Genomic DNA, 144179 nt, shown 5'->3' with positions numbered 1-144179 from the left:
GTTTACAGAGTCTGCATATCGTCCCCAACTATCCGGGTCCTCATTTTACCCACCTCGGAAGAATGGAAGGCTGAGTCAACCTTGAGCCAGTGGTGAGACTTGAACTGCTGAACTACAGCCAGCAGGGGATTCCTACAGAGGCTTCTCCCCGCCCTTTTCCGGCCCTGTTTCCTCCCAGGAGATTCCTAGAGAGGCCCCATGTAGGCTTCTCCCTGCCTTTTCTGACCCTGTTTCATCCCAGGAGATTCCTAGAGAGGCCCCATGGAGGCTTCTTCCCACCTTTTCTGGCCCTGTTTCCTCCCAGGAGATTCCTAGAGAGGCCCCACGGAGGCTTCTCCCCGCCTTTTCCAATTACAGTTTCGGAGGCTCGAGTTTGTAAGTGGAAAATGGTTCTTGAGAAGAGGCAAAAACAATCTTGAACACCTGGTTCTTATCTAGAAAAGTTCGTAAGTAGAGGCGTTCTTAGGTTGAGGTACCACTGTATGTATGAAAGTCGTAAGCACTGAATGGTGATTATTATTATTATCCTCTCTGTCGTAGGGTCGCAAACCTGGCTACTTCTCTTTCCTGGATCCGTTCTCTCCTGGGGTTTGGCTCTTCATGCTACTTGCCTACCTGGCAGTCAGCTGCATCCTCTTCTTGGTGGCCCGGTAGGGTTAACTTTTCATTCTCTGTCTATTCCCTGTCCTCACAGTGACACTTACTGGCAGCGTCTGAGAACTACACGGAGGAATCGAATGTGGGCTGCTTTGTCTGTGGTTGATAAGGGATGGGTGGAGAGGATCAGTAGAGGGTTGCACTCGATACAGCTGGGATCGGGATTCCGTTAGCGGAAATTGAGATGTGCATGTGCATCGGAGAGGGCTGGCACATAAATCCAGGTAAATAAATAAATAAATCTCCACACTGCCTGACACATGCACATGTGTGCATGGGTGAGATTTGGCTATTGCGCATTTTTCGCACAAGGTTGCTGATTTTCAGCGCTTTTTTTTTGCTTCTGCGCATGTGCAGAAGCAAAAAAATTGCTGGTTGGCCACACCCCTGATCACTGGTTGGCCATCACTGGTAGGCCACACTCCCACTCTAATGGCAGCATGGGAGGAATCGAACCAGCGGCAAGGTAAGTTATAACCCAACCCGGCTTTTTGAGGAGTGTTGCACTACAGGAGCAGAGACTATTTCTCACCCCTGACCACCCCACATATTAATAACCCTTGAATTCCACTGACATTTTTTGCAAGCCGGCTGAAATGACAATTAATAATAATAATAATAATAATAATAATAATAATAATAATAATAATTATTATTATTATTATTATTATTAATTAGATTTGTATGCCGCCACTCTCCGAAGACTTGAGGCGGCATACAATTGACACGCTGAAAATATTTTGTCCGAAGACAATTGACACGCTGAAAGTATTTTGATAGCTCTTTCCTTAACTTTGCCTTGTTTAAATCTCCCAAAATAATGGCTGGTCGGGGTATTTGGCTTCAGCCTCCATAATTTGGTCAGCTAGAGTTCTTAATGCCTTGTTTACCCAGGCTTGTGGCAGGACAAAGACAGCAGTTACTGTATTTTTGGAGTATAAGGCACACCTTTCCTCCCTAAAAGAGGCTGATAATTTGGGTGCATCTTATGCTCTGAATGTAGCTTTTTTTCTCCCCAGCCCTAACTAGTAGCTAAAAATCTTCCCAGTTCTTACCTTGAAGGCTCTTTCATTATTTCTCTCTGCGAAGAATGTTTTCCGAGCACTAAATCTTTGCAGGGTTTTTTTCATTGCACTAACTTGCTCCAAATAAGTTTCTTTCTAGCCCTAACCAGGTGCTAACAATGTTCCCAGCTCTTACCAGCTTGCAATCTCTTTCATTGTTACTCTCTGCAAAGAATGTTTTCCAAACCCTGTCTTTGTAGGTTTTGTTTTTTCCCCATTCTCTACTTGCTCCGAATGTTTCTTTCCAGCCCTAACCAGGTGCCAACTAAGTTCCCAGCTCTTACTGGCTTGCAAGCTCTTTCATTGTTACTCTCTCCGAATAAAGTTTTTTTAAGCCTTAACCAGGGGATAAAATAATGTGCTGAAGCTGACCAGACTAAAGATGCTAGCCAGATTAATACCTGGTAAGCAGATTCTTTTCCCCATTTTCCTCCCCCAAAACTAAGGTGCGTCTTATACTCCAAAAATACAGTAGTAGAACTGATGAAAACTCACACGAAGAGTAAAATGGTTTGCAGTTGATAAGTAAAGACTCTAGATTTTCATCACAGCTTGATTTGGAGTTAGGCTGGACAGACGCTGCCCCAACAATGTCCTTGAGAGGGCTCAAAAGGGACACTAGACATTAGCTTAAGCAGAACTAGCTGGCATACTGCTATGTTTGGGTATGAATTCCTCTGCAGAAAATCAGAACTGGGCATTTAAGCCAATTTTTTAAAAAAGGAATTTAGATTGCAGACTCAATACAAATCCAATTATGCTATATGGGGATGAGTCATAAAGCAAGGATTTCCCAGAATGAGGGGGGGAAATGATTATACTTTTTATTAGTGACAATTATCTTGTGGCAGTTTCAGAGAGAAATGATCGAACTAGGCTTATCGTCCTCAAAGGAAAAATATTGCATAAACCAACAAGCTTCCTATCTTGTTTGCTTATAACCTAAGTTTGCTTAGATCCACAACAACAAAAACAAAGAGAGGAACCTCTCTATCGATTTGATCTTGAGTCCGGAAGTTAGTTGCTAGCAGTTCTAACCGGTTCTTTAGATGATGACTAAGCTGGTTCTGTCAGTGTCTCAGAAGGTAATTTTGGAATCTGTGCATGCTCATGCGCAGAATCTATTATTTGCTCCTGCACATGTGCAGAATCTATTTCTTGCTTCTGCACATGGGCAGAATCTATATTTTGTTCCTGCACATGCACAGAATCTAATTTTTGCTTCTGTATATGCACAGAATCTAGTTTTTGCTCCTGCGCATGCACAGAATCTAGTTTTTGCTTCTGTATATGCACAGAATCTAGTTTTTGCTCCTGCGCATGCACAGAATCTAGTTTTTGCTCCTGCTCATGCACATAATCTAGTTTTTGCTTCTGCACATGCTCAGAATCTAGTTTTTGCTCCTATGCATATGCAGAATCTATATTTTTATTGCTTCAAGTGCTTGCGCATGGCGCAAGCCTGAGTGAGATAGCAGCAAAAGGATCCAGAACCCACCCCAATGTCAGAAGTCCCATGTCAGATGTATTTATAAAGGTGCTTCAAGGCAGCTTCGAAGCTGCAGGGTTTCAAATAAATATGCATAGAATCGCGCAATGAGTCAATCAATAGAGCAACATGAAGGAGGTTCATCTGAGGCTAAGATCATAAAGGATTTGTTATTGCCAATATCACACTATTTCGAGAAACAATACGAATACAAATCTTAGCCTTTGATCAATTCAAACAGACGGCAGTATGTCCCATGTTTCCTTCAAAATGAATTAGAACAATTAGTAAAAAATATAATCTCGTTCTAAAGATGAATCCAGATCACTGTATACAGTGGTACCTCTACTTATAAACTGAATTTGTTCCGTGACCAGGTTCTTAAGTGGAAAAGTTTGTAAGAAGAAGCAATTTTCCCCATAGGAATCTATGTAAAAGCAAATAATGAGTGTGATTGGGGAAACCATGGGGAGGGTGGAGACCCTGTTTCCTCCCAGGAGATTCCCAGAAAGGCCCCACGGAGGCTTCTCCCCGCCTTTTCCGGCCTTGTTTCCTCCCAGGAGATTCCTAGAGAGGCCCCACGAAGGCTTCTCCCTGCCTTTTCCAGTTACAGTTTTGGAGGCTCGGGTTTGTAAGTGGAAAACGGTTCTTGAGAAGAGGCAAAAAAATCTTGAACACCCGGTTCTTATTAGAAAAGTTCGTAAGTAGAGGCATTCGTAGGTAGAGGTACCACTGTATATTTTTTAAATTTGACAAATGTCCAGAATTCCTGTAAATTTGGGGGCGGGGAGATGTAAGATGGTTAAATCTTAAGTTTAAGAAAGGCAGACCATAGCTGTATGTTACTATATTTGTGGCTGTGCTGAATTGCAGCTCTTCCCTGCAACAAATACCTATTTTTAGTAGAAATAGAATTTTCTGACCCCTACCAATGCAATTCTTCCCTATCAAAATAGGATCGCGTCTCTGCGGTTTCGGCAAAAGAGACGCCACTGATTTTCACTCTCTGTAGATGCACACGAAGACTACAAAGCTGTAATACTGGCCACCTTTGGGGGTCTTTCAGTGCAACTGAAACTGTCAGATTCATGAGCTCATAAAGATTTTCAGAAACACCCAGGGTTTGAAGCCACTTATAACGCAGTTGGAGCCTGTCGGCACAAAAGGTACAGCTGCTTCGGATGCGTTGTCTAAACGCGTCTGCAGCGAATGACATGGGGCTTCAGATAACAGACATCCAGTGTCAGGCGGCTGACCAAGAGGGGAGTGGGGGAAATCTTACTTCTGCCAAACAATACCCTATTGGAGTAACGTTTTGCAGAAGCTAGCCCACCCAGATAGCCAAAGCAGCTAACCAGCCTGCCTAAGACCTGGATATAAGGAACCTTTGTCTTCAAGATACAGTGGTACCTCTACCTACAAATGCCTCTACTTATGAACTTTCCTAGATAAGAACTGGGAGGAAACAGGACCAGAAAAGGCAGGGAGAAGCCTCCGTGGGGCCTCGCTAGGAATCTCCTGGGAGGAAACAGAACCAGAAAAGGCGGGGAGAAGCCTCCATGGGGCCTCGCTAGGAATCTCCTGGGAGGAAACAGGACCAGAAAAGGCGGGGAGAAGGCTCCATGGGGCCTCGCTAGGAATCTCCTGGGAGGAAACAGGACCGGAAAAGGCGGGGAGAAGCCTCCATGGGGCCTCGCTAGGAATCTCCTGGGAGGAAACAGGGCCGGAAAAGGCGGGGAGAAGCCTCCATGGGGCCTCGCTAGGAATCTCCTGGGAGGAAACAGGGCTGTAAAAGGCGAGTAGAAGTCTGCCTTTATACTATTTCCTGTATTTTGTCTTAGGATGGATATACGTTTATCCCAGGCATGTTTCAATTCAGTTCCTGTGGATTTACCAACCACGTCTTCTGGAAGTTCGTTCCAAGCATCTACTACTCTTTCAGCCAAATAATATTTTCTCACGTTGCTTCAGATCTTTCCCCCAACTAACCTCAGATTGTGCCCCCTTGTTCTTGTGTTCACTTTCCTATTAAAAACACTTCCCTCCTGAACCTTATTTAACCCTTTAACATATTTAAATGTCATGTCCCCCCTTTCCCTTCTGTCCTCCAGGTCAGTGTTTCCCAACCTTGGCAACTTGAAGATATCTGGACTTCAACTCCCAGAATTCCCCAGCCAGCATTTGCTGGCTGGGGAATTCTGGGAGTTGAAGTCCAGATATCTTCAAATTGCCAAGGTTGGGAAACACTGCTGCAGACTATACAAATTGAGTTCACTAAGTCTTTCCTGATAAACAATGATTAAGACGCAGGCGAAGGTGATATATTCTGTCGTGGTTTCAAATTGATCGTGATCGTATGATATGCTTTTCCACGGCAGGACCTCCTCTTGAGAAATTATGCATCCAGGGAAATTCTATCACTCTTGCTTCTGTGCTTGCATGCCAGTGTAACCGGATGTCTTGTGTTTTGATGCTGCAGATTGACACCCTACGAGTGGTACAGCCCCCATCCCTGTTCGCAAGGGCGATGCAATCTTCTGATCAATCAGTATTCTCTAGGCAACAGCCTGTGGTTTCCTGTCGGTGGGTTTATGCAACAAGGCTCCACGATTGCCCCCCGAGCTTTGTCCACCCGCTGCGTCAGTGGCGTTTGGTAAGAAAATTGGGGGGGTTCCATAGACATTATTTATTATTTTATTTTATTTTTTATTTTTATTTAAAAATAATTTTAATTCAAATATTTGAGTTAAAAATAAAACATAAGTAACATTGAAATACATTCTAACATACAAAAAGACAAAAAGAGAAATAGAGAGAAAAGAGACAAAGGACAAAAAGAAAAAAAGAAAGAAAAAAAGAAAGAAAAAAAGGATATCATTTATCTAATCAATTTATACATATCCATTAAACACAACAAATAATTAACTCACCGGCTATTACGTACGGTAACATACAAAAACAAAACATAGTTTCGGTTATTGACTTAATTTACATGTTTGTTATACTTTCAACCGCCTATAGTCAATCAAAGGTACAATAACACATTTCATATACATCAAATTGTTAATTATTTATCCCTATTTATTTTATTTTATTGTCAATTACGTATTAGATAATACATACAAATTGAACGAAAAAGAAGATTTGGAATATTATAAAGCATGGAATTTGTTGTATGGCTGACTTGTCAGAAGAAAATAAGATAATATGTTAAACATTAGTATTAATATCAATACTAGGATTGTAAAGACTCCTGATCTAGCCATACCTTTCCGGGATTCGAACCCACGCTACTTGTATATTAGGCAGATGTATTAGCCTCTAAGCCACAGTCTCTCCTCCCTTTGTCGGCTATATCAGGGGAAAGATTAAGTATTTTAGTCAGGGCAACCTGGTTTCTCAATTTGAAATACAGTGGTACCTCTACCTACAAATGCCTCTACTTATGAACTTTTCTAGATAGGAACTGGGTGTTCAAGATTTTTTTCTCTCTTCTCAAGAACCATTTTCTGTTTACAAATGCGAGCCTCTGAAACTGTAACAGGAAAAGGTGGGGAGAAGCCTCCGTGGGACCTTTCTAGAAATCTCCTGGGAGGAAACAAGGCCGGAAAAGGTGGGGAGAAGCCTCCAAGGGGCCTCTTTAGGAATCTCCTGGGAGGAAACAGGGCCTCCACCCTCCTTGTGGTTTCCCCAATCGCACACATTATTTCTTTTTACATTTTATTCCTATGTGAAAAATTGCTTCTTCTTACAAACTTTTCTATTTAAGAACCTGGTCACGGAGGGAATTAAGTTCATAAGTAGAGGTACCACTGTAATGGAGAAGATACCCAATATGCAATCGCAACTGAGACAACTTAATGGCACTCTAGGTCCAGATATTCCCATGTTAATACATTCGGAGGAGCTTTATATACTCATATTTCCCAATGATTCAGTGAACCCATTTTCCCTAATCCTTCAAGATTTTTTAAATTAAATTCTAAACAAAGCTATTAGTTCACCATGCTAGCATGAAATCTGATGATAAGTTTGGTATCCCCCAGAGTTTGTTGGCATTAATGTTCTTGCTCTTAGTTGCAGATTGAATCTCGAGAATCTGTGAGCAGCAGAGGGTAAAAAGGGAGATACATAAATACAGGCTTTCCTTCTAAAAAGGAACCACGGAATTTATCTATGACATGGTTTTCTGGCTCTTAGCTAGTATACAATATCTCTCAATTCCAGTAGCTATGTAAAACTTAATCTCCACAACCGTTTGTACAGTAATGCCCTTGGGTTTTGTCGATTTTTTTTTAAAGTCAGAAACATCCTGAAATGTATTAATAACAAAATAGTTTAGGCACAATAATAATGTGGGATCCAATGATCCCACTGGTAGCAGAATTAAGTTTTGCAATGCTGCCTTTTGTATCAAATTTTACCTTTAACAGCTTCTGATGCACAGAGGAAGTAGTATTAGATAGACAAACTTAGTTCTAATTTTAATACCATTTTAATTTTAATGTTAATACCACTTTATAAGACCTTGGTAAGGCCACCCTTGGAATACTGTATTTAGTTTTGGTCTCCACGATGCAAAAAGGATGTTGAGACTCTAGAAAGAGTGCGGAGAAGAGCCACAAAGATGATTCGGGGACTGGAGGCTAATGGTTGCAGGAACTGGGCATGGCTAGTTCAATGAAAAGAAGGACCAGGAGAGACATGATAGCAGCCTTCCAATATCTCAGGGGCTGCCACAAAGGAGAAGGAGTCAAGCTATTCTCCAAAACACCAGAGAGTAGAACAAGAAGCAATGGGTGGAAACTAAACTAGGAGATAAGTAACATAGAACTAAGAAGAAATTTCCTGACAGTTAAAACAATTAATCAGTGGAACAGCTTGCCTCCAGAAGTTGTGAATGCTCCAACACTGGAAGTTTTTAAGAAGAGGTTTTTAAGAAGAAGAGGGTTTCCTGCCCAAGCAGGGGGTTGGACTAGAAGACCTCCAAAGTCCCTTCCAACTCTGTTGTTGTTGTTGTTGTTATTGTTGTTATTTCCTCTTCCATTTGTTTGAGGATTGAATCAGAGTTCCCTGCCTTCAGCCAAAATGATGAGGATCCTGGCTTGTTCATTTCTGCACAACTGGAAGGAACCAAGTTCCAAAAGACTCCTTTATAAGAAGCCCACCAAATCTAGCGTGAACCCTGAAGAGAACATGGCTGAGGCCAACTTTACAGCTTCAGGGTTGCCACAAAACAGGGAGGGAGGCAGGAATGGATAGCTGGAGTTTTGTAGTCCAAACAGAAGGTTTTACTGTGGGAACCAAGGACATTTCAAGAGGTGGCTGGAAAGAGGAGGAGTAACGTAACCAAGCATTGTGACTGATGACTTGGGTTTTCACCAGTTGTGCCAATAAGTTGTATCTGATAAATTGTTATTTGAGGAATTCACTTGTCTCGGAATTCTGCTTTCAGAGGGTGCATTACTTGAAACGCTGACTTCTAGAACATGTGCCCTTATTTTGCACAGATTCTTTCTTCCACTTAATCCAGCCAGTTCTTGATATATTGATATATTGGTAGACGTTTAGCACCATTCAGAGGCAAAGAGATTACAGTGATCCCTCGATTTGCGCGTTCTCGATTAGCGCGAAACGCTGCAACGCGGTTTTTCAAAAAATATTAATTAAAAAATAAGTCCGCGTTTTTTTTCCTACACCACGGTTTTTCCCGCCCGATGATGTCATACTGATTGCTGATTGGCCAAAATCTCGACCAATCGTTGCAAACGCAAAAAAAAGCTTTGCAACTGTTGGAACTTGTTCAGACTTGTTGGAAGATGCCTCCTAAACGTTGCACACGGAGTGGAGGCGGCGACGCTAAAAAGACCAGGAGGATACTCACAATTAAAGAGGGAGGGAGGGAGAGAAGGGAAGGAGGGAAGGAAGGAGGGAGGGAGAGAAGGGAAGGAGGGAAGGAAGGAGGGAGGGAGAGAAGGGAAGGAGGGAGAGTTGCCATTGCCATTGCCGCCAGCGCTGCCCCAAGAAAGCCGGTGAGAGGAAGGAAGGAGGGAAGGAGGGAGGGAGAGAAGGGAAGGAGGGAGGGTTGCCATTGCCATTGCCGCCAGCGCTGCCCTGTGGGTAGCGGCGAGGAGCCCGGAAAAATCACCATTGCATTGCCAGCCTCCGAACTTGCGTCGCTCCACCTTCTGCGCATGTGCGGTCATGGAACAAAGGGCGCGCATGCGCAGATGGTGTTTTTACTTCCGCATCCAGTATAACGCGGAAATCGGTTAGCGCGGGAGGTCTTGGAACGTAACCCCCGCGCTAACCGAGGGATCACTGTACTCTTAAATTGCAAAGCCCAGATTGTTTCCATTGTGTCTCTTGCTTCCTTTTCTTCCACTCAAGGTGGGCTTTTACCTTGATCATCATCTCCTCCTATACGGCTAACCTGGCGGCTTTTCTCACCGTACAGCGCATGGAAGTGCCCATTGAATCCGTCGACGATCTGGCTGACCAGACAGCTATTGAGTACGGCACAATCCACGGTGGCTCCAGCATGACATTTTTCCAAGTAAGCCCTTTGCTGTCCCGAGACCAGAATTCATTTTTGGAATGAAAATAATAATAGAATAGAATAGAGTAGAGTAGAATAGAGTAGAGTAGAATAGAATAGAGCAGAATAGAATAGAATAAGGATATTGAGACTCTAAAAAGAGTGCAGAGAAGAGCGACAAAGAGGATTAGGGGACTGGAGGTTAAAACATATGAAGAACGGTTGCAGGAACTGGGCATGGCTAGTTTAATGAAAAGAAGGACCAGGGGAGACAGGATAGCAGTTTTCCAATATCTCAGGGGTTGCCACAAAGAAGAAGGAGTCATTCTCCAAAGCAAGTGAGGGTAGGACAAGAAGCAATGGGTGGAAACTAAACAAGGAGGGAAGTAACTTAGAACTAAGGAAAAATTTCATGACAGTTAGAACAATTAACCAGTGGAACAACTTGCCTCCAGAAGTTATGAATGCTCCAACACTGGAAGTTTTTAAGATGTTGGATAACTAGAAGACCTCCAAGGTCCCTTTCAACTCTGTTGTTGTTGTTGTTGTTGTTGTTGTTAATTTTATTATTAATTAATTTATTATTTATTTATTTATTGGATTTGTACGCCACCCCTCTCCGTGGACTCGGAGCGGCTCACAGCATGTCCATAAAACAATATACAGTTTATAATTGGATCCAATTAATATAAATAATTAGCTAAAACATTATAAAAACTAAGTATCATAATCATTCATTCAGTACAACCAAACATGAAACATTATTAATCTAATTATATAAGTCTTACTATTCAAAAAGTGAACTTCTACACATGTGAAGGAAGCCTAAAATGGCCATTAACGTGGTTTAAACAAGGTTCCAATTGGCCCTATTAAAAATTAAATTGCCCCCACTTTGGGAACCAGGGGTCTAGCCAATCGATTGCAGGGTTAGACTAACCTTTATTATTTTATTTTGTTAAGAACTCACGGTACCAGACGTATCAGAGAATGTGGAACTACATGTACTCTAAGCAGCCGAGCGTCTTTGTTAAAAGCACGGAAGAAGGCATCGCCCGCGTGCTCAACTCTAACTATGCTTTCCTGCTGGAGTCCACCATGAACGAGTATTACCGCCAGCGCAATTGCAACCTCACCCAGGTCGGGGGCCTTCTGGACACCAAGGGCTACGGGATTGGCATGCCTGTCGGTAGGCGGCGAAGTGAAATTCTAGCTATTTCTGAGCTGTCTGCAGAGGTTCAGGGCATGAGTAGAACCCACAGGTTCATAAAACACCAGAAGCCCTTTCATGCAGGTTACTCAGCCCTAAAAATAACATGGTCATGGAAACATAGAAACATAGAAGATTGACGGCAGAAAAAGACCTCATGGTCCATCTAGTCTGCCCTTATACTATTTCCTGTATTTTATCTTAGGGGGGATCTGTGTTTATCCCAGGCATGGTTAAATTCAGTGACTGTGGATTGACCAATCACGTCTGCTGGAAGTTTGTTCCAAGCATCTGCTACTCAAATAATATTTTCTCAGGTTGCTTCTGATCTTTCCCCCAACTAACCTCAGATTGTGCCCACCCTTGTTCTTGTGTTTACTTTCCTATTAAAAACACTTCCCTCCTGAATCTTATTTAACCCTTTAACATATTTAAATGTTTCGATCATGTCCCCCCTTTCCCTTCTGTCCTCCAGACTATACAGATGGAGTTCATTAAGTCTTTCCTGATACGTTTTATGCTTAAGACCTTCCACCATTCTTGTAGCCCGTCTTTGGACCCATTCAATTTTGTCCATATCTTTTTGTAGGTGAGGTCTCTAGAACTGAACATAGTATTCAAAATGTGGTCTCACCAGCACTCTATACAGCGGGATCACAATCTCCCTCTTCCTGCTTGTTATACCTCTAGCTATGCAGCCAAGCATCCTACTTGCTTTCCCTACCGCCTGACCGCACTGTTCACCCATTTTGAGTGTCAAGTTATTCCTAAACCACATTGAATTTTCTGATGGCTTTGCTTGCTGAATGAATCTCTTTGAACCTCTAGAGTAGGGGGTCTCTAGTATGTTCTGGCTGGAGAATTCTGGGAGTTGAAGTCCACAAGTCTTAAAGTTGCCAAGTTTGGGGGGGGGCTGCTCTAAGATAAGAAATAAGCCATATGAGAAACTGAAGCTACCTAGTCTTTATATATACTGTTTTTTTTTTATTGTAGGAAGAGGTAGAAAGAGGAACATATTCAAATCAATGTAATTATGACAATGCATTATGGAAAATACATTTTCCACAATACAAAAGACATTCTAAGTCCCAGCAATTTAACAATTTAAATTTAATGTAATGTAAGACTTTCAGGAAATGTAGAAAATATCTTTCTTCTTCTGGAATGCGCTACACTACATCGAGAAAGTTTTACGACAGCTTCTCGCATTGTAACTTTAAAGGCTCAGGCAAGAATACATTTGGAAAGATTTTATTTTACCCAACGTTCAAGATTTCCTGCAAGGTTTGACAAAAGGAAAAGGACATATAAATGGAAAACAGAACACACACACACATCCCGAGACACAACAAATAGATGAGCTGCTTATTCGTTCGGTCTCTGATTTGCCCCCCTTGGCTTTACAGGTTCTCTTTTCCGGGATGAGTTTGACTTGGCCATTCTCCAGCTACAGGAGACCAACCGCCTGGAAATCCTGAAGCGAAAGTGGTGGGAAGGTGGACAGTGCCCTAAAGAAGAAGACCGCCGAGCCAAGGGTAAAATAACCAGGACCTTCTCTGAAATGTAGTTAAAATATAAGTAGCTGGGGTTGGTAGTTGGGCTGTTGGATTAAGCACCGAGTTTGGCAATTTGGTTGCAAACTTTGTCGCCAACATTCGAGGAGACGTCGTCAGGGTGCATGTTAAAACCAAGTGTTAATCCTTCCAACTCTGATGTGATGATGACGATGATGATGCCATAAGGCCCTAGAATAGAATAGAATAGAACAGAATGGAAATACAAATAAGAATAGAATAGAATAGAGTAGAATAGAATGGAATTCTTTATTGGCCAAGTGTGATTGGACACACAAGGAATTTGTCTTTGGTGCAGATGCTCTCAGTCTACATAAAGGAAAATATATATTTTTCAAGAATCATGAGGTACAACACTTAATGATTGTCATAAGGGTCAAATAAGCAACGAAGAAACAATCAATAAAATTCTTAGGATACAAGCAACAAGTTACAGTTCTAAGTGGGAGGAAATAGGTGATAGGAATGATGAGAAAAAACTAGTAGAAATAAAAGTGCAGACTTAGTAAAATGTTTGACGGTGTTGAGGGAATTCTTTGTTTAGCAGAGTAATGGTGTTTGGGGAAGAACTGTCCTTGCGTTTAGTTGTCTTGGTGTGCAGTGCTCTGTAGCGACATTTTGAGAGTAGGAGTTGAAACAGTTTATGTCCAAGATGCGAGGGGTCAGTTAATATTTTCATGGCTCTCTTTTTGACTCGTGCAGTATCCAGGTCCTCAATGGAAGGCAGGTTGGCAGCAATTGGGGTTTTTTTCTGCATTTCTGCAGTCCTTTGAGGTCTGTGTCGGTCTTGTTGGGTTGCAGAACCAAAACAGACAGTTATAAGACTCTAGGTTTGCATAGCATTCATTGCTTGCTGGTTGGGGGAGGGGGGAGAAGCAAAAGCAAGCAGGACAATTAGTTTGTATCTTTCCTCTGGCAAAGAGTTTGTGTTCTGCATGTTGGACAGTTCATAAAGGGAAGCAGATGTTTGGAAACCGTCTTTGCTTCAAATCTATGTTTTACCATAAAAATGAAAGAACTGGGAAGCGGATGGCGGGCAGGGGGGTAGGAAGGCATCTTAGATGCAATTATGAAAAGAAATTGGTTCTTTTACATCAATGGCTTATAATCTCTCCCTCCCTGTGTGTGTAAACCTCCGATTGCCTCTCGGTGTGTGTGTGTGTGTGTATCTTTACATTGATTTGATTTTTATTCAAATGTATGTTATTTCTTCATGAAAGTCCAAAGCCATTGCTTTTAAAATTCTTGCTCTCGGTGGAAATTCCAGCCCAATTCTGCCGACAAGATTATGTTGCCGGGGCACTTTTAACTGCTTCACTGGTCAGCCTCAAACATCCAGAGACCAGAGAGAGCGCTAATTGCTTTACCTTGACATCTGAAACACATAACTAAACTTCAAAGCATCAAAAAATAAGCTGGTAAATTATGAAATAGATTCCTGGGAGGGAGAAGAGGAGGGGGGAGCACGTAGAATTCCCCCTCCCCAACCCCATAGATGAGAATAAACACTGATAGATCTCAATCAGCCAAAGTAGTTAGGGGTTCATTCTTATTTATTATTTAGAAACATAGAAGATTGACGGCAGAAAAAGACCTCCTGATCCATCTAGTCTGCCCTTATGCTATTTCCTGCGTTTTATCTTAGGATGGATATATGTTTATCCCAGGCATGTTAAAACATTTTTCACAGAGAGTAACAATGAAAGAGCTTGCAAGCTGGTAAGAGCTGGTAACATTGTTAGCACCTGGTTAGGAAAGAAACTTATTCAAAGCAAGTTAGAGCAACGAAAAAAAACCCTGCAAAGACTTAGTGCTTGGAAAACATTCTTTGCAGAGAGGAACACTGAAAGAGCCTGCAAGGTAAGAGCTAGGAAGATCGTTAGTAGGTAGTTAGGCCTGGAAAAAAAAAACCTACGTACAGATTATAAGATGCACCCAAATTTCCAGCCTCTCTTAGGGAGGAAAAGAGTGCTTCTTATACTCTGAAAAATACAGTATTCTGCTGGTGCCAAATTCTCTTTTTGGAAGTCCAGGACATTTAATGGGCACCTTTGCGGAAGAATCACTGCTTCTGCCACTGTGACTTGCTACGTGGTTGGAAGAAATTCAGGTTTGAGCACCTGAAAGCACATTGGGCAGACACCAAGAGGTATGACCGTCAACTTTCACAAATAAAACAACTGGACAATGATTTACAAGGAGGAATGGTGTAGCTTTCTTCTAAAAAGCCTGCGGGACTGTCAATAAATCTTTGATTCTCACATTTTGATTTACTGCTCAGGAGGAGAGAGGCAACTTTTATAGGTGTCTGAATTGATTAAGAATTGTACTCGGCGGCTCTGATACAAGCTAACACATCATTTGTGAGTCAGTCCTCTGCTCAATCAAGTGAAGTCTATCCAAGTCCCAGTAATAAACAATTGCAGCCAAAGGTGCATTGCCTCCAGCAAGAATTATAGATACAGATATATGCTGCTTTGGTCTCAGCAAGGTTAATCTTGACTTTGGTTTTAAACCAGAGCTGCGAATAAAGGGCATGAGATATGGGTTGCATATAATTCAATGCATTTTATTAGAGAAAGGGAATCATTGTTTTATAGGATGAGCTCAAGAATGACTTTGAGGCCATGCAACTTCTCTAATTCTTTCTGTGGGCTTGACCTTGGTAGATGTAATGGCATTTTATTTTACATATTTGCATATTTTCTGCATCCTTGGCAGAAAATTATACTGATTAGAAACAGAAGATTGATGGCAGAAAAAGACCTCATGGTCCATCTAGTCTGCCCTTATGCTATTTCCTGTATTTTATCTTAGGATGGACCTATGTTCATCCCAGGCATGTTTACATTCAGTAACTGTGGATTTACCAACCCCGTCTGCTGGAAGTTTGTTCCAAGCATCTACTACACTTTCAGTAAAATGATATTTTCTCACGTTGCTTCTGATCTTTCCCCCAACTAACCTCAGATTACCTCACACGTCTCAGCAACCAGTTAGGTCGCACAGAGTTGGCTCCTTTAGGACCCTGTTGGCCAAATAACAGCGGACCCATGGGGTAGAGCCTTCTCTGTTGCGGCCCCGGCCCTCTGAAACCAACTCCACCCAGAGATCCGCCCCGCCCCCACTCTTCTTGCATGATTGCATTTTGTACGATTTGTAGTTTGCAAACTTCAAAGGTAGCCCCATGTAAAGAGCATTGCAGTAGTCGAATCTCGAGGTGATACGGGCATTAAATAGGAGCTGTTTCGGTTTTCTACCAGGCCGGCTGAAGAGAGAGTGAGTCAGACTCCATCTGTTCGACTCCACTGAAGAGGAATGAATCATGCTCATCTGCCCAGAATTATTTCCATTTTCGCTCTCTTCAGAAGAAATTGAAGAGGGATTTGAAGAGGAAAACGTCGTCCTTAGATCGGTCGCCTTCTCCTTCTTTTCCTCTTTCCCGTTCTCCTATCCCGTCCCTTCTTACATGCTCAAATGCAAAAGGAGAAATATTTCTCCTCTTGATTCATTTTATTCCGCCCCAAGTCTATGGAGAGCGGCGGCATATAAATCTAATAAATTATTATTATTATTAGTTTGTTTCAATAGCCCTTCTGACAACAAAAATGGAGGCCAGTGGGGTGCACACACATCCCTGTACCCCATTGGGCTCTTGCACCCCTCTGCCAGTGAAAATGGAGTGAGGAGGCAGCGCATAGCCTCCCCACCCCCAAAGCTACGTTTTTGCTGGCAGAGGCACCACAGTCCTGTCCTATGTTGTTTCTAAGCTGGCCCTGCAGGCCTGATTTAAGCATCTTGAGTTTCACCCCCCTGATCCAGAGGATAAGTGATTGCTCTGGCTTAAAGCAGCACAAGAGTTTTTGACGCATTTCAAAACATGACTCTGGTGACAAACGAGAGCGTCTTCTCACTCCATCTCAAGTGAACATTCCAGGATCTGCCCAGTTTTGCGCAACGAATGCAGTCGTTTCTATCGGCGTCAGGACACCGTGATCCTGGAGGAGGTATTTCAATATTATGATAGACAACAAGGCTAATGCTATCATCCTAGAAACGAGGCGAACAAGAAAAGAGGAAAACCAAGTTTCGGTGACCTGGAAACAAAGGTTTCCTTTCAAAAGGAGAATTACCTGTCGGAAAGAATAGAACAGAAAAGAATTCTTTATTGGCCAAGTGTGATTGGACACGCAAGTAATTTGTCTTTGGTGCATAGGCTCTCAGTGTACATAAAAGAAAATATACTTTTGTTAAGAATCATAAAGTACAGCACTTAATGATGGTCATAGGGATCAAATAAGCAATGAAGAAACAATCAATTTTAATAAAAATCTTAAGGATACAAGCAACAAGTTACAGTCATAGAGTCATAAGCGGGAGGAAATGGGTGATAGAAATGATGAGGAAAAACTAGTAGTAATAGTAGTGCAGAATTATTTGTTTAGCAAAATATGGCATTCGGGGGAAAAATGTTCTGGTGTCTAGTTGTCTTGGTGTGCAGTGCTCTGTAGCGACATTTTAAGTGTAGGAGTTGAAACAGTTTATGTCCAGGATGCGAGGGGTCAGTCAATATTTTCACAGTCCTCTTTTTGACTCGTGCACTATACAGGTCCTCAATGGAAGGTTGGTTGGTTTTTATTTTTTGAAAAATATGAACGAAATCCAAGAGATTAGGTGATAATAAAGCTCCCCATCCTTTATCTGTTGTCCTTAGTGACCATGGACTCTTCTCCATCAGCAAGGAGAAGGAAGTAATGTTTCTCAACCTTGACGACTCTAAGCTATGTGGACTTCAGTTCCCAGAATAGTTCCATAGCTGGGTGCAGAATTCTGGGAGCCAAACTCCATACACCTTAAAGTTGCCAAGGTTGAGAAATGCTACTTTAGAGATAGCCATCCTCACTGTTCAATGGAACTACCCCCAGAAGACTTCAACATACATATATTTCTATCTGTTTTTCAGAAGAATATTCCATTTTTCGTGACTTCAGTTTGAATCCCTAACAGATATTATTAACTCATCAGTACTGTGAAAACTAGTATGTTGATGTATATTATTGCAGGGCACTGAAGCTACCAAGCTGCTCCCTGTTCTTTAGTTTAATGTGCTGGGTTATTGAGGGCAATGCTTTTATTCAAACTTTGCATGCAAGGGAAGCTAGCTACGATCCAGGTCCGCCATTACATTATGTTGCGTATTTGCATAATATGCCAAGGTTAATTTAATGTTAATCATGGGTGGGAGATTTTCTCACAGGCTGCCACATAGTTGATCACACAAATCACTACTTGCAGATGCTAGCAACAATTTGTAGTTTCTTAGAAGTTAGTCCACTGTGCTAATCAGGGGCAAAATCCGGCAGGTTCTGACAGATTCTGACGAACTGGTAGCGGAAATTTTGAGTAGTCTGGAGAACCGGCAAATACCACCTCTGGCTGCTCCAGAGTTGGGTGGGAATGGAGATTTTGCAATGTTCTTCCCCTAGGATACCCACAAAGCCACATCAACAGAACCAGTATTTTTTTTAAAAATGGATTTTTTTCTTTGGTGCTAATGCTGTTTTTGTTTCTCTCTCTCTCTCTCTCTCTCTCTCTCTCTGTTTTATGATAGGTCTAGGAATGGAGAATATAGGTGGAATTTTTGTGGTCCTGATATGCGGTTTAATTGTAGCGATTTTTATGGCAATGCTGGAGTTCTTGTGGAGTCTTCGACACTCTGAACATTCTGAAGTAAGTTTTGGCCATGCTCTAATATTTGATTGTTGTTGTGCTATATTCGTTATCAGATGTTGGCAATTATGTTGGCAATCCTACTTCTGGCAACAGCTGCATGGAAAAGTGCCACTGAGTTTTGTAGCCGAAGCACTGGGATTCCCCTGAGCCTCCCCTCACTGGGATTCCCCGCTTCTGGACTTCTGTTGCCAACCGAAGCGCCCTTTCTTGCATTGCTGGGATTTCTCTGAACCTTCCCTCGCTGGGATTCCCTTCATTTTTGCCGGCGCTGCTTTTAATCCCAGCGAGGGGAGGCTCAGGGAAATCCCAGCAACACAAGAACGGGCGTTACGGCTGGTAATGGAAGTCCGGAGGCGGGGATTCCCAGTGGTGCAACGCAAGCCTTCAGAGAGGGGCGGCATACAAATCTAAGTAATAAATAATAATAAATAAATAAATAAAAGGGGTGACTTTGGGGATGGGGTTGCAATCATTATTTCCTTTTACATTGATTCCTATGGGGAAAATTGCTTTTTTCTTACGAACTTTTCTACTTACGAACCTGGTCACGGAACAAATTAAGTTCATAAGACGAGGTACCACTGTATTTTTAATTATTAGATTTGTGCTAAATGCTTATGTTAGTATCTATTCTGTGAGCTGCCATGAGTCTTTGGAGAAGGGCGGCATACAAATCTAAATAATAATAACAACAACAATGATGACGATGATGATAATATAATAATAATAATAATAATAATAATAATAATAATAATAATAATAATAATAATAATAATAATAATAATAGAAACATAGAAACATAGAAGACTGATGGCAGAAAAAGACCTCATGGTCCATCTAGTCTGCCCTTTTACTATTTCCTGTATTTTATCTTACAATGGATATGTTTACCCCAGGCATGTTTAAATTCAGTTACTGTACTGTGGATTTCCCAACCACGTCTGCTGGAAGTTTGTTCCAAGGATCTACTACTCTTTCAGTAAAATAATATTTTCTCATGTTCCCTTTGATCTTTCCCCCAACTAACTTCAGATTGTGTCCCCTTGTTCTTGTGTTCACTTTCCTGTTAAAAACACTTCCCTCCTGAACCCTATTTAACCCTTTAACATATTTAAATGTTTCGATCATGTCTCCCCTTTTCCTTCTGTCTTCCAGACTATACAGATTGAGTTCATTCAGTCTTTCCTGATACTGATACTAATACTAATAATAATAATAATAATTTTTAACCCCATCTTAGATATCAGCCTGCCAGGAGATGGCGTCCGAATTGCGCAGCATCATTCTCTGCAGGGACAGTTTTCACCCCCGTCAAAGGCGAGGGGCTATTCTTCGGACTCGCCCCATTATACAAGACGACCGACGAGCCCGTACGGCGACCACTACCACTCTCAGCAATGGGAAACTCTGTGGTGGGGGGGACCCTGACCAGCTGGCACAAAGACTTGCACAAGAAGCTGCCCTGGTCGCTCGGGGTTGCACCCATATCCGGGTGTGCCCTGAATGTCGGAGATTCCAAGGTCTTCGTGTCCGGCCAGGTCCAGATTCCCTCGTGCAAAGTGACGAGAGTTTGGAATGGGAGAAGGTGACAAACAGCAGCGAGCCTGAATAAAGCAAGGGAGGCGTCGGAACCAGAAGCTAATGTTCCATTTTACAGAACATGAGACTTGTACAGAGTGTTGAACTATTTTTAAATTAATAAAGTGGCATCCCGGCTTCTTGAGAGCATATCAAAGCTTTAGGCTGGGAGAGAGCCCAACGGCAGCCTTGTTACTTGTCGTCTCTGAGAGTCTTTCAATATTCTTCTTTCTACGAGTCTTGGGTGAAAGCGCTCCCAGCTAGATGGGGAAATCAGAATATTGCTTCTGTGGAATTTTGAGGTATGGGATGTGGAATAAAAGGCAAAATGTTACCGAAAGAAGGTCATTAAAACTCACATAATATTATACCAGGTGAGGGGGAAAATACACCACTTTATGGATGTCATTGATGAGAGAGCTACTTTCTTTTAGAAAGGGTAATGATCTACTTTACGAGGGTCGCCCAGAAAGTAATGCACCACATTTTTTTCTTCAATTATTTATTGAACACAATGAAACTTACACAAAAGAATGATGTGTCTTCTACACTCCCTATTTTTCCACGTAATCTCCATCCCGTTCTATGGCCTTCCTACGAGACACAAGGGCGTGTATTCCCTGTCGGTACCACTCCTTGTTCTGGTCACAAAGCCATTTCAGCATTTCGGCTCTGCCGTACTGTCTTCTAATGGCCTCACTCTCTGTGCCCAGCAACTAACCGTACTTCTGTCAACTGCAGATTCTCCATAAACTGTACACAAACATTTGTGAATGTTTGCAACAGTTTCTTTCTCTGCAGTGAGAAAATCAATGACGACATGCTGCTTGTAATGTACATCACTTGCAGACACCATTTTGAAACACTGCTGCAACTACGCTGTCTGAAGAAACACAAAATTTACACACACACTCCTGACAATTCAAAAAATGTATATCTAAAGTTTTGCATTTATACCATTACTGTGGGCTGAGAGAAAAAAATGTGCATTACGTTGTAGGTGACCCTTGTAGTTTCAGTGTGTCTGTTCTGACTTAGACTTCCTGATGAAATAATATAGCACAAAAAGTGTCCAAACCCCCTCCCTCTTTTATCTTAACAGCTGCAAATTATTAGCATTCCCAGCCATAATAAGTCCCAAACAATGATAATGTGTCCGACAGTTGTACTTTTGGGGAAAGGCAGATAATCACACAAACCTTGATCTTTCTTGACAAGCTGCCAAAGATCAATTAGAAAAAGAAACTTGGCAGAGCCAAATGGAAACAGGGAGCCCGAGCTAAAATGACACGAGTGAACGAAGTTTCTTCCTGCAATGAGCACTTCCGTGTGCTCCACTTATACAGCCTATGAGAGGGGGCAATTATCTCCAAGCCTTACTCCCGAGTAGTCCTACTCCTCTGTAACTTGTTCTATGTGCCTTAGAAACATAGAAGATTGACGGCAGAAATATGGCAGCTCTGTGCATACGTGCATTGAGAACATTTCCCCCCTGCTCCTCTGCCTCACTCATGTCAGATTCTGGAAGCTCTAGAGTCAGAATAGACCTCCTGGCCTGGATCTCTGAATTTCTGAAAGTCAGGTCTTCACAGATTATTTTATGAACAGTAATGAGACTGCCTGGGGGGGAGGGGGGAAACCCCACCCAAACCTTTAATAATAACAACAGGGTTGAAAGGGACCTTGGAGGTCTCCTAGTACAGTGATTTTCAACCTTTTTTGAGCTACGGCACATTTTTTACATTTACAAAACCCTGGGGCACATTGAGCGGGGGGGGGGGGGGCTTAAAAAAAGTTTGGACAAAAAAATTCTCTCTCTCTCTCTTCCTCCCCTTCGCTCTATTTCTTTCTCCCTCCCTCTTTCTCTCCCTTCCTTCCTCTTTCTTTCTCTCTCTCTCCATCCCTCTTTCTTTCTCTTCCTTCCTCTCTTTTTTGCTCTCTTTCTCTCTCCCTCCCTCTATGTCTTTCTCTCTCTCTCCTTACCTCCCTCTCTCTCTCTCTCTCTCTTGCTTTCTCTCTCTTTCTCTCTCTTTCTCTTTCTTTCTCTTGTTCTCTTTCTCTCTCTTGCTTTCTTTCTCTCTCTTGCTTTCTTTCTCTCTCTCTTGCTTTCTTTCTCTCTCTCTTGCTTTCTTTCTCTCTGAGCTTTGCGGCACACCTGACCATGTCTCGCGGCACACTGGTTGAAAAACAGTGTGCTGTTCAACCCCCTGCTTAGTCCAACCCCCTGCTTAGGCAGGAAACCCTACATCACTTCCTACAGATGGTTATCCAATATCTTCTTTAAAATTTAGTGTTGGAGCATTCACAACTTCTGGAGGCAAGCTGTTCCTTAAATTTCTCCTTAGTTTTAGGTTGCTTCTTCCCTTTAGTTTCCAACTTGTTCTACCCTCGGGTGCTTGGAGAATAGGTATAATAACTTTACGCATACAGAACATCTCAGATTTTACAGTTCATTGTTACAAACTGCTTTGGAGTGAAGATCAAAAAGAATCCACTGATTCCATGGAAGGTTAAATGAGGTTAATTGGTCAGCAATCAAGAAACCCCTTGGGCGATGTGGGTTTTCATACATGGCTTCTATTTTCTAAAAGGCAATTCTATGCAAGTTCTTATTGCTCAAAAATTATGCAAGGAAAAAAGAAATTCAAGGTGACAATGGACAATTTGAAATTAAAGATTCTCCTGTCTGTGATTGTGGGTTTTTTTAAAATTGTGTTAAATAAAATAGGTCCTTCCATGACAGAGCTTTCCCCTTTATATCCCTGCTATTCAGAAAAGCAGGAATTTGAATATACAAGGTCATTAGCTGCCTATAACTGGCGTCATTTATGACATTCTTGCTATTGACATTTCAGACATTTTGTCTGCCACCAATTAAGCTAACTATATTGTCCTTGGTCCCAATCTTAACTCTATCCAGTCTTCACCCACGGAGTTCAAGAAACTGAAATTAATTTGATATCTGTGTTAAAACTGTGACCTGATTGTGCTACAATGCTGCTTAAGTACAGTACATTAATGATTTCCCCTGAGAAGTGAGGAAGAAGAGAATCGGCTAAGTTCTCCTAAATAATTTATGATATATCTACGTAACTTCCCATGGATGTGATCAATTTTCAACCCTAGAAATAGGATACCAAGAATCACAGCAAATGTCAAAATAATTTCTTCTGGCATATAAGTGTGAAACACAGAAAACTGGGCCTTCTGTTCTTGTATTTTAATAATTGAAATATCAAACCCTTTGACACACTGGCGAGTAATGTGAGAATGAATAGCGAGAAACTTTTAGGACAAGAATAAAGAGAGGGTTTATTTGTGATTGAGCAACTGTACAATATATACAGAGGGGAAATTCTGTTTTAACCCCAGAGAAAACAGAAAAATCATAATGAAAGTAAGAGATTTTGATTGGTGGATTTTAGTTATTCTGCTTGGTATAATGATGAATTTATTACTTTTATATCTCACCTTTCAACGAAGGAACTCAAAGCAATTAACTACTATTCTTCCTTCCTTCATCTATGTCATCATGATAAGTCCACTAAAGTAGCTAGTTGAGAAAGAAAGGATTCTAGTGAGCTCAATAGCCATATTTTGATCCTAGTATTAATCCAATAATTGCCATTTTAGTATTAATTTGCTACGCTTGCTTATATAACTACATAAGAAATATTTGATATGGTTGGTGCAAATATGATAGACTCTTAAATTGCTTTTCCCAAATATGAGATGAGCTAATATTTTTTTGAATAAGAAAAGCACTGTTGGATTAGATCCAATATCTACCTCATCCAGGGTGCTGCTTTGCATAATACCCAATAAGTAGCTATAAGAAGTTCATATGCAGAAAAATGAAAGCTACAGTCTTTTGTGATTGTTATTCCCCACACAAATTCCATCAGTTATTCTAGTCCAGGAATGGATAATTGTTCTGATGATGCTTTGATGCTACAGGTTCCACCATTAATTATCTACAAGTCATGCTGGTTAGAGCTACTATTTTAATCCATTTCTTTATCTTTGTGACTATTATTATTATTATTATCATTATCATTATCATTATCATTATCATTATTATTATTATTATTAGTAGTAGTAGTAGTAATTAGATTTGTATGTTGCCACTGTCCGAGGACTTGGGGCGGTTTATAGCATGTAATATAAACAGTAAAATACAAAAAACAAATCTAATTTAATTTAATTAAAACTACAAACCTAAAATCCCAATATTTAAAAAAACAATCATGCACATTCAGATCTCAACCATACATTACATTCATTGGCCAGGGGACCAAGACCTAATTGCCTAATGGTCAATTCTTGACTAGACATTATAAATTATTATGATCATCATCTTCTTCTTCATCATCATCAATGATGAAGAAGAAAGGAAGAGAAAGCCCAGAGAAAGGAAAATGCTTCGTTCGCTTTGGACTGCCAAAGCCTCCTTAAGCACCACCAAAAGGCTCCTCTGGCAGCCCAGATCTCTGGGATTAAAGGGGGAATGGCAGGAAACTGGTCGGGCCTTCATGCCGCTTTCAAATGTCCTGGGAAATTTTTCCAGGCTCACATTCAAGTAGAAAATGGTTCTCAAGTAGAGGCAAAAAATCTTGAACGCCCGGTTCTTATCTAGAAAAGTTCTTAATTAGAAGCATTCTTAAGTAGAGGTACCACTGTATTTGGATAACAAGGCAGGGAAGAATGGCAAAATGGACACTAAAACCAAAAATTCCCTGTCCAAAGTTTCTTAAGTACCAACAACACTCACTGTTCAATTCTACAAACAAAGGCTGCTGTCATATCCACTTTCCTGACAGACCAACATGCTTGCACAGACAGAAGGGAATAGCCATCAAACAAGCACAGGTCTTTTAACGTTTATTTACAGATTTCCCAAAGGGAGGAGAAAGAATCTCATGAATAATTGAATCTGAGCTTCCTTTTAAAGAGTCGAACAAAGTGAAAGACGCTGCATTTTTTTTTCCCAAGCTCCAAAGCACTTACACATTCCGAGAATGATTATATATGTGGCCACAGTGGGACATGCCTGTTTAAACTGCATCCACTGGCAGTGAATTTTGCATATTCTAAGGTTTATTTCCCCTTCTTCTAAACATAGCAACTTTATTACAATAGTGTCAGCACCTAGATGTTATTGACAACTTCGCTGGGACTGTTGTTCCTCCTCTATTCCCATTTGATGCTCTTGAGGCTTAAAATGTAGCCATCCCATTTTGCAAGGAAGTACCAGCTAGAACTGAGATAATAAGCACTAATCTTGCCATTATCTAAATGTAGATTTAGGCCTGGCGCAAGCTATTATTTCTGTAATACAAGCAGGTTTGAGGATTAGCTATCGGTAGACTTCGGTTTATGAATGCGAAGCTTATAGTACTGAAACAGCCTAGGCATTTTAGATATTTATCTTTGCAAATTTATAAAGCCTTCCAATTCCACAGTGTTCTAAATATGCAGTATTGCAGCACCTACAGACCTCAGTCACTGCCATTCTTTTCTCTCTCACAAATACTTCAGAGCTTCTCTCCATCAGAGAATTGTTAGATACAGATTCAGAGCTAGAAAACAGCTGGCAGCAGTGTTTCTATGTTAATTAACAAACACACACAAACATATATATATATACACACACACTTTTCTATTGAGAAAATGAATTATCTCAATTGAGGCAGAAGTAAATGCTGTTTTACAGTATAAACAATACACAAAGTTGGTTCAAACTGTTCACAATTTGGACCTATGTTTCTGAAAACGTGGTTGAATTTCCTTTACATGTACATATTTTGCATCTAATGCTTTGTGCTGTATCTCACTTTTGTATCATGAACCATACTTTTGAGTCTGACATTTCCGAGAAATTAGCAGACCAATTAATAAAATGTCTTCCAGCTGAGGGGTGACATCTTTGGTGCTGCAAGACAGGTAAGACACAGAAATGTTTTATTCTGCTACTGGGTACGCTGAGCTCAGAGTAAAAGCAGGTTTCCCTGACCTTTCTTCCTACTTACATGTAAATGAAATTCAGGCTTTTGTTAATTTTCCCAGTCCATTGATAAAATGTGGTAATTCTAGAAGGATCTCTCTTTAGAGCCCAGTGGGAAAAAAAGATTAGATCAATTCAAATGCCTTTAACCTTTTAAAATTGTTTTACTGTAAGTGCCACCAATTACAGGTCTTAAGCTTCATAGCCCTAAAAGACACGTAGGTGAGGATTGTAGACTTAGGCTAAGTCTTCCTCTGTTCCATGTTAAAATGGCCACCTTAGTCTTTTGCCAAGTCTGGCTCTTACACATGTTATATGAGACTCCCCTATGATAAGTAAAATACTAGGAGCTCTTTATGTAATGAATGTTGGATGAGTTTTGATTTCCAGACGAGTTAATTTACATTCAACCTTAAAGAGATTTATTTTTCCCTTGGAATCCAGTTGGAGATTTGACTTCTGGATGCATTAATGTATTGATGAGAATGATGGCTTATCTCTGATCTCTGTGGATGCAATTACTGAGATTTCAAGTTCAGTTAAGTCAAAACAGAATGCTTTTGCAGTTCCCAGCCCATGCGAAGAGATAAAGTTTGCATTGGTAACAAGGGAGGTGGGACCGATCTTTTTATTTAGGTCACCGTGTCTACTAGGAGACAACTTTATCTTCACCGGTTTCTTAGAAAGAAAAATACAATAGCCTTTTAACACTGTGAAAGAACAGAGGGGGCCTTTTCATTTTTCTACCCTACCTGGCTATTTTCGAGCGGAACTTTTATTTGCTTTTTATACCAATTCTTTTCTAGAAAACATTGTAAATAAATAGCTATTTTATTGAATTAATCTTTATTGTTCCAATTCAGATTTTTATTCATGTGCACTATTAGTCTCTATTAAACTCTATTGTCTGTCTTAAACTGCTAGCAAAATGTTGCAGGCTTCAAATTCAAATTTTATTACTTTGAAGGAATCTTTCTTCAATTCAGAAATCCATCATACCTTCTGAGTCAGCCTCCTTTGCTTCTACAAATTTTACTCAAACAATAGACATTCTAATTCCCCCCCCCCCCCCTGCATAAGATGCAATTGTAGTTTTGGAACAAGCTTTGTAAGATAGCAATAGCGCTTAAACTTATATACCGCTCCACAATGCTTTACAGCCCTTTCTAAGCAGTTTACGGAGTCAGCATATTGCCCCCAACAATCTGAGTCCTAATTTTACTGACCTTGGATGGATGGTTTTTCCTTTTGTGGGGTTGGTGTGGGCATGGCTTGCGAGTGACACAACTGGCCCGCAGGCCGCCAGTTCGACACCCCTGGGCTAGATCCTAGTCATAGGTCTGCAATGGAATACTGGATCCCAGGAGTCCTTGCAAGAAGAAATATGCCTGCAAAAAGGATTTTGTACATTAATCTACGGTATAATCTTGGTAAAATGACAGTGGGAAGTTTCATAAAACTATTAAAATGACAAATTAAGATTAGGAAGCACCCTGCATATTAAACAGTTCATATTTAAAATATTCATCAGCCTTGGAAAATAATATATTTTTAAAATGGAGAAAAAGCCACAATTCCTATTAGAATATAACAAATAGAAGGAGATAACAGAATTTACTTTGATCCATAAATGCTATAAGATACTAACTCATTTCTTCAGTCACTGACCATAGTAATGGACCAAATATTTGCGTACAGGATAATCATAAATAGTCTGAAAAGTGAAGAAGACAGGAATGGGCATAGGGATAGGAAAAATGAGCATTAGTTTCATTTAATATAAAGCACTGAATAGTTTCTAGCTATAATGCAGAAGAGAAAAATGTAGCCGGTAATTTTTTTTCACAAATGCATTAGAAAAGCAATACTGGTTTGGCATCTCATTTTCAGTACAGGGAAAATAATCCATATTTCAGGATTGTTTTAAGTAATACCAGTTAATGTATATGATGCACGTTTAAACCTAAAAATAACGAAAGAGGAGTTATTAAAATATGCTTAATTTATTTTAACAATCTGCTAATCTTTCTGGTAACTGCCAGTTCTCCAGAAGGATTCTAATTCTCTTTTTAGATTACAAAATATAATTAAATCTTCAAAGTGCCATGATGCATGAAAGTAAATCAAGCTGATCTAAGTAGTGTATTAAAGTTAGTATAGTTTTAAATTAATATGCCTAAATTGTTTTTTTTTAAATATTTTTTGCAAATATGTAATTGGATTTCTTCAAATTGAGGTTGCTTCACTTGTGAAAGAGAAAACCTGTCAGAATTTGTCTGTGATCTCAGTTAACATTGACAAGTTTTGCACTTCAGCTTTCCTAAGCTTAGCTCTGAATGAACTAAGGTTGAAGGTAATTTATTCCAAAGCCAAATAGGAATGCAAATGAGTGCAGAAAGACATCTATGATTTCCAGTGGAAAGCTACAACGAGTGATTTGTCTCATCAAAAACCATAGTTGTTCCAGTTTCAGAAGTGAATTGCTCCTAGTTTGCTTGTACCTATCAATAGAAACATAGAAGACTGACGGCAGAAAAAGACCTCATGGTCCATCTAGTCTGCCCTTATATTATTTCCTGTATTTTATCTTACAATGGATATATGTTTATCCCAGGCATGTTTAAATTCAGTTACTGTGGATTTACCAACCACGTCTGCTGGAAGTTTGTTCCAAGGATCTACTACTCTTTCAGTAAAATAATATTTTCTCACGTTGCTTTTGATCTTTCCCCCAACTAACTTCAGATTGTGTCCCCTTGTTCTTGTGTTCACTTTCCTATTAAAAACACTTCCCTCCTGAACCTTATTTAACCCTTTAACATATTTAAATGTTTCGATCATGTCCCCCCTTTCCCTTCTGTCCTCCAGACTATACAGATTGAGTTCATGAAGTCTTTCCTGATACGTTTTATGCTTAAGATCTTCCACCATTCTTGTAGCCCGTCTTTGGACCCGTTCAATTTTGTCAATATCTTTTTGTAGGTGAGGTCTCCTTGGAGAGATGGTCACGAAGGGAGTGTGAAGCTCCGTCCACCCGCCCAGACCCCACCATTTGGGTTATTATACCCTCTGCACATGCACAGAATGATTTAGAGAGAGAGAGAGAGAGAGAGAGAGAGAGAGAGAGAGAGAGAAAGAGTCAGAGAGTCAGACAGACCAGGAGATAGAGAATTCTGTGAGTTGAAGTCTACCCAAATTAAAGTTTCCAAAATTAAGAAATTTAAGATACCTCAGATGTAGTGAAAGCTGCTGCAGTTAATTCATCTCTCTCCGGGGTTATTTATACAAAAGTTGCTGATCAAAGTCACATTGCAGAATATTTAGGGAGCATCCATAAGCCTTGACCGCAACGGTGGCGGTCATTTTGGTGTGAAAACAGGCACTCCCTGAATAATTGAAGAAGGGATGCCCAAAGTCCCGGGCCCATATCCCTGAGATCTGGGGTACCCAAGTTTTGTGGGGCAGCTCCCCTTCATTTCAAACAGGGTTATATTTAAAATTCTCAACAAGTCAGTCTCAGCAGAAAAACAATAACTGTGGTGCTTCTCGGGGCCATTTTTGGATTAATTTTAATTTTCAACCTTTTGTAAACACACACACCCCAATTTATATATTTATTTGTATTTATATGCTGCTCACTCCAAAAAGGACTCAGAGTGGCTATTTAGCACCGATTTCCTTCAGAAACTAACCCTAACTTCAGCACCTAGCATTGGGACAGCCACGACAGATGCTTTTTAACCTTAAACTAGGATGCTGGAGGCCAGCCAGCTTTTGTGGGTCCATGTCTATGCCAACGAATCAGGATTTAAACAAGTCAGGATGTGGGGGGGGGGGGGGTTCTTAAAGGCAACTTTGGACTTTCTGGATGGGCGGGGGGGGACGTTTGAAGACGTTTCGCTTCTCATTGAAGAAGCTTCTTCAGGTTCTGACTAAAAGTGCTGAATAATTGATCCATTCCACACTATTCAACCGTGGCTGTCCCCGTGCCAGGTGCTGAAGCTGGTTTACTTTCTGAAGGAAAACGGTGCTAAATGGGGGCCCAAAGCTGGTTTATTTTCTGAAGGAAAACGGTGCCAAAGGAAGAAGCGAAACGTCTTCAAAGAAAAATCAGAAAGTCCCCCCCCCCCCCCCCCCAAAAAGCAACTTTGGGACAACCATGACTCGGATGGCTGAGTCTCTCCATAGGCACAAGCCAGGAGACTATATAATACAAAGAGCGCCTCAGAAAGCGCAATGGAAACGATCATTATCCCCCCCCCCCCTCTCCCTGTTAGGGCGTCGCGCGGAGAAGAGACTTTCAAAGGGAAAGAGGCGGGAAAAACCGTTGGGCCGCGCGCCGGCCGTTAGGGAGGGAGGGAGAGAGGGCCCGCGAGGCGCATGCGCGTCTCTTCCGCGCGCCGCCTGGCGCCGCCGCGTCTCCATGGCAACGGCGCGCGGCTCCCGCCTCTCACGTGAGGGGGAGTCACGTGATGTTTGGTTTTTATTTCTCCGGCCTCCCTCCTCCCCTCCGGTCGCGCGCGCTCGCCTCGCTCCTTCCTGCCTGCCTTCCCAGCCCCGGGCGGGCGAGAGCGAGCTGTTTCCGGGTCAATGCAGGACGCGGCCGCCGGACGGGGAGCGTAAAAGCGGTGGGGCCCGGTGAGGAGGGGGACGGAGGTGGAGGTCGGGGGAGGCCGGGAAGGGGAAGGCCCGCATCCCCCCCACCTCCGGCCTGGCAAGGTTGAGAAGGCGGAAAGGGGAGGGGGGGTGAGGCGGGGGGGAGACCAGACAGAGACTGTGGCCCAGTGGAGCCTCCTGCTCCAGCAGCAGTCTACCTTGAGTTGCCAAAGCGGTGGAGGAACAGGAGGCCGGACCTCTCCCCCTCCCAGCCCCGTCTTGAGGAAGCGGCCCTGGTTGGAAACAGTGGGCTGGAGGGGAGGGGGGAGACGAGAGAGAGTCCAGCGGAGCCTCCTGGTCCAGCAGCAGTCTACCTTGAGTTGCCAAAGTGCTGGAGGAATGGGAAGCCCAGTGGGCTGGAGGGGAGGGGGCAGTGGAGCCTCCTTATCCAGCAGCAGTCTATTTTCAGTTGCCAAAGTGCTGGAAGAACGGGCGGGCGGACCTCACCCCCGCAATCCTGTCTTGGGCAAGGGGTTGTGGTTGGAAACAGTGGGGAGGGGGCAGAGAGAGAGAGAGAGATACTAGGGTCCAGTGGAGCCTCCTGGTCCAGCAGCAGTCTCTCTTGAGTTGTCAAAGTGCTGGAGGAACGGGAGGCTGGACCTCATCCCCCCACCCCATCCTGGGGAAGGGGTTCTGGTTGGAAACATGCTGGGAGCATGCGGGGAAGGGGGCGACGAGAGAGACTAAGGTCCATTGGAGCCTCCTTGTCCAACTGCAGTCTGGCTTGAGTTGTCAAAGCGCTGGAGGAACAGGAGGTCGGACCTTACACCACCACCCCCATCCTGGGGAAAGGGTTCTGGTTGGAAACAGTGGGGAGGGGGGAGACGAGAAAGGCTGCAGTCCAGTGGAGCTTCCTTGTCCAGCAGCAGTCTACCTTGAACTCCTCAAACGCTGTGGACGGTGATCCCTGGAGGAAGGGGAAGACTGACCTCCCCCTTGGGCAAGGGACCCTGATTGGGAACATTAAGCAGGGAGGGGTGGAAAGATGAGAGATGGAGCCTCCTTGTCCAGCAGCAGTCTTATGTTGAACTCCTAAAACACATTGGGGTGTGTGTGAGACCCCTGGAATGGGAAGCCGGACTCCCCGCTCTTTGTGGAAGGGGTCCTGGTTGGAGGAAACAGTGGCCTGAGAGGAAGAAGGGCAATTGTGCATTATCCCTCCATGCCCCATGTATCCCTAGGTGGGGACGGTCCGAGGATCCTTTGCAAAACAGCCTTTCTCCATAGTCCTGGAGATAAGATTGTGGGTAAAGTGGGGAAGGGACAGAAAGAGGCTGGTGGCTTTCTGAAAAGAAGAAAAAAAAATAGGGGATCCTTGGGGGGGGAGGGAAGCAGGGGGCCTGCCAAGGAGATCAGCCTCTCCATCCCCAGATGTCATTTCAGAGCCCAAGCTGTGGAATTGAGTCCAGTCAGGCTTCTGTCTCAGTGGAGACAGATGGTGGGAAGAGAAGGTCACCATCATCATCATAGTTAGCAGTAAGGGAAAAACAGGCCTGCAAACAGCGGAGGAAAAAAATCATAAACATTAATTGGTCCAAAGAGGTGAGAAACAATCCTGGCCTCAAATGCCAGCTTCATTTGCATTTACACACACACACACACACACACACACACACACACACACACACAGCTTCCAAAAGTTGATTATTGGAGAAAAGCATAAAAACCTCCCATAGATATATTTAACAACAACAAAAACCCAACAATCTGATTATATAACTTTATTTAGGTACCCAGCTGTTGAATTTCATTTTGGATTTGTTAACCTCTGAAGGCCTTTTGCTGAGTTGAGCTTAGCAAATTAATGCTTTTCCATAGGCCTTTCAGATAAAATGGTAACATTTATTTTTATTTATTTTATTAATCAGATTTGCGAGCCGCCCTTCTCCTGGGACTCAGGGCGGCTCGCAATAAACAAATACTAACATGAAGGAATCTAATATTAAAATATACTAAAAATCACTGCTAAAACCATACCAAAGTCACATTTAAATAAAATTCTAAAAACCCCTACCTATTTAAAAACAAGCATCTCCATTCATTCTAACGTTCTTCTCTCATAGGCCACGGTAGGTGTTTAAAAGTTCTCAGTGACCCCATGGACAAAAATGCATTTTCAAGGCCTTGCAAAAGACAGGGAGGGTGGGAGCAGTGTTGGGGGGCAGTTGATTCCAAAATAGTAACATTGATACATTGGTACAGATAAAATATTTTCTTTCGGGATGGACTGAAGCTGTTACATAGTGCTGGTGGCAAGATCAGGGGCTGTTGTCTGTGGCCCCTCCAGTCTTGAAGCAAGCAAGATTGTCTTGACTTTCAAAAACCTTTTATTGAAGATATCATGCAATATCCCGTCCTTGTGCTTTCCCTTCCACATCCAGCCCTTCAAATGGTTAATGTCCTTGAATAAATATTAAGAGCATAACTAATAACCTGTACTTGAATAATTCGGTGAGTTATTAGTATGTTGCCTTCAGCAATGTGAGAGGCGTTGCAGAAGCCTCTTAGGGTGGCAGAAAGCTCAAATCTCCTGTTGTGTCATCCAAGGACCATCTGGTCCATCTATTTCCGTGTATAGAACATGGCATCTGGTTTTCAGAAGTATGCAACCTCTGCTCTCAGGAAAGGCAGGGCCTTAATGCTAGCAGGCTTTTAAGCATTTAAAAGGTCCAACTATAATTTTTCCATGTTGCCATTTATACACACCGAGCTTATTGATCAGCTCTTCGCATTGCATGAAGAATGTCTTATGTTGAATCCTTCCATATTCTGATTTTTAAAAAGTAGAGGTAACCGGATAATTTTTCAGTGGAAACTAGTAAATGATCCACTGCCAATTAGAGTAGGCAATTCATATAATCTGGTGGATCAGATTGTCTAAAAGGATCTAGGAAAAACTGAATTCTCAGGAAGACTATACAGACTAGGCTGAATTTAAGAGAGAATTCTGTAAAAGGCTATGTCATCTGTATTTGTGCAGTCAGGCGGTAGGGAAAGCAAGTAGGATGCTTGGCTGCATAGCTAGAGGTATAACAAGCAGGAAGAGGGAGATTATGATCCCGCTATATAGAGCGCTGGTGAGACCACATTTGGAATACTGTGTTCAGTTCTAGAGACCTCACCTACAAAAAGATATTGACAAAATTGAACAGGTCCAAAGACGGGCTACAAGAATGGTGGAAGGTCTTAAGCATAAAACGTATCAGGAAAGACTTAATGAACTCAATCTGTAGAGTCTGGAGGACAAAAGGAAAAGGGAGGACATGATTGAAACATTTAAATAAACGGTTAAATAAGGCCCAGGAGGGAAGTGTTTTTAATAGGAAAGTGAACACAAGAACAAGGGGACACAATCTGAAGTTAGTTGGGGGAAAGATCAAAAGCAACATGAGAAAATATTATTTTACTGAAAGAGTAGTAGATGCTTGGAACAAACTTCCAGCAGACGTGGTAAATAAATCCACAGTAACTGAATTTAAATATGCCTGGGATAAACATAGATCCATCCTAAGATAAAATACAGAAAATAGTATAAGGGCAGACTAGATGGACCATGAGGTCTTTTTCTGCCGTCAGACTTCTATGTTTCTATGTTTCTACTTTATGACGGTTATAGGAGTCTTCAGAGGAGCCATTGATTAAAAAAAAGGTTTGAAATAGTCCCTAAAGTTTGTATTTTATCAAGAATTGGACAAATACATACTGTTTCCTATATAGGTTCTTGTAAATAAGATCATGATGCTACTTCATCTCATGCCCTTACATCTCAGATTGTCATTGTCAAAAAAAAAGAGCTCATTTATTTCATAGTATAGAGTAGGTTAATTCAGGAAATAAAATCTCAAGCAATTCATAGTAGATCCATGTTACAGTTTGAAGTTTTTGTAAAGGTTTTCCTATCACATTGATTTACCATGTATGCAGTTTCATCATTTGTACCACATAGATTTAAATGACATTGGCAGAGGGGTAGTTATTATCCTTGATGGTGAGCTCTGTTAATTTATTGGCAAATAGATGCACCTGGTGAGATTGTATTCACTGTTTCTTGGTAAAAGATTTTATTTATTCCCAAACTAAAAGCAAGTGGCAGCATCTTATTGAATAGCGATAATATTCTTCCTGTTTTCTGGCTTACAAATTGAGGTTGAGATTGAAAGCTTAACTCTGGTCTGGGCTTGAGAGGGAAGCTGTCTCAAACCCATTTTAAGATCAGCTTTAGTTTCATAGTGGAAGAAAGGCAGTTTGAAAGGTAAAACATCACTTGAGAGTAAATGGAATTCTGTTGCAAGATTGTTATTTTATAGGAGCGCAAATATATAGCTAATGTATCTAGAACCCTGTCCTCATCATCATAGCCTTCCTTATTCAAGTATTAATATTAGAGATAAAGTATTTTCTCAATGCTGTTGACTATCTCTTGGTCTAATACACTTGAAAATATTCTCATTGACTTTTTAACTATCTTGAAAAGTGCATAATTTAAGAAAGTTCTAAAAGAGTAAAAATTCAGTAAAAATGGAATTATTTTGCTATACATGTGGCAAATGTTGTCAAAGGGTCTCTTCTAAGGCATTTAAGAATTAAGTGGTTTTATAGATAGCAGATGCCTCATCTGCATTTAATAACACTTTTTAAAAATTAAGTTGCATTCTGGGTATCATTTGGTTTTCTTAGTTGAAGCTTGATTTTTTTCCAGAGAAGGAAAGTGGATTATTAACACACAGAAAACCTTGGTAATGGCAATAATACTGATTTGGGGGGAAAGCCAATTAATGTATCCACTTATGTTTATATTTTTGTTCCCTAGCCCCAAGGCTAAGCCCTCCCTCATTTTTTCTTCCACTTTCCAGAAGTTATATGGTTTTGACTTTGGTTACAAATGCTGCTTTTCAGAAGGAACAAAGGTTACTCTGTTTCCACATTTGAGAATTATTTTCTGTTGATGTTTTGAAGTATGGTTGCTTTGATAAATCCAGTGATCAATACAAGCAGCCTTTGTAATGCTCAGAAGCTATTGTAAAAGTTCAGTCTGTGAAATATTTCCATGTTGAGTGATACTTTACGAACCTTTTAGAGATTTATTTTTGGAATGGACTGAAATTAACTGTTAGACTAAAACCGTTAAGTGTCCACCTTTTGAAAAGGTTTGATTTTAAAATCATTTTATTTCAAGCTCGTATACTGTAAGCCTGTATAGTATACCGCCTGGGGGCTACATGTGACCCACCAAGCAGCCTTTAAAAAATAAGTACTGTAATAAATTTAGAGCTGTCACTGCAACCCACTCTAGTGGGCAGCTAATCGGTATTGTTGTGCAGCACATAAGAATTTTCAATATTACTAATGCAGCTTTGCTCCCCTCAATGAGTTGTACAGGTCTGGAGTAGCGTAATACAGTATACAATAATAATCCAATACTAAAAGCAAATTAAAACCCCTTAATATACAAAACCAAACACACATACATACAAACATACCATGCATACCATTGTAACGGCCTAGGGGGAGAAGAAATCTTAATTCCCCCATGCCTGGCGGCAGAGGTGGGTTTTAAGTAGCTTACGAAAGGCAAGGAGGGTGGGGGCAATTCTAATCTCTGGGGGGAGTTGGTTCCAGAGGGCCGGGGCTGCCACAGAGAAGGCTCTTCCCCTGGGTCCTGCCAAGCGACATTGTTTAGTTGACAGGACTCAGAGAAGATCCACTCTGTGGGACCTAACTGGTCGCTGGGATACCAACATCATAATATATACCAGCAGGTTATTTGTCTTTAAAAAGGCATGCAAAACCCAAGTTTCAGATCCTATTGTGAATTCAATTTTAAAACTGGGAAAGGGTTTGCCCTTTAAGCTTATATTCTAGTTTAGGGGAGCCCCAATTAGATTTTATGTTGGCTTTCCCAAGCCATTGAACTCATATTTTTTTAATGTTCTTATTGCACGTTCAGTTTTTATTTTAAGGCAATGGGTTGTAGGTATTACTATTTTGCAAACGGATGTGATTTACCAGAGAAGTTTTAATATTGAAATCTCCCCCCCCCCTTGTTGGCTAATTAGATGAGAGCATAATGGTACAGTTGTATAGTGAAACCTTCATTTATGAACCCGTGATACAACTAACCTTTCATACAGTGGGGCAAATTTCCATGGATAGTTTGTGTAGTGGCATCACTTAAATGATGTTAATTAGTATAATGGCATCCTTTGAAGGATGTAAATCACTAGAAGGACTTGCTTTCTGTAAATTCTGTGAGTAACAAATCCTCTCCCTGCCAAATTAATCCCTTAAAACAAATTTTCTCCATACTTTACCTTCCTCGTTGTCCCTCTTTTAATCAAATAATTTTCAGTATCTTGCTCAATCAGAAAAGTAGCGATCCGTCGCCCCTTAGTTGTTTCTACAGTGCTTATACACCACCAAATTGAACGTCCACACATTAAAAGATTAAAAATACAGAAATCATTCCCTCCCAAGCCCAAAGTAACTCTTTGCAGCTCCTGCAGTTACTCTGCAGTAACAATAAACAAAAATAAAATGTTAGCCCAACAATAATGTCAACAAAATCCATACAAATTATGTACCAAGGGCCCAATCGAAGAATGTGGCCTCAAGTGCCTTGCAAAGTACTCGGAACACAAGATATAACTCTGGAGGACATACAAAAAATGAGGCCATTGCAGTGACAGATGACCTTGGTGTCCATATACTTCTGCTGTGGAGCAGGAAGGGAATCTAGACCTCCAAATGTTGCCTGTGTAAGCTGGGCAGATTCTGCTCGGGGGGATCAAGCTACTTGCTGTTGACAGCCTTGCCTGGCATAAATGCTCTAGTCCCTGTTCATAAAAGAATGATATTGTAGGAAGAGAGCTGTGTTAGTCTATAAAACTCTGGTAGCGCTCTTTCCGAGTCACAGATTTTATTCAAAGGCATAAACTTTCATGAGTTTCAGCTTACCAAAACTTATGCTGTCAATAAAGCTTGTTACTTGGAAAAAAGTGCAGTTAGATTCCTGGGGGAAACGTGTCAGTTTGATAGCATTGTTTCTTGAGTTCACTGACGCTGCTTTAAGTTCCCTCTTTTCTTCCATTCTCTTATTCCTTCCTGTGCAGGGAATTACATGGATGTGTGATCTTCTCCCTCCCGGAAAAATAAAATGAAGGGCTAAGAAGATTCCCAGAAACTCATACATGTAACTTCCGAGAGAGCTGATGCTGAAACTAAAAAATAGCCATCTTGTGTAAGTGGGAAACATTCTGCACTATTTATTTTGTGGGATAAAATAATTCACCGATTGAACATTTTTACACCAGATGCCCTCCTAAGATTTAAAGATTTTTGGCACTTTTTCCCTTCAATCTCCGATGTCAATGTCTAGGGTTTAGCTCATGTTTCCATCACTTTATTATTTTATTCATTTATTAATCAGATTTGTATGCCCACCCCTCTCCGCAGACTCGGGACGGCTAACAGCAATAATAATACAATGTAAACAAATCTAATATTTAAGTTAATGTAAAACCCCAATTTAGAAACCAATCATACATACTAACATACCACGCATAAATTTTATAAGCCTAGGGGGAGGGAAAGTATCAATTCCCCCATGCCTGACGACAGAGGTGGGTTTTAAGGAGCTTACGAAAGGCAAGGAGGGTGGGGGCAACTCTGATATCTGGGGGGAGTTGTTTCCAAAGGGTTGGGGCCGCCACAGAGAAGGCTCTTCCCCTGGGTCCCGCCAAACGACATTTATCTGCTTTAATTCCAGGAAGTGAGGGAAATAACTTGGTTGGTTGCTGCTGCAGTTGAACAGTTGGGTGATCTACTATACATCACTCACATTTTTACCTTCTGCCCATCTCTGGTGTTGATTAATTCCTTGGTATCTTAATTTGTGTGTTATTTCTACTCCCGTCTGCAAAATATTGACATACGCAACAAATTGGAACAACACAGATATACCTTACAGATTGAATGTTTTATGCCCAGCATCTGTTCACACTAGAAAAATGAAGAAGAAAGTGGTAATGTTTGTATAGTTATTTTATTGGTATAGAATAGTATATTCTGTGCTAATTGAGTTTTGAATGCATTCCACACCAGAGATTTTGTGACTGAATTCAGAAATTTACAAAAGGTCTATTTTTCTTTTCCCCCACAAACATATACAGTATTTTGATAGAGGTTTGAATGGTTTAAGGAGCTAAATTGCACATGCTTCATTTTGCCCGTTGCAATCCCACTTACCTGTTCCTGATCTTCCTGAGTGACCAGAATATGATGCTTCAAAGCATCATATAAGTTCCTCCAATGTCTTCTTTCAAGCTTGAATATTTAGGACAGGGGTGTCCAATCTTGGCCACTTTAAGACTTGTGAACTTCAACTTCCATAATTCTCTACCCGGCATGTCTAGCTAGGGAATTCTGGGAGTTGAAGTCCAGAGGCTTTAAAAGTTGCCAAAATTAGACATACCGAATATATAAGCCTTCTTCTTAACAAGGGCCACTCTGAAAATAATAATAATAATAATAATTTACAGTATTAGATTTGTATGCCGCCCCTCTCCGAAGTTCCTTCACCTTTGATCTTGGAGTAAACTTGCTTTTTTAATAACATCCTTACTGCACGAGGCTTTCCAAATGTTTAATGAATTTAACACATCCCCTCACCCAAATTAAAAAAGGGAAGGTGCTTTGTCTAAAAATGTGTTTTACGTTTGTCAGTTGGAAAGAAGGCATTTATTTCCCATCTTTTGAACCACAGCATTTCTGGAAGGGACAATGGATCAGCCCAGTGGGAGAAGTTTCATGCAAGTCCTTTGTGAAAAATACAGCCCGGAAAACTTCCCTTATCGCCGTGGTCCCGGAATGGGCGTGCATGTCCCAGCTACACCTCAGGGTTCACCTATGAAAGGTAGGGGTTTTGGCTGCGTTTTTCTTTCGACTTCCCTTGACTTGCATTAACATTTATTATGTTTACTCTTTGTCCTCCTTCTTTTGTAAGAGGGATGGGAGGAAAACGGAGTTTCTTTCTGGACTGCAAAGAATTTTGGGGTGTACTAACTGCATTCACTCCTTCCTCCCTAACTGTTCTGTCGGGCTCTCTGGTAGAATCCTCCCAAAAATTCACAGGTACAAATTTCAGACACACACACGTTTGAAAATTCAAAACAATGTTCTTTATAATGAAAATTCACTTAAACCAAGCCCTCTTTTGGTATAGCAAAGAGCACTGGTCTCCAAACAAACTGGTAATTTATACAAGTCCCTTATCAGTCCTGTGATACTTAGCTTGCAGCTGTGAGGCAATTCACAGTCCTTCTTCTTTCACAAAGTGAAACACACTTTGCTCTGGTTTAGTTTCAAAGCGGGGAAAAATCAGCACACAAAAGGTCAGTCAGCAAAGCAGTCACGAAACACAACAATCAGATAATCCTCCACAATGGCCAAACCCACAGGCTGCTCTTTATAGCAGCCTCACTAATGACCACAGCCCCACCCAACCACAGGTGGCCTCATTTTCTTTGATAATAATCTCTCAGTTGTTGTTGTCTATGCATCGCTCTCCGCATGCGTGGCTGTATCATTAACTCTTGTTCTGAATCCAAGGAGGAGCTAGAGAATTGATCTCCTCCTGAGCTGTCTGCCCCACTCTCCTCCTCCCTGTCACTCATGTCTTCTTGGTCAGAGGAGCCTTCATCAGCAGATTCCAACGGGGGCAAAACAGGCCTGCAGCATGTGGATGTCTCCCCCACATCCACAGTCCTTGGGGCAGGAGCTGGGCCAGAGCTAACCACAACACTAACCACCACCCTCAATTCTGATTTTGAATTCCTGTCAGGTTGATTTCTATCGCAGACATTCCCAAAGCGGAAATACAAGCCAGGTTATATGGGTGGAATTGACAGTAACTGAATGCGACAGAAAAGAACGAAAATAAGTTGAGTCAGCCGAGGAGAAAATATATTGTATGTCATTCAGAGTTAACCTTTCCAGAGTTTTTAAGGGGGAAAAAACCCCTTCTAGTTATTTTTCTGATTTCTTCATTCAAGTACCTCGGAAAGATGGAAAAGCTATCTTGGCCCTGAGTCAAGGTTATGTTTTCATTAAAATGCTTCTATCCAGCAAAATATCACAATGTATGTCGCAACATACTGCTTCCCTGTTCAATCTCCATACTCTCATAACCCGTTTCTTATCAACCCTCATGAAAAAGGCTCAATTAAACTTTTTCTTTCTGTTGATAATCATTGCAATTGTCCCAGGAAACCCATCTTTTATATGAAGAAAGTAGATCCCTCTAGATGTTTGTATCTTTCCTGTTGTCTCCAAAGTTACTATTTGCTAGATTTTTCCCCACCCGGAGTATGTATGTATGTATGTATGTATGTATGTATGTATGTATGTATTTATGTATTTATTTATTTTATTTTATTTTTATTGATTGATTGATTGATTTGATTTGATTTGTATGCCGCCCCTCTCCGTGGACTCGGGGCGGCTAACAACAGTGATAAAAACAGCATGTAACAATCCAATACTAAAACAACTAAAAAAAACCTTATTTATAAAACCAAACATACTGCTACTGAAGAACCTACTGAACATATTACTAGGGTAGATGATCTGTGATGGCCTCAGCACTCTGCCAGCGAAAACGGAGCTTGTGGACCCCTCCCGAGTCCCAAGCAGAGGTGGGTTCCTTCCGGTTAAGACTAGTTCACCCGAACTGGTAGCAAACTGCTGTGATGTCACAATGACATCATGGAACCGATTTGGTCATTTCCGGTGTGTGAGTGCCACCATCTTTTTTGGGGGAGGGGGATATTTTTTTTATTCTGTGCATGGACAGAAGCCGAGTTTCCGGCACAGCGCATGTGTCAACATATAGTTTTCGGCTTTTTTCCCGGCACTGCACCTGCATGCCCACGAGGCACGTGAGGAAGTGAACTGGCAGCAAGTTAAGTTAGAACCCACCACCCCTGCTCGCGAGCTCCGTTTTCACGGTGCAGAAGCACCACGGGCTGGTCCTTTGCTATTTCCAGGGTGGTCCCACGGGCCAGATCTAAGCACCTCATGGCCGTATCCAGCCCCCAGGCCTTGAGTTTAACACCCCTGTCCTAAACTAAATAATTACATTGATTAGGCTTTAGGACGGCGGTTCTCAACCTTTCTAAGGCCGCGACCCCTTAATACAGTTCCTCATGTTGTTTGGTGATCCCCAACCATAAGTCTAGCACCAATTCTCCCAACAGAACTTTAAGCTGATTGGCAGGAAGGTCGGAATGACACCCCCACTGTAAATGCCTGGTTGGTCGGATTGTAAAAATAGATTCCAAGGCACCAGAATAGAAGATTTAGTTCCTAACGCCATGGGAATATTGTCTTTTCCCATGATCTTAGGTGACCCCTGTGAAACGGTCATTCGACTCCCAATGGGGTCCCAACCCCCAGGTTGAGAACCACAGCTTTAGGACATTTTAATTTGCAGTTTCATATATTTAAGAGTCACTTTTCACAGCAAAGAGCCTCTTGGATTGCATAGTAATAAAACAGTATCTTTTAAAAACAGCCACATCGGGTACAGTTCATCAGGCATAGAATCTTATTTTTATACAGCAAAAAAATGTATTCTGCATCAGATGTGCTTGGATGGGCAGGTGATAACAGTGCTCAGCAAAAAACGAGAGACTCCTTAAATAAGGGCCCCCTGTCGGTTCCGCTTTTTCAGACCGCCTCAACCTGCCAAGCGTGCTGGTGTTGAACAGCTGTGGGATCACCTGTGCAGGAGACGAGAAGGAGATAGCGGCCTTCTGTGCTCACGTATCCGAGCTGGATCTTTCCGACAACAGATTAGAAGACTGGCACGAGGTAAAGCAGCGTGTGCGAACTTCACTCTGAGTAGGAACCAGAACAGCTGTTTTTTGCTGCAGGTAGAGACGGCTCTTCCAGGTAGATTGACAGGTGCATCTGGAATTATTCAAGCCAAATGTCCTCGCCCGGGACAATCCAAGGACTTGGTATCTGGAAGGTTTAGTGTCTTCTCCTTCCATTTCCTCCTCCAAACATCCAGGCCACCTCTTCTTCCTTGGTCATCTCTCTGAAGTTTCTCTTTAGAGCTCCCATCATCAGCTTCTACACAGTTTCATAATCTCAGCGACAATCGAAGAGTGGGAGGGAAGAAGATGTCCCTTGTTTTTCTCTCATTTTTCTTTCTTTGGGACCTGTTAATTCCTGCACTAGTTTAGTTTAGTTTAGTTTAGTTTTATTGGATTTGTATGCCGGCCCTCCCCGAAGACTCGGGGCGGCTAACAGCAATAATAAAACAGTGTACAGTAATAATCCAATACTAAAAATGATTAAAAACCCATTAATATAAAAAAACAAACATACATACAGACATACCATGCATAAAATTGTAAAGACCTAGGGGGAAAGAGTATCTCAATTCCCCCATGCCTGGCGGCAGAGGTGGGTTTTAAGTAGCTTACGAAAGGCAAGGAGGGTGGGGGCAATTTTAATCTCTGGGGGCAGTTGGTTCCAGAGGGCTGGGGCCGCCACAGAGAAGGCTCTTCCCCTGGGTCCCGCCAAGCGGCATTGTTTAGTTGACGGGACCCAGAGAAGACCCACTCTGTGGGACCTAACTGGTCACTGGGATTCGTGTGGCAGAAGGCGGTCCCCGAGATAATCTGGTCCGGTGCCATGAAGGGCTTTATAGAATGAGGTCTGGACTGAAGCAAGGGAGATGCAGTTTCAAGCATATGACCCTGGGCTAGTTCTCCTCTATCAGCCCAACTGATCTTACCCACAATCTCTTGAGGGGGTAAAATGAAATTAGACCCACGGCTAACTCACCTTCAGCTATTGGAGAGAAGGCAGAATGTGATTTTAAAAATGGAATGTTCCTGTTGTTAATGAAACACCCTGAGTTGTCTTAATTTTCCTAGCAGGCAGTTAAATGGGTTATAGGATCAGGAAGAACTGTACAGTAAGGATTTGCAGCTATGAATTCTAACAGATCCCACTGACTCTCATTACTGGTATCCCTCTTTTAGCCCATGCGTCTTCCAAAAAAACAGATTCAGGTTGGGCCAAAATGTTGCAATAATTGTTCTAAATGCTCTCCCGCAGTTTGTATATGTGTTTTCCTCCATGTTTCCTTGTGGCAAGGTTTTGGATTACAGTGTTCCCTCGATTTTTGCTGGTTTGAACTTTGCGAAAAGTCTATATCATGGTTTTTCAAAAATATTAATTAAAAAATATTTTGGGGTTTTTTCCCCTATACCATGGTTATCCCCGCCCGATGACGTCATATGTCATCGCCAAACTTTCGTCCGCCTTTAATAAATATATTTTTTAATAAACTTTAATAAATAAACAGGGTGAGTAATAATCTAAATGGTTGCTAAGGGAATGGGAAATTGCAATTTAGGGATTTAAAGTGTTAAGGGAAGGCTTGGGATACTGTTCATAGCCAAAAATAATGTATTTACTTCCGCATCTCTACTTCGCGGAAATTCGACTTTCGCGGGCGGTCTCGGAACGCATCCCCTGCAAGAATCGAGGGAACACTGTATAATAAGCCAAGGGTAGGCAAAGTTGGCTCTTCTATCACATGTGGGCTTCCGCTCCTAGAATTCCTGAGCTAGCATGATTGTCTCAGGAATTCTGGGAGTTGAAGTCCACAAGTCATAAAAGAGCCAACTTTGCCTACCCCTGTAATAAGCCAAAACACGAAAGGTTGTTTTATTGCCTTTTGGCCATCGGTTTTTCATTCTCAAATGTTAAAAGAATTAGAAGGTTGTTTTCGGAGGGGGAGAACCCAAACATTAATTAATTCCAGGAATCAAAAATTCTTTACTAAAATAGTATTTGGCGCATGCAAGGTTGCAGAAGAGATGGGTAACCCCGGATAAAATAGTCCTTTGAAAAATGTTGGCACTTGTAAGTTATTTCTTTTGTATAGTTGTTGTCCTTCTCTTTAGAAGTCTGCCAGGTATTTTTTTTCCCCTTATCAAGTCTTTCTAAGAGTGTAATTAACTGAACCATCGAAGGGAACAAGCAATTAACCAATCAATCTCAATCATCAAATGGCTACAGTATGAATTACAGATAACTATCTTGAATGCTGTTAGAATCCTTATCATTCTTCAACTCAGTGGACTGGAAAGGTTGTGGGAGGTTTTAATATTATTTAAGATCTAATTGCCGGGGTTTTGTTTCTCTTCTTCTCCTCCCAGGTCAGTAAAATTGTGTCCAATGTCCCTCACTTGGCGTTTCTCAACCTGAGTTCCAATCCTCTGAACTTGTCCGTTTTAGAAAGGAAATATGCTGGATCTTTCTCTGGTGTTCGCAAACTTGTGCTCAACAACAGCAAAGCTTCCTGGGAAACAGTCCACACCATACTGCAAGAATTACCAAAGTAAGTCTAAAGGAAGTAAGGTTTTGAAGTTTAGCTGACAAGATCTATTAAGGAAGGAGAAGGGCTACAATAGTTAAACTCAAAACATAAACTCCAAAAAGTAAATTGGAATTTCTTTTTTTTTTTTACTTCTAATTGCTTTCCTCCAGACTAGTACTGGACAGGGCCCCCACAAACATGTTATCTGTTTGACCGTTTGAATCTCATCGAACAGCTGCATTTAGCACCAGAGCTGACAAATTCAAATTCTCTCCAAAGGAAACCCAGCCAAGAACTGTAGATTTTAGAACTTGAACCTAGAGTTCATTGCAAAACCTGTAGTTTAGATTTCCCTGTCTATATTCTGCTTGACCCTATTTGGTCTCCTATCTGGTTTGGTTTCCATGCATGTAAGTGTTGCGTATTTTTAATTTTATACTAGTGGCTATATCCCCATCAATTTGTTGCTCTACAAATTAAAGGAGGAGTTTGAGGCACTCGACAAAAGGTAATGGAAAGTTTTGCTAGCCCATTTGGCTACCATTGTTACTGTAGCCTAAAGCAGCCTGTGGCTCTGGAGCCGCATGTGTCTCTTTCGTCCTTCTGTTGCAGCTCCCTGTCACTCAAAATATGTGTCACAACTGCCAATGTGTGATACTTGCAGACATGTGATTTACTGAGTTTATTCGACCCCCAGTAGGCCCATCATGGGTAAAAGAAAAGTTTCAGAAGAAAACAGAATGTTTAATTCAATTACATATGGAAGTTCTGTGACCGCTCAGGAAATAGTGAGGCACGGGAAGGGTTTTGTGGCTCCCGGTGTTTTCTTTTCTGTGGGAAATGGGTCCAAATGGCTCTTTGAGTGTTTAACCGACCCCTGGCCTAAAGAAAGGGAGGCAAAGGAGCTGCCTGGATATGATTTTAACAAAAAAAAAATCCATGATTTTCAAATCTGTCAAGATAATTATGACAGCTTCTTGTCATTTTATTTATTTATTTATTTATTTATTCGATTTTTTATGCCGCCCTTCTCCTTAGACTCAGGGTGGCTTACAACATGTTAGCAATAGCACTTTTTAACAGAGCCAGCCTATTGCCCCCACAATCCGGGTCCTCATTTGACCCACCTCGGAAGGACGGAAGGCTGAGTCAACCTTGAGCCGGTGATGAGAATTGAACCGCTGACCTTCAGATCTACAGTCAACTTCAGTGGCCTGCAGTACAGCACTCTGCCTGCTGCTCCACCCTGGCTCATATTATAATTGTATTTACATGTTACTGAATGGGGTTCCAAGAGGTCTCGTCTCCCTTATTTAGTCTGTTCCCTTATAATGACATTAGTATGAGATGCTGATTTAAGATGATAGTTTCATGTGTGTGTAGGTTTACGTGTGTAAACTGAAAGCTTTGATATATCTTAAACTCCATATACCGGCAGTGCAGTAAATCAGGCACAAATACAAAAACCTCTGGAATTATACCACTTTTCTATTTGGATAGCTCTTTTATTTCTTTTCCTATCGAGAATCAGTCAATAGCATATCCATCCTTAGACAGAGCACATCACAAAGCCATTTGTGGTTTGTGCAGATCTATCTACTTCCAAAGTTTTAGACCACATTTGGACAACGTTTCCAAACTACTACTAAGCTGCTTGGGGCATTTATCAGTAAATTTATCAAATTAACAGATAACCGTCCCCGTTCTGCCTTTCTGCTCTTTGCTTATCAGATCAAATAGCTCGCTAATGGACATGCTGGCTTTTGATTGAGACTAAATGGGGGTGGAGAGAGAGAGAGCAGGGCGACTTCCAGTTAAACGCTCCCTTACATATTTTATAAGGCCTGGATTGTCTGGCAGAGGCTCCCTTCATCTTGGCAAGTCTGTTTTCCTTCATGTGGGACCAAAGCTTATTTCATCCAGCCTTTAACCAGCCAAATGCAGATTCCTCCAGAAATCCAGAGATGGGATTGCAAGGGCAACAGACCTTTTTGCCACAGTAGTTTCCCCTTAGGCTTAGGAGGAAATGTTTGGGAATGCTTTTTCTGATGCTGCTGCAAGTAATGGTGATGCAGTGGTACCTCTACCTAAGAACACCTCTACTTACGAACTTTTCTAGATAAGAGCCGGGTGTTCAAGATTTTTTTTGTCTCTTCTCAAGAGCCATTTTCCACTTACAAACCCAAGCCTCCGAAACTGTAACTGGAAAAGGCGGGGAGAAGCCTCCGTGGGGCCTCTCTAGGAATCTCCTGGGAGGAAACAGGGCCGGAAAAGGCAAGGAGAAGCCTCCGTGGGACCTCTCTAGGAATCTCCTGGGAGTAAACGGGGCCGGAAAAGGCGGGGAGAAGCCTCCATGGGGCCTCTAGGAATCTCCTGGTAGGAAAAAGGGGGGGAAAGGCGGGGAGAAGCTTCCATGGGGCCTCTCTAGAAATCTCCTGGGAGGAAACAGGGCCGGAAAAGGTGGGGAGAAGCTTCCATGGGGCCTCTAGAAATCTCCTGGGGGGGAACAGGGCCAGAAAATGCGGGGAGAAGCCTCCATGGGGCCCCTCTAGGAATCTCCTGGGAGGAAACAGGGCCTCCACCCTCCCTGTGGTTTCCTCCATTGCATGCAATATTTGCTTTTACATTGATTCCTATGGGGAAAATTGCTTCTTCTTACAAACTTTTCTACTTAAGCACCTGGTCACGGAACGAATTAAGTTTGTAAGTAGAGGTGCCACTGTATAGCTCATCAGTGTATTTTCCTTCAAACCAACATGAACTTGGTTGCCTAGAGATGTTGCTGCATATTTTAATTGGAACTTTCTCCCTGCAGCTTGGAGGAACTTTTCCTGTGCCTTAACGACTATAATACAGTGTCTTGTTCTCCGTCCTGTTGTAATTCTCTCAAACTGCTCCACATAACTGACAATAATCTCATAGACTGGATTGAGATCCGGAAGCTGGGGATAATGTTTCCGTCACTAGATACTTTGGTCCTGGCCAATAATGGTCTGTCGGCCATTGAAGACTCCCAGGATACTCTGGCAAGGCTCTTCCCGAACTTGCGGTCCATCAGTCTGCACAAGTCAGGTGAGACCTTGGATGAAATATAAGGGAAGGATAGAGGAGGCCCGTTGGGTCGGAACAAAGGCCTAGCTCAGTCATGGCCAACCCCTTCCCTTCCTCAAACACTGCCCTCTCCGCGCATGTCCACAGGCCTTACTGTGCTTGTTTTTTAATATTCTGGGTTTGTTTTTTATGATTTTTTTAGCTTAAAATTGTAATTGGATTGGTGGGTATTGGATTTGTTATTATGTATTGTTTTTACCTTGTTGTGAGCCGCCCCGAGTTTGCGGAGAGGGGCGGCATATAAATCCAATAAATCTAATCTAATCTAATCTAAAGCCCGGTACGTCAAAAAAATGCCCAAATGGGCAAACCAGAAGCTCAGGAAAATGCACTTTCAGTTTTCCATTATCTATCTATCTATCTATCTATCTATCTATCTATCTATCTATCTATCTATCTATCTATCTATCTATCTATCTATCTATCTATCTATCTATTGGATTTGTATGCCGCCCCTCTCCGTGGACTCGGGGCGGCTAACAACAGTGACAAAAAACAGAATGAAAAAATCCAATTCATACATACAAATATACCATGCATAAATTGTAGAAGACTAGGGGGAAAGATTATCTTAATTCCCCCATGCCTGACGGCAGAGGTGGGTTTTGAGGAGCTTAACGAAAGGCAAGGGGGGTGGGGGCTATTCTAATCTCTGGGGGGGAGTTGGTTTCAGAGGGTTGGGGCCGCCACAGAGAAGGCTCTTCCCCTGGGCCCTGCCAAACGACATTGTTTAGTTGACGGGACCCGGAGAAGGCCAACTCTGTGGGACCTAACTGGTCGCTGGGATTCATGCGGCAGAAGGCGGTCCCAGAGATAATCTGGCCCGATGCCATGAAGGGCTTTATAGGTCATAACCAACACTTTGAATTGTGACCGGAAACTGATCGGCAACCAATGCAGACTGCGGAGTGTTGGGTGTGATATGGGCATACTTAGGAAAGCCCATGATTGCTCTCGCAGCTGCATTCTGCACGATCTGAAGTTTCCGAACACTTTTCAAAGGTAGCCCCATGTAGAGAGCGTTACAGTAGTCGAGCCTCGAGGTGATGCTGTTTTTTGCACTCCAGGGGGTTCCAGGAAGCTTCCTGAAGCTCCGGAGTTCAAAAAAACAGCACAACGGCAAATTGGAAGTGCGTTTTTCCAAACTTGTGGTTTGTCCGTTGGGTGATTGTTTTGCCTCCAGGCAACACAAGGTTCCCTGAAGCATCTGGAGGGCGAAACAGCCTTTCCGAAGGCCGAGAATCAACTGGCATGCTGGAGCGGACACAGGGCAAAATCTCACACGCCACCCAGTATGTCTCCGTGCGCCACCACGTTTATCCATCACATTTATCCAGGCTTCTGTTCTGGAGAGCTCACAAAAGCATCCTCCTGCTGTGCAGAGGCACATTGTCTCTCAAGCATGGAAATAAATTATGGCTCGGTTATGGCTCAGTGTGGCTCGGCACAAACAACGAGGCAGCGTCCAGATTCTCTCTTGGTTACATGTTTGTTCAGGCCTAGACAAAGGTGTGGGTCCTTCTACAGGGCTGGAAAAATCCTGACTACGTTCTAGAGCAAGTGTATATAGGTTTCTCAGCTAATAATAGACAAGGTATAGAAATTACCCAAATCCAGTGGTAATGAGCTTGCTCGGTTGCAAGCTTTATGGGTTCTTTAACGAGGTCTTCACAAGTCCGGAGGCCTTAATTATTTCATTTTTCTCATTTCAGCCTAAGAATCTAAATCAGCAGACCAATTATCAGAATTCCGATTAGCACCCCAGGAGTAGGTTAACACTTTTTAAATCCTTTAATTAATAATTTTATCCCGACAATTTTGTCTAATCTCTATCAAAAGTCATCTTGACTGGCAGCCTTTACTATGGTGTTTTTTTTTCATTGTGATACCTATAGTTTCCATACGCTCTGCAGTAACTTTCTTCATGAGAAAACCTCTCAACCTTTTGATTTCTCTGCAAATCGAGATCGAGTCCTCTGTAAATTAAGATTATGGGAAAGATAATTTCGTTAACTCTTCATCATGCCATGCATTTTTAGCAACTCATGTGGCATTGATATTTAATGAGGCATTAAAACATTTTGCATACGTTTCCTCATCACTGTGTGTGCATACAGTGAATGAACATCTAATGACAAGCCAATTGGTTCTTTTCATGCTCATTCCTAAATTTAATTTCAACACCTTTTATTTGCGCAGACAAATATTTTTCATCATCTCCTTTTACAGTTTTATTAAAGCATGTTACTCTTTTGGGTTTAATCAAATCAACGACTGGTACAATAGCTATGTCAACTGGCTCTAGATCGGAGTCCCCAAACTTGGCAACTTTAAGATTTGTGGGCTCCAACTTCAATTCTGGGAGTTGAAGTCCACAAGTCTTAAAGTTGCCATGTTTGAAGACTTCTGCAGATGGTTTATTGTCATAGAGCTATGTTCCGTCTGGGTCACTCCGGAAGCTATGACCAACCCAAAAAGATAAGCCAGACACACCGGTAAAATTCAAATACAGTTTTATAATGTTCAAGAGAAACGAAGCTAACTGAATATGTCCTTACAAAGCAGGAAAACACTGGAACTCCAAATATATACACGAAGGCAATTGTCCATGCATCAATATAGGATTCTTGCTGCCAAGACGAGGCTGTAGATAACAGACATACACCTCCCACGGGTCTTCAAGACTGCGAGGCCACAATCCAGGAACAGACGCCGAGAAATAATGCAGGTTACAGCAACTCCAAACTGATAACACTCCACCCTTCCCTGCTAATGAGGACCACACCCAAGCCCTGGTGTTCCTTATTCAATGCTGATAATATTTCTTCAATTGATCCTTCCTTTGATCTAAAGGTCTCTGTTGCATGTCAATGACAGCTTGTGCCTCATCACCTAATGACTCCAAAGACTCCAAGCTACTGGCTGGGGAGAGCCCCTCCCCAGGGCTCCCATGCTGTTTTTCCTCGTCACATTCCTGACTGTACTCTCCTCCGTCCGACTGCTCAGCCCCCTCCTCTTTGCTGTCAGCCTTCTCCGGGCATGGAGCCAGCAGAGACGCAGCTGGTCTTTGATCTGCCTCAGGCTGAACCACAACAACTTAGAGATGGGAAAGAATATTTTCCTGGTATAACCTTTTTTTAAAAATGAGGTGGGCCATTTTCAGCATCTGAAGCTCCATACCCCCATCACTCAAGAATTCAGTGCTCTCTAGAAAGGAAAGTATAATTATTCCTTAAGAATAACCCCATCCAGTTGCTTCCATCTGTTTGGATTTGGATTCCACTGGATGGTAATAACAGGGTTTTACTGATTTATTTAGCTTACTACATTCATACTGCTGGGAATACGAGAGTAAGACAAAGCCTTAACTTCCCAGGAAATCTAATCCAGTCGCCGTGTTTTTACCAAAACATATAAGTCTCTTTCAGTAATTAATCACCAGCTTCATTGGAGCAGCAAAGGTGCAAATGAAATATTATTTTCAGAGGGTGAAAGTAATTGAACAATTCCCCCAAATAATCTAACTTTTCAAGGTTGACATTTAAAAAAATAACAAAACATAATTCTTCTAAGATCAGCTGGGATAAATCTGTGTTCAGACATCATTCCCTGGTAACATTAATTTTCTGTTACATTTGGGAAATGTTTAATAGACATTTGAAAACTGTGTGCCTGCCTTCAGTTGTTTTTCTGTTGTGTTCCTCATCTACTTTCGGCCTGCGACTAATTTTCACACAAGCACAACTTTGACCTATAATGCTTTATACCTCTTCCCTTGCCTGAGTTCCTTGCCTGAGCCTTTTCCTTTCTTTAAAGCAGGTCTGCATTCCTGGGAAGATGTGGACAAACTGAATTCTTTCCCCAAGCTTGAGGAAGTGAGGTTGCTGGGAATCCCTCTCCTTCAGTCCTACACCAATGAGGAGCGGAGGAAGCTGGTAATAGCCAGGTCTGGAGATTTTGTAGCATAGACCCAGCCTTAACAATAGCAATAGCATTTAGACTTATAATACCGCTTCACCTTTGGAATCCTGGGTTCAGTTCTGGAGACCTCGCCTACAAAAAGAGATGGATCAAATTGAACGGGTCCAAAGACGGGCTACAAAATTGGTGGAAGGTCTTAAGCATAAAACGTATCAGGAAAGATTTCATGGACTCCGTCTGGAGGACAGAAGGGAAAGGGGGGGACAGGATCGAAACATTGAAATACGTTAAAGGGTTAAATAAGGTTCAGGAGTGATGTGTTTTTAATAGGAAAGTGAATGCAAGAATAAAGGGGCACAATTTGAGGTTAGTTGGGGGAAAGATTAGAAGTAACGTGAGAAAATATTATTTTACTGAAAGAGGAGTAGATGCTTGGAACAAACTTCCAGCAGACGTGGTTGGTAAATCCACAGTCACTGAATTTAAATATGCCTGGAATAAATATATATCCATCCTAAGATAAAATATAAGAAATAGTATAAGGGCAGACGAGATGGAGGTCTTTTTCTGCCGTCAATCTTCTGTGTTTCTATGTTTCATAGTGCTTTTACAGCCCTCTCTAAGGGGTTTACAGAGTCAGCCTCTTGCCCCCAAAAATCTGGGTCCTGATTTTACCCACCTTGGAAGGATGGAAGGCTGAGTCAACCTTGAGCCGGTGGTGAGATTTGAACTGCTGAACTACAGCTAGCAGTTAGCTGAAGTAGCCTGCAATGCTGCACTCTAACCACTGCGCCACCCTAGCTCTAATTAAAATTGTGCGTGACTTAGGTCTAAGGTGCTCAGTCTCACAGGGGGAATTGGAAGATAGTGGACTCCTGTAACTTGTCAGTTTTGTGAGTGAATCAAAAAATATGCGGGGAGGGAGAACCTACGTTCTGAATTAAAATTGTTCCACGTAATATAAGCGGCAATGGATTTGCAAACCCCACCCTAAATAGTTCTGTTTGAAAGTACTACAATAATATCCTTGGGGGGGAAAGTCATAAATCTTTTGTATTGGAAACTATTGTTTCTTTGTGCCCATTTTTTCTTGATTCCCAGTTGGTATTTTTAATGCTTGTTATACTGCAGACTTACTTATATAAAACCATTACCTACTGTTTTTTGTTTTTTTTAAAATATATCAGTGGTTTGGATTAAAATTGATCCCTTCCATCTTCCCGTCTAGCCCAGGGCATCAGGGAGAATGATGGCAAGGCCCTAAACTCAGATGAGCTTGCACTTCAGTATCTCATTTGACAGTTTTGCAGGCAGGGCGATGGCTCATTGTGGCTAAGGACCAGAAATAAGGAAGGCCTTTGTCAATCAGACCCTATCGATGGGCCACTTCGCGGCCTTCCCTTCTGGTGTACATTTTGTGTTTCGCAGTGAGAATATGCCCATTGCATATATGCTGGTTGTCATCTCACTGAAATCTCAAAAGCCACTGATGAAGGATGTTAAATTAACTGTGGAGAAGCTTAGAGACAATTGCTTGAACTGTGGCCTAATAGGTACTAGTGCCAATTTAAAAGAAAAAAAGCCTTTGATCCCACATTCTGCAGTTCCACATTCATTATTTTCCTTAGTGTTTAAAATGCCTAAAGTGGGTGCACCTGAACTTGAATGCTGTCCTTTCGGTCAGCTATCTTTCTATTCATGTAGAAAATAAATATACAGTAATACCTCGTCTTACGAACCTAATTGGTTCCGGAAGGAGGTTCGTAAGGCGAAAAGTTCGTAACACGAAACAATGTTTCCCATAGGAAACAATGTAAAAGCGATTAATGCGTGCAAGGGGGGGGATTGCAAAATGGCGCTCCGCTGGGCGCTGCCGCCTGGCTGTCACCTTTTAAAACAGCCGGGGGGGCTTCTTGGCGTTCTCCCGAACCCGAATGCCGAGAAGCCCCCCGGCTGTTCTAAAAAGTGACAGCCGGGCGGCGGCGCCTAGCGGAGCGCCTTTTTGCGATCTGTGGTGGGTTCATAAGTCGAAAAAAGTTCGTATGAAGAGGCAAAAATTTCCAAACCCCCGGTTCATATCTTGAAACGTTTGTATCACAGGGGGTCCGTATCACGAGGTGCCACTGTCTGTATATATTGGGTATGTGTGAGAGAGGCCCTGGTTCAAATCCCAGTAAGGGTATGGCTGCCTAATGAGAGCAAATAAGCTTGAAATAGATCTATAGTAGTCTCCCTTTTCATTATCAAAAATATGTTACATACATATATACATGTATATGTACATAACCCGTCGCACACATATCAATACTGCAGAATGGGGAAGCAGAAAATAGCAAATTTCTACAGCCTTTTCTTAAGTTACCAACATTTTATAAAATGCATTGGAAAGTCCAAAAGAAGGAAGGCTTTTAGGAAATCATCAGATATATTTATAATGTAATGCACAATTTACAATCAATTCCTCTCTGTATGGAGCCCTATAGAAGTGCAATTTCCCTGACAGCTATATTTTTGGGTGTCAGATTCTGCAGGAATCTCCTGTGAAGACAATATTTGCTGCTGACTATTTGGGGATTTCCCCCCCCCCCCACCCCTTACTCAGCTGTTAACATTTTCTCTCCTTGTCTTTGGCAGGTTACCATCAATCACCAAGCTGAACGGAAGTGTAATAATGGACGGAGAACGAGAAGACTCTGAGAGGTTTTTCATCCGCTATTACATAGACTTTCCACAGGAAGAAGCTCCTTTCAGGTGAGGAATTGCCCTGAAGTTTTGTGGAATGAATTAAAAAAAACTTCCGGCTGTTCAGCATGGTCTTGAAGACAAGAAATATAAATGGAAGTGTCCTCGGTTCAGAATTGTGTGCTAAGTCACACACCTGATAAACTTAGGCAAGCTGCAGAGCCTCGCTGTACCTCGTTTATCTTCACTATAGCGGCTCATATATATTACCGACTTATCTCGCCAGGCGCTGCAGCAGCAAATGAGTAAATTACCATTTGAACAGCTAGAGATATCGGTAAGCGCTCCCAGGACCGAGGAAAGACAGTAAATAACAGGCCAAGTCTGAATGCTTTATTACCGATATTTGTAACACATTGTTAATGAATAATTAAGAGGACAGTCAAGTCCCGGCTGTCAGGAAGGCTGCAGTCTGAAGGAGATGTCGGGGAAGCAAAGGGGTAGAAAGAGAAAACGGAGTGGAATGAAACGATGGACAGGTTCCACTTAGTTAACTGTCAGAAGGGGCAGCTAAAGCCAGTGGGCAAAGAGTCATCACAACAGAAAGCTTGGCACACGTGGACACAGGCCACATTGAGGTCATTTTCAGCTCTCTGACCCTCACTTACCCTCCCTAAACCAGATATTGAGACCCCCTCCAAGGTGAATTGTCAAGCGATTCCAGAAAAGAGATAAAGATACAGTGGTGCCTCTACTTACGAACTTAATTCGTTCCTCGACCAGGTTCTTAAGTACAAAAGTTTGTAAGAAGAAGCAATTTTTCCCATAGGAATCAATGTAAAAGCAAATAATGCATTTGATTGGAGAAACCACGGGGAGGGTGGAGGCCTTTTTTCCTCCCAGGAGATTCCTAGAGAGGCCCCACGGAGGCTTCTCCACGCCTTTTCCAGCCCTGTTTCCTCCCAGGAGATTCCTAGAGACTCCCCACAGAGGTTTCTCCCCGCCTTTTCCAGCCCTGTTTCCTCCCAGGAGATTCCTAGAGAGGCCCCATGGAGGCTTCTCCCTGCCTTTTCCAGCCCTGTTTCCTCCCAGTAGATTCCTAGAGAGGCCCCTCGGAGGCTTCTCCCTGCCTTTTCCAGCCCTGTTTCCTCCCAGGAGATTCCTAGAGACGCCCCACGGAGGCTTCTCTCCACCTTTTCCAGCCCTGTTTCCTCCCAGGAGATTCCTAGAGAGGCCCCTCGGAGGCTTCTCCCTGCCTTTTCCGGTTACAATTTCGGAGGCTGGGGTTTGTAAGTGGAAAATGGTTCTTGAGAAGAGGCAAAAAAAAAAATCTTGGAACCCCCGGTTCTTATCTAGAAAAGTTCGTAAGTAGAGGCGTTCTTAGGTAGAGGTACCACTGTATTTAAAAACAAATTGTGTAGAAGAATCTTAAAACGTGTGTTGTATCTTGAACACTCAACACCATGGCGTTTCCCATGATTCTCAGTTTGGTTTTGCTTCAGTAATTCCCCCCACCCCCCCTTATCGGTTCCTGGTAGGTTAATGCAGACGGCAAAATTGCCTTTCGTCTCCCCCATTTCCTTCCCCCCACCCAAGTTCATAGCCTTTGAATAACCCCTCTCCCAGCCTGATTGCTCAATGGCCCCTTTGTCCAGATGCCCTCATCTGCGTGGGGTCTCCTGAAGAGACCTGTGCCCTCCACCGAGACTGGCTTTCCAGTCCACCAACCCAGCGTGCCATTTCAGGGCCCTTTGGCCGTGAATAATGGAGACGGCCTCCCCAGAGAATCGAGCGTCAGGTTCCACATCCTGCACCTTTAGTTCATGCTTGAAGTTCATTCCCGTCACTTTCCCCTGCCCCCAAATAACTCCCTTTCTTTGGCCTTTTCCTTCTTTAGCCTCTGTTACAACCGCCCTTCTTTTCTCTTTTAGATTCTTTCTCTTTCCTGCCTTTCCAAGATTGATAGATTAGATTTATAGATAGATTTATTGGATTTATATGCCGCCCCTCTCCGCAAACTCGGGGCGGCTCACAACAATAATAAAAACAGTACATAGTAACAAATCCAATGCCCACCACTCTAATTACAATTTTAAATTAAAAAATTCATAAAACAATCCCAATATATATAAAAAAAACAGGCACACAGTCAATCAATCAAACGGCAAAACAACACGGGCAAGGGGGAGATGTTTTAGTTCCCCCATGCTTGACGACAGAGGTGGGTTTTAAGGAGTTTATGAAAGGCAGGGAGGGTGGGGGCAATCCTAATCTCAGGGGGGAGCTGGTTCCAGAGGGTCGGAGCCCCCACAGAGAAGGCTCTTCCCCTGGATCCCGCCAGATGACATTGTTTAGTCGACAGGACCCGGAGAAGGCCGACTCTGTGGGACCTAACCGGTCGCTGGGATTTGTGCGGCAGGAGGCGGTCCCGAAGATATTCTGGTCCGGTGCCATGAAGGGCTTTATAACCAACACTTTGAATTGTGACCGGAAACTGATCGGCAACCAATGTAGACTGCGGAGTGTTGGAGTAATATGGGCATACTTAGAGAAGCCCATAATTGCTCTCGCAGCTGCATTCTGCAGGTGATAGGTAATTTTTAGGACCACATCCTCAAAGGAATGATTAACAATCCTGATATTAATAATATCATCATCCAAACAGGAGATTTTCCCCCAGCCCCCCTTATTTTTGCAAACTGATGAACTACCATCCTGGTATCCAGGCATTAATTCCCCAGATCGTTAGAGTTTGTTTAAAATTTCCACGCAGATTTCACGTGCGATAGAAGTGCCTACGAGTGGGATTACAAATGAAGAGATCTTTTGTGTTGTTTCTGACTGCTTAAGTGCTCTTGTTAGATACGGAGACAAAAAGGCAGACGCAGCCAGACTAAAGATGAGCTTTAAAATCCTACCATTTGGCAGCTTGCGTGCAGTCATGGTTAAGACACTGAACTAAGGGACCACAAAATTTATACGACAGCCCCGGACCAATTTCTCATGTCAAACCCAACATTGTTTAACACAATTGCGCCTTTGGGGATGAAATGAGTGGCCTTGTGCAGACCAGCTTGTGTTTCCAGGAAGAACGCGGGATATGGATTCGATAAATGGAAATTTCTTCACTTTGGAATACAAGCTAGCTTTTAAACATCAGATTCCGGCAGTTTTCAGCCCAATATTTCTGCATTGTTCTTATTTTTTTTCATAAGAAGATATTGGACAGCCATTTGTCTGGAATGGAATTGGGCAGTGATGGCAAACCTATGGCACGGGTGTCATAAGTGGCATGCGGAGCCATATAGTATCTGCTAGCACATGAGTCGTTGCCCTAGCTCAGCTCCAATGTGCATGTGTCTGCTGGTCAGCTGATTTTTGGCTCACACAGAGGCTCTAGGAGGGCATTTTTGACTTCCAGAGAGCCTCCAGGAGGATGGGGATGGCATTTTTACCTTCCCCCAGCTCCAAGGAAGCCTTTGGAGCCTGGGGAGGACGAAACAGGAGCCTATTGGACCCACCAGAAGTTGGGAAATAGGCCGTTTCCTGCCTCCAGTGGGTCTCTGTGAGGTGGGGAAAGCTGGCATTGAATTATGGGTATGGGCACCTGCACATGCACGATAGCGCATGCCTACGCTCTTTCGGCACCCGAGGGAAAAAACATTCGCTATCACTGGAATAGGGTCTCCAAGGGGAATTGATTCCAGAGGGTCGGGGCTGCCACAGAGAAGGCTCTTCCCCTGGGTCCCACCAGACGACATTGTTTCATCGACAGGACCCGGAGAAGGCCGACTCTGTGGGACCTAACCAGTCGCTGGGATTCGTGCAGCAGAAGGCGGTCCCAGAGATATTCTGGTCCAATGCCATGAAGGGCTTTATAGGTCATAACCAACACTTCGAATTGTGACCGGAAACTGATCGGCAACCACTGCAGACTGCGGAGTGTTGGTGTGACATGGGCATATCTTGGAAAGCCCATGATTGCTGTCGCAGCTGCATTCTGCACGATCTGAAGTTTCCGAACACTCTTCAAAGGTATATAAGAAGCAACGGGATGAATGGAGGTGTTGAGACCCATCCCAAAAATCTGCCTTTCCCTTCCCACCCTTGATTTTAGCGGCTGTCAGCCATCGCGGGATGCAGAGAACGGGTCTTCCTTATCTCCCAAATCGTCGTTAGCCAAAACGGACCGAGTTTTCTCTCCTTGTTAATTGCGAAGCCAAACACCCGGCCTCTGTGAAAGCTGGTTTTGTCCGAGACGCTGGGCAAAACCGAGGGCGCTCCATCCCCCTCCCCTGCCCCCCTCGTATTGCAGACAGACAGAGGCTTTGCTGTTGGTGGGATATCCTTACCTTTAACACCAGTCCCCTGGGAGGGGGGGAGGCCTCCCTGCCCGGTTGCCAGGCCCCATCATCCCCCGACGGGAGCAATGACACAGCAGCGATGGCGGTTTCGGCCTAAGCCAAGAGAGGAACAAAGGGGGCTTTCAATCTGCGGGCATCCCTTCGAGACTCTGAAATGTTATCCCCGCCCAATCTTAACCACTCTTTGTTTTTATCTTTTCAGCTACCTGGGACTTTGGGTTGACTTTTTGCCACTTTCCCAGCCCGGCAAAAAAAAATAGAGAGAGATGCTCCTTCCTCATTATTAATGAGAGATATCTGAAAAATGCCTTTGGGGGGGGGGGGGATAGCAGAGACGAGGAGCAAAAGCAGAAGCAGTGGAAGTGATGTGCCGGTGTCTGGAGGCTGTTGGGGCCTGGAGTCAACAGACTCAAACTCAACCCGGATAAGACGGAGTGGCTGTGGGTTTTGCCTCCCAAGGACAATGCCATCTGTCCATCCATCACCCGGGGGGGGGGAATTATTGACCCCCTCAGAGAGGGTCCGCAACTTGGGCGTCCTCCTCGATCCACAGCTCACATTAGAAAACCATCTTTCAGCTGTGGCGAGGGGGGCGTTTGCCCAGGTTCGCCTGGTGCACCAGTTGCGGCCCTACCTGGACCGGGACTCATTGCTCACAGTCACTCATGCCCTCATCACCTTGAGGCTCGACTACTGTAACGCTCTCTACATGGGGCTACCTTTGAAAAGTGTTCGGAAACTCCAGATCGTGCAGAATGCAGCTGCGAGAGCAGTCATGGGCTTTCCCAAATATGCCCATGTCACACCAACACTCCGCAGTCTGCATTGGTTGCTGATTAATTTCCGGGCACAATTCAAAGTATTGGTTATGACCTATAAAACCCTTCATGGCATCGGACCAGAATATCTCCGAGACCGCCTTCTGCTGCACGAATCCCAGCGACCGATTAGGTCCCACAGGGTCGGCCTTCTCCGGGTCCCGTCAACTAAACAATGTCAGTTGGTGGGCCCCAGGGGAAGAGCCTTCTCTGTGGCGGCCCCGACTCTCTGGAACCAGCTCCCCCCAGAGATTAGAACTGCCCCTACCCTCCTTGCCTTTCGTAAACTTCTCAAAACCCACCTTTGTTGTCAGGCATGGGGGAATTGAAACATCTCTCCCGGGCCTATATAATTTATGTATGGTATGTTTGTAGGTATGTCTGCTTAAAAATGGGTTTTTTAAACTATTTTAAATTTTAAATTGTATATTATTAGATTTGTTATGAATTGTTTTATTGTGTTGTGAGTCGCCCCGAGTCCACGGAAAGGGGCGGCATACAAATCTAATACATAAATAAAAAGGCAGAAATCTCTTAAGCAGGAGCATAGACAAGAAGGGTGTTTTATCTCTTATTTCCCCCTCCTTCCCATCCAGCCTCCTCCCCCATTTGCAACTGCCAGAAAGGAACGGAATCCAGACCTGCCGAAAGGCAGAAGTTGAACCAAAGTTTTGCAATTAATAGCTGTAAAAATTTCAGCTCGACTCTGTTCCTACGAGCTAGGACAGCAGGATTCACTCTGCCGATGAATGAATGCTCCCAAGAGAGCAGAAGAGAGATTGAGGAGGGCGGTGGGGTGGGGTGGGGGGTCATGTCATGGGTCCCCCCCCCCTTTTCCTAGCCCCCTGAGGATGTGGAGCGTTGATTTCTGCAACATCCAGCAGGACGGATTGGCAGGACCATGTTGAAAGCAGTCTTCGACTTACAATAGTTCATTTAGTGGACCGTTCAGAGTTAACGAAAGGACTGAAAATAGGGACAACCATTTTTCACATTTAAAGATCATTGCAGCCTCCCCCGTGGTCACGTGATTTACATTTGGATGATTGACAACTATGATTTATTTATTTATTTATTGGATTTGTGTGCCGCCCCTCTCTGGAGACTCGGGGCGGCTAACAGCAATAATAAGACAGCGTGCAAAAATAATCCAATACTAAAAACAATTAAAAACCCATTACTATAAAAACCAAACATACATACAGACATACCATGCATAAAATTGTAAAGGCCTAGGGGGGAAAAGTATCTCAATTCCCCCATGCCTGGCGGCAGAGGTGGGTTTTAAGTAGCTTACAAAAGGCAAGGAGGGTGGGGGCAATTCTAATCTCTGGGGGGAGTTGGTTCCAGAGGGCCGGGGCCGCCACAGAGAAGGCTCTTCCCCTGGGTCCCGCCAAACGACATTGTTTAGTTGACGGGACCCGGAGAAGACCCACTCTGTGGGACCTAACCAGTCGCTGGGATTCGTGCGGCAGAAGGCGGTCCCTGAGATAATCTGGTCCGGTGCCATGAAGGGCTTTATAGGTCATAACGAACACTTTGAATTGTGACCGGAAACTGATCGGCAACCAATGTAGACTGCAGAGTGTTGGTGTAACATGATAGTGACAGTATCTTGGGGTCGTCTGATCTCCTTTTGTGACCTGACAAGCAAAGTCAATGGGGGAAATCATATTCACTTAACCACCGGGTTACTAATTTTAAGTACTGCAGTGATTCACTTAACGAATGAGGAGAGACAAGTCGCACAATTGATCTTCTAGTTGCTAAGAATTGAGTTTCTCTGGGGTTTTTATCCAGGTATGTAGGATATTGCTAGTTGGCTTTAAAAGGTTGGCACAAAGTGCCAGAATATATGTGTGTGTGTGTGAGAGAGAGAGACATACATATTTTTTCTGATAAATGAAAAGGAAGGGAGACTAGTATAGATCTATAAAGCTATATATTCATCAACCTCTGCATGTTTTGTCTCTGCCCCGTTTTCGTAGGTATCAAGAACTAGTGACAAAATACGGGAAGCTGGAAAAGCTGGCGGTGGTCGACCTGAAGCCCCAGAGCAGCGCCAAAGTGGAAGTTCACTTCAAAGATCAAGTGAAGGAGATGAACATCCGCTTAGACCAGACGGTGGCGGAGCTAAAGAAACAACTGAAAGCGGTGGTCCAGCTGCCCATCAGCAGCATGCTGGTCACCTACTTCGATAACGAAGACCCCTTCGGCCCCGAAGAGCTGAAGTACAACTCGAGGGCCCTGCATTCCTACGGCATCCGGGACGGAGACAAAATCTACGTGGACTCCAAAGCCAAGTAGCCCCTCTCTCTCTCTGCTTCCGGAAGGGCCTGCTCCAGAGCACCTGCGCTGCACCCCACGTAACGCCATCAAGGGACTTTCTGACGGGGGTGTTTCATTTGGGTTCATTTGGTTGAGATTTGGTGTTTGGTAGAAGTGCGCGCCCGGTCACTTCTGTAGCCCAGGTTAGCAGGTCCAGATCTGTGATTTAGAAAAAGCACCAGGATTCAGCGTAGACCACGACAGGATGCTCCTCGGAGGCGTGACATCGAGCAGGTGGGCTGTTTCCCTCGCTATCTCCCAGCTGCTTCCGTATCCTTGTGAACGTAGCACGACAGGCCAGCTTCAAAACTCGGAGGTTATGGCAGCCACTGAGCCGGGGGGATTCAGGCTGCCAGCATGCATAAGCGTAAGGTACGCGTGGAAACGATTCTGCGCACCTCTTGTTCCCGTGGCACTTGGACTCCAATTACAAACGGCTGCACTGTTCTCCCTTCGCCTGGGTGGTCTTGTCATTTCTTTCTTCCTGGGGGGCCTTTTTGGATGGGAAGGGGTTCTTCGGGACCTGGGCCTGCGGGATTGTCCAGCAACGTTCTGGATTTCAGCTGGCTGGAGGAGATAACTCTGAGAGGTGCTTAAAGTACGTGCGCATCATGTGTCCCTCTCTCACACACACACAAATAGATACCTACACACACCTACAGCTTCCAAAGCACAGTAATAAGGGCACCAAATTCCTTTAGATAATAACCCTCCTGGTTTGTCACTTCTCTGAGGTCGCATAAATAAAACTATTTCTGCACAGGGCACATCAGTAGTTCAATGGATGGCACACTTTGACATATAGCCAGTGAGCTGGGCAGCTAAGCAGAACAACTAATGGATCAGCTTGATACAAAAGCCATCGCCCGATTGGTTGCTGAAGCAAACTCCTTTGCTAACAGATCACAAATCCCTTATATGTTCAGTTGAGTATTTTTATGAATTGCACTTCAGGTGGCTTGAATGCTTCTCCCTCTCATTGCCCACATCCATAAGTTCATCCTTCGAATAAACTTGTGGCAGAATTAGCTGAGGGACGCGTACCCAACAACTAGAAACCTTTCGTAGCTAATTTTAACCTGAATTCCAAATTTAGTATCGTGATCCCTGGATGGAAATCAAAACCCAATACAGCGTAGTTCATTTTTCACTCCATTTTTAAGCCAACAGAAGCATGCAAAACCATTCCTGGTCCTCCAAGGTTGATCGTTTTTATGCACGTGTCCTTATTCTGGACTTGTCCCTTTACAGGGTCCATGATTTGTGCCACTCCAGGGGGATGAGCTTTTTGTTATCTCACTTAAAAGCAATTCTATTTTAACTCTGGATGTGCAATGTAGTCAGAACTTTGGGAGGCTGCAGCCAGGACCATCTTAAACGCTTCCCACTGTTTCTGTAGGCCCCCGGTCTCTTGCACGGTTCTGCCTGGAGATGCATTAAGCTTGTCTTCTTTGTAAATCAGGCAGGGCCTTTTGTCAGTTGGACGAAGTTGGAAGCAGTTCAATCCATCCATTTTACACATGTACATTTAAACGTCCGCGAAGCTAGCTGATTCTTATTACCTGTGCACTTTTGACCTGAGTTGGGTAGCTTTTATGCTCCGAAAGCAAGATTATTTTTTTTTCAACCCCAGATTCTTCTATTCCCTCTTGGGGCTTCCTTTTTTTATATAAATTGCAGAGTGTGGGGGATTGCTCCCCCCCTTTTCTGGTAACTACTGTTGAAAAGCAAAATAAAGTTCTTTTGTTTTCTCATTGGAAAGGAAGCATTTACCACGTTCTGTGCATTAAAGAGAGGGCCTGGCTTAAAGGGAACAGCATTCTACTGCCATCCTTTCTGAAGCCACAATTCTCCATAAAATTATCACTATTGGATGTCGCTCCACGATAATAATATTCTGGATTTTATAACTATAGCAAGCTGAGGTTCTTTCCTCTCCATTGACTTAGCAAAATGCTCTTATGGTAACATTGTGATGCCAACCCAAATCAGCATTTTATTAACGATCGATACGTTTGTGTGTGTGTGTGTGTGTTTACACATGCTGTAATGGGGAATGTTCATGTCAATAAGATATTTTATTATAAAGATTTATGGAAAGATAGAATTGTGTAATAATATACTATTTTATCGGTGGTCTTGCCGTATCAAATACCCCAGTAGGGCGTGACAGTCTGGTTGGATGCAAAGGGCCAGCCATGGAAATTTATGGAACGTCCATTGGAACAGTATTTCTTATCTTCCTCCCCACTCCAATGTCAATGCCATTGTACTACTGTTCACTGTCCACGTAGTTGATATTTTAGAAAGAAGCATTAAATAGGTCGGGGATAGAGACAGCAAAGGAATTCCACCGAAGAGTCATATTTTTGTGCATATTATTGAGAGAGAGTTAGACTTAAACCCTAAACCTACTTCCTTAACCTTATGTCTCCTGTGTTGTGACTCTTACAGACTTCTGGAGAGCAGTAAGCTAGGGGGAAAAGCTATATTTCATTTATTTAAATGTGCAGGTTGCATAACTTAGGCAATTCAGGAGCGTTTGCTTAAGTGGACATTCTGCTAGGTAGAATGGGGAGAGAAAAGGTACAGTCTTCGGACCTATCCCTCGAGTTTTCTTCCACCATTCCCATTTAAAAAAAATAAAATAAATCCATAAACAGTTGCTTTGGAAGCTGAGGTCTGCATCTAATACATTCTGTCAGCTTTCTGCAATTATACAGGATTGGCACATAACTATGGGCAAAAACTCAGCATTGGGAGCAGCCAAGCTCCATCAAATATTTAATCTTTTAATTAGGTACATTATAGGGGGATAAAAGCAGCATGAAAGGAAGAGTAATGTAATGGCATTCTGTACAAATGTCCCGTTCGGCTACATTTTTGCATTGGATTCAGCTGTCAAATCTGGATCAGCCTGGTTTGCCAATAGCATCAAATCCACCATGTTTTCCAATGTTCTGTGTTCAACCCATAGCGCTGATTGGTTCCCTGTTTGTGCTTTTTGAAAATTCTGTGTACAAAGAAAGGAGATGTGGTATAAAGCTTTGCCAGTTTTCAATTCCGCTTTCATCCAGTGCTAATGTCACACGAGATTGCTTCTGGCTGAAAATTGATTTTTGACCATTGGCGTTTTCCATAAAAACGTTGTAATATTAACATTCAGTTCGTGTTTGGCTAGTCATCTGATGAGCACTGTCATAAGCCAGATGCCACAGCTGTTCGCTGTTGAACATGTGAACTCATGTCTAACCTTAGTGAGTTTTAAAACTTGTGGACATCAATTCTCAGAATTCCCCAGCCAGCCATGTTGATTAGGGAATTCTGGGAGTTGAAGTCCGTGGAACTTAAAACTTGCTGAAGTTGGACACGGCTTAGAGGCTTCCTCTGCAGATAGTTAAGAAGCCAAGAGACTAAATACTGTAGAGGTCATTTGTGTTGCCCCTAAACTCATCCACGTCCAAAAATCAGAATAAAAAGCAAAAAGATTGACTTCTTCTGGATAAAAAAGAGCAAGAAGATCAACTATAAATTCAACTTCGTCTGAATTTATATTCTGAACAGCACTAGTTGGGCAGGGAACTCCCATTTGTACGAAATTGCAATTCTACCTGCAAAAACCTTTGAGGTTTTTGGGTGGTGGTGGGAACAATGTTCTGGTCACTGGAAGAAGTTTATATTTCCCCGTTTACGAAAGGTGACCCTTTTTAAAGATAAAGTGGGGCGGTGTCAGAAAAGTCCTCCTTTCCACAGTCAGGTTAATCTGTAGATTTCATTGTATTAGAAAATAGTGTAATTATCCGCCATTGTTAATAGTCTTGTACTGAAAACAAAACCTAGGGAACTGGGAAGTATTAGCTTTGGATCTCAGGGGGCTGTTATCGCTGGGTAGCAAGCCATAGCAAGCGATTCCCGGCTCATTTCTGGGTCTGGCCGTTGCGTGTAGTATTGAACCAAAAGAAGGACCTTGGTTGGCATAGCTGCAGGTGAGTACGTTCTGTGCATGTTAGACCTCAATTTAGTCTTCACATTATGCAAAATATGAAATTCGTAGCTAACTCCGCTTCTGTGATTAAGTCGAGTGAGAAACTTGTGATTTCCCCCCCACCCCTTTTCCGACATGGAATGGTGGGGTGAAGAATGGGCAGGGATGTGGGTTTTTCTGGCGAGACCCCAGCATGATTGGAGATTGGAGAAAATCAAGCATGATTGGGGAAGTTAAAAGAATAGCCAAGCAAAATGACATAGGCCTGGACTCTGAGGTCTCTTATTTTTGCTTTGGCTTTTGAACTCTGTCGGAGTCCCCAGAGAAAGCTGTGTATATAAAGATCCGTTGAAGTTAAAGGCATTTGCAATAGACTCGTAGCATATTTACTCATTAGCGATCTCTAGGGTTTCAGACTATAACGCAAGCTGTGTGTTTCAGTGATTTTGGTTCTGAAAAGAATCCATAGATTGCGCCCCCGTTTTCATATTCTGAGCCTGTTTTTCCCCACTGTAGCTTGAGTTGAAACTGGTTATCAAAGCAGCCGAATTCCATAAATCAGTGTTTCTCAACCATCGCCCGCTTTAAAGACCTGTGGAATTCAACTCCCAGAATTCCCCAGCCAGCTATGCTTGAGATTGTTGAGAGCTCGTGATCTCATTAAGGTGCTGTTTCCCAAGGAGCTAAGGACTAGGCAGAGCAAACTTCTCTAGAGGGAGCTGCAGCTACTCTTCCGAGCATGGATGAGCACCAGGCTGCAGCCTGTTCGCTACCCTAGTTGTAAAGATTTGGAGTAGACACATAGGCTGCAACTTTGGAAAAAGTGTCATTGAATTCAAGAGCTGGGTTTTGGTAGAAAGCTCTGTGCACCAATGGAGCAAGGCAATTCAACGTAAGTAATAGAGTGACATCTATGTGGGATTACCATTAGGCAGTATCTGCTTCTGAAGGATCTACTCCTGTTTTACTCTCTTGCTGGCACAGAGCAAGCAGTGAGGAAGAGGAGGCCCATGTTAACCGCTTAGGTCACATCCAAATCTATCCGGGATCCTTGGCTTTAGTCATTTGAAAGAGCAATACATGTCAACCTTGGGACAGCTAGTAAGGCGCAACGACATGCAGCAATTCCTTATTTGAGATACATAGGGCTTGAAGAGTTTTCTGGAACTTATTTACCTGGAAACATATCTCTGACAGGATGATCAAATTTTAAAAATCCACTACAGTTTCCATGTTGTTTGTACTCCAATTCATGTACTTTTGTGGAAGAAAGATAATATCTCTTTTCCAAGAAACAAGCATTGTATTTCAGTGTTCAAGAATTTGCTCCAAATATAAGGCAGTCGATTGAATGATATCAATAAACTTTAAGTTTTGTTAAAAAAAAAAAAGTGTGAAACTATTTTATTTACGTATTTTATTTCTAAGTCATAAATTCATAAATGGATCTTGCTGGATTAAATTTTAGTTTCTCATCGCTGCTTGAGGCTGTGAAAACTTTCAGAACTTCTGGCTGTTGAAGTCAGGTGGTCTATTTCCTGAAACTATTTTCTTTTGATTTTCTTCAAAACCTAACACGTGAAGTAAGAAAACTGTAAATCCACATGATACATACATCCTATACATCAATTTGGGTATTCTGTAAGCTTGGAAAAAGTCTCTCTGGCTCCAAAGGTCCTTCGTTCCTGCGCAAGTTCGGTTCTTACGCTCTTTAATGCTAATTTGGTAACCCTATATATACCCACCCTCAGTAGTACAAAGGAAGGGGTGCTTGCTTTTTCTCTACTTTTTTTTTTGCCCTTAAGTGAAATGTGATTCTGATCAAAACAGCCTCATTCCTAGTTCTTCCAACCTTGACATCTTTCAGGATCGCCTGCAAAGTTTTAAGTTTTCAGAAAAAGATTTTTTTCCCACCCAGAGTTGTAGCCCATTTCTGATTCGCCTTTCGATCAGCGAACACACCATTATAGTTTTCGGATGCAAAACGGGTTTGTTATTCATTCAAAAGCATTTATTTAGTTTTGTCTTCAGGGTTTTATTTGTTTTAAAAGGATTTTTTTTTTTTGGAAGTGCCAATCATTCACTGTTGGCCGACGTTTATTGACATGCATCTGACCTAAGTTTTCCCAGAGTTGGTCAAAACGTGGTTTCAGGTTTCAGATATAATTTTGCTTCGTTGGACCGCAAACCAGGTTCGTGATTTTGTTTTTCTGCATGTTTATATGCCTCTGGAATCTCTATTTCTTGTTTTCAAAGAGGTTTTTTAAAAAAATTCTGTATTGTAAACACTGTCTTTGGGAATACGAATATGTGTTTGTGAAAGTGTTTGATGTTTTGTTTTGGTTTTTTTGTAGACCAGCCATCTAGTTTGCTTTTATTTTGTTTGATATCTCAGAAGCCACATAAAAAGCAACACGTTCTCTGCAAATGGGAACATTGAATGCAGTTGATTGCGAATTGGATGTGATAAGTCTACTAATATCGGATTCTGTTCCCAATTACGTAGAGGAAAAGGCAAAAGGCTTTCTGCTCCCTTATCGCTTAAACGCTTCTGCAAGATGAGATATCAGCCCTTAACATATTATAATTTCTACATTTTGTTATTAATGCGTTGCTGTCATACATTTCAGGAAAATTAAGCTGCATGCCTAATGAGTCAGCACATCTCTGGGCAATACGCACACTACATAGACAGGTTTTATGAAACATGATTGAATAGACCCGCTGTATAGAGCGCTGGTGAGACCCCATTTGGAATACGGAGTCTACGGAGAGGGGCAGCATACAAATCTAATAAATTAATAATAATAATAATAATAATAATAATAATAATAATAATAATAATAATGTGTTCAGTTCTGGAGACCTCACCTACAAGAAGATATGGATCAAATTGAACGGGTCCAAAGACGGGGCTACAAGAATGGTGGAAGGTCTTAAGCATCAAATTTATCAGATTAGATTAGATTTATTGGATTTATATGCCGCCCCTCTCCGCAGACGGGGCGGCTCACAACAATGGCAAAAACAGTACATAGTAACAAGTCTAATATTTAGCAATCCAAATTACAGTTTTAGGTTAAAAAGTACATAAAAGCAACCCCAATATATATAAAAAAACAAGCACACAATCATACACCAAAACAACATGGGCAAGGGGGAGATGTTTCAGTTTCCCCATGCCTGACGGCAGAGGTGGGTTTTAAGGAGTTTACGAAAGGCAAGGAGGGTGGGGGCAATCCTAATCTCTGGGGGGAGCTGGTTCCAGAGGGTCAGAGCCACCACAGAGAAGGCTCTTCCCCTGGGTCCTGCCAGACGACATTGTTTAGTCGACGGGACCCGGAGAAGGCCAACTATCAGGAAAGACCTCATGAACTCAATCTGTATAGTGTTTCCCAACCGTGGCCAATTGATATTTGGACTTCAACTCCCAGAATTCCGCAGCCAGTGAATGCTGGCTGGGGAATTCTGGGAGTTGAAGTCCAGATACCTTCAAGTGGCCAAGGTTGCAAAACACTGGTCTGGAGGAAAGAAGGGAAAGGGGGAACATGATCAAAACATTTAAACAGGTTAAAGGGTTAAAGAAGGTTCAGGAGGGAAGTATTTTTAATAGGAAAGTGAACACAAGAGCAAGGGGGCACAATCTGAGGTTAGTTGGGGGAAAGATCAGAAGCAAGGTGAGAAAATATTATTTTACTGAAAGTAGTAGATGCTTGGAACAAACTTCCAGCAGACGTGGTTGGTCAATCCACAGTCACTGAATTTAAACATGCCTGGGATAAACATAGATCCATCCTAAGATAAAATACAGGAAATAGTAGAAGGGCCGACCAGATGGACCAGGAGGTCTTTTTCTGCCGTCAATCTTCTATGTTTCAGCCAAGGCATGAGAAAATGATGCAGGTAACAAGGAGGTTGTGTGCAAATGACAGAAAGACAGAAAAAGGTAATTTTGAGCACTGACGTATCTTGCCAGATACAGGATAGAAATAAGCAGCTTCAGCCAAGCCCTACCGTAGCAAAGATGGTTACCTGTCTATGGAGATTGTCAATCATTCAAATTATAATTGTCCCAAAGGTGCTTTTCCAAAAAACAACTAGACTTGCTTGATTTTTGTTTGGGGTTTTTTTCCTTGAAAATGTTTTGCATTTTTTTTCAAGAAGCTTTTATTTATTTTATTTATTTATTTAGTTTTACGTCTATGCCGCCCAATCCTGAAGGACTTAGGGCGGCTAACAATAATATAAAATTACAATATAGAATTACAACAGCAATAAAAGAAGTCCAAGAAAAAAAGAATCTAATTATTAAAACCTAGCTACAACTCATATTAGGATGACTCCAGGACATACTGTCAGACTTTCTACTAAATCTGCACTTCTATTCTACTAGTTTTTCTCATCATTCCTATCACCCATTTCCTCCCATGTTGACTGTATGACTGTAACTTGTTGCTTATATCCTAAGATTTTTATTAATATTGCTTCATTGGTTATTTGACCCCTATGACAATCATTAAGTGTTGTACCACATGATTCTTGACAAATGTATATTTTATTTTATGTACGCTGAGAGCATATGCACCGAGACAAATTCCTTGTGTGTCCAATCACACTTGGCCAATAAAAATCTATTCTATTCTATTCTACATACATACCATTCATCCACAATCATAATTATGCAGGTGGTCAAGCTGGTTGTTAATTGCTGTTAATTATTCTTCCATTCTTCACAACCAGAGAAGTTAAATGTTGCCTTTTGGAAAAGCTCCTGTAGGATAAAATATATTTTCTGTCCCATGAATAATACCACAGTTTATTCAGAACGAAGTTCTATTTTGTTCAGAGGTCTTTGGGGCACTATGCATATTGGCTACAAGTTCTGCACAAATGATATTTTGCTAGCTTCTTTATGTTATAGAGGTTGCTAGCAAGAGAACCTGTTGAGTTGTGTGTCACTAATGTGTGCTGATTTTCAAATCAGTTGGGTAGAAGTAAAACTTGACTTGGGAATTTTAGCGAAAGACAAACATTATCATGGCTGCGTATAACCACAATCCCATGCTTCTCCTAGTTGAGATTTGAAACACAGTTTCCGCAATAAAATATGAGCTCTACTTTATGCGTAGGGACTTTACTCCCTCCTCAAAAAATTAAGTGCAGGCTTGTTAAGGGCTCTGCAGTTCTTTAGTTCTGCATTTTTTAGCAGAATATAAATTTTGCCTCTACGGTAGTGTAACTTTCAACTGAGGAGGGTTGGCAAATAGTGAGGAAACGGCGCTTACTTTACCTTAAAGTCTTTTTATGTACTCAATAATGCATGAGTAACTTCCACTACCTCCCCCCCAATAATTAAAACATCACCTAGGATGTGTGTATTATTTATGTAATTTTGCTTTTAGCTCCACTTCCCCTGCCTCTTTCTCCTCACCTAACGCACACATTTGTTGCAAGGTGGGTATGTTTGTGACACAAAAGATTAGCCTCTGCAACCTTGTTTGTATGCTCGAATTCCCAGTCAAAGAGTTGTTAAGTGTTCTTCAGCTGGTTTGCAAGGGGCGGGGAGAGGATTAGTTTAATCGAGGTTTTAAAGTCTGCAACGAGCACTCCATGCCCAGAAATTGGCTCTCATTTTAGTGTACAATGAAAAGCTAATCAGCCAAACGCTTTGTACTGGAGAGATCGCGGAGAAACGGGGGTTATTAAAAGGATTGAATGTTTCCTCCGAGTGACGTTCCCCGTTAAATCCTATTTACTGCTGACCTTGGAAACTCTTCAATCCTAACCCATCATTAGGCTGCACTTTTCATTCGAACCCATCATATAAAACAAGCAATTTACCTCTCTTTCCCCTTCCCAGTTGACAAGGATGTTGACAGCTCCTGGCTAATTGATCTGCTAATGTTTAAAAAAAAGAAATTCCCAAAATTTCTAGGCTCATCAGTCAATTTGGACGTTCTTTGATTGACGTGCCTTTAATGGAGAATTGACGAACTGACCCCTGCGAATTGTTACTGGTTACCCTTCTCTGGTTTTCGGTTTCTTCCCTTCCTAGGATGAATTATCCATCGTTCTTTAGAAGCTGGGTGGCCTCTACTTTTCTGCTTCTACAGCAGCCAGGTTAGTATTTCGGGTTTTCAACAAGGGGTAATTGAAATGCGCTCTGTTCATTCTGACAATCCACTGACAATGGAAGGCATTAGGCAGGTTACGTGGAAACCAAGGGTCCATCATGAATCCTTTCCCTTGCCACACATTCTCTGCTTTGTCTCTATGATTCGACTAAAAATATCTTCTTCAGGCATGGAATAATAATAGTAGTAGTAGTAGTAGTCATTGTTGTAATAATAATAATAAAAATAAAAATAAAAATAATAAGGAGGAAGAGGAAGAAGAAGAGGAGGAGGAGGAGGAGGTGGTGGTGGTCCTTGGCACGCTGGCTGCAGTGCCAAAGGATCTCAGTGGACATTTGAAAACCATCAGAATTGACAAAATCTCCATCTGTCAATTGCAAAAGGCCGCTTTATTGGGATCAGCACACATAATTCGCCGCTACATCACGCAGTCCTAGGTGCTTGGGAAGCGTCCGACTGGTGATGAGATATGAAATCCAGCATAGTGATCTCGTTTGCTGTGTTGTATAATAATAATAATAATAAGGCTCAATGTTGTACATTGTTGTACATCCCAGGAGACAGCAGAATTGAGGAGAAGCAGCTAGAGAAATTAGTGAAATACGAAGATCTAAAAATCGAGCTGCAACGACTCTGGCATAAGCCCGTGAAAGTGGTCCCAGTGGTACTTGGAACGCTGGGCGAAGGGCCAAAGGATCTCAGTGGACATTTGAAAACCATCGGAATGGACAAAATCTCCATCTGTCAATTGCAAAAGGCCGCTTTACTGGGATCGGCAAACATAATTCGCCGCTACATCACGCAGTCCTAGGAGCTTGGGAAGCGCCCGGCTCGGGATGAAATACGAAATCCAGCATAGTGATCTCGTTTGCTGTGTTGTACTGACATAATAATAATAATAATAATAATAATAATAATAATAATAATAATAATAATAATAATAATAAGGCTCAATGTTGTACATTGTAGAAAGTCTGCGTAAACCATATGTAGGGGGTTCTAATGCAACTTTCAAAATGGGATGCAACACTTAACTACATACTATTCCTCCATCCATTCAATCGTGTCCAATTCTCAGAGGCTGCATAGAAAGGTTTTTCAGAGGTGCTTTTCGTTGCTCTCTTCCTATGGCTGAGAGAGGGTGATTGGTCCAAAGTCAGACAGACAGCTCTCATGCCTACATGTCCAACAAATGTGGAAAACAGGGAAATCAGGGAATTATCAGGGAAATTGGCAGTTTGGGAAATATCAGGGAATTCCACAAGATGGAAAGTATAGTGGTACCTCTACGTACGAACTTAATTCGTTCTGTGATCAGGTTCTTAAGTAGAAAAGTTTGTAAGAAGAAGCAATTTTTCCCATAAGAACCAAAAGCAAATAGTGCGTGCAATTGGGGAAACCACAGGGAGGGTGGAGGCCCTGTTTCCTCCAAGGAGATTCCTAAAGAGGCCCCACGGAGGCTTCTACCCGCCTTTTCTGGCCCTCTAGGAATCTCCTGGGAGGAAACAGGGCTGGAAAAGGTGGGGAGAAGCCTCCTTGGGGCCTCTCTAGGAATCTCAAATGCATGCATTATTTGCTTTTACGCTGATTGCTATGGGAAAAATTGCTTCTTCTTACAAACTTTTCTACTTAAGAACCTGGTCACGGAATGAATTAAGTTCGAAAGTAGAGGTACCGTTGTATTATCATTTACCTGACAGTAAAATAAAATTATAGGTAAATAAACATGACTCTGAATTGCATTTTTTTTGCAAACTTCTACCAGGGTGAAAAAATGGAGGAAATAACAAGGGGTACAGCGTGGAATGTATTTAACACCAGCATAATAATTTCTCTCTCCGTGTCTCTTTGTTGCAGCCCAGACTATGGGCATCTTATATCCCTTTTGGCCCAATGACACCAAAACCCCCAAAGTGGACGATGGCAGCTCTCCAGAAATCAAGCTCTCCTTCCCCTTCATTTTCTTTGGCGCTCCGTACAGGACCATTTTTGTAAGTAAAAAAAGCACCACTTGGTAAAGCCAAGTGCGCTTTCCCCCCGCCATTAACATTTGCATTTTAAACACCGCTCTCCGCTTAGAGCCTTCCTCGGAGAAGAGGAAGATTAATGGTGTCCTCCCTGCCAACTTCTTACACGTAATGAACGAGAGGGTCCATTATTAAGAAAACCAAGGGTGCGCTCAGGAGGCGAGCGTGCGAGGGGCAAGATTACAAAAGCCCAGCAACGGCCTTGTGCAGTTGATTAAACACTCAAACGACGCACAAGCTTTTGGCATATTAAGCATTGGGCCGGTGGCAGGAAAACCAGAATGTGTCAAGGAGCTGCAGAAAAATATGTATATTTTTAGGACATATTTTAGCTTGGATTTTTCCGTAGGAGAGCTGTATTAGATTAGATTAGATTTATTGGATTTATATGCCGCCCCTCTCTGCAAACTCGGGGCGGCTCACAACAATAGTAAAAACAGTACATAGTAACAAATCCAATGCCCACCAATCTAATTACAATTTAAGTTAAGAAATTCATAAAACAGTCCCAATATATATAAAAAACAAGCACACAGTCAATCAAACGGCAAAACAACATGGGCAAGGGGGAGATGTTTTAGTTCCCCCATGCCTGACGGCAGAGGTGGGTTTTCAGGAGTTTACGAAAGGCAGGGAGGGTGGGGGCAATCCTAATCTCAGGGGGGAGCTGGTTCCAGAGGGTTGGAGCCACCACAGAGAAGGCTCTTCCCTGGGTCCTGCCAGACGACATTGTTTAGTCGACGGGACCCGAAGAAGGCCGACTCTGTGGGACCTAACCGGTCGCTGGGATTCGTGCGGCAGGATGCGGTCTTGAAGATATTCTGCTCCGGTGCCATGAAGGGCTTTATAGGTCATGACCAACACTTTGAATTGTGACTGGAAACTGATCGGCAACCAATGCAGACTGCGGAATGTTGGAGTAATATGGGCATACTTAGAGAAGCCCATAATTGCTCTCGCAGCTGCATTCTGCACGATCTGAAGTTTCTGAACACTTTTCAAAGGTAGCCCCATGTAGAGAGTGTTACAGTAGTCGAGCCTTGAGGTGATAAGGGCATGAGTGACTGTGAGTAATGACTCCCGGTCCAAATAGGGCCGCAACTGGCGCACCAGGTGAACCTGGGCAAACGCCCCCCTCGCCACAGCTGAAAGGTGTTTCTCTAATGTGAGCTGTGGATCGAGGAGGACGCCCAAGTTGCGGACCCTCTCTGAGGGGCCTAATAATTCCCCCCCCAGGGTAATGGACGGACAGATAGAATTGTCCTTGGGAGGCAAAACCCACAGCCACTCCGTCTTGTCTGGGTTCAGTTTGAGTTAGTGGATGCTGCTTCAAAAGAGAGGTAGGATTCAGAGGAAAGGACCAAACTGTTTCATGCGCATAAGACATACAGATGTATGCGCAAAGCAAAAAATCCCCAAAATCTCGCGTGCGCATCCCCTTGCGAGATCTTCCTTCTTGCACATGCGCAGAACCCAAAACACACAGGGATGTGGGCACATGCATGCAACAGACTTGAAGCTGCGCATGTAATGCAGCGATCGCTACTGGCTACTGTTGTGCCATTATAATATTTTTTTTATCGTTGTTGTGAGCCGCCCCGAGTCTTCGGAGAGGGGCGGCATACAAATCTAATAAATTGAATTGAATTGAATTGAATTGGTGCCTGTCGGGGTGCAAGTGCTGTGCCAGTGAAAACGGACTCCCGATCTCCGTTTTCGGCTGCGATGGCCTCCTGCAACCCCGAGCTCTATTTTCGCCGGCAGAGGCACTTACAGGCCGTTCCTTCGCCATTTCCAAGGTAGCCTCACAGGCAGTAATGGGCAGCCAATTTTTTTACTGCCACAATATGGGTGTGGCTTATTCTGTGGGTGTGGCTTGGTCACGTGACTGGGTAGGAGTGGCTTGCCGGCCATGTTCAAGGCTTAAATAAGGTTCAGGAGGGAAGTGTTTTTAATAGGAAAGTGAACATAAGAACAAGGGGACACAATCTGAGGTTAGTTGGGGGATAGATCAGAAGCAACATGAGAAAATATTATTTGACTGAAAGAGGAGTAGATGCTTGGAACAAAGTTCCAGCAGACGTGGTTGCTCAATCCACAGTCACAGAATTTAAACATGCCTGGGTTAAACATAGATCCATCCTAAGATAAAATACAGGAAATAGTATAAGGGCAGACTAGATGGACCAAGAGGTCTTTTTCTGACGTCAATCTTCTATGTTTCTAACCCACCTTCAAATAATTAAAGAGCCTTGCCTCCACGCAATTTTGAGCTGACGTTGTTGCTTTCTGCTAACATGTGTTAAACCTTCCTGCTGCCTTGCAGGTCAACAACAACGGAGTGGTTTCCTTTCATGTTCTGGTCAGCCAGTTCACTCCAGAATCCTTCCCTTTGGCTGACGGGCGGGCCTTCATCGCCCCTTTTTGGGCAGATGTCCACAACGGCATCCGAGGAGAAATTTACTACCGGGAGACCACTGACCCAGTGCTGCTCAAGAAAGTCTCTAAAGATATCAGGAAATATTTCAAGAACTTGCCTTCCTTCACTGCCCTGTCGGTTTTTATCGCTACGTGGGATGAAGTTACTTTCTACGGAGGAAGCAGCACAACCCCGGTAATCACCGTCTTGGTTCTTGCTAATAACTAACCTCCACATTCATAGAAGGAGAGCTGTTTTAACTTGCTGTGCCCCGAAACCACATGGAGTCCGGTAGCACCCCTTCACACATAAATACCTTGTTTTTTCAGCGTATAAAACGCACTGGAGTATAAGACGTACAATGTTACCTCTACTTAAGAATGCCTCTACTTAAGAACTTTGCTAGATAAGAACCAGGTGTTCAAGATTTTTTTGCTTCTTCTCAAGAACCATTTTCTACTTAAGAACCCGAGCCTGGAAAAATGTCCCAGGAAATTTGAGAGTGGTACGAAGGCCCAGCCAGTTTCCGGCCATTCCCTCTTTAATCCTGGCCATTTTGGGCTTTTCTGGGCTGCCAGAGGAGCCTTTCGGTGGCGCTTAAGGAGACTTTGGCAGTCCAGAGTGAACAGAGCATTTTCCTTTCTCTGGGCGCTTGGAGAGGCAATAAACCTCTGCCAGTGCCCAGAGAAAAGAAACACTCCCTTTGCTCTGGGCAGCGACTCTCCTCCTCCTCTTCTTCCTCCTGCTTCTCCCACCCACATTATTTTATTTATTTTATTTTTATTTTATTCTTTGTCCAATATACAATACATATGGAAGAGAATAGACATTAAGTAATATATATAAAGATAGAAAGTTAAAAAGAAGAGAAGTAGATGGGAGGGAGAGAATATATATGATATAAGAGATAAGGAGTGAATATATAAGTATATATGATATATATATAAGGAGAGAATATATATGATATATGAGATAAGGAAAGACAATTGGACAGGGGACGATAGGCACATCAGTGCACTTATATACGCCCCTTACTGGCCTCTTAGGAACCTGGAGAGGTCAATCGTGGAGAGTCTAAGGGAGAAACGTTGGGGGTTGGGAGTTGACACTATTGAGTCCGGTAATGAGTTCCACGCTTCGACAACTCGATTGTTAAAGTCATATTTTTTACAGTCAAGTTTGGAGCGGTTAATATTGAGTTTGAATCTGTTGTGTGCTCTTGTGTTGTTGCGGTTGAAGCTGAAGTAGTCGTTGACCGGAAGGACGTTGCAGCATATAATCTTGTGGGCAATACTTAAATCGTGTTTTAGGCGCCGCAGTTCTAAGCTTTCAAGATCCAGGATAGTTAGTCTATTTTCGTAGGGTATTCTGTTTCGAGTGGAGGAGTGAAGGGCTCTTCTGGTGAAATATCTTTGGACGTTTTTGAGAGTGTTGATGTCTGAGGTGTGGTGTGGGTTCCAGACAGATGAGCTGTATTCGAGAATGGGTCTGGCATAGGTTTTGTAGGCTCTAGTCAGTAGTGTGAGATTGCCAGAGCAGAAGCTACGTAGGATCAGGTTAACAACTCTGGAATTCCAAGCTTTTATTTCTTTCCTAGTGGGTTTGCATGCATTATACCACTCCACATGGTGGCTTTTGGCCTGACACAGGATTAGCTTCAAAAGAGACAATGCAGCAGTTTGCTGCTGCATTTTTTAAATAGGATTTATCATTGTGCTGCTCTCTCATCCATTTCCTGGGCGAGAATGAGTTGTTTTCCAGGGGTGATGGAAGACAGCTGTCTGTTTAATAAATGCACAGTTCTGAAAGGAGCATCGGGACGATCGTAATATCCCCCATCTGAAGTCCATCCAAAAGAGCTGGGTGAGCGGTAGCCTCCCTCTGCAGATGGGCAATATGGGAATGTTTTCCTAATTTTGCAGGCAGCTGCAAAAATCTTTCTCAATGGGGACCGAAGTTCTAGGTCCATCTGGATGCAGCCCAGCCTGTAGAATACGTTTTTAACGAGAAAGTCTGCAATTTTGTGGGATTTCTCCCGAACCCCTCAGTAGATTTTATTTATTAGTTTTGTCTAGTACATAATGTAGGTATGTGAAGATAAAATCATATTCATATACATGAATAAAAGATTAGAAAAACATCAGAAATAATAGTATTCATATACAAGGGGTGGACAAAGAAATGGAAACACCTTGCAGCTCTTCTGTGGAATCCAGATTTGTGAAGCTCCCTTCAAACAGTTTTTGTGGAAACTGGGTTCTGTACGTGTCTATTGAGCTCTGCAGTGATTTTAAGACTGTGGTCCCACCGACCCGCTCTAACAATTCAGTTTAGAGTCTGACGGTCTCTCTCAGACAACTTCGACTTTCGACCAGACCTGTGCTTGGCTGAGGACGTTTTCCCTTCTCTTTCAAAAGCAGTCATGACTTTTGAGACATGACCTCTTGAAACGCCAAACATTCAGGCACTTTCTGTTATACTAGCGCCTGCCATTCAGGCACCAACAATTTGGCCTCTTTGAAAGTCAGAGAGGTTTGCCATTTCTAGACGGTTATAACTAATTTCCTTAAATTTCTGCAAAAAAAAAGTTTTTTTTAAAAAACATCAAATAACAGAATTAAAAACAAAAAAACCCATTAAAATATGTCAAGTTTTGATTGATTTGAACATGTTCAAACATTATGATGCCAAAAAATCAAGTGTTTCCATTTGTTTGTCCACCCCCTGTACATGATGCTAGTAAAACATAAAGAGACAATAGGACAGGGGACAGAAGGCACGGTGGTACACTTTGGCAGGGTGGGTAAAAATGGATGATTTTAAAAAAATTAAAAGAAAAGAAAATCAGATTTGTTTTTTAAAAAATGTAAATTGGATTTTTAAAAAATTAAAAGAAAAAAATCAGATTAAAAAAATAAAAAAATTGGATTAAAAAAATTAAATCGGATTTTAAAAAAATCATGTTTATTTTAATAAAATGCTTTTGCAGTACAAATCTATCTAAAGATAGTTTTTTATTTAGGTGAGTTTATTCAGCATGAAAGGGAGCTTAGTTATGTAGCATAAGGTTGTGTATTCTGCAATATTGGGAAAGTCGACAGCCGGGTAGAAATGACAGTTGCTCTTTAAAAATTATGATTTAAATCGAGTTGACCTCCAAGGTCCTTCCTATAACTCAGTTATCCTGTCGTCTTCTGAAGAAGCTACCAAATCTTGGAGGCTTATGAGCTGCGATGGAGCAGCGGTGGCAAAGCGTGCGATTCTGAACCAGTCAGGAACATAAGTACCATATTTTTGGGAGTATAAGACACAGCTTTTTCCTCTTTAAAAGAGGCTGAACAGTTGGGTGCGTCTTATACTCCGAATGTAGCTTTTCGAAGCTCCCTCACCCACCCCCAGCAACGAGGTGCTAATGTTCTTCCCAACTTGCAGGATTTTTTCACTGCTACTCCCTCCAAAGAAGGTTTTTTCCAGCCTTTGCAGGCTTGTTTTCATTCCTAACTCCCGCTGAAGATTTTTTTCGGCCCTAACCACGGACCAGAAATTGGGGACGCCTGGACTGTCCTTCAAATTAGATTGGCGTTATTACACCATCTTCAGAGAGGAAATAACCAAACGCCTGGGTAGATAAATGTGGAAGTTTGAGCAAAATTTTATCCCTGCTTTTCGCTGTTCTTACTCTAACACTGCCATCTATAGGACAGGCAAGGGACAAAGTCATCAAATGGTGAAGCTTTCATTGAGGTGACCTTCCAAATCAGGGCTCTCCAACCTTGGCAACTTTAAGACAGAATCCTGGGAGTTGAAGTCCACAAGTCTTAAAGTTGCCAAGGTTGGAGAGCCCTGTTCCAATGCCAACACCGATTGATGACATCAGGCTCAAAGGCTGAATGATACAAGCTTCTTTAATAAATTCATACTAGATAATAATAATAATAATAATAATAATAATAATAATAATAATAATTCTTTGATATATTATCTACTATATGCGTGTTACAGGTTGATCTGCTGTTGGACATTTTTATAACTTTTTTTTCTTTCTTCTGGACCTAATGAGCTATAGTTACCACGCATTGGTGAGATTAATCAAGTTCAGAAACAAGATGTTGAACTAAATCCACTTTTTTTTTTTTTTTTAAAAAAGGGTTTTGGAAAGTAATTTCCTTTAGAAAGAAGAGTTGACCTCTGAGCTGTATTTTAAACAGGTGAACACTTTCCAAGCGCTCCTTATCTCAGATGGAACATCTTCCTTTGCCATGTTCAATTATGAAGAAATCAACTGGACCACAGGAACGGCGAGCGGAGGGGATCCCCTAACAGGTCTCGGTGGAGTAATGGCCCAGGTAGGACAATTAGATGATCATCACAGGCTTCCTTTTCACATAACAGCTCTGTATGCAGCATCCATGGATAAAAAGAATTAGTTATATATTTTGCCAAGAAAATAAGGAACTAAATAGCCAATCTGGAGCCCAGGATTTTAAATGTTATTGAAAACAAGAGTTGCTCTCACCAAATTATGCTACAGAATTCTCCTAATTAATGTATAGGCTCCTAATTTTTCTTACACCAGGATACTGTACTTGAATTTCTCCTTTACTACTGTGGTGAGAGGTTAAGGTGTTAACCTTAACCATCTTCCAGGTATTGAAGATGATGCCAGTTGGGAGAAAAGCATCAAAGAGAAAGCTTATCCGGTGAAGTTCCAGATAATTTAAAGGGGATTTTCTTCTTTTCGGTCTTCTAGGCTGGTTTCAATGGTGGAAACAGCACCAACTATTTTAGCATTCCTGGTTCCAGAACCCCAGACATTATCAACCTTGAAGAGACCACCAATGTCAATGTGCCAGGCCGTTGGGTGTTCAAAATCGATGGGAGAGAGATCGACCCAGCCAATGGATGCAGTTTTAGAGGTAAGCAAGTATAAGAAACTGTATCAAGTTAAAGCAGGTCACGATAAACTGTTAAGGAGTTTGCAGAGTAATCTCTGAGTTGTGAAAGACACACAGAGGAAACGTGGAGACTTAGCAGATATTCAGCTGATAGGCCAGATACACAAGTAATAATTCAGTAATACAATCCAGATACATTAAATGTATAAAATATTATTTACTTTAGCAAATATCTTAGTCAAGAACAGTCCTAGTCATACACAGTTACATCAGTCAATACATCTCAATAGATATACAATACTTGTCCAGCTTACAAATACATAAACCATCATTTGAACACACAGTTCTTACTACAGCATAGTCATAAAGACAAAACAGAAATAGTAGAGTAGCCACCCCGAGTCTGCATATGGCATACAAATCAAATAAATAAGTAAGCAAGTAAGTAAATAAGTAAGTAAGTAAGTAAGTAAATAAGAGAGAAAGAATCACGCTTCTGTCTCCCTCTTGTGGCAATCCGTAACACTAGCTCTTAAAGCAATAATGTTCTAATACATGTAAGCATACATTTTTGGTTTGTTCTATATATTGCCAAACCCAACTAGTTATGTACAAAGTACTAACACAAACCCACAATACGACAGAGATTGAGTTTTTTGGTGTATTTGGTTTTGGTTTTTTGGATTTCAGACAGATATGCCAACATATGCTTGCTTGTTTGCTTGCTTGCTTGCTTGCTTGCTTGCTTGCTTATTTATTTATTTATTCATTCATTCATTCATTCATTCATTCATTCATTTATAAATAATTCGATTTCTATGCCGCCCTTCTCCTGAGACTCAGGGCAGCTTAGATGTTGTTAAAGATGGAACTGGGCATTGTTTGTATATTCAGTGATTCATACCACCTCCATTTTACCTAAATGTTTAATGTGCAACGTTCTCCCCCCATCCTCATTTATTAGACCACATCAGAACCCTAAACATCTCTAATAATAGAGCTGCTACTGGCTACTAGCAAATAAAATTAATTTTAGGGTACACTGGAGAGGGGGTTTCAGTGGGTTACTCTCAAGCTGGGAAAACAACACGGTAGTCTATTCTCTAAAATTGAAATGGGTTAATAATGACTTTCAGTTTTGGGTTGTTTACATTTTCTCTTTTTCTCGGTCTGGAAAGGCAGAATATAAAGTATGCGCATAACCCCTTCCTGCTGTTTAGCACTACTTAGGACAAACGCAGGCAGAATTTCAAGACTTTTTTTCCTTGAAAGAATTCCTGGGGGAAATCTGAAAATGGCAGTTCTTGGTGGGAGTTTCCCCCGAAATGCAATTTGTGTGATATTGTCGTCGTTATAGCTCATTGTCGCCATTTCTTAATGTTATCCATCAGCATTGATTGTCATTAGCATAAAGTCCCGTTCAGCCTTTTATCTTGCTACGCCAGATAATGAAGAACAAATCTAGCTGAGGCTGTTAAGAGCTTTTCCGCATTTATTTTAAAAATGGTCTTATTTAATGTATTGTTCTCGCACTTCTTATCTGTGCTAATAATAACTAACAGAGGCATGGGTAAACCGTATTAGTCTATCAGGGCAAAAGGTCTGGCAAGAATCAGGGAATGTTTTAATACATGTATTGTGATATCAGCACATCGTTTCCATCGGCTGCAAAAGACAAACATAGAAACATAGAAGTCTGACGGCAGAAAAAGACCTCATGGTCCATCTACTCTGCCCTTATACTATTTCCTGTATTTTATCTTAGGATGGATCTATGTTTATCCCAGGCATGTTTAAATTCAGTTACTTTGGATTTACCAACCACGTCTGCTGGAAGTTTGTTCCAAGGATCTACTACTCTTTCAGTAAAATAATATTTTCTCATGTTGCCTTTGATCTTTCCCCCAACTAACTTCAGATTGTGTCCCCTTGTTCTTGTGTTCACTTTCCACTTTCCTGAACCTTATTTAACCCTTTAACATATTTAAATGTTTCGATCATGTCCCCCCTTTTCCTTCTGTCCTCCAGACTATACAGATGGAGTTCATTAAGTCTTTTCTGATACGTTTTATGCTTAAGACCTTCCACCATTCTTGTAGCCCGTCTTTGGACCCGTTCAATTTTGTCAATATCTTTTTGTAGGTGAGGTCTCCAGAACTGAACACAGTACTCCAAATGTGGTCTCACCAGCATTCTATATAAGGGGATCACAATCTCCCTCTTCCTGCTTGTTATACCTCTAGCTATGCAGCCAAGCATCCTACTTGCTTTTCCTACCGCCTGACCACACTGCTCACCCATTTTGAGACTGTCAGAAATCACTACCCCTAAATCCTTCTCTTCTGAAGTTTTTGCTAACACAGAACTGCCAATGCAATACTCAGATTGAGGATTCCTTTTCCCCAAGTGCATTATTTTACATTTGGAAACATTAAACTGCAGTTTCCATTGAGAAGAGAAGACGGGTAAGCATTGCAAGCCATCATTTAGCCAAGAAACGTAACCCCAATGTGATGTATTTCTTGTAGAGCCAAATAAATCCAAAATGGATTGCGAGATACAGATTTAACCAATTCATTATTACAGTGGTGCCTCTACTTAAGAACTTAATTCGTTCCGTGACCAGGTTCTTAAGTAGAAAAGTTTGTAAGTAGAAGCAATTTTTCCCATAGGAATCAATGCAAAAGCAAATAATGCGTGCAAACCCATTAGGAAAGAAATAAAAGCTCGGAATTTGGGTGGGAGGGAGAGAGAAACCCAGCCAGAGAGAGAAACCCAGGTAGGCGAGAGGGGGGAACCTCCCGCTCCTTTGACCAAAAGGCGGCTGCTGCTGCTACCTGCTTCCTCTTCCTTCCCATGCTGAAGGGCTCCCCTCTCCTCTCACTCGCTCGCTTTGTAGCTGGTGCCTTTCTTTCACTGTAGTGACTCCTCGGTTTGGCTGAAGCTGCGTTGATCCAGCCAGGGTGAAGCGCCCCCTTTTGACTTTCCACGCCCAGACGCTCGGGGAGGCAACCTCACGCTGGGTGTACGGGAGGCAGCGTGAGAGAGTCACCACAGCAAAGTGGTTTATTCCCTCTCCAAGCGCCCAGAGAAAGGAAAACCCTCCGTTCACTCTGGACTGCCAAAGCCTCCTTAAGCGCCACCGAAAGGCTCCTCTGGCAGCCCAGAAAAGCCCGAGATTGCTGGAATTAAAGGGGGAATGGCAGGAAACTGGCCGGGCCTTCATGGTGCTCTCAGATTTCCTGGGAAATTTTTCCAGGCTCGGGTTCTTAAGTAGAAAATGGTTCTTAAGAAGAGGCAAAAAAATATTGAACACCCGGTTCTTATCTAGAAAAGTTCTTAAGTAGAGGCGTTCTTAGGTAATGGTACCACTGTATCATCGTCCATGTTGGCCATGAACAGGTGCAATGGAGGCAACTTTACATTGTGAAGGAGTAAAACCAAACTTATTCTTACTTATTCCAGTTGCAAAGTCTCCGTTTCTCGTATGAATTTTCCCTCTTCTGCTTTGTAATAGAGATTTCTCTTGGACGCCAGCGTTGTTAGAGATACAGCAATGTCGTAAAGTCATCCTCAAAATACCCGCCAGGGCTGCCCTTAGAATCTCAGGCACGCAGAGTCCTTTTCAAAAGAAAACAAAGTGATTCTTTTTTTCATTATTGCCTGCTAGTTAAAATTTCTCGTGTTAGGTCTTTAAAATACCCACCTGCAGAGCCAAGCTCATCTTCTCTTTACAAATGCAACTGTTCAGAAAATAAAAGGAGACTTTTTCTGCCTCCAGGGTGGCGGTGGTGGAGGGATTACAATTCTTCCCAACTTCTAAATTATGAACTTTTATAAGCATTCTAGTCCCCGAATGGTGCGGCCGCCTGGAAGTAGAGCTCTCGCGTCACGATCAAGAGGCTGTTAGTTCGATCCCAGGTAGAGGCAGATATTTCTTTCTCTGGGCACAATGAAAAAATGTATCTGCTGAATATAACTCAGCATTGGCGACAGGAAAGGCATGCAGCCAGTAAACTCTCAGCTCCACTCAGTTGCCCTGACTCCACCCCAATGCAAGGGACTACAAGGTCATTAAAAGTTTGACTGCATTCAGTTTTGGTCTCCACAATGCCAAAAGGATGTTGAGACTCTAGAAAAAGTGCAGAGAAGAGCGACAAAGATGACTGGTGGGCTGGAGGCTAAAACATATGAAGAACAGTTGCAGGAACTGGGCATGGCTAGTTTGATGAAAAGAAGGACCCAGAGGGTCCTTGGTTGATGGAATTCACTTCCAGAAGAGGTCGTGACTGCTGTCAGCCTAGATAGCTTCAAGGCAGGATTAGACAGATTCATGGATGCCAGGTGTATCGGTGGTTATTGAAATGGATGTCCATGTGCCGCCTCTATGTTGGTTGAGGCAGGCAGGGTTCCCTTGAGTCCCATTTGTTGGGGGTCAAGGGAAACGGAAGGTCTTGCCTTCTCTTTCTGCTCAAGATCCCCATGGACAATTGGTGGGCCACTATGTGACACAGAATGCTGGATTCGATGGGCTATGGCCTGATTCAGCATGGCTCTTCTTATGTTCTTATGTTCTAAGGACCAGGGGAGACATGAGAGCAGTCTTCCAATATCTCAGGGGCTGCCACAAAGAAGAAGGAGTCAACCTATTCTCCAAAGCACCTGAGAACAAGAAGCAAAAATTGCAACAATGATCTATCCCAGTGATGGCGAACCTATGATGAGAGAACTGGAGGCTAAAACATACGAAGAACGGTTGCAGGAACTGGGCATGGCTGGTTTAATGAAAAAAAAGGACCAGGGGAGACACGAAAGCAGTGTTCCAATATCTCAGGGGTTGCCACAAAGAAGAGGGAGTCAAGCTATTCTCCAAAGCACCTGAGAACAAGAAGCAACAATTTCAACAATGATTTATCCCAGTGATGGCGAACCTATGGCACACCAGCCATTGCCCTAGTTCAGCTCCAATATGCATGTGTGTGCTGGCCAGCTGATTTTTGGCTTGCACAGAGGCTCTGGGAGGGTGTTTTTGGCTTCCAAAGACCCTCTGGGGATCGGGGATGGCATTTTTTCCCCTCCCCTGGCTCCAGGGAATTGTTTAGAGCCTGGGGAGGGCAAAACACCAACCTACCGGGCTGTTTTCACCCTCCCCAGGCATTGAATTATGGGTGTGGGCACTCGCGCATGATTGATAATGCGCGTGCAAGCTTTTTCAGCACCCAAGGGGAAAAAGGTTCGCCATCCCTGCTCTATCCCAATCCCTGAATTTAATTTGCATTTTGAATGACCAGAACTCCGAGTTTTTAGGCCTCTAATTTAGACTCTCGAAAGGCCGTTGTCAAAAATAAATGGCCACCAAAGAAGACCCTTACTCAGCAAAGTACTCTCTCGAGTACATCCTAATAGACATGCTATTCCTGCTTTGTTTTATAATGATGATTACCGGCACAAGCAATACATTATTTTTGTGTTGTGTGCAATAATTAGCTATGTGTAAGACAGACAGGCGGACACCCACCTCATTAAGAAATGCAGTCCAAACTGCTGTGGCTATTGCAAAAGATGAAGCCTCCAAAATAGCATGATATGATGTTTAATTAGCGCTAATTCATATGGAAGGAAAAAACGAGCCTAAGCAGGCAATTAACAGCCGCAGACGTAACTCACCCGTTATTAATAGAATTAAGCTATAGCAACTGTGGCACGCTTGGGTTATAATTCACCCTGCATCCACCTAGCTGTTTTTAGAAACCAGCCAAACCATAGTTGTGGTTTAACTGTGGTCAGTGCCCTGCCATTTAAATAGGAGATTTATATTTCTAATTTTAAATTTAGAGGGGCCCTGTTTTACTGTCTGGAGGAAAGGAGCCTTAACGCATTGAAGCTCTATTGAAGGGAGAAAGTACCAAAATTTGGATGATGCTGGACTCCTGTTAGCAATCGCACTTAGACTTATATGCTGCTTTACAGTGCTTTACAGCTCTTTCCAAGCGGTTTAAAGAGTCAACCTATTGCCCTCCCAAATTTTGTGTCCTCATTTTACCAACCTTGGAAGGATGGAAGGCTGAGTCAACCTTGAGCTGGTCAGAATCGAACTCCTGGCGGTGGGCAGAGTTTGCCTGCAACACTGCATCCTACTCAGGGTGCCACCATTGAAGGGAGGGAGGAGGGAGGGAGGAAGGGAGGAAGGAAAATAGCAACAGCATTTAGACTTATATGGCACTTTGCAGTGTTTTACAGACCTCTCTAAGCAGTTTACAGAATCAACCTCTTTTAGTTCTAAGTTGCTTCTCTCCTTGTTTTATTTCCACCCATTGCTTCTTGTTCTACCCTCAGGTGCTTTGGAGAATAGCTTGACTCCCTCTTCTTTGTGGCAGCCCCTGAGATATTGGAAGGCTGCTTTCGGGTCTCCCCTGGTCCTTCTTTTCATTAAACCAGCCATGCCCAGTTCCTGCAACCGTTCTTCGTATGTTTCAGCCTCCAGTTCCCTCATCATAGGTTCGCCATCACTGGAATAGATCATTGTTGCAATTTTTGCTTCTTATTCTCAGGTGCTTTGGAGAATAGGTTGACTCCTTCTTCTTTGTGGCAACCCCTGAGATATTGGAAGACTGCTCTCATGTCTCCCCTGGTCCTTAGAACATAAGAACGTAAGAAGAGCCCAGCTGAATCAGGCCACAGCCCATTGAGTCCAGCATTCTATGTCACACGGTGGCCCACCAATTGTCCATGGGGATCTTGAGCAGAAAGAGTAGGCAAGACCTTCCTTTTCCCTTGACCTCCAACAAATGGGACCCAAGGGAACCCTGCCTGCCTCAACTAACATAGAGGCGGCACATGGACATCCGTTTCAATAACCACCGATACACATGGCATCCATGAATCTGTCTAATCCTGCCTTGAAGCTACCTAGGCTGACAGCAGTCACAACCTCTTCTGGAAGTGAATTCCATCAACCAAGGACCCTCTGGGTCCTTCTTCTCATCAAACTAGCCATGCCCAATTCCTGCAACTGTTCTTTATATGTTTTAGCCTCCAGCCCCCCAATCATCTTTGTTGCTCTTCTCTGCACTTTTTCTAGAGCCTCAACATCCTTTTTGCAACGTGGCAACCAAAACTGAATGCCGTATTCCAAGTGTGGCCTTACCAAGGCATGGAGATGACTTTGATTATGTGTTTTCTTTCAGGTCAGTTTCTCCGCCAAGGGGAGATCTTCTGGGAAAGCTCCAACTGCTCTACCAAGTGCCGCTGCCTGGATTTCAACAACGAACTCTTCTGCCAGGAGGTGTCCTGCGGCCCTTACGAAACCTGCGAGGCCAAGGACAAATTCTTCCAGTGCGTCTCGATGGAGAGCAGCACGTGTGTGATCTTTGGAGATCCACACTACCACACCTTCGACGGCTTCCTTTTCCACTTCCAAGGGTCGTGCTCCTACTTGTTGGCCAGGCAGTGTTGGCCGGGGTCCAGCTTGCCTTTCTTCAGCGTGGAAGCCAAGAATGAGAACCGCGGCGGTTCTTCTGTCTCCTGGCTGAAGGACATCTCCATTGAGATCTATTCGCACAAAATTGTCATTCCCAAGGGAAGCTTTGGGAAGATTATGGTGAGATGCGCTTCTCACACATTTATTTTTATTTATTGATTGGATTTGTATGCCTCCCCTCTCCAGGGACTCGGGGCGGCTCACAACATATCAAAAGACATCATAATACAATGGAATCCAATTATAACTAAAAAATCTAAGAGTTCTAATATAATAATAATAATAATAATAATAATAATAATAATAGTAATATTTATTTATTTATTTATTCATTCATTCATTTATTTATTGGATTTGTATGCCGCCCCTCTCCGTAGACTCGGGGCGGCTAACAACAATGATAAAAAACAGCATATAACAATCCAATACTAAAACAACTAAAAAACCATTATTATTATTATTATTATTATTATTATTATTATTATTATTATTATTAATTAGATTTGTATGCCGCCCCTCTCCGTAGGCTCACAACAGTAATAACACAATACATAACAAATCTAGTAGTTAAAAACTCCTTATTAAAAAGAAAGCATACACACAAACACACCATGCATAAACTGTATAGGCCCAGGGGAGATGTCTCAGTTCCCCCATGCCTGGCGGCAGAGGTGGGTTTTAAGAAGTTTACGAAAGACAAGGAGGGTGGGGGCAATTCTAATCTCCGGGGGGGAGCTGATTACAGAGGGTCGGGGCTGCCACAGAGAAGGCTCTTCGCCATTCGTTACCATTCACTCCATACAAAAATACTTGTATGCATTTGAGCTTCATGGGAGCCATTTTCACCTGTCTAGAGAAACGAATCCTCTCTTTGCTTGGGATATTTTCATCGAAGGAAAAAAATATTCACGCATGAAAACGAAGAACTGTGCCTTCCAGAATGGCTTTCACTTGCCCTCAAGGATGGGTCTGAATCAGAGGCTGGTTCCCGGTTTTGGCGCCACCAGTGCGCTGCGCAAGCAGGTTCAGGTGTCCTGCATGCATGCACACACACACACACCCAGCATGTTTTAGCTGCATGTTTTAGTTTCTGCACATACACAGAAAGAAAAAATATCATGAGGAAACGTGCACGCAAGATTGATTTTGGTGATATATTTTTTTGCGTCCGCACATTTGCGCAAGTCCCCTCACAGGATTTTGCTTCCTGCAAAAATACCAGCAAAAGTCACCGACATCTTCACACAATGCGCAGAAGCCAAATCATGCAGCAAAGGAGTTCCGTCTGCTGTCAGCGCATGATTTGGCTTCTGCGCATTGTGTGAAGATGTCGGTGACTTTTGCTGGTATTTTTGCAGGAAGCAAAATCATGCGCTGACAGCAGACGGAACTCCTTTGCTGCACATGAGCCTTCACCCTCAGTTCAGCTCCACCGCGCATGTGTGCGTGCCTCCTGCCGGCCATCTGGTCTTTGGGTGTCTCCTCCGCAAGCACTGGTGCCGATGTGCATGCAGGGGTAGGGTGCATGCACAGGGGTCACATACATATCGCATTTTGGCGATTTGAGTGCTCATATGAACATTCGCGCTCATGCTTTGCGCTTTGGGCACTCGGTCTGCAAAAGGTTAGCCCTCCCTTCTCTAGGATGTTATTTTTCATCTAATGGCAGTAATGTCGCAAATGTCACATCACAGAATCAGGGTTCCCTCCCTCCCCAATCCAACTAATGCGCATCATATAGGTTGGCTTTCATCTTCCATAATCTTCCAGACAGGCAACCAGGGACATTAGTAAAATTTACCCCGTAAGTAAAATCCAGCCTAGTTTGAATGCACATTACTTGCCCATCGTATCCTTTCAAGGTTATTATTTTGGATAATAGGTAAGTGTGCTCGCCATCTTCGGTCTGCCAGAAGTACAGGTTAATTCCCAGAAATGAGCACCTGCTTTGACATATCATTCGAGCTGTGATGCTGCCCAGCATCCCAAACAGGGGAAAACTTTAAAGGAACTGATCCCCTCAAAAAAAAGTTTGCAAGAAACAGCATTTCAATCATTGGGCGAGACACAATGTGATATTGTTCTTCAGTCCTCAATGCTACGTCATTATTTTATAATAGGAAAATATAGCTACTCTTGGGAGAAACTATGGCTGAGTGCATGTGCGCCATAATTTTGTAATGGTATGTGGGATTGATCTTGAGAGAGATGGGGACAAACTACAGGTACGGTGACAGTACAGTTAAGGGCTGCAAAAACATTTACTACCACACTGTGGGTGTGGCTTGCTGGCCATGTGACCAGGTGGGAGTGGCTTGGCGATCATGTGACCAGAGAGTGGCTTAAAGGTCATGTGACTGGCTTAAAGGTGGCCAACTTGATGTCACTCACGTCAAGGGTTTGGGTTAGGGTTCTCCTTGCCTCAAAGAGGTACAATTTATACTCTTTAATTCTATGTATATATGCCATATATGTACATACATATTACACACAGGAACACAAAAATATAGAAACATAGAAGACTGACGGCAGAAAAAGACCTCATGGTCCATCTAGTCTGCCCTTATACTATTTCCTGTATTTTATCTTACAATGGATATATGTTTATCCCAGGCATGTTTAAATTCAGTTACTGTGGATTTACCAACCACGTCTGCTGGAAGTTTGTTCCAAGGATCTACTACTCTTTCAGTGAAATAATATTTGCATTATCTACTTTTCAAACTGTATGTGTATGTACACGCACACACAACTCTTCTAAAATTATACACAAGTTCACCATCACAGATCTAGACTGTTTCAATACTATCTTTACATTTTTTTTCTTTTTTGCACTAGCTCCATAAATATTAGCTATTTAATTTGTATTGACAGTGATAATTTCAGCGGTAGAAGATTGATATACAACGATAGTAAATAAATCCACTTTTAATCTTCTCATTTTGGATGATAATGATAATAAACATTAACTTTCTATCCGTGTCACAGATAGATGACTTGGTCATGTCCCTGCCTGTCTTTTTGGAACTGGGAGCCATAAAAATCTATCAGAGTGGCATGTCGACCGCTGTGGAAACAGACTTTGGCCTTTTGGTGACCTATGACGGCGACCACTATGCTGCCATTTCGGTTCCTGGCTCCTACATTAATGCTACGTGCGGCCTATGTGGGAACTACAACAAGAATCCCGAAGATGACGTCTTGCGCTCCGATGGGAAAATGGCCACTTCCGTCCTGGATCTGGGAGAGAGCTGGCGGGTTTACCATCCCGAATGGAAGTGCTCCCCGGGCTGCTTAGACAACTGTAGCCTTTGTGACATGGTGATGGAGTCTCTCTACTTCGGCCCCGAGCACTGTGGCTTCATCAACAAAACCGGAGGTCCTTTATGGGAATGTGGGGCCATTGTCGACCCCACAGCGTTTGTACACAGCTGTGTGTACGATTTGTGCAGCATCCGCGACAATGGCACGGGAGGTCTTTGCCAAGCGATTCAAGCCTACGCCTTGGTTTGCCAGGCCTTAGGGATCCCCATTGGCGACTGGAGAGGGCAGATGGGATGCGGTAAGTCACCAAGCATTCAGAGTCAAGCTCAACACCATTGCAGGGCTCACCTGCTTTGTGTAGAGTAGTTGTTCTCAACCTTTCTAAGGCAGCGACCCCTTAATACAGTTCCTTGTGTTGTGGTGACCCCCAACCATAAGTCTAGCACCAATTCTCCCAACAGAGCTTTGAGCTGATTGGCAGGAAGGTCAGAGAGACGCCCCCACTGTAAACGCCTGATTGGTCAGATTGTAAAAATATGTTCCAAGATGCCAGAATAGAAGCTTTAGTTCCTAATGCCAGGGGAAATTTATCTTTTCCCAGGGTCTCAGGCGACCCCTGTGAAATGGTCATTGGACCCCCAAAGGGGTCCCGACCCCCAGGTTGAGAACCACTGATGTAGGGCATCTAGTCCATCAACTTTGACTTGGTCAACTTGAGTTAGGAAGGAAGGACAGGTAGGAAGAACATTATTATTATTATTATTATTATTATTAATAATAATAATAATAATAATAATAATAATAATAATAATAATAATAATAATTTTCTTCATCACTTTTTGTCTGTGCTTCTTCCTGGTTTGTAGTCCCTTGGAAAAAATACACTGCTCAAAAAAAATAAAGGGAACACTTAAAAAACAGAATATAACTTCAAGTAAATCAAACTTCTATGAAATCAAACTATCCACTTAGGAAGCAACACTGATTGACAGTCAATTTCGCATGCTGTTGTGCAAATGGAATAGTTGTGCAAATGAAATATTCAATGAGACTATTTCATTCATTCAGATCTAGGATGTGTTCTTTGAGTGTTCCCTTTATTTTTTTGAGCGGTATTCATGTTCGGTGAACCTCTCATGATTCAAACTCAACTCTTGGGGGCCATGCATAGTTTCCTTGGCAATTGGATAGATGTCATTTGCTGCCCAGGTCTTGGGTTTTTTCAGAGGGACACACATCCAAATTAGAATGAGACACAACCCTGCATAGCTTCTTTCAAGGTCAGCCAAAGTTGATTCGGTGCTACCGCCAAGCTAGCAACTCGATGTGTCCATCATTCTAAACCAACAACTGCCGTATCAACTACAGTAAACCAGTGTTTCCCAACCTTGGCAACTTGAAGATATCTGGACTTCAACTCCCAGAATGCTGGCTGGGGAATTCTGGGAGTTGAAGTCCAGATATCTTCAAGTTGCCAAGGTTGGGAAACACTGGACTAAACCAACCGTTCTGTTTGCCTTTTTTTCAGCCACTGCTATAAACTGTCCAGAGTTTAGTCACTACTCCATCTGTACTAGTAGCTGCCCAGCCACCTGTTCGGATTTAACGGCCCCTTCGAACTGCAACTCTCCTTGTACCGAAGGCTGCGAGTGCGTCGAAGGCTACGTTCTCAGCACCGACGCCTGCGTCCCTGTTCAAGAGTGTGGTTGCGATGTGGATGGACGCTATCACGCCATCGGGGAATCCTTCTGGGCCTCTGTGGACTGCACGGTGCAATGCTGGTGCGAAGAAGACGGAGATGTCAACTGTTTCAATGCCACTTGTCAGGAAGGAGAAGTGTGTACCGTCGAGAAAGGCTATCAAGGGTGTTACCCCAAGCGGGAGACTCTGTGTTTGGTTTCTCAGGATCAAGTCCTGCACACTTTTGACGGAGTTGGCTTTGTTTATCCCTCAGACAATTCTTACACTTTGATAAAAACATGCCCGGATAGGCCTACTTACCTGGAAGTGGACATCAGCAAAAAGAAACCAGACTTGAGTCCTGACTGGCTTCGTACCTTGATGATCCAGGTTGCCAATCAAGATGTTAAGATTGGGGGTGTGGACAACTCTGAAATCAAGGTAGGGATTTTATGGTGGGTGACAGGCTCAAGGGCCTGGGTCATTGCTCTTAATTGCAAGAAGCAATTTAATGGCACAGTCCCAACAAAGTTTTATTCAGAGAGAGCAGCCATCTTAGGATGATTGGAGCTGGGTCCACCACAACTGTAAGATATCAGACTAGGGAAAGCTTCTGAGTTACACAGATCAATTTATCTATCCCCTTCATAATCAGAAAATGTCTAGAAAACGTCCAGAGATTAGAAAAACCCTCTACTCCTCCACTCGCAACAGAATCCCCTACGCAACTAGACTTACAATCCTAAATTTAGAAAGCTTAGAATTACGTCACCTTATACACGACCTAAGCACAGCCCATGAAATCATCTGCTACGACATCCTTCCTGTCAACAACTACTTCAGCTTCAACCACAACCACACATAAGCACACAACAGATACAAACTTAAGGTAAACCGCTCCAAACTCGACTGCAGGAAATACGACTTTAGTAACCGAGTAGTCGATGCATGGAACTCACTACCAGACTCTGCAGAGTCATCACCTAACCCCCAAAATCTTACCTTTAGACTGTCCACTCTTGACCTCTCTCAATTCCTAACAGGTCAGTACGGGGCGTGCATAAATGCACCAGCGTGCCTTCTGTCCCCTGTCCTAAAGTTTCTATTTTATTAGTATCATGTACTGTATATAAATATTGTTATATCTTTGCATATCACCGATATGTACTTGACACAACAATAAAGTAAGTAAGTAAGTAAGTAAGTAAGTAAGTAAGTAAGTAAGTAAGTAAGTAAGTAAGTAAGTAAGTAAGTAAGTATTGGACCAGATTACCTCCGGAACCGCCTGCTACCGCACGAATCCCAGCAACCGATAAGGTCCCACAGAGTTGGCCTTCTCCAGGTCCCGTCGACTAAACAATGTCATTTGGCGGGCCCCAGGGGAAGAGCCTTCTCTGTGGCGGCCCCGGCCTTCTGGAACCAACTCCCCCCGAAGATTAGAATTGCCCCCACCCTCCCTGTCTTTCGTAAACTACTCAAGACTCATTTATACCACCAGGCATGGGAGAGTTGAGATATTCCTTCCCCCTAGGCCATTACAAGTTATGCATGGTATGTCTGTGTGTATGTTTGGTTTTATAATAGGGGTTTTTAGTTGTTTTTTATTATTGGATTGTACATGTTGTGTTTATTATTGTTGTTAGCCGCCCCGAGTCTACGGAGAGGGGCGGCATACAAATCAAATCAAATCAAATCAAATCAAATCAAATCAAATCAAATCAAATCAGTAAGTAAGTAAGTAAGTAAGTAAGTAAGTAAGTAAGTAAGTAAGTAAGTCAATCAATCAATCAATCTTCGGCATCACCCCCCAGAGGTAGGTCCTACTTAACTTCCCCAGTGGTTCGCATCGTGACGGAAGGGCATATTTTGTGTGCAAGTTCCCACATGCAATTTTGCTTTGTCACATGTTCGGTAGCTAAAAAATCAGCCCGAAACAACAGCTGTGGAGCTGATCTGAAGTTCCTGAGAACTGAAGAAGCTTCTTTGATGAGAAATGAGATGTTTTCAAAAGGGAAAAACAAAGACTAGTTGCCTTTTGGAAAAGCATCTTTGGGACCTCCTGACCTGGATGATCTCCATGAACACCTAGCCAGGTGTGTTCCTAGTTCCTCTCCCCATAGGCCATCTGGGCATCTTCCAATTAAAAGTAAGAAACGTATGGAAGACACCAAACCAGAATAGACCCAATGATGAGGGAGCAAGCCCTGTTACAAATATGCAATCACCTGGAGGTTAGAGAACTAAAATTGGCCGATTGCTAGCTGAATTCTTTTGTTAGCCTGGAAAGGAGAGGCAAGTCATTGAAACTGGCCAATATAGGAAACTAGCAGATTATTATTATTATTATTATTATTATTATTATTATTATTATTATTATTTATTTATTAGACTTGTATGCCACCCTTCTCCGACAACATTGTCTGGTCGACGGGACCTGGAGAAGGCCAACTCTGTGGGACCTAATTGATCGCTGGGATTTATGTGGCAGATTAATAATAATAATAATAATAATAATAATAATAATAATAATAATGTCACAGAGAGGAGGGGATCACTTTATTCTCCAGGGCACTAGAGGGCCGGACGAGGAACAACGGCTGGAAGCTGACCAAGGAGAGATTCAACATGGAGATAAGGAGGAACTTCCTGACGGTCAGAGCGATCAACCAATGGAACAACCTACCAGCGGACGTTGTGAACTCCAACACTCTGGACATTTTTAAGAGAAGATTGAACTGCCACTTGACTGGTGTGCTATAGGGTTCCTGCTTGGGCAGGGGGTTGGACTAGATGGCCTTCATGGTTTCCTTTCAACTCTAACAATAAATAAAAAATAAAATAAAATAAATAATAATAATAATTTATTAGATTTGTATGCCGCCCCTGTCCGAAGACTCGGGGTGGATACTGTAAGCACATGCAGAATTATCCTTCCCCCGTCACCAGATGGGAAAGTCTGGAGGATGGTGTAAACCAACAGATAGTAGGGAGGTGACTATCAAATGTACTACAGAAGATGAAGCACTAATGGAGGAATCAAATCCTGGGAGAGAATTATGCAGGGAGGATGATTCGCGATCAAAGGGTGTATTTTGTTGCCCTTCATTTTGTCTGCTGCCTCTGCTTCTTTAACCTCCCATGAAAATTCTTTGTATCTTCCTTTTTTAAAAACATCTGCAGCGGCAAAGCTTCCCATATGTCCAGAAGTCTCATTAGCTGCATCTGGTGCTGACATTTTCATCCCACTAGACATTTGCCTGTCAATTTTTATGCTTGTCAGATACCAGGAAGAGTTTAGAGAGATGATCAAACAACCTCCGCTTGGCTCTGCCCTTGCTGACCATTGAAATAATTGCTTGTGTCTTCAAGTTAAAAGATGCCTCTGTTTCTTGTTCTTTCTCCCAAATGTGAGATTCTTTGACAGAGACAGAATGTCTGGGGGTTTTTTTCTTCTTCTCACAGATGTCCAGTTTTGATTCTCTCCCTCTTCCAACCCAAAGGGCAAAACCTAAAATGCCCGATGGTTGCAGGCGTACAATTAGAGAACTTTTCAAAGGATGAAACTAGCAATCTTGCCCACTCTGGTCTGACAGATAACTGGGTGGTGGGATTTAGAGAGAGATGAGTTTTGATTTGGTTCCCCCGTCTGAAGTCTTAACGGCTGTGGACTAAACATCTTCGATAAGGAAGAATCAGTCTCAGTGCATCCAGAATACAGTGGTACCTCTACTTACAAACTTAATTCGTTCCCTGACCAGGTTCTTAAGTAGAAAAATTTTGTAAGAAGCAATTTTTCCCATAGGAATCAATGTAAAAGCAAATAATGCGTGCGACTGGGTAAACCACAGGGAGGATGGAGGCCCTGTTTCCTCCCAGGAGATTCCTAGAGAGGTCCCATGGAGGCTTCATGGAGGCCGCCACAGAGAAGGCTCTTCCCCTGGGTCCTGCCAGATGACATTTTTTTGTCGATGGAACCCAGAGAAGGCCAACTCTGTGGGACCTAATCGGTCGCTGGGATTCGTGCGGCAGAAGGTGGTCCCGAAGGTATTCTGGTCCGATGCCATGTAGGGCTTTAAATAGCTTGAAATAGATCTACACTAGTCTCCCTTTTTTTCTTTGTCAGTAAAACATAAAATTCAACACAAAAATAGTTTGTTGCAAAATCAACTGCCAGCAAAGGCTCCTGGATTGGGGATAAAAATGGAAGCAATATGCTCCATCCCATAATTGAATAGACCAGGTTGCCCTGACCCAAAAAACCCACTCAAATTGAGAAAAACATTAGCTTGTGGAGTGTAATAAAGAAAGAATTAAACTCTTCTTGCAGCCTGAAGCCATCTCATTGACTAGAGGTTCTATTTACATAGGCAACAAAATAGTGCCAGACCTGATGGGATCAATAACTATTAGACTTGATGGCAATGGACAGTCTCTGAAGACCATCTATGGGAAGCTTAGTAGGCTTTCTCCCACAGCTGGTTGACCATTATGCGCACAGCCTTTTGGATTAGTCAGGCCAGGGTTTCAATCCAGCAGGGGGCCATTTATATTCTTATGACCTACAAATTGCATTCAGGCAATTACAGTACAGGAAGATGGAGTTTGATCGCTTTTTAAGAGACAAAGAGCTTCTTGTAATGCAAAGCATGGGAGCTTGATATATAAGATCCATAATAAATTGCAATTAAGTTGACAGAATGGAAGAACATGGAAATCCTGATTTTGTGCGATTTCCAATCATGAAGAACTACAGCCAAGTTCAGGCAAACATTCCATATAGCTTCTCATGGGAAAAGTGATGGAGTTGAATAGAAGACTTGAGCAACCTATCTCTGCTTTCTCTGTATACTTTGGATATCCAAGCATGTTGGTAATGGGTCCCATGGGATAAGATTGCTTTCCTTCATTTTGCAACCTTCAGAGAGGGGCAGCATACAAATCTAATAAATAAATAAACCTTTCAGGAAATTCAGTTGTTAACCTAATCCCATGTAGCTTCTGCTCCGGTAATCTCACAAGACTAACCAGAGCATATAAAACTTTCTCCAGACCAATCCTTGAATACAGCTCATCTGCGTGGAACCCACACCGCATTTCAGACATAAACACTCTAGAAAATGTCCAGGGATACTTTACTAGAAGAGCCTTCCACTCCTCCACTCAAAACAGAATCCCCTACGCAACTAGACTTACAATCCTTGGTTTAGAAAGCTTAGAACTACGTCACCTTAAACACGACCTAAGCATAGCCCATAAAATAATTGCTACAACGTCCTTCCTGTCAACGACTACTTCAGCTTCAACCACAACAACACACGAGCACACAACAGATACAAACTTAAAGTAAACCTCTCTAAGCTCGACTGCAGGAAATATGACTTTAGTAACCAAGTGGTTGATGCATGGAATTCACTACCTGACTCTGTAGTATCATCTCCTAACCCCCAAAACTTTACCCTTAGACTAGACCTGGGTAAGGGGCGGCCCACGGACCGCATCCGGTCCGCCCACGGGCCACATCTGGTCCACCCACTGTCTTTGACTGGCCTGTCCGCTATCTGTGATTGGTCCACGGAGGTCAGGGACAGGGGTCCGCTCCAGTGCGAGGATGAAAGAGCCCACCGCATCTGCCGAGACTCCTCCGGTTTCTGCTTTCCTGATGAATCATGAGGAAAGCAGGAACCGTAGGAGTCTCGGCAGACGCGGTGGGCTCTTTCATCTTGGCACTGGAGCGGACCCCGACCTCCTACCGAGAGTGGCCGAGCACAGAAACCACGCAAACACTCCATCGCAGTGACTGTGGTGCACCGTGTTGCCATAAAGCAAACAATTAGGGGTCTGTAGAGTGGGTCTGGGTGTTTAAGTCAGGCCAGGGTCTGGGTCTTTAGAGTGGTCAGCGCCGAAAAAATCCCCTAACTGTGAGCAGTACAGGAGTGGTACACAGATACCACGTGCTTCCTCCCCTGTCCCCTGCAGCAGCTACTAGTGCTCTGTTCTTCCGACACTCGGGCAGAGCCATCGGAAGAATTAGCCAAGCTTAGCTGTTAGTTATATACAGTATTAGGTAGAACTGAGTTAATTATATTAGTCCGGACCTCTAAAACCATCCCAATTTCTCATGCGGCCCCATGGCAAAATTAATTGCCCGCCCCTGCCTTAGACTATCCACTGTTGACCTCTCCCGATTTCCTAAGAGGTCAGTAAGGGACGTGCATAAGTGCACCAGCGTGCCTTCCGTCTCCTGTCCTAATGTTTCTTGGTTCTGCTCTTCTAAATCACAGCACTGTAGAAATATTGCTTTTCAGCCGTCTCATGGGTGACACTGCCACCAGGCGGAAGGAGATGCTTTACAAAAAGGGAGCATCCCACAGTTTATTTTAAACACATTTTCCACATTAGCAGAACCGTGGAACGCAACTCCTGCTGTCTCCTTGAATATATGAACATAATGCACGATTTAAAAGCAGAGGAAAGATATTTTTTATTCCATCGTCACCTCTTGCCAATCTCATGATGACATTTCATTGTTAAGAAGAAATAAAAACCAACAACCTTGGATTGTATTTGCTGTAATTGCCAGGATCTTTTGTGTGTGTGTGTTTGTGTGTGTGCCTTCCACCCACGTCAGTTGTGTTTGCTGTCCTTTCCAATAAGTCTACCTCTACAGCAATTGTTGCCTTTCTCATATGCCTATCAAATCATATTTTGTCTCTTTCTTGGCTTGGGGTCTTGTATTTGCTGTTTGAGTGACTGATGTCAGACGTTTTCCTGGGTGTCACAAATCTAGTAATGTCACTCTGGGATAATGGCATGAGCTGAAGGCAACGCTTTGGCTTCCAAGAATAGCTTGTAATTCCTTTGAGGTAGAGAAATCCATACAGATCCCATCATCCCAATGAAGTGATCTCCACTTAAGTTGAGACTTCAGTTCCTAGGTTCTAGAAGCAGCGATCTGAAATAGAACTGTGGGCGTTTTGAGATGACAAAAAGCTGATTTAAGCCTGCTTAAAATATACGAGCACCTGAAAGTGAAGCTGGGTTAGAAAAGTCATCTGCTATGTAAATCTTTTTATTTCAGAAATGAGAATAGTTGTCACTTACACTTAAATTTAATGGAAAGTTGCTACGTAACGCGAAAACCCTTTTTAGATTCCCAAAATCTTCTCTCTTAGAAATGCTTTCTGGGTAGCAGTGTTCCCTCTAATTTTTTTGGGGGGTGGGCGGAAAAGTATAGTGTCTGAGCGGCAATCCCTTCGGGACTGGGCGGCACAGAAATAATAAATAAATAAATAAATAAATAAACAAACAAACAAACAAACAAACAAAAAACCCACCCTGTTTTGCCTCAGAGAATTTCAAAATAAAATACTGTACTGTGTGTCTATAACAGTGAGCTCATAATAGGGCAACTCTATCAATATCAAAATGCCACTTAAATAGTTGAGCTAGTTTCAAACTAGATTTTGATTTTCTTTCTCTCTTCCTTTCTCCCATTCTTTTTCTTTCTCTTTTCCTTCCTCTCTTTTTTCTATCTGTTTCTCTCTCTTCCTCTCTCTCTCCTTCCCTCTCACTCTTTCCCTCTCGGCTTCTGGGCAGGTTTGGAAAACTCTGAGTTGAGGATGATTCTTAAGTGAGCGATTGCTCACTGCTCAGCTTAGAGGGAACTATGCTGGGTAGCCCAAATTTAAATTCCGTTCATGTTACGTTTGGCAAGTAACTTCAGCTGTAGACATACAATTTATCTCCCTAGGAAGTGTGCATTCTTGTTGACTTCCATTGCTCAGAACAACTTATACAGTACATAATTCTGCTGATGACTTGCTAATCAAAGGAAGATACCATGGGATTCTTTAGTTTCTTCATTCATTTGTTGGTTCTTCTTATTCCTTTTCAGGTAAATGGCTATGAAACAGAGCTTCCATATTTCCACCCTTCTGGGCAACTAGAAATCTACCGGAGTAAAAATGGGACCGTTGTTGAATTGGATGGACTCATCCATATCCACTATTCGGACTTGGGTATCTTGGAGATACGTCTCTCCACCACATATTTCAACTGCACCGGAGGCCTCTGCGGCTATTTCAACGGGAACAGCAGTGATGAATTCTGCTTTCCCAATGGGAAATGTACAGATAACCTGGTGGTTTTCCTGGACAGCTGGACAACCTTCAATGAGATCTGCAACGGGGAATGCGGTGACCTTCTCAAGGCTTGCAACAATGATTCGGAGCTTCTGAAAGACTACCGCTCCAAATGTGGAGTCATCAATGACCCCACCAACAGCTCCTTCTTGGAGTGCCACTCTGTGGTGAACGTGTCCACCTATTACAGGACCTGCATTTTCCGTCTGTGCCAAAGTGGAGGAAACGAGTCAGAGCTCTGTGACTCGGTAGCTCGCTATGCCAGCGCATGTAAGAATGCAGAAGTGGACATTGGTCCGTGGAGAAGCTTAAGCTTTTGCCGTAAGTTGGGAACTGGGGGGTAGATACCTATCTTCATCTTGTTTCCCACAAGAAGTTAAGTTGTTTGAGTATTGGTCAACATGATGGATCTTTTAGGTCAAAAGGATGTTAAGACTTCAATGCTATTAAATAACAATCATTCTCAGCTTAATGGGATTCCAATGTTATATATCGTATTTTTCGGAGTATAAGATGCACCTTTTCCCTCCCTAAATGAGGCTGAAAATTCAGGTGTGTCTTATACTCTGAAGTTTCCCCCCCCCCTAACCAGGTGCTAACGATCTTCCCAGCTCTTACCTTGCAGGTTCTTTCATTGTTATTCTTTGCAAAGAATGTTTTCCAAGCCCTAAGTCTTTGCAGGGTTTTTTTTATGGCTCTAACTTACTCCAAATGTTTCTTTCCACCCCTAACCAGGTGCAATTTATGTTCCTAGCTCTTACTGGCTTGCAAGCTCTTTCATTGTTACTCTCTGGGAATAATGTTTTCCAAACCCTGTCTTTGTAGGATTTTTAATTGTTATACTTGCTCCGAATGTTTCTTTCCAGCCCTAACCAGGTGCTAAAAATATCCCCAGCTTTTATCAGCTTGCAAGCTCTTTCATTGTTACTCTTTCTGAATAAGGTTTTTTGAAAGCCCTAACCAGGGGATAAAATATAAATTGTAAGGATACAGGCAACAAGGTTACAGTCATACAGTCATTTCTGGCAGGAGATGGGTGATGGGAACAATGGGAAGATTAATAGTAGTACAGACTTTGTAAATAGTAAATAGTTTACCATTTGTTGGGGGTCGAGGGAAAGGGAGGGTTTTGCCTTCTCTTTCTGCTCAAGATCCCCATGGACAATTGGTGGGCCACTGTGTGACACAGAATGCTGACTTGATGGGCTTTGGCCTGATTCAGCATGGCTCTTCTTACGTTTGTATGTTCTCTCTGTCTTTCTCCTTCCTTCCCTCCTCTCTCTCCCTCTCTTTGAATTGGGGCAGGCAGGATTCCCTTGAGTACCATTTGTTGGGGGTCAAGGGAAAGGGAGGGTCTTGCCTTCTCTTTCTGCTCAAGATTCCCATGGACAATTGGTGGGCCACTGTGGGCCACAGAATGCTGCACTCAATGGACTTTGGCCCGATTCAGCAGGGCTCTTCTTAGGTTCTTATGTTCCATCTTACCACTACCTCCCTTCCTTTTCTTCCAGCGCTTGCCTGCCCTGAGAACAGCCACTTTGAGGAATGCATGTCCTGCTCCGAATCCTGTGACACCTTGAGCATGGGGCCTGTGTGCCTGGACAGTTGTGTGGAGGGTTGCCAGTGTGACAAAGGCTTTGTGCTCCGGGGCGCCCAGTGCATTCTCCGTAGTGACTGCGGCTGCAGTTTTGAGGGCCACCAGCTCTCCACCAACCAGTCCTTCTGGATGGACATTGACTGCCAGTACTTCTGCTACTGCAACGGCTCCGACAACAGCGTGCGCTGTGAGAGCCTCCCTTGCAAAGAGGATGAATACTGCCTGGAGGACAGCGGCCTCTACTATTGCCAGGCCCGCACAGACGCCTCCTGCATCATTTCCGGCTACAGCCATTACTTGACCTTCGACGGATTTGCATTTGACTTTCAGAGCAGTTGTCCTTTGGTCCTCTGCACCACCATTGACCACCAAAGGTCAGAGAGGGCGGATAGTTTCCCTAAGTTTACAGTTGTTGCCAAGAATGAAGATCGAGACCCTTCTCTGGCTCTGTGGGTGAAGCAGGTGGAAGTCGAGGTTTTCAGCTACAGTATTGTGATCCAGCGAGCCTACAAACACACTGTGCTTGTAAGTCAATCGAGAGTTTTTTCCTCCGTTGCTTCAACCAGGATAAGACCAGTTAATTTGGGGGTTTAATGAAGGAAGGCAGACAGTCCGTCAGGCTGAAATTGACTTTAGGGCCTCCTCTTAACCATGTCTATGTAATTTTCTGCTTCTTATCATCTTCTAGTGGGTTTTCTTTTCAACTTTCCTGTCTAGTCTTGGTTTTCCCAGGGGCATTTCTTTTCAGTGTCTGTTCTGCCTGACCGGCCTCAAGCAATGATTAACGGTCCAGGAAAGAAGGTCAGACACACACTTGCATAGTTAGCCAGCAAACTTGTATTAAATAGTAAAGAAAAAAGTCTAAAGCAAATGGTCCTTACTTTCAGGAGTAACACACAGGTTGAGTTGAAAATTCAGCCAGCTACAAAGTTCAGGGAAAAGCAAACAAATACAAAAGTCACGTAGCATAAATGTTCCAAGAGGTCTCTGAATTTTTCACGGCACAAAAGCAGCAGCTTGTCCCAGAGTTTTCAACTCCCACAACGCTGAGTTGAAATCCAAGAGCAGAAACTTCAAAGCAGGAACAACGACGCCACACAAACTACCCAGATAAACAGCCACAGTTTGCCTTGGCCCCATTCCCTTTTTATGCGGTTAGCCCTCATTAAGGGAACCACACCCAGCCCAGGTGTGCTTATCATGCCTTATCATGCTTCTTAAAGCGATCCCTTCTTTGTAAGGCCCTTTGGTTGCGTAAATTAATGTATTGTCCTGCAGACGAACTGAGAGGGGATAAACTGTCCGACGAACTGCCAGCCCCCTCCCCTGAGCTGTCTGCTAATTCTTCCTGGCTCTCTGCCACATCTTCCTGACTGTCTGCTACATCTTCCTGGCTGTCAGCCAGGCTTTCACAGTCACTGTGTCCCGCTTCTCCCCCATCTGTGGGGGCAACAGCTGGCCCAGGCCCAAACACAACAGTGTCAATCAGGTCTGACCTTGCTTGATTGCTGGAATCTTGCTAAGTGTCCAAGTGCAGCAAACTGATTTGGATTTTTAAATCTGACTATAAGAAAATCCTGCAGAGATATGGAGATTTTATCAAAGAAATATGCAGTAAGCTTCTCGTGTGGAATGAGGGTTTAAACCTGGATTTAATAATAATAATAATTTAATAATTTATTAGATTTGTATGCCGCCCCTCTCCGAAGACTCGGGCCGGGATTTCCTAGGTCATCTGATCTTTTTTTGAAGCATGTCTCCTTCAACTAACCTCTTTCTTTTAAAAAAAATTTTTTTTTTTAAAATTGATATATATACTGTAAACCTTTAAAAATAGAATACAAAATGAGGAAAAAAAACACCACAAAAAGGGGAAAAAACACAAAAAAGACATACAGAAAAAAAAACAAAAAATAGCATTGTAAAAAATGTATCAAAACCATCTACACAGCAAATATACATTAACATCTATAATCCTATTATGGTACACATATAGACACACGAATACACATGAATCCCAGAGACCGGTTAGGTCCCACAGAGTTGGCCTTCTCCGGGTCCCGTCGACTAAGCAATGTCGTTTGGCAGGACCTAGGAGAAGAGCCTTCTCTGTGGCGGCCCCGACCCTCTGGAACTAGCTCCCCCCAGATATCAGAGTTGCCCCCACCCTCCTTGCCTTTCGCAAGCTCCTTAAAACCCACCTCTGTCGTCAGGCATGGGGGAATTGAAATTTCCCTTCCCCTAGGCTTATAGAATTTATACATGGTATGCTTGTATGTATGAGTGGTTATTTAAATTGGGGGTTTTAAGATTGTTTTTAATATTAGATTTGTTTACATTGTGTTTTTATCTTGTTGTTAGCCGCCCCGAGTCTTCAGAGAGGGGCAGCATACAAATCTAATAAATACAAATACATATAGACTTCTATGCTTTAAGATTTCCTTTTGTTATCTTAATTATTCATCTTACATCAGTTGGAGATTAATTGTAACATCCATTATTCATATACATATTTCTCAATTTTGGTATTAATGTTATATAGTATCTTATTCGTTATTATTGTTATTTGTAGATATTTCTTCAATTTTCATGGATCGTTTTGTTTTGTTTTCTTTTCACTCGTATAATAAATTCCAAGCTTTGTAGTATTCAACTAACCTCTTTCACTGGACTTTCCTCACATCTTTCTACAGATCAACAAGGAGCGCCTCTACCTGCCTTTGAAGCTGGGCCAAGGGAAGGTCAACATATTCACCTTCGGCTTCCACATCATTATAGAAACTGATTTTGGGCTGAAGGTGGTGTATGACTGGAGGACTTTCCTCTCCATCACGATTCCACGGAGCCTCCAAAATAGCACCTACGGCCTTTGCGGGAGATACAATGGCAACCCTGAGGATGACCTTCAGACCTCTGGTGGCCTTCTGGTCTCCAGCATTAATGAGTTTGGCCACAGCTGGGCCAAGCGGGACCCCTTTTGCCAGGCTGGCTGTGGTGATAGGTGCCCAACCTGTCGTAAGGTAGAAGGCTTCTGGAAGCCCCAGCAGCTGTGCAGTTTGATTCCTAGCAAGAGTGGTGTCTTCTCCAGATGCCACAGTAAGGTCAACCCGGCCTTCTTCTACAAGAACTGCTTGTTTGACACCTGCATCGATGGTGGAGCAGTGCAGACAGCTTGCAGCTGGCTGCAAAATTATGCCAGCACTTGCCAAACCCAGGGGATAGCAGTCACTGGTTGGAGAAACTTCACTTCATGCTGTGAGTACCTCCTCCTCTTCCTCTTCTTTCTCCTCCTCCTTATTATTCTTCCTTCTTTATCTTCTTCTACCTCCTCCTCTTCTTCTTCCCCTTCCTCTTCTTCATATTTCTTCTTTTCCTCCTCCTCCTCTTCTTTTTCTTCTTCTTCCTCTTCCTCATTATTCTTCCTTCTTTATCTTCTTCTACCTCCACCTCTTCTTCTTCCCCTTCCCCTTCTTCTTCTTCTTCGTCTCCTCCTCCTCTGCCTCCTCTTTTTCTCCTCCTCCTCCTCCTCCTCTTCTTTCTCTTCTTCCTCCTCCTCCTCCTCCTTCTTATTATCCTTCCTTCTTTATCTTCTTCTACCTCTTCCCCTTCTCCTTCTTCGTCTTCCTTCTTCTCCTCCTTCTCCTCTTCCTCTTCTTCTTTTCCCTCCTCCTCCTTCTTCCTCCTCCTCCTTATTATTCTTCCTTCTTTATCTTCTTCTATCTCCTCCTCTTATTCCCCTTCCCCTTCCTCTTCTTCCTTTTTCTCTTCCTCCTCTGCCTCCTCCTTTTTCTTCCCCTTCTCCTCCTCCTCTTCTTTCTCTTCTTCCTCCTCCTCCTCCTTCTTATTATCCTTCCTTCTTTATCTTCTTCTACCTCTTCCCCTTCTCCTTCCTCTTCTCCTTCTTCGTCTTCCTTCTTCTCCTCCTTCTCCTCTTCCTCTTCTTCTTTTCCCTCCTCCTCTTTCTTCCTCCTCCTCATTATTCTTCCTTCTTTATCTTCTTCTATCTCCTCCTCTTATTCCCCTTCCCCTTCCTCTTCTTCCTTTTTCTCTTCCTCCTCTGCCTCCTCCTTTTTCTTCCCCTTCTCCTCCCCCTCTTCTTCTTCTTCTTCTCCCTCTTCCTCTCCTTCTCCTCCTCCTTTTCTTCCTCTTCTCTCTCCCCTCCTCCCCATTTAAAATAAATTTTCCTTTATCATTATGATTTGAATTTATATTCCACTGATGGGTTTCTCGTCATCTTCCCAAAGCAGTCATTCTTCATTTGTCAAATGCAAATGTTATTAGTGTATGCAAGCGAAAGGCATGCAGTTGTTGCAAAGAGCCTCTCCTCTCAATAAGTTACCATGTTTGGTTCAATTATTCGTCTCATAAACGAAGATGCAAAGCGGCTCAGGCAGGCCCACTGTCTGGCAAATCCATTGAAAACTTGTTTTCCTCGCTAATCAGATTTACAAATTAAATTAGGATCTTTTTCGGTTGGCAAATTGACAGCCTCCATCAGCCTCGGTCCTTCCACTAGGGGATTCAGTAACAGCCCGGAGACAAATGGAGGTGGGTGGAAGAGAAAAGCTTTGAAGTTAAGAATTTCTCTGCTCTTGCGTTGGCCCCTTCAGAAGGCTGGGACGTTCTTCAAATGGATTCTTTGTACAGAGAAAGGGAACACGTTTTTGAGAAAGGCACAGTGATATTATGAGAGCAGCGTGGCATTCAGGCCTGTAAAGTTTTCTGCTTTCCAGCTGTGGGTTCTGGACAGAAGCGTTGGTTGCTATACATCTCAGAAATCCCTTGTTCAAAAACAGCAGCATTTTTTAAAGTTAGAGGGGCATTTTCAAAAAAGGCATAAGAGCAGTGATGGGCTGCCAACATTTTTACTGCCACACTCTGAGCCTGTCTTATTTTGTAGGTGTGGCTCAATGGCCACATAACTGGGTAGGAGTGGCTTGCCGGGCCATGTGACCAGGCGGGAGTGGCTTGACAATCATGTGACCAGGGGTGTGGCTTAAAGGTTATGTAACTGGGTGGGAGTGGCTTACCGACCAAGATAAGTTAGAAACATAGAAGATTGATGGCAGAAAAAGACCTCATGGTCCATCTAGTCTGTCCTTATACTATTTCCTGTATTTTATCTTAGGATGGATCTATGTTTATCCCAGGTATGTTTCAATTCAGTTCCTGTGGATTTACCAACCACGTCTGCTGGGAGTTTGTTCCAAGCATCTACTACTCTTTCACTAAAATAATATTTTCTCATGTTGTTTCTGATCTTTCCCCCAACTTACCTCAGATTGTGCCTCCTTGTTCTTGTGTTCACTTTCCTATTCAAAACACTTCCCTCCTGAACCTTATTTAACCCTTTAACATATTTAAATGTAAAAGTTTAAATTTAAATGTAAAAGTTTGTCAAATAGGTGCTTGGACTCTTTTTCAGTTGATTAAGTAACCTTATTATTTCAATTGCCACAAAAAGGACAAATGATAGAGGGCATTATTTGCTGAGGGGCACAGTAACATTTTAAGGTTTTGTACTGAACCCACAAGGTTCGGTATGATAACAGATTAGGCAAGTAGCTCCAGGTTCAAAGGAATCTTTGCCCATCAGCTGTATGTGCCAGTAAGTATGTTTTCCTAATTCAGCTTGGGTAGATGGCTCTCAAGACTCTCAGTTGCCCCAACCAACATGTTCCTCTATGTTCTTATTTCAGGCTCATACAGACAATACTTGGAATAAATGATTTCTCAATGTGTCTCATTGTAAAACACATCCTCTTTATTTCTCCTTTTAACACATCAACTTTGCACGCAGTTTTCTTCTCTCCTCATCTCTATCTCAGCAATTAAGTAGATAAGTTCGGCAGTAACATAAAAACATTCCACAAGTCATTCTAAAATTTACGGGCTAATCAGGGCTAGCCAGGAATCAAAGCAAGTAATAAATCACACATGATAGCTTACGCTCCGGAGCAAGACCTGGACGCAACCATCTTTAGATTGCAAGATTGAACAAATTCAGCTTCTCTTCCGTTTTACACCCGGACGTGAGGTAATTGATTAATTAATTACTCTCTAATAACTCCTCCCTCTTTCTTCCAAGCATCTCTGAAAGCGTCTGAAACGAGCATCCCTCCATCTATTATCTCCCCCGTTTGAGTCACACGAACTCGTGTCTATGTCATTAGCTCCGTGGTCTTCACTAACGTTGCTAACTGTTGGTAGAACAGGAAAATTTATGATCTCTAAATCCCACTCATCCTCCGAATCTGGACATTCCTCAAGCTGCAAGGGAGTATTACACAACGCCCCGGATTTAAGCTCTTTGGGTCTATTATGTCATAGAGAGGCGTATGGCTTCAGCATGTTAATAGATGACTTTGTCGCTTACGTTCCAGCCATCAGCTGCCCTCCCAACAGCCACTACGAAAGCTGCGTGAGCGTCTGTCAGCCTCGTTGTGCTGCCATCCGGCTGAAAAGTGACTGCAACCATTACTGCGTGGAAGGGTGTCAGTGCGATCCCGGCTACGTCCTCAACGGCAAAAGCTGCATTCTCCCTCACAATTGCGGCTGCTACTCAGACGGCAAATATTATGAGGTAAGCCCAGGAGGTCAAAATAGGGTCTTGGGCTGGGAGGATTTTCTCAATCAGCCACTGGAAGCCTGGGAGATAGTGTTGCCAAAGCACACAAGTGGGGGGACATGGGGGTCCGTAAGGGACAAAAGCATCGCACAAACCTACAGGACCATCTCCTGTCTCATGTATCCCAGTGACCAGTCAAGTCCCATAGAGTCGGCCTTCTCCATGTCCCGTCAGCCAGACAATGTCCTCTGGAGGGGCCTAGGGGAAGGATACGAATCTCCAGAAGGAGTTTGTTCCAAAGGGCCGGGGCCGCCACAGAGAAGGCGGCCTGCACTGGCTGCCGATCGGTTTCCAGTCACAATTCAAAGTGTTGGTAATGACCTTTAAAGCCCTACATGGTATTGGTCCAGAATACACCCGGGACCGCCTTCTACCGCACGAATCCCAGCGGCCGATAAGGTCCCACAGAGTTGGCTTTCTCCGGGTCCCGTCGACCAAACAATGTCGTTTGGCGGGCCCCAGGGGAAGAGCCTTCTCTGTGTTGGCCCCAGCCCTCTGGAATCAACTCCCGCCAAAGATTTGAACGGCCCCCACCCTCCTTGTCTTTCGCAAATTACTCAAGACCCAACTTTGTCGCCAGGTATGGCGGAGTTAGGATATTCCTTCCCCTAGGTATGTTTGTGTGTATGTTTGGTTTTTATAATAAGGGTTTTTAGTCGTTTTATTAAATTGGATTGTTACATGTTGTTTTTTATCATTGTTGTTAGCTGCCCCGAGTCTGCGGAGAGGGGCGGCATACAAATCCAATAAATAAATAAAAAACTCTGTCTGGAGATTCCTATCACCCCCACCCTCCTGGCCTTTCACAAGGCTTTGAAAACTTACCTCTGCCGGTAGGTCTGGGGCTGCTAAACTTTTAACATCTAGCCCCAGGCTTTAATATGACTGCGATGTGAATGAGTAGGACTGTATGATTTTAAATTTGAGGTTTTAGATTATTTTAAATATTGGACTTTTGAACTGGTTTTTGTATTTTTATATGTTGTGAGCCGCCCTGAGTCCTTGAAGAAGGGTAGCATATAAGTCCAGAAAATTTATGGATGAATGCCATGCTTCAGTATTAAGTATTTCATCAGTCCCTGAGATGCAAATATCCAATGGGGGCGATTCTGTAGCAATGTCATGATGAGCGTCTATGTCAGGGATAGGCAAAGTTGGCTCTTCTATTACTTGTGGACAACAACTCCCAGAATTCCTGGGCCAGTCATGCTAGCTCAGGAATTCTGGGAGTTGAAGTCCACATGTCATAGAAGAGCCAACTTTGCCTACCCTTGGTCTATGTGTTATCATTCTGGCATCATTGTGGCTTGTTCCAGACTCTCTTGGAGTAGGACATGTTCTCTACATCAGGCATGGCTGGAATTCAATAATAACATAGATTTGGTCCAGTGTGACTTTCAATATTTTGAAAACTGGTCTCATTTCTTTTTGTCCAAAACACAATATTGGCAGTGGGGTGCTGGAAGAACATCAGCCAAATAAATCTCTAAATAGAATCAGTCTCAGAATCAGGATTTCGTGTCTGGAATACATTAAAGGAGAACATTTTTCTGTCACCTGTCCAGAGTGGCATCCATTATGAGTGTTAGAGTGTGGGTGTAGAGCCTACACACTAATTCTTCCTATTGTTGGCTGACTGCCTCCAGCCAATATTATGAATGATTGAATCTGATGAGTGTGCATGTCTGTATATGAGGTTTTAACACTTTAGTAATCAATATCAATCTTTTAAAGTAATTTATTCATGTATTTATTTATTTGTTTGTTTATTTGTTTGTTTGTTTATTCATTCATTCATTCATTCATTCGATTTTTATGCTGCCCTTCTCCTTAGACTCAAGGCGGCTTAGCAATAGCACTTTTTAACAGAGCCAACATATTGAAATTAGATTTCTTTTTATGTACAGTGTTCCCTCGCTTTTCGCAGGGGATGCGTTCCGAGACCGCCCACGAAAGTTGAATTTCCGCAAAGTAGAGATGCGGAAGTAAACTATTTTTGGCTATGAACAGTATCACAAGCACATCCCTTAACACTTTAAACCCCTAAATTGCAATTTCCCATTCCCTTAGCAACCATTCAGATTATTACTCACCATATTTATTTATTAAAGTTTATTAATAAAAATATTTATTAAAGGCAGACGAAAGCTTGGCGATGACATATGACGTCATCGGGTGGGAAAAACCCCGCAAAGTATTTTTTAATTAATATTTTTGAAAAACCGTGGTATAGACTTTCTGCGAAGTTCGAACCCACGAAAATCGAGGGAACACTGTATTGTTGTATTTATGATATTGTACACTGCCCTGAATCACTGTGAGAAGGGCAGCATATAAATCTAATTAAGAAATAAAATAATAAATAAATAAATAAATATTGCAATAGATGTGACCCATAAAGTTTAGAGCAAAAATATATAAAAGAGCTATTTTTGTTTGTTTTTTTTAAAACAAACTCACTATGTGAAATTCTCCTTCCTTTGCTTGGTAGCGATGCATTTCTAAACATATAGCTGCAAATTGGTGCAGCTTAGTAGCTTCTTTTTTCTGGCGCCCTCGGTTGTTTTAGGAGACATAAGAATATGTTTGTTTTATGCCATCATCTCTGTTTCTCGTGACCTTTAGCATCCAAACCAGGATGCTCACTCCGGTGGTATTGAAGGAGACGTCTTCATCTATATTCATCCAAACAACAATAACCACAATGAGCAAAAAAAAAAGAGAAGCCTTGTAGAATCTGTGCAAATTATAGTGTTTTTCTGCCTTAAACTGCCTGTGGGATTGCATAGCAAATAGGTTCTGAACAGGAAGGAGGCAAAGAAGAGATATGGAAAGTTATTGGCCTGTTGTTGTTTCAACAATGATGTTCCGTAATAGGTTGATTTCGGGGGCAAGTAAACACAGTTCTTTGGGGAATTGGTTCACGGGGCCTTAAAAAGAGGATTTTGTTTTCTGCAAACAATTTTAGAATATAATAGAATAAGAGTTCAAAGGGATCTCGGTGGTCTTCTAGTCCAACCCCCTGCTTAGACAATATATCTTATATTACTTCAGATAAATGGTTATCCAACCTCTTCTTAAAAACTTGCAGTGTTGGAGCATTTGCAATTTCTGGAGGCAAGTTGTTCCACTGATTAATTGTTCTAACTGTTAGGATGTTTCTCCTTATTTCGAGGTTGCTTCTCTCCTTGATTAGTTTCCACCCATTGCTTCTTGTCCTGCCCTCAGGTGCTTTGGAGAATAGCTTGGCAACCCCTGAGATATTGGAATAATGCTATCATGTCATGCTACCTAGTCCTTCTTTTCAGGGACCTTTTAAAGCCCTACACGGCTTAGGACCAATTACCTACGGGACGGTCTTCTGCCTCATGTAGCCCAGCGGCCGGTCAGGTCCCACAGAGTTGGCCTTCTCCAGGTCCCGTCAGCCAGGCAATGCCATCTGGCGGGGCCTAGGGGAAGAGCCTTCTCTGTGGTGGTCCTGGCCCTTTGGAACCAACTCCCTCCGGAGATTCGTACTGCCCCCCACCCTCCTGGCCTTTCACAAGGTTTTAAAAACTCACCTTTGTCAGCAGGCTTGTGTGGGTGCTCCTTTTAGTGATGAACTTCTGTGAAGGACGCAGTATCAGTTTAGCATCGTTTTCATCCTCACAATGCAGTGACACCAGCTCTCAATGGAGTAATACTTTCAGCCTTTTTTTTTCCAAAGGAGAGAGGGAAATATAAGAAGATAGTAGTTTTGTCAGCATCACTTGATGGGCCCTGGAGGAGATCCTTCCCTGTCATTTACTGATTTCTGATTCCCCGGAATTTACTCCTGCAGATTAGAGAAGGAGAAGCCATAAATTCATAGAAAAGACATTTCATTTGCAGAGGGAAACTAATAAATGAGAGACAAAGAAGATTAATCAAGGTGAAAAATGGTTGTGAGTAGGTTTTATTGTGACATGGGGGGGATATTAAATGTTATTTCTGAGTTAGTCATCAATCTAGTGATTATTTTTCAATGGGACAAGTTGATATTTCTTATTTCTTGTCCCAGTAAATTATTTACCTTGTCTTATATCTACTAGGGAATCAATCAATAATCCCTGTCACTTTTCCAGTTTCATCCATAAGGCTTCTCCTCCTTAGCCTGTTTTTTCCTCCTCTTCATTTTTTGTTTCGGCTTGTTTATGTAGATAGCTACCCTTCAGCAATCAAAAGGCCATTGGTATCATTGCCCTTTGCAGGAGCAGGCACAGATGTTGCAACGCAAACTCTACCTTTGAATTTCCTTTCTTTTACAGGACATGAGCATCAAAGGGCAGGGACATCCGTCAGAAACCTTTCACATGTCTTTTGGTCTGCCAGATTCAATTACGCCTCTAAGCCAGAACATGCATTTCAAAACAAGATCCCAAAGAGATTTTAGGAAATGTTGCTTTTAGGAGGTTGATCTCAACCATCACTTTGTAGCAAATTGTGATTTGTGGTTGCGTTAAAGCACAGGTTGTCCTGGGATTTCAAAGTTTTAAATCTTACTTTCGGGGCCACATAAGCGGGTTACGACTACAGCATGCTAAAAATTCAGAAATAAGTTTTCGTGTTGCAGCAACCAAAACGTGGATGAAGAAAAGAATAAATGTGTAAAATTAAGGCTCCAGGCTTTTCTCTCACATCTTTCCAAATCAGTCTCTGGCGATGCAGCTGAACACACACTCAGAAATGAGATGATGTGCTGAGCATGTTTCATCTGACCTGTTTCTAAACCGGTTTGCTGCTTGCCACCAAATGAAAAGCAGAACGTTTAAATGTATCTGAATAGGGAATTGAAACGGGTTATTATCTTGAAAGTCCAGTATCATTATACATCTGTCGCCCTATAGAAAAAAGACATTTTAAGATTCTGTTTTAATTGTATTGACCTAAACCCCCCACAGATTTTCGTCTGCCAATTGCCTAGAGCTTCTGACAAGAGAGTATGTTAGGCTGCCCACTAAGAAATGCTGGACACAGCCTCCCTCTCCTGGTGAAAAATAAAATTTTCGAGGAGCCAGCTGGTTCCTGCAGGGTCCCACTGTGCAGCTAGCTTGATGAACTGCAAAAAGATTTGGTAGTTAGATTACAGTCTGGTTCTTAAAAGGGAAAAAAAAAATCTCTACTTAGTTCACTGTGTTTGGCAACTGTTCCTTGTGTATATGAATTGCATATATAATTTAATTCAATTCAATTCAATTTATTAGATTTGTATGCCGCCCCTCTCCGAAGACTCGGGGAGGCTCATAACAGTAATAAAAACAGTATAACAATGGAACAAATCTAATAATAAAATATATAAATCTTCGGAGAAGGGCGGCATACAAATCTAATAAATTATTATTAAATTATTATTAAATTATTATTAATAAATTAATTATATAAAAACCTCAACAATTAAAAATCATACAGCACATACACATCAAACATGAAATATAATAAGCCTGGGGGAGATGTCTTAGTTCCCCCATGCCTGGCGATATAGGTGGGTCTTAAGTAGCTTAATAATAAGCCAGGATGGCGCAGTGGTTAGAGTGCTGTACTGCAGGCCACTGAAGCTGACTGTAGATTTGAAGGTCAGCAGTTCAAATCTCATCACCGGCTCAAGGTTGACTCAGCCTTCCATCCTTCCAAGGTGGGTAAAACGAGGAGCCGGATTGTGGGGGCAATATGCTGGCTCTGTTAAAAAGTGCTATTGCTAACATGTTGTAAGCTGCCCTGAGTCTAAGGAGAAGGGCGGCATAAAAATTGAATAAATAAATAAACAAATAAACAAATAAACAAACAAACAAACAAATAAATAAATAAATAAATAAACTTGCGAAAGACAAGGAGGGTGGGGGCCGTTCTAATCTCCGGGGGAAGTTGATTCCAGAGGGCCGGGGCCACCACAGAGAAGGCTCTTCCCCTGGGGCCCGCCAAATGACATTGTTTGGTCGACGGGACCCGGAGAAGGCCAACTCTGTGGGACATTATCGGCCGCTGGGATTCGTGCGGTAGAAGGCAGTTCCGGAGGTATTCTGGTCCAATGCCATGTAGGTCATTACCAACACTTTGAATTGTGACCAGAAACTGATCAGCAGCCAGTGCAAGCCACAGAGTGTTGTAGAAACGTGGGCGAATCTAGGAAGCCCCACGATAGCTCTCGCGGCTGCATTCTGCACGATCTGAAGTTTCCAAGGTAGCCCCATGTAGAGAGCGTTGCAGTAATCGAACTTCAAGGTGATGAGGGCATAAGCGACTGTGAGCAATGACTCCCTGTCCAAATAGGGCCGCAACAGGTGCACCAGGCGAACCTGGGCAAACGCCCTCCTCGCCACAGCCGAGAGATGGTGTTATCATGTTATATTAACTATCTAAAAAAGCTTTAAGTGAGGTCAGGAAGAACTGTATATTGAAACACCAGCACAATGGAATAAACAGTTATCTAATACCGGTCCTACAGACACTTGGCAGTGGAGATAAAATATGATGTTCTCTGCACAGAGTGTTTGTGCGTGTAGGTTTGCATGCATGAATGCTGGTTTCTCTTCAAATTAAAAAATATATATCAAGAAATCACAATCATAAAAAAAACGAGACTATCCAGCTATGAGAAAATATGTTATGTTGGACAAGGCAAAGAATTGGAATAAATGCTCCATTGGAGGGAGAAGCAAAATAAAAGAAATGAAATTGCAGCAAAAACAAACACAGAATGCCATGGACAGGTAATGTCTCTGTAGGTCAAGCCCAGCAAGGAGGTACAGAAATGGTACCTAGTCAGACGTCAAACCTTTCTAGAAGCCATGAGGGCAACTTGGAAAGTACGTTCCTTTGGTCTCCCGAGATGGCCCACAAGGCCACCTCTTGGTAGATGTTTGACATATTTGTCAGCCGAAGGACAGGAGCCCGAGAGATGGTTTTTGGATCCTTGCTCCATTCTCCAAGGTGTTTGGTGAGGCTTTATAGATGCTACTTTCAACCCTTAGAAGAAATGTTTGCATTTTGACTCTGCCTTTTCCTCTCCACTTTTGTGCAGCCCAAGCAGCTTTTCTGGAACAGCGACTGCACCCGCCGTTGCCGTTGCTTTCGACGAAACCTGATCCAGTGCGACCCTCGGCAGTGTAAATTCGATGAGGAGTGCGCCCTCCAGAATGGAGTCCGAGGTTGCTTCAGCACGAAGAGCTCCTACTGCATTGCTGCAGGAGGAGGGGTCTTCCGCACGTTTGACGGCGCCTTCTTCCGCTTCCCTGCCAACTGCGCCTTTGTCCTCTCCACTATCTGCCAAAAGCTCCCTGACATCTCCTTCCAGCTCATCATCAATTTTGATAAGTGGACTTATCCCAACCTGACTGTAATTTCACCGATTTACTTTTATATTAATGAGGAGCAGATTCTTATCAGTGATCGAAATACAATTAAGGTACAGCATCGAGTCATTAAGAAACTTTTGCAGCTACTTATGGGGTGTGGGTGGGCCGAGGCTGGTCAGTAGCCTCCCAATTTTGCCAATCGCTTTGCCAGTGTTTGAGATGCCAGCAAAGAAACAGAACAGGCCACAACAGGAGGGTTTGGGTTATGCATGATCCAAAGCCAAACTTCCAAACTTGGCTTTATATGGGAATTACTCTAAAGTGTGCAATAGGGTTCATATTCCTGGAGGGGTCTGTAATATGGTAAATGATTTAGCTTTACTAGATAAATGGTCAAAGCAATGGAAACTGTAGTTTAATGTTTCCAAATGTAAAATAATGCACTTGGGGAAAAGGAATCCTCAATCTGAGTATTGTATTGGCAGTTCTGTGTTAGCAAAAACTTCAGAAGAGAAGGATTTAGGGGTAGTGATTTCTACTTCACTGAAAGAGTAGTAAATCCTTGGAACAAACTTCCAGCAGACGTGGTTGGTAAATCCACAGTAACTGAATTTAAACATGCCCGGGATAAACATATATCCATTGTAAGATAAAATACAGGAAATAGTATAAGGGCAGACTAGATGGACCATGAGGTCTTTTTCTGCCGTCAGTCTTCTATGTTTCTATGTTTCTACTCTGATTAAAAATGGAAGGATGGGCAACTTACAGACTAAGTATTTTTACCTCCACAATTAGGTGAATGGGACATCGGTCAGCATTCCTTTTGTGACTGGCTTGTCAACCAAAATCTACAGCCTGGAAGGTTTCCTGGTCATCGACACGAGCCCAGATATCCAAATCCACTACAATGGGTTCAATATCATCAAAATCGCCATTAGTGAACGCTTGCAAAACAAAGTGTGTGGGCTTTGTGGAAATTTTAATGGCGATTACACTGATGATTATGTCACCCTGCGAGGGAAGCCAGTGGTCAGCAGCGTGTTCCTGGCCCAGAGCTGGAAAACCAATGGCATGCAGAAGAGGTAACGGGTGGGGCCAAGTGAGTGATATGTTCAGAAGAACTCATTCATTTCGATAGCTGCATCAGCCACGCTGTCCCGTCGGTGGGCTGCCAAAGATCACATTTAGTCAATAATGGAATAACAAAAACATTCCAAATAAATAAAGGAGTTAGACAAGGATGCCCGCTATCTCCTCTACTTTTTATACTGGTACTCGAAACTCTGTTAAATGAGATCCGTAAAGACAACAATATTAAAGGAACAAAGATAAAAAAAGAGGAATACAAATTGCAGGCCTTTGCGGATGATTTAGTTTTCTTTTTAGAAGAACCATTAGAGTCAGGGCAGCATTTAATCGGAAAAATAGAAGAATATGGAGAAATTAACCAACAAAAAACAAAACTCATGACCAAAAATATGACAAATAAGCAAACCAAGGAATTAGAAACTAAATTAGGATTCACTAGCACGAAAAAAATTAAATATTTAGGAATAAATTTATCTAATGGATGTTCAACAGTAAAAGAAGATAATTATACAAAACTAGTAAATCAAACCAAAGTAGAATTAGAAAAATGGAGTAAGCTACAATTGTCACTGATGGGAAGAATAGCATCAATCAAAATGAGTATACTTCCGTAATTTCTATACCTATTTCAAACCATGCCAAAGAGCACATTTAAAAGTAGTTTATGATCACTGCACAGAGAAAGAAGACATCAATGATACTTTGTGTGGGCCCATTTGGGAAATTGGGTGGAGACATTAGTGTGAAGAATTACTGGAAAAAATTGGTGGTGAGGGGAGTGTCTTTTAATGGCATTTCACCAGCTAATTTTAGGAGCAAACAATTCTGCCAGCTTCTGTTATAGTTTTAGATGGGCACTGAAAAACCCACAATTGCATTGGTACTCCTGTCTGCCAACTCTAGGGGAAAGAAGGAACCGAGTCCAGCCTCTTGCAATAACTAGAAGATTGTGGAGAATACAATCACTAGTTCCTTTTTCATAAATTGTTTAGGTTTTATTTCTGCTTTCAAAAGCTAGGAAGGATATGTCAAATAGTTAAGATGCTCAATGACCTGAAAATATACTTCTGTGTCTGAAAAGCTAACCTTTGACAGCTTTTAATTGAAAGATAGGAACTGAAAACCCATTCATTTAGGAAAGAGTTAAGAGTTTAAGCAGTTGATCCACATCAGAATAAATCAAAGCTGGCTTTGTGTCATCTTCAGTCGAAACCTCTGTTGTCCTTTCTCTTGAGAGCAGCTAATGGCCAATAGAAATGGATGAAATCATACTGGTACTGGAAATAATTCCTTATGAGAGGGATGGTCCAAGGTAGAGTCTAACCAGGATTTGTCACCATTTATGGTAATAACATATAAAATCATGACACTATGATTACACTAATGTTGTGGAAAGCCATGCTTTGTTTAACAATAGTTTAGTAAATAACTCAAAGATAGCGGTACAGTGTTTCCTTTACTTTCATGGGGGATGCGTTCCAAAACCGCCCGCGAAAGTCAAATTTCCGCAAAGTAGCGATGCGGAAGTAATTACACTATAACAGTATCACAGGACATCCCCTAACACTTTAACCCCCCTAAATTACAATTTCCAATTCCCTTAATAACCTTTAGATTATTACTCACCATTATTACTGGTACTCACCATTGAAGAAGATACTTAATGATCCTGATATTTATTAACATAATTATTTATGTTATGATTTCGGCCAATCAGCAATGGCAGACGAAAGTTTGGCGATGACGTCACGGGCGGGAAAAACCGTGGTGTAGAAAAAAACCTGCGAAGTATTTTTTAATTAATTTTTTTAAAAAAACCGTGGTATAGACTTTTCACAAATGTCGGACCCGCGAAAGTCAAGGGAACACTAGTGGCATTTGGAATGACCTTGGGAGATGGGGAAGAACAGCCAGGGCAACAAGCAGATAAGAGGCAGCTAAGCCCTCAGCAGGAAAGAGAAGAAACAGCCCCCAGTTTCTTGGGTGTAAACACAGCAGGGGAGAAATGTGGTTTCAGACATGCAAGATTGGTGTCAGCCTCCATACAGGGTTCCTTCTGAGACATTTGCTACTGCCACATTCTTGTTGAGGGCTAAGCTGCCTCTTACCCAGTCATAGCCCTGGCTATATTTTTTTTAAAATTTATTCTTTGCCCAATATACAATACATATGGAAGAGAATAGACATTAAGTAATATATATAAAGATAGAAAGTAAAAAAGAAGAGGAGTAGATGGGAGGGAGAGAATATATATGATATATATATATATAATATAGATAGATAGATAGATAGATAGATAGATAGATAGATAGATAGATAGATAGATAAAGAGAGAATATATATGATATATAAGATAAGGGAAGACAATTGGACAGGGGACGATAGGCACATCAGTGCACTTATATACGCCCCTTACTGGCCTCTTAGGAACCTGGAGAGGTCTATCGTGGAGAGTCTAAGGGAGAAATGTTGGGGGTTGGGAGTTGACACTATTGAGTCCGGTAATGAGTTCCAAGCTTCGACAACTCGATTGTTAAAGTCATATTTTTTACAGTCAAGTTTGGAGCGGTTAATATTAAGTTTGAATCTGTTGCGTGCTCTTGTGTTGTTGCGGTTGAAGCTGAAGTAGTCGTTGACCGGAAGGACGTTGCAGCATATGATCTTGTGGGCAATACTTAAACCGTGTTTTAGGCGCCGCAGTTCTAAGCTTTCAAGACCCAGGATAGTTAGTCTATTTTCGTAGGGCATTCTGTTTCGAGTGGAGAAGTGAAGGGCTCTTCTGGTGAAATATCTTTGGACGTTTTCGAGAGTGTTGATGTCTGAGATGTGGTGTGGGTTCCAGACAGATGAGCTCCTCCTTATCTCTTAAAATTATTCCCACATATTATTTCATTGGTGGAGTATGTAGTAAACCACACGCCAAGTTAAAAATAATGGTTCTTCAAACTATTATTGTTATTTTCTTCAGGTTCTGTAATTTTTGTGTTTTTGATTCCAGCTGTAATGAGCTCCAATACTCACAATATGCTGCTGCTTGTGACAACGTTCAAATCCAAATCCTGCAGAGTGACAGCTACTGCCTCAGGCTCACTGATATGAAAGGCTTCTTCCAGCCTTGTTATGGACTGCTGGATCCATTGCCTTTTTATGAATCATGTTTTCTTGATGGCTGCTACAATCAGAAGAAGTATCAACTTTGCGGCTCCTTAGCAGCCTATGGGGAGGCCTGTCGTTCCTTTGGGATCCTCAGTACAGAGTGGATTGAGAAGGAAAATTGCTGTAAGCAAGCTTGTCTTAGTACAGTTTAGCTCTTCTTTAGACAGTTTTTTCATTGGATTCCCCTCAGCAGTGAGTAAAAGAATATATACATGGGCATATTTGGTGTGGGATAGTCTTCTCCTTGCCACCATGAATGCTTCTTTGACTGCTAGCATAATAAAGGTTTTTTTCAGGGGAAGAATGGTAGGGAATAGTGATGGGCGAACCGAAGCCGCACAATTCGGGTCTGTACCGAATTTTGCGGTGTTCGGTATGCCGAACACGAACCCAAAATTTATTCAAACTTCGGGCAAAGTTCAGGTCGTGTTCGGCGTTTGGAGCTTTGACGTCACCGGCAGGTTGCTAAGGACGCCAAGGTAATCACTTCCTGGATTCCATGGAATTCAGGAAGTGATCACCTTGGTTGTCCTTAGCAACCTGCCGGTGACGTCAAAGCTCCGCCCCCGGAATCTCTTCGTGGGAGGGATTCCCCATTCGGGTTCAGCCGAATTTTGTGTAAAGTTCAGCCGAACTTGTCGAACCCGAACACCGTTGGGTTCGCCCATCACTAGTAGGGAATCTTTTAGTACAGGGTGATTATTTTTTTCTGCTTAGATTTTGCATCCTATTTTTGAAGAAAGTTTCCTCCCAAAAAGGAACATAAAATAAATCAGTTACCCTTGTCTGTTTCCCACCCCCACCTTTTTATCTTTTTTTAGCAGGAGTGGTTGAAGATCCCTGCATGGGAGCAGACTGTCCCAACAGAACTTGTGATGTGGACAATGATGGAGAACTGTGCGGCTGCATTGAACCTCCTGCCTATGGAAACAGTGAGTACCCTACAAGTAGATCCTGATGAGAAATGTCCTATGAGGTTTCTGTGGTAACCCTTTTCGTTCTTCTCACAGACACGCATGATATTCTAGATGCTGAGGTGACCTGCAAAGCTGCCCTAATGGAGGTGTCCATCTCAAAGTGCAAGCTGTTCCAACTGGGCTTTGAAAGGGAAGGTGTCCGCATCAATGACCGCCGTTGTCCTGGCATTGAAGGTGAAGATTTCATCTCCTTCCAGATCAACAACACCAAGGGCAATTGTGGAAACATTGTGCAGGTCAGAATGACTGAGGAGCTATGGGCTTATTTCTCCCCTTGTGGCACTTGGATTTTTATCAAAGCTTCTGGATTAGTTTCATTTGCATCTTGGGATGGAATGGTTTTCATTGCTGATGTCAAACATCATAAATATTTAATTTTTTGCAATTTCCTCTGTGTTGAAATGGTCAATATGAATAGAAACTTACAATAACAAAACACCATCATTGGCAAATTTGGGACTTTGCCATTAGCTCTTTATTTCTTGGGCATGAATATCTAAATGTCTGACGTCCCTTTCTTCTTAGTTCATGGAAGACATGAAATAATTGGTCATTAAATAGTTCCCTCTGGATTAGAGATCTTTTGTTAGCTAGTCATCTACATTCCATTTGATTAGATTAAAAATGAAATTTGCAGCATAAATTTGAAAGCAAGAACAATCCAGGGTCTAAGGAAATAAGGATGTATATTATTAGGCAGATTGTTTCCTAAGCATGTGCATTTTTTCTCCTCTTCATACTGTAGTCTAACAGCACCCACATTATGTATAAAAACACAGTCTGGATTGAAAGTGCAAACAACACTGGAAATATAATTACTCGAGACAGGACCATCAATGTTGAATTTTCCTGTGCATATGAGCTTGACATAAAAATTTCTTTGGATTCTGTTGTGAGACCAATGCTCAGGTATGAAAAAACAAAGTTGACTTTTGGGGCATTCTGAAGAAATGAAAAATTGGATGAGGGGGTTCCATTATTTCATGAATTTTATGAGATAATGGCTAAGATTCTGGGAGTTGAAGTCCACAGTTCTGACAAAATGTAAACATCAGGATTTTTAAAAAGAAAATGACTCAAATGTTGTAGCTTCATTTATTTCGCTTATTTATATCTTTTATGAGTTTGATCTATTTCTTAAAAAATGTTTCCCTTACTCTCAACCAATAACATCTGGTTTTGTCTCTTTAACAAAACGGTGAAGTCCAAAATAAATTTCTTCCAAGCATTTTGGAAATGTTTTAGCTGGATGCCAATTATATAGAGTTATTTTATTAACTTTGTTAATGCTTAACTCTAGTAATAGGGTGTAAGTAAACTAAAAAGATGGAAATAAATTAATCAATAACAACCATAACAACCCAGTTATTAGTTTTCAATTCTCCAACAGCAGACTTGTCCCAATCATAGTTCCCTCTAAGCTGAGCAGTGAGCAATCGCTCACTTAAAAATCATCATCAACTCAGAGTTTTCCAAACCTGCCCAGAAGCCGAGAGGGAGAGAGTGAGAGGGAAGGAGAGAGAGAGGAAGAGAGAGAAACAGATAGAAAAAAGAGAGGAAGGAAAAGAGAAAGCAAAAGAATGGGAGTAAGGAAGAGAGAAAGAAAATCAAAATCTAGTTTGAAACTAGCTCAACTATTTAAGTGGCATTTTGATATTGATAGAGTTGCCCTATTATGAGCTCACTGTTATAGACACACAGTATAGTATTTTATTTTGAAATTCTGAGGCAAAACAGGGTGGGTTTTTTATTTGTTTGTTTATTTATTTATTTATTATTTCTGTGCCGCCCAGTCCCGAAGGGACTGCCGCTTAGACACTATACTTTTCAGCCCACCCCCCCAAAAAATTAGAGGGAACACTGGTCCCAATGGTGGGATGTTGTTGTCTTCTTTGGTCTAAGAGTTATTTTTTTTCTATCTTGTGCTTGCTTTGTAGTGTCATTAATCTGACTGTGCCTACAAAGGAAGGCAGCTTCACTACAAAAATGGCCCTATATAAAAATTCATCCTATAAGCATCCCTACAGGCAAGGAGAAGTTGTGCTAACCACCCGTGATGTATTGTACGTTGGTGTCTTTGTGCTGGGGGCAGATTCTACTCACCTCATCCTCACACTGAACAAATGTTATGCCACACCGTCACGAGACAGCAATGACAAACTGAGATACTTTATCATTGAAGAAGGGTGAGCCACTCTTTTTCAGTGCCGTGTTCGAAATTCCGGAAGAAAAGCTTGTCAGTTCTTGGATGTTCTGCTGTAACTAACCAGTGCATTCCTCTTTCTTGCAGCTGTCAGAATATCAAGGATAATACTATCGGAATTGAGGAGAATGGGGTCTCCCTCACTTGCCGTTTTCATGTTACTGTTTTCAAATTCATTGGAGATTATGATGAGGTTCATTTGCACTGTGCAGTCTCGCTTTGTGATTCGGAAAGATACTCCTGTGAAATAGTAAGTGGTGCAAACTTCAGATGCAGTTCACATCAATGTGTTATTTAAGGCTGTCGTCAAAAAATGGTAATCTGTCTCAGAGCTGATCAAAAAGTTGATTTTTGAAGGACAGTACAGTAGTCCCTCGCTATATCGCGCTTCACCTACTGCGGCTTCACTTCATTGCGGGTTTTCAAGAAATATTAATGAGAAAAATCATTCGCGGATCTTCACTGGTTCGCGGGTTTCTGTGGAAGTCGATCAGCAGATTTAAACAGCCCGCGGAACTCACTGTCCTTGATTGGGTTTAAAAAAAAAAAAATCTAAAATTGTAAATACTATATTTAAATACTGTATCTAAAATAAATACTTTGTGGGAAGGGTTTATAAACACTTAAAACAATGAAAACTTACCAAACAATTACAATATAAATACTTAAGTAAGTACTATCAGTCGATAAATTCCCCATCGCGGATTTCACCTATCGCGGCCGGGTCTGGAACGTAACACCAGCGATAGGTGAGGTCTAATATTAGATTACATGCGATCAATAAAAAAAGGATTGGTACATAGAACAATATTGGACCTCCAATATATATAACCATGTATGTACTGTGGAGCTCGTATAGATCCTCAGCCTGTGGAAACTTTACACCTGACCTCAAGCATGCTGCAGCGTGTGCCTCTCCATTCTTCCTCCATACTCTGGGTCCCTAGTAATGAGATGCAAAGGTTTCCACAGTATGTGTTGATTTGGGAGCCATGTCATCTGCTGGTGTTGGTCCACTGTGCTTCATTAAGACCAGGGTCAACGCAGCCGTCTATCAAGAGATTTTGGAGCACTCTATGCTTTCATCTGCATACAGGTTTATGGGGATGGTGACTTAAATTTTCCAGCAGGATGTGGCACCTGCCCACACTGCCAAAAGCACCAAAATCTCGCTCAATGACCATGGGATTACTGTCCTTGATTGGCCAGCAATCTCACCTTACCTGAACCCCATAGAAAATCTATGGGGCTTTGCCAAGAGAAAGATGAGAGACATGAGACCCAGCAATGCAGAAGCAGAAGCTATTGAAGCATCCTGGTCTTCCATAACGGCTCAGCAGTGCCATAGATTTATTTATTATTTATTATTTAGATTTGTATGCCGCCCCTCTCCGAAGATTGATAGCGTCCATGCCACGCCGCATTGAGGCAGTAATTGCTGCAAAAGGAACTCAAACGAAGTACATATGCATGCTTATACTTTTCAAAGGTCTGGTATTGTTCTATGTACAATCCTTTTTTTATTGATCACATGTAATATTCTAATTTTCTGAGATGGGGTTTTCATGAGCTATGCCTCATAATAATCCGGAGTCCTTGGAGAGGGGCGGAATAGAAATCCAATTAATAAATAATCCCAATTATGACAAATCACAGCTTGAACTATCTTGCCTTGCATGTTATGAGTATTACTCATATATTAAATTTCACCTTTTAAGTTACATTACTGGAATAAATGAATGTTTGCACAATTTGAGTTTCACCTGTATTTGCACTCTGGTGCATTTTAAGACAGGGGAAAAATGGACGCTTTAAACCTTATATATGATTAAGGTACCTATTTTATTCCTTATACATTTGGCTCTATTGTTCCTGGTTCTGCCTATTCTTAAAAATTGCTATTGACTGATCAATATACACTATATGCTTTCCAAGCCAACAGAGGTTATGTACCAAAGAAACATATTTTTTTTGGTTCAATCAGAACTGTCCACAGAATGCCCGGCGGGCCAATGATTATTCCAAACATCTCAATGAGCAAATAATTTCTGTGGGACCAATCAGAAGAAAACGTAAGTGCAAAGTTTCTCCAAGTTTTCATTCAGAAATCTGGCTCCCATTTTACTGCATGAATGCATGATTAAACATGTTTATAATTTTTTAATTTTGATTGGTGCCTTTTAGACCTAGATTGGTGTGAAGACAATGGAGGCTGCGAACAGATATGCACAAGCCAGATGGATGCCCCACTCTGCAGCTGTGTAACTGGAACTTTGCAGAAAGATGGCAAGAGTTGCCGAGGTGAATGAACCCTTTTTCAAAGACTGATAGAAATTTCCTTAGGTGTTGCTGACTGAAGTGTATATATATATATATTTTAAATGCAGCTTAAATATTCATTGTCTCTTCTACTTTTCTTTGCAGCAACCAGCTCTTCAACTGCGGCTCAAGCCAGTCTGTTTCTTCTACTTATCATCCAATTGTTCTTATGGTGTAATCTTTCTCAGTGCAGTTCAGCCACATAGTTCATCAAAGTACTGGAATTTGCTATATCCTCCTAGGTCCCTATAAACACATCCAAACTCCGCACCTGCAATTCATGTGACTATCCAACACCATTTGTAATGACAATTTTTTATCTGTTACATCACTGATGTCATTGGCTTCTTTAAATGGCATTAACAAAGTTGTAAAAATGTTAACCTGGCATCACATTTTTGTAAACTATCGAAAGATGTGCAAGTTGAATATTCAATAGTTGATTGTATGTCTTCCTCTTCTGAGACTCCACTTTTGTCTTATTTACAGAAATCTCCGTATAATCTGAATTGTTAAATTTTGCAGGAAACATCTGGGCAGCCTGAGTACTATTTGAATTTAGGATGCGGAAGAAAAGTAAGACGCAAGAGTAGCTCTTGGGTGCCCTGAATTTGACATCCTGAAGTTTGCTTCTTTAAGCCATTGACTGCTGAGTTTAAATTGCCCTAGAGCTGTTTTTTATTCAGATTTTGATGAATTCTGCCCATTGAACAGTTGATAACCAGCATTCGCTTCCGATGACTATAAAAATCAAAATGGAGAAAACCTTTGATGTGCCCTGAAATGTTACATTATAGCCATTTTTCTGCTTTTTTTTTTGTATGAGCAAATATTTAATATTTGAATTTAGCTTCTTCTATATTTGCTGCAGTAATTTAAAATTAAAACACAGGGAACAAGATCTTGTTTCTTGGCAACCTTCTGTTTCCTGAAGTCTTCTTGGAATTTGAAAAAACACCAGTAGTACAGCCGGCATGTTTTTTCTTTGACATGCCAGTTAAAAAAAAAAGCTGTAAAAATCTGGAAACATCATAAGCTTGATGATTGGAGTTTAATAAGCATCCTTTGCTTCCCGGGGGTGGGGGGGTGGCTTTTTGCTGGGTTTCCAGAAGGGTTCAGCTAGGCAAGTCCTATCAATACCAAAACGAGTGCCAACACAATGAAGAATTTTTTTTCAAAAATTCTCTATCACCAAAAATGGAAAGATATTGGAGGCAATGGAAACGTCTCCTTTTCGTTTTCTTCTGACCTCCAGGAGCCCAAGAGGGCTCCCTCTCCTCAGAGCATCCCAACCGAATGGAGGAACCAGTTTATGGGGAATTTTTTTTATGACGGAGCTGGGGAGGTATCTCATGTCGCCTAACCCTCCTGAGGTAAATAACTCCACCTCGCCGCCGCTGTAGTAAAAAAAACAAACCCCGACACCGCCCCGCTACCCCGTTCCTGATAGGCTCGTCTCACGCCGACGGCCGCGCCGTCCAATCCGCGCCCGGCCCTCCGAGGCGGGTGTCGCGCGACTCTCGACTGGTGGGTGACTCGTGACGCTCGCAGCCAATCCCTGTGTCTTTGGCCGCTGAAGCCCCGCCTCTCCCGCTCGGTGATTGGCGCGGGAACCTTCTCCATATCACCAGAGGGCCAAGCCTTGACCGCTAGGGGTTTGGAGGACCGACTGAGGAGCGCGTCCGGTGCTTCGGACAGCGGCGGAGGATGGTGGCGGAGCGGCGGCATCCAGGTGGGGAGAAGCACGGAGGAGCCTCCCGGGTACGGGTGGGTGGCTGGGGCGATGTGTCGCGAAGTGGCCGCCCATCTTTTGAGCCCCTCAGGCGTCTGGACTTCATTTCCCAGAATCCTCCAGCCCGGGCGGCGATGGCTGAGACTGTTGGGAAATGCGGTCTTCCTAACCTCGCCCACCCCGGCTGAGGGAAAGGTAGTTGAAGGCGAATAGCGGTTAGAGAACCAATCTTTATTTTTGCTTCCTTGCCACATTTTTACCCCAAGCCGGCTTGAAGAACTCTCGCCCGTAAAGCAAGATTATAATAATGATTATTGCTCTGCATTTTTAAAGCCTGGCTTTAAGAGGCGGGTTGGCGCAGTGGTTAGAGTGCAGCATTGCAGGCTACTTCAACTGATTGCTAGCCGTAGTTAAGCAGTTCAAATCTCACCACCGACTCAAGGTTGACTCAGCCTTCCATCCTCCCGAGGTGGGTAAAACCGCTTAGAGAGGACTGTAAAAGCACTATGAAGCAGTATATAAGTCTAAATAAGTGGTTCTCAACCTGGGGGTGAAGCGGTATATAAGTCTAAATCAGTGGTTCTCAACTGAGAGTGAAGTGGTATATAAGTCTAAATCAGTGGTTTTCAACCTGGGGGTGAAGTGGTATATAAGTCTAAATCAGTGGTTCTCATCCTGGGGGGGGGGGTGTGAAGCGGTATATAAGTCTAAATCACTGGTTCTCAACCTGGGGGTTGAGACTGTTGGGGGTCGAATGATCGTTTCACAGTGGTCACCTAAGATCATGGGAAAAGACAAATCCCAGCGTCTATTCTGGGGCCTTGGAACATAATTTTACAATCCGACCAATCAGGCGTTTACAGTGGGCGTGTCCCTCTGACCCTCCTGCCAATCAGCTTAAAGCTCTGTTGGGAGAATTGGCGCTAGACTTATGGTTGAGGGTCACCACAACATGAGGAACTGTATTAAGGGGTCGCAGCATTAGAAAGGTTGAGAACCCCTGGTCTAAATGCTATTGCTATTAAGGGCCAAAGACCCTTCTTGGCATTGTGTTTTCATACTTAAGCATCTTGTCGTCATCTTTTAAAACCTGAAGCCAGCTTCGGCAACAGAATGACGAGTGAGGAAGGGACCCTGGAGGTCATCTAGTCCAACTGCCTGTTCAGGCAGGAAACCCGATGACATTTCAGGACAAGTGGTTGTCCAATCTCTTCTTTAAAAACCAGTATTCGAGCATCCACAACTTCTGGAGACCTTCAAAGGTGGTTCCCCACCCCCACCTGGATTATTTTACATTGTTAATATTTCACTAGTGGCCTCCTTTCTAGCAGGGCTTGTTCACTGTTTAGGCAAAATTAAGCTTGGACAACTTCCAGAAGTTCAAGGTTTCATTCTTGGAATTCTCCAGCCCATTTTTTTTTGGGGGGGGGGGGGGAAATTACCTAAAACATCTGGTAAGGCTTACTTTAGTTTAGACCAGTGCTCCTCAAATAGTGGGGCACCTCACACAAATACACACACACACAAACTGGGGAATGTGGTGGGTTTTTTGCTGCAGGGAATAGGATAAGTGTCCTACCTGACACTTGTACTTTTTAAAGATAGGTGGACTTCAATTCCCAGAACTGAATACAACTTTAAGATAGGTGGACTTCAATTCCAAAAATTCCCTTGCTAAACTTGGGAATTCTGGGAGTTGAAATCCATACATTTTAAAGGTTGACAAGCACTGCTTTAAACATAATTCCCTTTTACCATCCATAATAGAGTTTATGAGTTCTTAGAATAGGGCACAACCCAAAGGGGTCAGTTTTGATAATAGGACCATCCATGGAGTCAATAAGTGACAGGGGGTCAATAGGTGGTTGAGAAACAATGAAGGGTCAATTAAGGCCAAATAATCTTTTGGTGTCTCTGAGGGTGACATAGGTACTCATGAGATAGTGTTACCCAAGATTGGGTGGTTGTTAGTGCTATGTACTTAACTGGTTGGGTTTGGCAATATATAAACATTTAAATACTTAATACATAACAATATATGTTTAAATATATTAAAAACACTATTGCTTTAAGAGTTAGTGTTGCAGTTTGTAAGCTGAACAAGTAAGACTTGAATATGATTTAACTGTGAATGATTAGGATTGTTCTTGACTAAGATGTTTGCCAGAGTAAATAATATTTTATACACTTAATGTATCTGAATTGTATTACTGAACTATTACTCGTGTCTCTGGGCTATCAGCTGGATATCTGCTACACCTTCACGTTTCCTCTGTGTACATGTATGTTTAACCATTCAGCGATTATTCTGTACACTCTGTAACAGTAGTCAACCGCAGCAACAGAAGCCTTATATTGTCTTTTGTCAGTGTTATTCACAGTACTATTTAAATAATATTTATAAAATTGTTTTCATGTCTTCAATGTTTGGGGATTGATGAATAACCAGGAACTTCCTGAAGCGGTTGATGAGATGAAACAAACTTGGTCCATTTAGATCCAGGAAGTCCAATCTCATACAAAATATGTTGTCAATATTCTGATTAAGAAGACACACGTGCCATCATAAATTAATTATTATTTAAGGTGTACAGCAGATTAAGAGGTTTTCCTCTCTCTTTTGACGCAACCTTTCGAAAAATCTGCAAGAGTTTAGAAACTACTGTGATGGTTTGCTTGTGTCCTGCACAAATAATTATGGATTCAGAGTACGCAGAGACTGTATTCTGGGCACTTGAAAGTGACGATGAAATTGATGAGGGGTCAGGGTCAGAACAACGAGGGCCTTCTGAAATTCCTGGCATGAGTGGGTCAGCACTTCCTGTCAGGTATTACTTAGTATTTCCTGAGCTAAATGATTCAGCGGAAGAGGAGGAGGAGCCTCTTCTGGATGCCAGAGTTTGGAGGTCATATAGAAGACACGAATGGTTGGCTAAGAGGAGGCTACTGGGTCACGCCCTCATGCTATTTAAGGGTGAAGCATGCCTTGCCTCGTTGCAGAAAACAAGGTCGTTTATTTCGGAATCATCTCATCTTGACTCTTGAATTCAGTTTGTGTTTCAAAATAACACATTCTTAGCTTTGCTATTGAGCTTCGTTCTTCCAGTTAATTTCTGAGAACTTCATTTTGAAACTCTTTGCTGCAGCTGGTAATTATTGCAATGTTTATCTTCGCTCTGGGATTTTGGCAACTGATAGGAATTTGCTAGATTTGCTTCTCCCTTTGAAAAGGGAGACAATACCGAGACTTTTCTAAATATTAAATCCTTTTGTTAGTTAGACAATTTGTTTGCATTTGATTATTGGGGCTCGGCATTAAGACATTTGCCATTTTTTCTCTCTCCCTCTCATTTTTTCCCCTTTTCCATACTTGAGAAGTTTTTATTTATAGAGCAGTAGTTTTTAGAAACATACAGGTAGAAAAAAGTGCTATAAATTTCTTTTCTGCTGTAGGTTGACTTTCCATTGATTTGAAAGAGACAGCTATGGACATGGTTAGTGGTGACTTAGATGTGTTAGTGTTGGTTGGAAAATCCCTTTTCTCTCTTCTATCCTTAAAGCATGGAGAAGCAGAATAAAGATTTATTAATAGTAGACCCAGGCCATCCTGTTTCTCTCTCACACCTTGCACTGCTCAGTTCCTTTGTATTAAAGCTTTCTTCTTAAATGTACAAATGAGATTGGAAAACTACAGTCAAAACTTACTATTCCTGGAATTTCCTGATGCACTTTACTTGCAGAGGTTTGGATCGTCCCCGAAGTGACTCGGAACTGAGGAGGCTCTGAAAACAAGTGACTGATTTCTCTTTCTGAAACTGCGAATAAGGAGAAGTAGTGCATTCTTCAGGTTATCTATACAGGTAAATTTCTTCATATGCCCCTCTTAGATGATTGAAAAATAACCTTTTGTATTTCTCTGTTTGACGTAATACCCTTTTGACTTAACACTCTTTTCTTCCTGGCTCTCCTGCAGGTTCAGCAATGGATCTTGTCCTGGAATATGCAGATAGTTATATTTTGACCCCTTATGTTTATCCAGCAACATGGCCAGAAAACAATGCTTTCCGGCAGATTATCAGCCTCTTTGTTGTAACAAACCTAGGGGCAATTGTCCTATATTTTCTGTTTGCCACTCTCGGCTACTATCTTCTTTTTGATCACAACTTAAAGAAGCACCCCCAGTTTTTAGAGGTGAGTGGGGTACAACAACATGGCAAAGCTGCCGTTTCCTTTAACATCAGTTACTCATGAGAGGTCCTATTGAAAGTTGAACCAGAACCAATGTTGTAAATTGTGCTGTGCTTAGTCCTCTTCTTAAATTTGTGAATGAAAATGTTAATGCCATAAAGCAGAATGAACACTTCATGAAATGAGATGAGGGGGGAGTTTTTCTCCTTGCTATGTGGTACTTTTGGAGGCTGGGCACATGTTATTTCATCTTTTCTTTCCTGATTTAGTTACTCTCATTTTTATTGAGGAGTTCTTTTAGTCAGAATTTTGACTGTTTCCCTCATCCCCTGCATTTTATTATTTATTTATTACTTAGATTTCTATGCCACCCTTCTCCGCAGAGGCAGGGCAGTTTACAACAAAAATACAAAACCATATATAAGAAATCCAGTAATTAAACTGAAGCTGACTTTAGATCTGTAGGTCAGCGGTTCAAATCTCATCACAGGCTCAAGGTTGACTCAGCCTTCCATCCTTCCGAGGTGGGTCAAATGAGGACCCGGATTGTGAGGGCAATATGCTACCTCTGTTAAAAAGTTGCTGTTGCTAACGTGTTGTAAGCCGCCCTGAGTCTAAGGGCGGCATAAAAATTGAATAAATAAATAAAACAATCAAAATTTATCTAAAAACCGCAATAATCCAATATATCGAAAACTCCAATTGAAATTTATCTAAAACCCCTATTATAAAACACAATCACATCCATTCTACTTACACTCATGGCCGGACCAAAGTATCCATGCTCAACAGCCCCAAGCCTGACAGCAGATGTGAATTTTCAAAGATTTACGAAAGGCCAGGAGGGTGGGAGCGGTGCGAATCTCAGCGGGGAGCTGATTCAAAAGGGCCGAGACTGCCACAGAGAAGGCTCTACCCCTAGGCCCTGCCCGGTGACATTGCGTGGCTGATGGGACCTGAAGTAGGCCAACTCTGTGGGACCTAACCAGTTGCTGGGATTTGTGAGACAGTCCTGTAAATAACCATCTTTTGTTGTATTGGAAAGGATGATGATTCATACAATGCATAGAATTGCCAGGTAATGCAGCATAGAGAACAATAAAGCAGAATTTATTCATTCATTTATTTTATTTATTAATCAGATTTGTATGCCGCCCCTCTCCGCAGACTCAGGGCGGCTCACAGCAATAATAATACAATGTATACAAATCTAATATTTAAGTTAATTTAAAACCCCAATTTAAAAACCAATCATACATACTAACATACCATGGATAAATTTTATAAGCCTAGGGGAAGAGAGAGTCTCAATTCCCCCATGCCTGACGACAGAGGTGGGTTTTAAGGAGCTTACGAAAGGCGAGGAGGGTGGGGGCAATTGTAATCTCTGGGGGGAGTTGGTTCTAAAGAGTCGGGGCCGCCACAGAGAAGGCTCTTCCCCTGGGTCCCGCCAAACGACATTGTTTAGTTGACGGGACCCGGAGAAGGCCAACTCTGTGGGACCTAACTGGTGGCTGGGATTCGTGCGGCAGAAGGCGGTCCTGGAGATATTCTGGTCTGGTGCCATGAAGGGCTTTATAGGTCATAACCAACACTTTGAATTGTGACCGGAAACTGATCGGCAACCAATGCAGACTGTGGAGTGTTGGTGTGACATGGGCGTATTTAGGAAAGCGCATGATTGCTCTCGCAGCTGCATTCTGCACGATCTGAAGTTTCCGAACACTTTTCAAAGGTAGCCCCATGTAGAGAGCTGCAGATTCATCCAACGGCTTTAGGGAAGCCCTTTTCTAAGTCGTTGGATGGACACCGTGAGATCTACACCAGGGATTTCCAAACTTGGAATAATTCCCCAGACATGGTGCCTAGGAAATTCCGTGAGTTTGAAAGTCCACAAAACTTTAAAAGGTTGCCAAGGTTAGGACTGGGTGGTTTTAAAAGGCGTTTTGACCCACCGTCTGCTTTTGTGTTCAGAATCAAGTGCAGCGGGAAATAAAGCACACAGTCTTGTCTCTGCCGTTGATCAGCATTCCCACCGTGGCCATCTTCTTTGCCGAGGTCAGAGGCTACAGCAAACTCTACGACAGTGTTGGGGAATCTCCCTATGGTAAGCACCCCTGTTTGGCACTCCTCCCACAACTGACCTCCCCGCTGCTGTTTCTCTCTGTCCCTTTTTATCTCCTTATTTAAAACTCTACATTCCTTTTCAATTGTGGAGTACAGTAGTCCCTCACCTATCGCTGGTGTTACGTTCCAGACCTGGCCGCGATAGGTGAAATCCGCGATGGGGAATTTATCGACTGATAGTACTTATTTAAGTATTTATATTGTAATTGTTTGGTAAGTTTTCATTGTTTTAAGTGTTTATAAACCCTTCCCACACAGTATTTATTTTAGATACAGTATTTAAACACAGTATTTACAATTTTAGATATTTTTTTTTTTTTTGAAAAACCTGCTGATCGATTTCGGCGGGCTGTTTAAATCTGCCGATCGACTTCCTCAGAAACCCGCGATGAAGTGAAGCCGCAGTAGGTGAAGCGCGGTATAGCGAGGGACTACTGTACAGGGGTCCCTCGTTTTTCGCGGGGGATGCCTTCCAAGACCGCCCGTGAAAAATGAATTTCTGTGAAGAAGAGGAAAGATATTTTTATGCATTTAATGAACATTTGGACTTTTAAAACCCACCCTTTGCATTAAACAGTCATTCTATAATGTCTCTCAGCTGGAACTACATGAGATATCCTATCTGTTTCTTTACTAGAGTACAGTAGTACTGTAGAAGGATTTTATGAATTTTTAATGGATTTAAAATTTTCAATGGATTTAAGCCCCCTTTGAAAATCCGTGAAATAGCGAATCTGCGAAAGATAAACGGTGAAGTAGCGAGGGATTATTGTATATCTTGGCCCCGATTATGCAAGTAAAGTGGTTTAGAAGTGGATTTGTATGCTACAATTTAACTGCTGCTTTCTGGAGTGCATTGGTTTAGGGAAAGATGTTTTAAATTATGTCGGCTACTTTATGGTAACTTTTAGGGTTTGGGAATTGAAAGCTTTGGAATGTAAAATACTAAGTAGCATGGAAGAAAATCTATGATTATGATTTAACCACAAACACAATGTTATTAGATTTGTTAGTGGCCTGCCCATCCATATGTTTACCTAATTGTGTGCATTTGCCCGTGAATTAGCTCTCTAATTCCATGATGGTGAACCTATGGCACATGTGCGGCAGGTGGCATGCAGAACCCTCTGCGGGCATGCAAGCTTGTCACTCCAGCCCAGCTGCACTGTGCATGCGTGCATGCCTCCTGGCAGCCAGCTGATTTATGGGTCTCTGCCGTGCATGCTCGGGGGGTGGGGCACATGCGGGAGCCCCGTGTACATGGGCGGGAGGAGTGTAAGGGGAGGGGGGATTGTATGTGCATTGAATTATGGGTTATAAGCGCATAGTTTCCCCACAGATTGGGGAAAAGGAATCCTCAATCGGAGTATTGCATTGGCAGTTCTGTGTTAGCAAAAACTTCAGAAGAGAAGGATTTAGGGGTGGTGATTTCTGACAGTCTCAAAATGGGTGAGCAGTGTGGTCGGGCAGTAGGAAAAGCCAGTAGGATGCTTGGCTGCATAGCTAGAGGTATAACAAGCAGGAAGAGGGAGATTGTGATCCCCTTATATAGAGCGCTGGTGAGACCACATTTGGAATACTGTGTTCAGTTCTGGAGACCTCGCCTACAAAAAGATATTGACAAAATTGAACGGGTCCAAAGACAGGCTACAAGAATGGTGGAAGGTCTTAAGCATAAAACGTATCAGGAAAGACTTCATGAACTCAATCTGTATAGTCTGGAGGACAGAAGGAAAAGGGGGGACATGATCGAAACATTTAAATATGTTAAAGGGTTAAATAAGGTTCAGGAGGGAAGTGTTTTTAATAGGAAAGTGAACACAAGAACAAGGGGACACAATCTGAAGTTAGTTGGGGGAAAGATCAAAAGCAAAGTGAGGAAATATTATTTCACTGAAAGAGTAGTAGATCCTTGGAACAAACTTCCAGCAGACGTGGTTGGTAAATCCACAGTGACTGAATTTAAACATGCCTGGGATAAACATGTATCCATCCTAAGATAAAACACAGGAAATAGTATAAGGGCAGACCAGATGGACCATGAGGTCTTTTTCTGCCGTCAGTCTTCTATGTTTCTAGTCTTTGTCCTCATGAGTTGAATCAACTGGACTTCTGCCAGTCCCTAATTTTCTTCCCTCTTTACCTAGGATGGTTTGGCGTTTTCTTCAGCATGTTTTCGTTTCTCTTCTTCACGGATATGTGCATTTACTGGATCCATCGGTTTCTCCACCACAAGCATTTATATAAGGTAAGGAAGGTCAATAATCTCCCGGCAAGATTGTGTCTGGAAGAAGAGGGCGTCACCCGGAATGTGCATGGACCGAAGCCGTGTGCTGATCAATATTGGCAAAAGCCAGCAGGAGAGGATTCGTGTCTGGATGAATCCCAGGTTGGCTAGAACAAACATTCCAATGGTTCAGCATGTGCCTTGGCAACTTCAAACTCTCAACTTCCACCCTAAATCCATTGAGAAATGCTGGTTTAGCACACTGAAACCAGCTTTTCTAGTCTTTGAATGTGGGTCACTCCGTTGTGGACCGTTTTGTTTCTCGACATGGTTTCGAAGATGGAGTAACGTTGGTGAATATGTATCACGTATTGTGGCCTGTGGGCCGCCAGACCCTCCAGCAGCCAAACCAGGAGAGGAGGAGGCATAGAAACATAGCAGACTGATGGCAGAAAAAGACCTCATGGTGCATCTAGTCTGCCCTTATACTATTTCCTGTATTTTATCTTACAATGGATATAAGGGACTCAGGTCAGCATCAAGGCAACCTGAGAGCTCCAAGGGGGAAGAGGGAATGGAGTGGCAGAGATAGCGACAGCGGTGGAGCCTGGGCCACCCGTCAGCCTTCAGGTGGAGAGTTGTCAGCACCCAGGTCTGGAAGTGGCTGATGAGGAAGAGGAGGAACAGCTGAATCCAGTGCCTGACGTGCGGATGTACAGAAGGAGAAGAGAGCAGAGGAAAACCTTGGGCTTATGTCACACCAACACTCCGCAGTCTGCATTGGTTGCCGATCAGTTTCCGATCACAATTCAAAGTGTTGGTTATGACCTATAAAGCCCTTCATGACACCGGGCCAGATAATCTCAGGGACCGCATTCTGCCGCACGAATCCCTGCGGCCAGTTAGGTCCCACAGAGTGGGTCTTCTCCGGGTCCCGTTGACTAAGCAATGCCACTTGGCGGGACCCAGAGGAAGAGCCTTCTCTGTGGCGGCCCCGACCCTCTGGAACCAACTCCCCCGAGAGATTAGAATTGCCCCCACCCTCCTTGCCTTTCGTAAGCTCCTTAAAACCCACCTCTGCCGCCAGGCATGGGAGAATTAAGACTTCTTCTCCCCCTAGGCCGTTACAACTGTATACATGGTATGTTTGTATGTATGTTTGGTTTTATATATTATGGGGTTTTAATTTGCTTTTAGTATTGGATTTTATTGTATATTGTTCATGATTGTTGTTAGCCGCCCCGAGTTTTCGGAGAGGGGCGGCATATAAATCCAATATTATAAATCCAATAAACTTGAAACTTGAAACTTATCCTGGGGAAGGGAGAGCTACCCTGCTAGTGAGGCCCCATCTTAGTTCTGGGGATAAAAGACAGGAGGTGGAGATGAATAGGTATGGCAGACATCGTCCGGATAGACGGACTTGTTAGCTAGTGATGAAAGAGAAACTTTTTGTTGGGCCACTGATGCTCCTAATAAAAGAATCTTGTGAGTTCACTTCAGAGGGTTCCTCGTGCTTGGGGAGCTGGGTCAGAACACATCACAAATCAGCTGAGGATTGTCCAGAACAGGTTGTCCTCAGCTTACCATTAGTTTGACATCCGTTTGTAATTACGATGACGCAGAAAAAAGTGACGCATGACCGGTTCTTAAGACTATCCCAGCATTCCCCAAGTGACGCAATCAAAATTTAGGTGCTTGGAAACTGGCTTGTCCTCCTAAGGGTTGCAGTGATTTGCTTAACCGTGGCAAAAATGATGGTAAAATGAAAGACTGCTCCCTTAACAACCATCTTGTCTGGCAATGGAAATTCTAGTTATGGTCATAAGTTGAGGATCCTCTGTAGTTTATTTTTGTAGCGGGTGGAAATCTCAGCCAAATGAAGTGAAAATGTTAAGAACATAAGAACCTAAGAAGAGCCCTGCTGAATCAGACCAAAGCCCATCGAGTCCAGCATTCTGTGTCACACAGTGGCCCGCCAATGGTACATGGGGATCTTGAGCAGAAGGAGAAGGCAAAACCCTCCCTTTCCCTTGACCCCTCAACAAATGGCACCTGCCTCAACCAACATAGAGGCGGCACGTGGACATCCATTTCAATAACCACCGATACACTTGGCATCCATGAATCTGTCTAATCCTGCCTTGAAGCTCTCCAGGCTGACAGCAGTCACGGCCTCTTCTGGGAGTGAATTCCATAAACCAAGAAACCTCTGGGTGAAGAAATATTTCCCTTGATTTGTCCTCACTTTCTTACCCATGAGCTTTAGGGAGTGACCCCTTGTCCTAGTATTGTGTGATAGAGAAAATAATTTTTCTCTATCCACCTTTTCCATCCCATGCATGACCTTCGATCAAGTCACCCCTTCAACGCCGTCTTTCAAGGCTGAAGAGACCAAGGCGTCGCAACCTGATTTCATAAGAGAGGGGCTCCATTTCCTTGATCATTCTTTTTGCCCTTTTTTGCACCTTTTCCAGTTCCATTATGTTGTGATCAGGTTCTAACGCTCTGATTCTTTCCTCTCTTACAGCGTTTCCACAAGCCCCATCACACGTGGAAGGTCACAACTCCGTTTGCCAGCCATGCTTTTCACCCCGTGGACGGTTTCCTTCAGAGTGTCCCTTATCATGTCTACCCGTTCCTTTTCCCTCTTCACAAAGTCACCTATTTGGGCCTCTATGTCTTCGTCAACATCTGGTCCATCTCCATTCACGACGGCGACTATCGCGTTCCCAATCTGCTGAGACCCATCATCAACGGGGCTGCCCATCACACGGACCACCACTTGTTCTTTGACTACAATTACGGCCAGTACTTCACCCTCTGGGATAGAATTGGGGGCTCCTACAAAAACCCCTCCTCTTTTGAAGGTCAGGGTCCCCATGAATATTTGAAAAAGCTGGCGAACGGCCACGAGGATAAGAAACTACCAGGAGGCCAAGGAGCGAAAAATAAATAACAATCCCTCAAGCCGGAAAGATGCGGAACCTATATGCCTTATGAACTGCGTAGCCGGAAGCCAACCCCATCTCCATTCATTAGCGTTCAAAATGGAAATATGGGCACCTGACATTCCAGGATGAGAAGGCAGAAAGAGTCTGGATTCACAGCAGGGATGTTGAGCAGGAGAAAGCGTCCATGAATTTCCCTGTGGCCATTAGAATGAATTAGGAAGCGGTCAGTGCTGCTCCAGCCTCAGCAAATGTTTGAATGCAACTTTCAGCAACTGCTTGTAAGTTGTTGCTGTGCAGTCTCTTATGAATAAGCATATAAGTACAGTGATACCTTGTCTTACAAACTTAATTGGTTCCGGGACAAGGTTCTTAAGGTGAAAAGTTTGTAAGATGAAACAATGTTTCCCATAGGAATCAATGGAGAAGCGATTAATGCGTGCAAGCCCAAAATTCACCCCTTTTGCCAGCCGAAGCGCCCGTTTTTGCACTGCTGGGATTTCCCTGAGGCTCCCCTCCGTGGGAAACCCCACCTCCGGACTTCCGTTGCCAGCGAAGTGCCCATTTTTGCGCTGCTGGGATTCCCCTGCAGCATCACAAAAACACGGAAGTCCGGAGGTGGTGTTTCCCACGGAGGGGAGCCTCAGGGAAATCCCAGCAGCGCAAAAACGGGTGCTTCAGTGGCAATGAAAGTCCAGAGGCAGGGCATCCCAGCGGTGGCGGTGGGTTTGTAAGGTGAAAATAGTTTGTAAGAAGAGGCAAAAAAAATCTTAAACCCCAGGTTTGTATTTCGAAAAGTTTGTATGACGAGGCGTTTGTAAGACGAGGTATCACTGTATATAAATAAGTATAAATTATAAATAAGTATTTAGGGTGTTTAGGGTAAATGAAAGGATTCCTTGATTGTTTCCATTGTGTATTTACCATTCTAAAATGCATATTGCACTTTAGTCTTCACAGACTAATCAGTGGGAGGAATTTCTGAAGTCATGAATTAAAGCGGACACCTTCACAGCAATTACAAAATGATGTGATGTGTGTCAGAGCATCAGTGTCCAAGCGACGCCAAATTGCAACTCGAACATGCAAAGTCCAGTTAAAGTTTAGATCAGGTTTTCTAAACTTTGTCAAACGTAAGACAGGTGGAATTCAACTCCTAGAATTCCCCAGCCAGCCATTCTGTTGATGAGATTGAGAAATAATGGTCTGGAATATCAAGGTTTCATTGAATGCCCGTTGAATGAGATGGGAGATAAGGAGAGCTGTCATGCTAAGCATGATAAATAAAGTAAAATATGCTACCTGAGGCATCAGATTGTAAGGACCCCTTTCCAGGGATTTCAGGAGAAGATAGTCAATTGTTTTGAAGGCGGAAAGGGCTCTACGCCCCAATGGTAGATAAAGTGGCAAAACCATCTTCTAGGTATTTCAGCATCCTTCAGTCTCGAAAGACTATGGTATCGTGCTCTGGAAAGAGTTCCTAAAACGCTGTATGCAAAGCTGGAGCATCCTCTCCAGAGCATAAGGCCTGGGTAGGTCAGTATGGAGGGTAGACTGTTACCCAAGCAGCAGATCCCCCCCTCTCCATGTCTTTGAAATAATCCAATGCAATGGCAAAGCCAATATGATTGGTTCCAGCTACGTCGCAGGAGTGAGCAGAAGGTGGCTGTACACAGCCACAAACTGCTTCTGGGACTCCGGCTCTGGATTTTGCCTCAAGGTTTACTCCTGAAACCTTTTCCAATGATGGATAGAGCCACAAGGCAATGGAGGTTTGGAGTCAGAGTTTCCCTTCTCCTAGAACCACGATGGCAAACCTACGGCACACGTGCCACAGGTGGCACACCAAGACAAGGCATGGACTAAATAGCTCTGCTGGCTGGTCAATATGGAAGCTGGAGTGCAACGCAGAAAAACAGACGGAAGAAGGATATTCTAAATCACAAGTGTGAAACTTGTGACGGCCCTGTGACGTATTGTGATGCTTTTTTCCCTTTGCAGAGATGGGGTGGGTGTGCCCTGGGCGTGGCCCTCTGGCCCACAGGCCACCAGTTTGACCTCCCTGTTAAATCATTGCTTTGGCTTTTCTCCTCTTCAACGTGTTATTACTGCAGACCCTAAAATTATACCCTCCAACAAACAAATCTTTATCAGAGTAAATCTTATTGCTTTGATAAAAAAATAAATGCAAATAATTCAGCGGATAATGTGAAAAAAATGTGACTTTTTTTTTTGTTACTATATGTAGCATATCCTATCATTTGTTACCCCCTGTGGAAATTGTCTTCCCTTTAATTAATGCTTTTAAAAGATCAGAAGTTAATGAAGTGTAATTATTGAATGGCTGAAATCAATGTTTGCAAATAAAAAAAAATGAAGGTGGTATATATATTTGTGTGTGTGTGTATTGGATAGTAGATGTATTTAGTTTGTTGGTTCTGATGTTTTCTGGTGATGAAATAATCATTTTTCTGTGGATAGATTTTAACAAGACTTGAGGGTTTAAACTCCCAGAATTCTCCAGTCAGCAACTTTAAGACCCGTTGATTTCAACTCCCAGAATTTTTTTTATTTTTTATTTATTTATTCTTTGTACAATATACAATACATATGGAAGAGAATAGACATTAAGTAATATATATAACGATAGAAAGTAAAAAGAAGAGAAGTAGATAGGAGGGAGAGAATATATATGATATAAGAGATAAGGAGAGAATATATATGATATATGAGATAAGGAAAGACAATTGGACAGGGGACGATAGGCACATCAGTGCACTTATATACGCCCCTTACTGGCCTCTTAGGAACCCGGAGAGGTCAATCGTGGAGAGTCTAAGGGAGAAGTGTTGGGGGTTAGGGGTTGACACAATTGAGTCCGGTAATGAGTTCCACGCTTCGACAACTCGATTGTTAAAGTCATATTTTTTACAGTCAAGTTTGGAGCGGTTAATATTAAGTTTGAATCTGTTGTGTGCTCTTGTGTTGTTGCGGTTGAAGCTGAAGTAGTCGTTGACCGGAAGGACATTGCAGCATATGATCTTGAGGCAATACTCCTCAGCCTGGCTTGAGAATTCTGGAAGTTGAAGTCCAAGTCTTAAAGTCGCCATGGTTAGACATTCTTGCTATTGAGGTGAAGGCATTCAACTAGGGACGGGAAGTTCTAGTCTTGCCTTTGATACCTTGTGCCAGTCACTGTCTCTTAACCCTAAGAAGGAGGCAATAGCGCAAACCACTTGCTAGGAAAACCTTTGGGACTTGTCCAGACAGTTGCTAAAAAGTCAGACATGACTGAATGGAAGGGGAAAAAACATTACCATACAATCAGCGTCTCAGCTACATCTTTGCTTTTCAAGTCAAATTCTGCTCTTTGGTGTAGTCATATTGCAGCTGCCTGCCTTCAGGATATTATTTTTTCCCTTATCCTATGAGGCTTAGATTTCCTTTGGCGTTCCCATTCAAGTGACAAGCCTGATCCTGCTTAGCTTCCACAGCCAGAGCAGATCAACTAAATGCAGTCGC

At 42.6% G+C, this 144179-nt stretch overlaps 4 protein-coding genes across 8 annotated transcripts in view; all 4 read left to right on the top strand.

Moving 5' to 3' along the window:
• The window catches only part of GRIK4 (glutamate ionotropic receptor kainate type subunit 4), a 313397-nt gene extending 293368 nt beyond the window's left edge, over window positions 1-20029 (top strand). Inside the window, exons 14-20 of the mRNA XM_070765309.1 lie at window positions 541-650; window positions 5690-5863; window positions 9601-9766; window positions 10712-10937; window positions 12365-12493; window positions 18144-18262; window positions 19506-20029. Coding sequence (XP_070621410.1) covers window positions 541-650; window positions 5690-5863; window positions 9601-9766; window positions 10712-10937; window positions 12365-12493; window positions 18144-18262; window positions 19506-19877 — 1296 coding nt within the window. The 3' untranslated portion in view covers window positions 19878-20029. The remainder of the gene's footprint in view (window positions 1-540; window positions 651-5689; window positions 5864-9600; window positions 9767-10711; window positions 10938-12364; window positions 12494-18143; window positions 18263-19505) is intronic.
• A 10303-nt stretch (window positions 20030-30332) lies between these two features.
• On the top strand, window positions 30333-67501 carry TBCEL (tubulin folding cofactor E like). Of its 2 annotated transcripts, none has more exons than XM_070765657.1 (9): window positions 30333-30475; window positions 37613-37740; window positions 39265-39414; window positions 42232-42371; window positions 44741-44922; window positions 47717-47973; window positions 51832-51958; window positions 54568-54684; window positions 61786-67501. In XM_070765657.1, exons 3-9 carry the CDS (start codon window positions 39282-39284, stop codon window positions 62102-62104), a joined length of 1275 nt encoding a protein of 424 aa, XP_070621758.1. In that variant the 5' UTR covers window positions 30333-30475; window positions 37613-37740; window positions 39265-39281; the 3' UTR covers window positions 62105-67501. The 2 variants fall into 2 exon arrangements, with proteins under 2 accessions (XP_070621758.1, XP_070621757.1); XM_070765656.1 differs by having other exon boundaries at window positions 30333-30485.
• Window positions 67502-72166: 4665 nt separating this feature from the next.
• TECTA (tectorin alpha) lies at window positions 72167-127816 on the top strand. The gene is made up of 24 exons (XM_070765196.1): window positions 72167-72230; window positions 74102-74235; window positions 76598-76885; window positions 80899-81036; window positions 81441-81606; window positions 88773-89185; window positions 92054-92627; window positions 93858-94450; window positions 101904-102471; window positions 103662-104272; window positions 106441-107002; window positions 110131-110330; window positions 117412-117795; window positions 118484-118770; window positions 120711-120725; window positions 121776-122056; window positions 122755-122865; window positions 122944-123146; window positions 123656-123819; window positions 124848-125096; window positions 125201-125363; window positions 127098-127185; window positions 127298-127414; window positions 127538-127816. Exons 1-24 carry the CDS (start codon window positions 72167-72169, stop codon window positions 127636-127638), a joined length of 6474 nt encoding a protein of 2157 aa, XP_070621297.1. The 3' UTR covers window positions 127639-127816.
• Window positions 127817-129066: 1250 nt separating this feature from the next.
• On the top strand, window positions 129067-143044 carry SC5D (sterol-C5-desaturase). Of its 4 annotated transcripts, none has more exons than XM_070765284.1 (6): window positions 129067-129164; window positions 132926-133024; window positions 133138-133355; window positions 135327-135459; window positions 137627-137727; window positions 140237-143044. In XM_070765284.1, the coding sequence occupies exons 3-6, from the start codon at window positions 133146-133148 to the stop codon at window positions 140663-140665; spliced, it is 873 nt and encodes a 290-aa protein (XP_070621385.1). In that variant the 5' UTR covers window positions 129067-129164; window positions 132926-133024; window positions 133138-133145; the 3' UTR covers window positions 140666-143044. The 4 variants fall into 4 exon arrangements, with proteins under 4 accessions (XP_070621385.1, XP_070621382.1, XP_070621384.1 ...); XM_070765281.1 differs by having other exon boundaries at window positions 132905-133024; window positions 140237-141146; XM_070765283.1 differs by lacking the exon at window positions 129067-129164 and adding an exon at window positions 129178-129359 and having other exon boundaries at window positions 132905-133024; window positions 140237-141146.
• The last annotated feature ends 1135 nt before the right edge of the window (window positions 143045-144179 follow it).

The sequence above is a fragment of the Erythrolamprus reginae genome, chromosome 12 (assembly GCF_031021105.1).
Source record: "Erythrolamprus reginae isolate rEryReg1 chromosome 12, rEryReg1.hap1, whole genome shotgun sequence".
Classification (NCBI taxonomy): domain Eukaryota; kingdom Metazoa; phylum Chordata; class Lepidosauria; order Squamata; family Dipsadidae; genus Erythrolamprus; species Erythrolamprus reginae.
The sequence above is the reverse complement of the archived record's forward strand: the minus strand, read 5'-3'. Positions and strand labels throughout refer to the sequence as shown.

Coding starts and splice junctions, on each gene's coding strand:
- TBCEL (XM_070765657.1), top strand. CDS start 39,282: ATGGATCAGCCCAGTGGGAGAAGTTTCATGCAAGTCCTTTGTGAAAAA. Junction 39,415..42,231: donor TCAGGGTTCACCTATGAAAG/GTAGGGGTTTTG, acceptor CCGCTTTTTCAG/ACCGCCTCAACCTGCCAAGC. Junction 54,685..61,785: donor CAGGAAGAAGCTCCTTTCAG/GTGAGGAATTGC, acceptor CCGTTTTCGTAG/GTATCAAGAACTAGTGACAA.
- TECTA (XM_070765196.1), top strand. CDS start 72,167: ATGAATTATCCATCGTTCTTTAGAAGCTGGGTGGCCTCTACTTTTCTG. Junction 74,236..76,597: donor CTCCGTACAGGACCATTTTT/GTAAGTAAAAAA, acceptor GCTGCCTTGCAG/GTCAACAACAACGGAGTGGT. Junction 122,057..122,754: donor GATTGAGAAGGAAAATTGCT/GTAAGCAAGCTT, acceptor ATCTTTTTTTAG/CAGGAGTGGTTGAAGATCCC.
- SC5D (XM_070765284.1), top strand. CDS start 133,146: ATGGATCTTGTCCTGGAATATGCAGATAGTTATATTTTGACCCCTTAT. Junction 135,460..137,626: donor TGTTGGGGAATCTCCCTATG/GTAAGCACCCCT, acceptor CTCTTTACCTAG/GATGGTTTGGCGTTTTCTTC. Junction 137,728..140,236: donor ACCACAAGCATTTATATAAG/GTAAGGAAGGTC, acceptor CCTCTCTTACAG/CGTTTCCACAAGCCCCATCA.